General features: G+C 39.1%; 1 protein-coding gene and 1 non-coding gene across 5 annotated transcripts; one reads left to right on the top strand and one right to left on the bottom strand.

Annotated features, from left to right (window-relative positions):
• A1CF (APOBEC1 complementation factor) lies at nt 51159-142524 on the top strand. 4 transcript variants are annotated; one of them, XM_018041642.1, is made up of 12 exons: nt 51159-51240; nt 83821-83964; nt 100615-100749; nt 102967-103097; nt 108299-108537; nt 115104-115268; nt 121033-121130; nt 126123-126396; nt 128384-128565; nt 131464-131600; nt 132319-132470; nt 135369-142524. In XM_018041642.1, exons 2-12 carry the CDS (start codon nt 83866-83868, stop codon nt 135518-135520), a joined length of 1764 nt encoding a protein of 587 aa, XP_017897131.1. In that variant the 5' UTR covers nt 51159-51240; nt 83821-83865; the 3' UTR covers nt 135521-142524. The 4 variants fall into 4 exon arrangements, with proteins under 4 accessions (XP_017897131.1, XP_017897130.1, XP_017897133.1 ...); XM_018041641.1 differs by having other exon boundaries at nt 128360-128565; XM_018041644.1 differs by lacking the exon at nt 83821-83964 and having other exon boundaries at nt 51166-51240; nt 128360-128565.
• TRNAC-GCA lies at nt 87525-87595 on the bottom strand. The gene has a single exon. It is a non-coding gene; the product is annotated as a tRNA-Cys (tRNA).

Raw genomic sequence — 144179 nt, 5'->3', positions numbered from 1 at the left:
TGAGATGGTGGAGTTAGCCAAGATTCACAGGATTCCCTAAAGAAAATCCCTGACACTGAGACAGGGACATAGACAGCCAGGTTCCCTCGCAATCCTTGGAATATAAGATGGTAAAAACTGGGTAAACAGAACTGTATCAAACCTACATCCCTCGGACTGAGGCAGAACTAGATACGTCCGGAGAATATGGGAATGCCCTCATGTTTATAGTTTTCTGAAAACGAAATGTTGGAATCACACTAGACCTCCCTATTCACTCCAGTTTTCTGAATTCTTTAACGTATTGAGTTGCATGGGGTCAGAACATACAATCCCAAAATGTGTCTCACTGGCATAAGGATCATTTTGAGCTGGGTATTTTTAAGAAAGGGCAGATATAGCTTTGAATGAATAGAATAAGATACCTTTATAAGGCAAATCCCCATTTGTAATGTGTCTCCCTCTCTGCACCGGGAAGAAGACCTGATCTCTGGTAACTTCTATCAGTGGAGAAGGTCCAGACAGATCTGCATAATAATATAACCTTCTTTACTGCGCCTTTCCTGGTAACTTCCCATAACTGGTCGCCCCTCTTCCTCTCGACATCTTTTATCATTAGCTGAAGATGGTGTTGAAGGTGGTGGCTTGGTTTATTTTGGGGGTTACTCAGTTTTCCTGAGTATCTTTCATGTATATAGGAGGTATACATGGTATTCAATTTCTATTTTTCTCCTGTTTTTCTCGTTTTATCACAGAGAATTCTCAGCCAAGAACATAAAAGAGTAAGGAGAATTTTAGTTTTCATAACTCCTTCCCCACCCACCAGAGTGACCAAGCAAGGCTCTTCTATAAAATGAATTGCTTGACCAGGAGTGTTGACATGCTTTTTTCCAGCTTCCTAGTCTATTCAATTGGCCTTCAGTTCCTACATTGGTTAGAGTTATATGTGTCCTCGCCAAAGCACTGGAGCATGATCCAACTTGTGATGAAACCAGATGTCACAGGGTCCAAACTGGCAGTCAGCAGGGACTTGGGTTGAACCAAGAAATAGATAAAGTTTGTTTTCTAAGCAAAAATCAGTACAGAGCTCTTTCTGTCTCTTCTTTCTGCATTCTCTCAGTAACTACAGCTTAATCTAGAAACACCAGCCTTACCGGAACTGCCTCAGTGAAAATAATATACCCATCCACAGTAGTCATTCATTCAACACAGGTTGAGTATATTCTCTGTACCAGGCACTATGCCACAGGTAGAATGGAGATAAAAAAAATATTCACAGGCCATGCTTTTTTGAGCTTCAGTCCTCAGGGTGGAGGGGTAGGTGAGCAGGTGAGGAGAATGATGGCTATTAATTGCATAAACCAAAGTAAGAGAGTCAGGGAAACCACGAATGAGAGGCAGTGAGGGCTGAGCTCAGGAGGTCAGGTTAAATATCATGGTCTTTGCTGTGAGTGCCAGAGGCCCCAGGGTCCACATACAGTGCTGTCTCTGCCTTCTCCCTCCCTTCATAGCAACCACATCATCCTAACAGTCACAGTTCCAATTTATCTTTTCTCCTTTGTAAAATGAAAAGGTTGAATTAAATGATATCGATGGTTTATTCCAGCCATGAACTTCTTCTTTTGATAAGATCTACAGTTTATTTAGGCTCAAATCACTAGAATATTACAAAGATTCTCAAGGATGTGTTGTGATCATGAAAACATGAGCCCTTGTAAAGGGGAAGGAAAGTGAAGTCGCTCAGTCGTGTCTGACTCTCTGCGACCCCATGGACTGTAGCCTATCAGGCTCCTCCGTCCATGGGATTTTCCAGGCAAGAGTGCTGGAGTGGATTGCCATTTCCTTCTCCAGGGGATCTTCCCAACCCAGGAATTGAACCCGGGTCTCCTGCATTGCAGGCAGGCGCTTTACCATCTGAGCCACAAGGAAAGCTTAGGTAGATCCTTATAAGCCCTTGTAGATGCTATTAAAAAAAAAAAAAAAAAGATTTTGAAATAATCTCCATACCAGGAAAATTGCAAAGTAACGATTCAGCAAAGATGGGCTCACTTGGGATCAGCAGAGAATTGCAGTTTGAGAGTTTGCAACCATGACAGGCCACATGCAAATCCCTGCACAGCAAAGGAAGGAGAACAGTTTTTTATAGAGAAAGAAGTCGGGAGAGCTATAGTAAACATAGAGTCCATGGTTTTCCATCGAGTGAGTCCAGGCCAGGAAACAGGAGGAGTCTTTTCTTCCTGTTAGGCTCTACAGTCATCTCAGGGAGTAGGGCCCCCTCACCCAAACTTCTGATCTCCCAACTTCAATTAACTGACACTTCTGTTTATTTTCTTTAAGAGCATCTCACAAAGAAAATGGATGGAGAATAGTGCAACTCAATCTTTTTAGCTATTATTATTATTTGTTTCCTTAGTATGGAACACAATGTAGTCAATTGCAAGAAAAGTTTCAGCTGCACAATCAATAAACTCTGATGCTTCCCATACGAAAGCCGACTTGGAATGATGCTAACATTTATTCAGGTGTTTTCAGTTCCCTTTTTTCTTCTAGCCAGAGCCTTCTACCTTAGCAAAACAGATTCTGCTGAACAAAGAACATTCTTTACAATACTATTCCACTTAGTGTTAGGTATCCTGCAACTTAGATGTTGAATCTTGTTTTTGTTCTAACTCCAGTCTAATACAGCTTTGTTATACAGTTTTGAAGAGGGCTTAGTTTTGTTTCCCTCTCAGGGTACATTTCTAAATTCACTCTCATGTTTTATTATGGTTATGAATGTCAAGAATAGGAGAGGCTGAGTATTAAATGACAGCTCAGAAAAAAATAATTAAACACCTTTACAAAAACCAATTGGGAATAAATAACAGTAATTATCACCTGCCTAGTTTTAAGACATTTTTGCCATCAAATTCAATTGAATCCTTTCAGGATGTTGTGAGTAATGGAAACATGTTCTATTTGGACAATGGATTGCATTCAGTAGAAACACTAAATTTCTTTATTCCTCCACAGTGAGTTTGTTATAACAAGAGGTTATGATTTAAGACTTGAATGTGAGGCAAAACAATTTTCTTAGATTTTTTTTTTCCGTTTTGTCTAAGTGGTTGGTACAAATGTTATTGCTTTTGTTTGAGGCAGGGAAGGGCTGTTTGCTTTGTATAAAGAATCTGTGATTTAAAGTTCAGAACATAGTGGCTTTCCCAGAGGTCATGATAAATAGATACATATTGAATAGAATGAAAATGTCATTAAAAAGGAGCCTGAATGAGGTTACAAATATGAGAGATAGGCTTTAAACATAAAGTGGAGATGACAGTACTCTGGCTATTCAAGTCTAAACTTTAATAGTTTTTTTTCCCCCTTCTGATGAGTTGGAGTTTGTTGCTTTAAGTTTTTTAATTTAAAAAGGTAGACATTTGTGGCTTTTCAGGGAAAGGTCAGGGAAAGGCAGCAAGTGGAATGGTGACAGACTAATAGGTCATAAAGCTGCCCAGGCTGATGGGCAGGCTGCCCAGTGATTGCCTCATCTGTAGGAAGGGGCTATGGTGGGTGATTAAAGGTGTGGATTCCCAGGTTAGCCTGCCAGCTTCATCACCTCCTCCTCTGAGTTATTTAGGTTGTGATGGCTTTAGATAATTCTCTCTGCGCATCAGATTATTCACTAATGACACAGGTCTAACAGCACTGACTTGCTAGGATTTTGTGAAGATTGAAATGAGATTCTACATACATCGTGTTCAAAAGAGTGTTTGTACATAATCTAATCAACTTTATAGCAATGTCACATATAACTTAAGCCGCTGCTAACAATAGGTGATAGATTTTAATGGTGATCACCCCCATACCTGAGAGATTAAATGAGACCATTGATCTCAAAGTTTGTCAAAAGCAAGTAAATTTACTGGTGCTGAACAGAATGCACAAATTAATGGGAAGCTCTCTGGATAAGTCTAATGCTTTCACAAAGATCAGGTGTTACATTTTAGTACAGAATCTTGACTGTGCAGTCAAAAATTAATTATTTCATGTGAAAAGTTTCTAAAAAGAACCAAAAGATATTTTTTCTCCTCAATATAATAACTTGTAATGTACTAGGAAATTAAATTTATAAACACTTGTTTTTCTTTCGTGCCCTAAACATATAGTGAGTTTGACCCACCCTACAAGGTTGGCCTCCTTTCTGTGAAGACAATTTCAGATCATTATACCTTAGTGTAAATTGCCACCATAGTATGAAAATATTTTTTAGAATTGATATTTTAACAATATAGGCATTCTTTTAAGAGAAAATCAGATATGCATCATTCTTTTAAATGATCTTTTAAATATGTAAGAAAAATTAAGTTATTACTGGGTGACCAGTATGAACATTTACTGTATCAACTTAACAGATACTGGATCAACCTGAAGAGCCTATAATATATAATTTATCATCTGTCAATAGTGAAAACAACCCAAATCAAGTAGTACTCAAATCATGTCTGGTGTTAGAGCACATCAGGAATTGACTGTTTAGAACCTAGGGATTTCTTGGCCATTTAATGTCAGCATGAAAAAAAGGATCTAAATTGAAATGTTAGGAGGAAAGTACAGAGATATAACTGCTACTTAAAAAGGAATTTGATAATCTAAAAGTACGTAAGTGAATTTAAATAATTTTGAAAGGGGTTGGGAAGATCCACTGGAAAAGGAAATGGCAACCCACTTCAGTATTCTTGACTAAAGAATCCCATGGACAGAGGAGCCTGGCAGGCTATAGTCCATAGGATTACAAAGAGTTGGACACAACTGAAGTGACTTAGCACAGCACAAATACCTTTTAATATTAATTTTATACTCTCCATGACACTGTATTAATAAGTACTAAGCATATACATATTATATATTAAATATATATATAATTAGAATATTATTCAGCTTTTAAAAAGAAGGAAATCTTGCCATTTGCAACAACACGGATGAACCTCTACAGAAATATGCTAGGTATAACAGACAGAGAAAGACAAACATTGCATGGCTTCATTATATCATTTATATGTAGAATCTAACAAAAAAACATTCAAAATCAGAAACAGATTAGAATGGTGGTTGGCAGAGGTTGGGGGAAATAAAGAAATGCTAATAAAGGGTAAAAACTTTCAGTTACAAAATGAATAAGGTCTCCGGATATAATATGGTAACTATAGTTGATGATATTGTATTACACAACTGAAATTTCTTAAGATAGTCAAACTTAACGTTCACACACACAGAGAGAAAGGTAAATATGTAAGTTGATGGATGTGTTATTAACTCAATGGTTAGAGTCTTTTCACAAAGTATATATATATCAAATTATCACATCGTGCTCTTTAAATATTTACAAATTTTATTTGTCAATTATAGCTCAATCAGGCTGAAAAAGAGGATTAAATACTGATTATTCAACTTCTTTGTGGAGAGCCATTTTAAATCTCGGTTTTAAAACCAGATTTAATCTTAAAATATGTATTATTGCTGGAGGTGTGCATTTAGAACAGTGTGGAAGAAAGTCTGGAAGATAGGTATCATCGATAGGTTTTGCTTTCAGAGCATTTTCTGATACTGTGCAAGTGGATGCAAGAAATAAGAAGAGAGCTAACACTTCCACAGTCCTCATAACTGTGGGGTCACATAAAATTAAAATGATTTTTGAATCTACTGGTTGCTAAAGCTCACATAATTTTCATTTCTTTGAACATTTTATTTTGTATTAGGGTACAGCCAATTAACAATGGTGCGCTAGATTTTGGTGAACAGTGAAGTACCTTGGCCATTCACATACATGTATCCACAGAATTTTAATTTATAATGCAAGAATTTAAAGAGGGAGAGCCTTAAGACAGTAAGCATGGGAAGATTTCCTGTGGCTTTAGGAAATCAGATGGGGATTTCTAAGGATTCAAAGATCAAGAGCCATCTGGCCTCCTCTTCCATCTCAAGAGAAAGGAACAATCATCTTCCTCCTTTCACAATAAGGTAACTGGGACTGCTGGCAGGTAGGTTAATCGGCCTAAGGTCGTGAAGGTAGAAAAAGAATGAGAACTCTCTATTCCCAGTGCAGGGTTTATTCTTTCTGTTACATCTGAATAGAAAGAAACTAGGGCAAAATCAAGTAGTACTTATGGAAATTTGCCATTACTCAGAAAAAAAAAAAAAAACACACAAAAACCAGCAGGCTACAGTCCATGATGTCACAAAGAATTGGACATGACTGAAGCAACTTAGGGAAGAGGCAGGGGTGACAGTAATGGTGAAAATATATCCTTATTAGCTGCTTTCTGGAAGATGTAGTTTGTGTCTACATGTTCCTAACATAAATGGCTAAATTACCTTTGAAAAATCTAAGAACTGGTTGAATTCAAACTAGACAAACATAAAAGAACAGCTGTTAAGTTTGTAGCAGACTCAATTTGGGTCTTTTCTGGTTCCAATCCCTTTGAACTAGAACCTGTATTCCCAATAACCACATCCATCATCTTAATACATGTAAGACTGCTGCACGTAGGGCTGTCATCTTCCCCAGTTATCCAGGATGCAGGATTTTCTGTATTAAAACTAGGACAATCCCAGGCAAATCAGGACAGTTGGTCACTAACTGCTTGTTGCTCATGGAGGAAAAGGCTGGCAGTGATGTGGCCACAAAGGTCTGCTCCCCAAGAACCCTGATTCACTTAGATGGGTCCCGTTGCTGAGAACTGGACAGATGTGCACTGAATAGCTTGGATGAGAAAAGGAAAAAGAAAATGGCCTGGATTCCCAATGGTTTCCACATTCCTGACTTCAGTGGTCCATAAGGATCCAAAATAAACTTGTATAACAAATTGCCTGGGTTTTATTTATTGTTCTGGTTTAAATTAGTGGAGCTCAGTTTCTGTTATTCAGGACTGAAATAACTTTGGTTCATATAATATCCATCTCCAGCACTGTCCAAACAAGCAAAAAAATGTTTTAAAATCTCACATCCTACTGAGGGTGGGTCAGTAGTATCTTGTTTGTGCACCATAGGGAGAATTATTAATAGTTTCTGGAGCAGTAGCAAGATCTATCCATTAATGCTTCAGAAAGCAAAGCTCTGATGGAAAAGTGGTGCCTAGTTTCCAATTTTCTTTGTTAATGAGCACATTTCATTCTCAGGCCAGCAATGACTAGTTCTGATTCTCTGGTGGTGGGGAAGTTCTAACTGAGTGCTATCCTGGTCTGTTTTGAAATCACAGTGCAGATGAAGGCTTAAATGTCCTAGGTTGAAAACAGGTTTGGAAACTAAAATGGTACAAAAACTAGAATGTTTTACAAAGTGTTGTCCTTGGACATCTGGAGTCAGGGGTATAGTGAGATCTGACTTCCCAGGTAGCTCAGCTGGTAAAGAATCTGCCTGCTATGGAGGGAGACCCCAGTTCGATTCCTGGGTCAGGAAAATCCCCTAGAGAAGGGACAGGCTACCCACTCCAATATCCTTGGGCTTCCCTAGTGGCTCAGATGGTAAAGAATCCACCTGCAATGCAGGAGACCTGGTTTGATCCTTGGGTTGTGAAGAACCCCTGGAGGAGAGCATGGTAACCCACTTGAGTATTCTAGCCTGGAAAATCCCCATGGACAGAAGAGCCTAGCAGGCTACAGTCCATGGGGTTGCAGAGTCGGATGCAACTGAGTGATTAAACACACACACACCATCTATGACATATCCATACATGCACATATACCCTGAGTTTGACAAAATAAGTCACTGTTTTAAGCCAGAGTGTCAGAAAGATTTCAATTTGAATTTGTTTCTGACATTGTCTGCCCTCCTCACTAGAATATAAAGTCCATGACGGCAAAGTCTTGTCTTCTCAAATACTGCCATATCTCCAGTTCCTGGCGCACAGTAAGTCAGTGAGTGAATGAGCATGTGAATGAATAAATAGGTGGATGAAGAAGCAAACAAACCTCAGTTCAGTTCCCAGATCTCCCACTTCCAGGCTATGTTGCCCTTAGCAAGGTGCCTGGCTTCCCTGGATCCTAATTTCTTCATCTCTAAAGTGAGCATAATTATCACCTCCCGTAAGAGTTATTATAAGAAATAGCTGAGATGATTTGTCTAAATCCTCTAAATAGTAGGCTAGAACTTAGTATGTATTCAACAAATTTTCCTTCCCCCTCAAGGTATCACTTTCCTAGGGATATCAAAAGCACTGTAAAGCAAGGCTTCACATATCATCAGAGTAATTATTGGGTGATGTGTCATGAATTCAACGTACCCAAATGTTGAAATCCTATCATTTATCCAATAAGATTTCCCTGCCACTGTACATTCCTTAAAAATGGAAATATTTCTCAATAAAATATTCATAAGATCATCTTTATCTTAATAAAGTGAAAGTGAAAGTCGCCCAGTCGTGTCTGACTCTTTGTGAACCGAAGGACTCTACAGTCCATAGAATTCCCCAGGCCAGAATACTGGAGCGGGTAGCTGTTCCCTTCTCCAGGGGATCTTCCCAAACCAGGGATCTAACCCAGGTCTCCTCCATTGCAGGCAGATTCTTTACCAGTTGAGCCACCAAGGAAGACCAAGAATACTGGAATGGGTAGCCTGTCCCTTCTCCAGCAGATCTTTCCAACCCAGGAATCGAACCAGGGTCTCCTGCAATTTCAGGTGGGTTTTTTTTACCAGCTGAGCTACCAGGTAAGCCCATCTTAATAAAAATGGCTTTCAGTTCTTTTTTTCCTATGACTTAAAAAGTCCTGTAGAAGAAATAGAAAGCCAAAGATGCCAAAGAGCAGCTTCAGAGAAGTCTAGAGAGTTCGTTTATCTAAAATCACAGCTTGAAATTAGAGTCACAGCCAAATTATCAGAGATGAGACAACTGGCTCTAGGACAGGAACAGCCAAAGAGACTTTCCTTAAGCATGGACATCAATCACCAAAGGTTGGCAGGGTTTCTGCTACTTGACCAATGGGTATTCATGGTGGGAAATTCCCAAGTGGCTGAGAAACAAACTGAATTGTTTTATTGGTTAGTGGGATGATCATATTAAATTACACTAGAGATATGATTGTTCCAAAGACCTTAAGACTTCATTATCGTTTAGCTAAGATAGCCCCAGGCCTAATGTGATTCAGTCTATTACCTGCGCTTTTTTTTACTCCTAAAGGTAGAAAGGAGAGGAACTGGCCACAGTCAACTACTCTCTTTATTATACCATCCTTCCCACAAAGGATGCACTGAACAGTCTCTTTTAAGCTGCTCACGCCACCACTCTAGCCTTTGAAGTAGACGGAGCCTCTGACATTGCTCCCTTCTCATCTCATATCTCTTTACTGGCCTTGAAGTACCTCACTAACTCTCATCTCTTCTCTCCCCATAGAGTCTGTAGCCTAAAAATGCCTGGAATCCCTGGATCATAGAGAATTTAGAATCAGGGAAAAGTCCCTTGAAGCACATTAGCTTGTAGACTTCTAACATTGGGGGACTTCAAGACTTCCCTTTATTCACTGAATCTTCTTCAGTGACACGTTTCCCTTGCCTACCTCCATCTGCCACCCCTGACCCAGAAAACCTTGGAAGTGGAAAGCCCTTTTAAAAATAAAATTCTAATTTCTTTTGGTTGCCTAGATATATTTTTAATAGTCTACCACATCCAGTGTGTGCAATTATGGGTGGATTGTTGCTAATCAACCTGGTTTGGCTGAGATACAGCTTCCTCTTATCTCCTAACACATCCCCTTGTGTAGTTTTGAGCCAACATTGGATGGCTCTCGACTGAATAAACAGACATAAATAAAACAGTTCTTTGTATAAACATAAACTTTATTTTTATAGAAAGTAGTGCTCATGTTTGTTGCTTTTTAACATCCTCATACCTGAAGTCCAGCCAAAACTGTCTTCTCTCTTACAGAAATCTGTGCTGCTAATATTTCTTAGAGAAAGAATTCTAAGTCAGGGAGGGAGGGATGACCTAAAAATCTCATCAGTGTCCTAAATTCTGTACTAGTAATTTTAGAACCATAATTTTAGAACATGAGATTGCACTGAGGAGCTAATAATATTACTAAAACATGTTGCTATCTTTTCTAAGCCTAGATCAAAGGTTTTATAAGTAAAGAACACCAAAGCTATAAAAAAATTAATAATTACTATGCCATGTGCAAGACAATCAAACTCTTTTATTTTGAGAGGCCACTTTATATTTTCTATATACTAAAGCTAGAAAAAGTAGGAAAGGACAGCAAAAATCTTATTTACTATCAGCTTATCTCAATGGTTAAAGGCAGGTTTTTCAAGTAGAAAGTCCCTGATTTATGGCTTAACTTTTCATAAAGATTTCCTTTGCTATTTAAACTTTCCTGATTCTGAAGAGAAGAAAACAGGAGTCAGTTCCTGGGGTCATTGTTTATTATTTATTTAAAGGTCTTCCAGGAAACTCTCGTGATCCATGATAACTAGGCCCAATTCATTATTTTCTCTGTCATCAATTAACATTTTAAACTGCTGGAGGTTTGCTAGAGATGACACACTTTGCTAAGATCTAAGAGTCAAATGTTAACCCTAACCCTACTTTCAATACAATAGCTCAGTCACAGCCCATTTTTTCTGAGCTTTCAATGCCTCTCTTAGAATGACAAGAGCATCATCATTTGTTTCTGGACTCCCCTACCCTCCCTTTAGTTCTCTGCCTTCTCCAAAGGCTCTGCTCTGTAATGCCACTTGAAAAATAGTTCACTTTTTGCGAGTAGTCTATGAATAACTTCTTTCCCTCTCTTAACCTGTGCCTACAATTCACCTTCCCCCATAGACAGAATCTACTATAACAGAAGTTATAATAATATATGAGCATAGTCTTTCAAGGAATAATATATTTTTAAAGAGAACCATTGGAATGGATAAAGTTTAACTCAAGATATGAAGCCTTCAGCAATGAACTTTCAGGCCATGTCTGTCTTCCATTAATTTTGTTTACAAGAAGCAGAAATACAGTATCATATATACAAAGTAGGATTGATAATAAGAGTACAGGCATTTCATGGGCCAAGAACAGAGAGTGAAGACTAAATGGGCATTTGGTAGAATTTTAACTAGAAACTAGGGACTAGCCAATTTCTAACTTATATTCTTCTGAGTTTGATCCATTTCCTTTCTCAACTATCTTTTTCTGCTTCATCCTGCACATGGCTCAGTGTGACCAGCAGTTCCAACTCTATGTCAAAAAGTTTCAGCCCTTCTGCCCATCACCAACTATAACCAGTCTTGGTTCTTCAGTTTAAATATGACGGAGGGAAACAAGGAGAGAATATGAGTCAGTCTGATTGATCTCACTCATCTCTTCAAGCCAAGCTATAGAATTTGCTGGCTAGCCATTGCATAGACAGATATTGGATAATGTGGTTACTCCTGGCCCAGTTATCTGGTTCCAGAAAATGTCAAGATACCAAAGAGAGGGAAAAAAAGATATCAAAGAAATAGTCTCAAGAGTGGACATCTTTGTCTTGTTCCTGATCTTAGAGGAGGTGCTTTAAGGTTTTCACCATTGAGGATAACATCTGCTCTGAGTTTGCTGTACACGGTCTATGCACATGCTGTACACGGTGAGATAGGTTCCCTCTATAAAATAAGTCAGACAGAGAAAAACAAATATTGTATATTAACTCATATATGTGGAATCTAGAAAAATGGTATAGATGAATTTATTTGCAAAGCAGAACTAGAGACACAAACATAGAGAACATACATATGGATACCAAGGGGGCAAGGGGTAAGTGGAGGTGAGATGGACTGGGATGTTGGGATTGACATATATACATTACTATGTGTAAAACAGGTAACTAATGAGAACCAACTGTATAACACAGTGAACTCTACTCAATGCTCTGTGATGAACTAGGCAGAAACTACACACAGCAGCAACTAACACAATGCTGTAAAGCAACAATCCTCCAATAAAAGTTTTAAAAGACAAAAGAAAAAAGATACCAAAGTATGTAGGTCTGTCTAAAGTTCAATCTGCATAAGGAAGAATGTTTTAGAAGTCTGTGGCTAGGGGCAGGCAATGAAACATATTTAGTGGACTCAACTTCTGTATGCCTACCTTAAGATATCCATGGGTTGTTTTATAGTGTGCTCAGCCCTCCCTCTCTTCTTTCTTTCTGATTATTAAAGATTTTCTTGATTCACGTCCACTTCACATTTGTTTGCTAGCCTTTCCCATCTCTTTCATTATCCTTCACTTTAAGGCCCCAACCTTCAGAATCTACTTAGTATTGAAACAAGGCAAAACCCACATGGATCATCTATCCAGTGACCATGATTGTCCACTTCTACAGCAATCATGATAAGAGGGTGCTCAAATTTTCTCCATCTGCTGCAGCACACTATGAGCGTAATTGTGAGTATCATAGAGACAAGTGAGCAAGAAGGGTACATTCATAAGTGCCCTTTACAATGGATCCAAAGAGGAATGAAGGGGCCTCTACACTGCCCTCTTTTTAGTTCACAAGAATGGATGGGTTCTGCCTCAAAATGAAATAATTTGGTTTCCTTTTTACATCGACCTGGCCTCTTTAAATCTCTACCTCCCTTGCCTGTCTCATTCTCTGTCCTCCCAGTATGTTGTCCATAATCTCAGCTGTTGAGGGAAAACATGTTTTACTGCAAATGGCAAATTGCCCCCTTACACACAATACACAGGAGTCCAAGAAACTATGCCATGGAAGATAAGATGTAAAATCATCTACCCTGATACGAAAATCCTTTAGGAAATGCCCCCTCATTCCACAGACTTAACCATCCTATGGTTATATCACAAACTTCATTTAATAATGATGTATTTGATGACATGGGAAACTTGCAAAGTAAATATTATTTTGTGTCCTTCAGATACAACTATCTGGTGTATAGGAATGCTTGAATATCAGAGGAATAGTGAAGAGATTAGAAGGAGAACTCAGCTTAGTCCCCTGGGTCTATTATTGGATCTGTCTTGACCAACCTTGTGACTTTTGACAAACTGTTTAACTCCCACGGGGGCTCAGTTCCCTCCAAAATCAAGTGCTGAGTTAGCTGCTAAGGCAAATGATGTTGGTTTCCAGGAGTCATTCTCCCTGCTTCTTCCTTGCTGGTAGAGTAGATCTCCTACTATAAAGCTGAAAAGATCATCTCACTTCTCCAGTTTTCTGTGTGGCTAGGACATGTACACCTAACCAGTCTCAGCCAATGGAAAGAGATTGTTTTGCTTGGGGTATTCCTGGAAAGTGTTTCCTCACTATCAACAATAAATTTCCCTCCTACATTCTTTTGGAACTTCATGCTTGGAGCTGTGGTAGCCTTCATGCAACTGTGACATGCAAGCTATAAGCATTATATGGAATCTGACCCAGATCTCCTTGTCATTATTGAGCCACTGAATTACCAATATTAGAATTCATTAAACAGTTTCTCATTTTATAAGCCATTTGGGGGAATATTCCATTACCTATAGCCAAAATCATTCTTATTGAATAGATGTTATTCTAAGATCCTTCTCAGTTTTAAAAATATATGAGACAACAAGAAAGAGAGGGGTGGGAGGGAGGAAAATTGTCCCCTTGATTAAAAAAAAAATAAACACAAATCTTGATTTTTAAGGACCAATAGTAAAGAGGCTTCTAAAAGTGATTCTCTTCCCAAGTGGCACTAAAGAACCTGCCTGTGATACAGGAGTCATAAGAGAGGCGGGTTCAATCCCTGGGTGGGGAAGAGCCCCTGGAGGAGGGCATGGCAACCCACTCCAGTATTCATGACTGGAGAACCCCATGGACAGAGGAGCCTGGAGGGCTACAGTCCCTGGGGTCGCAAGGAGTTGGACACGACTGAAGTGGCCTAGCAGCAGCATAGTGAGAGTAAGGAACCGCTGATAACAATGCGACTTAAAGAGCACAAGCCATGCTGCTAAGTCGCCTCAGTTGTGTCTGACTCTGTGCGACCCCATAGACGGCAGCCCACCAGGCTCCCCCGTCCCTGGGATTCTCCAGGCAAGAACACTGGAGTGGGGTGTCATTTCCTCCTCCAATGCATGAAAGTGAAAAGTGAAAGGGAAGTCGCTCAGTCATGTCCGACTCTTGGCTACCACATGGACTGCAGCCCACCAGGCTCCTCCGTCCATGGGATTCTCCAGGCAAGAGAGCTGGAGTGGGGTGCCATCGCCTTCTCCCAAAGAGCGCAAGCTGTGAACTTACCCCAAATATCTCCCACTGCCTTTGTTCCTTGGTTGGGGGAAGAAGCATCTGTAGCACCCTGTGTAATATCTTGACTGCCCATCATTTGGACACCCTCCCTCTATTTTAGGAATCTGTCTCCCACTATGGAAGTCAAATGGATATTAGACCTCTTTCTATGCCTGGCAGCCAGTGTAAGAGAAGATGGCTAAGGCCTGGTCAATCTAGTGCTTTTACACAGGAGTTTGAATCTTGAGGACTGGAGATGAGGGACGTCAAGACAGTGGAGTCCTTGGCAGAGACAGGGCAGTGAAGGGCTCACCAATGATGACTCTTGAATCAGACTGTTGCTATTCTGTGAATTTGAATGAAAATTCTGGATGCCCTGGTCTCCCTTAGTCCTGCCTGTATTTTGACACTGGTTCTCCAACAGCTACTGAGAGCTACCCCAACACATTCTAAATAGTTTTCTGGTTTTCGTTAATCAGAGCTTGTTTTTGTTTATTACAACTAAGAAATCTGACTGGTACAAGCCAAAATCTTGAATGTGGGAAAAAAATGTGTCTTCACAAGTCTAGATTTCATACAAACTTGTGCAAATAAAATTTGGAAGAACAGCTGGAGTGTTGGAAGAACAGTTGTAATGTTATGATACCTTCTGTCTTTCCCAAAAGAGGGACATCAGTCTTGGGAGACACAGAGAAGTGAGCCAGACTTCCCTGAGCAGGCCTAAGCATCTCTGCTATTCCCCTTCTTGTGAACACGACGTCCCCTTCCCCAAAGACTTCAGAACAAGTGGTGACTAATGGTAAAAGCAAATGGTCTCATTTCTTACTGCCATCTTTTAGGGAGAGTTGTCACTGTCCTTAGAATGTATTTCTGAATATACTTAGTGAGAATGTGTGTTTGAGAGGCAACAGTGAGAAGAGTATGACTCTTACGATGTGTGACCCCTGCAGAAATGGGTAGAGGAAAAGAGGTTTACAAATTTTTCATTTATGATGGATTATTCCCCTTTCCCCCCAAATACCAAATTTCCTGCTATAATGATAAAAAACAATGACAATAAATAAACCTGAAGAAAAACAAATGAGAGTTAAATCAAAACAAAAATGAGCAGATAATTGGAGGTTAATGTTCTTGGTTAAAAAAAAAACAACAACAATGACTAAAAGAAGAACAAAAATATTATCATTAAAAAAGAAAACACGTGAGCATATGATTTTTATCCTGTTATCAGTTAGGTTTGAGACCAAACCTGAAATCACTGGGCTATCCCATCTGTTTTGTACTGTGCTGCTGAGGCCTAGTTTAATGTCTGGGACAGAGAAGATCAACAAATAAGTTGACTAAAAGAAATGAGCTCTATAGCCTCTCAAGGCAATAGAAATAAATGCAAAAAGAAACAAATGAAACCTAATTAAACTTACAAGCTTTTGTATAGCAAAGGAAGCCATAGACAAAACACAAAGACAACCTACAGAATGAGAAAAACTATTTGCAAACGATATAACCAAAGGCTTAATTTCCAAAATACACAAACTGCTCATACAGCTCAACAACAAAACAACCCAACCAAAAAACGGGCAGAAGAACCTAGTAGACATTTATCCAAGAAGATATGTTGATAGTCAAGTGGCGCATGAGGTGCTCAGTATCACTAGTTATTAGAGAAATGCAAATCAAGACTATGAAGAGGCACCACCTCACACCAGTCAGAAGAGTCATTATTAAAAAGTCTACAAATAGCATTGTTGGTGGGAATGTAAGCTGGTTTTGGAGAACAGGATGGCGGTTCCTCAAAGACTAAAAATAGAGTTGCCATATGATCCAGCAATCCCCCTTCCTGGGCATATATCTGGACAAAACTAATAATTCAAAAAGAACATGCACTCTTATGTTCAAAGAAGCACTATTCACAGCAGCCAAGACAAGGGAAAAAGTCTAAATCCATTGCCAGATGAATGGATAAAAAGGATGTGGGGTGTGTGTGTATAAATATATATATATATATAATTCAACCATAGAAAAGAAGGAAATAATGCCATTTGCAGCAACATGGATAGGCCTAGAGATAATCATACTAAGGGAACTAGTCAGAAAGACAAATACCACATGATATCACATGTATATGGAATCAAAAATATGACACAGTGTGGAGATTCCTTAAAAACTGGAAATAGAACTGCCATACGACCCAGCAATCCCACTGCTGGGCATACACACCAAGGAAACCAGAATTGAAAGAGACACGTGTACCCCAATGTTCATCGCAGCACTATTTATAATAGCCAGGACATGGAAGCAACCTAGATGTCCATCAGCAGATGAATGGATAAGAAAGCTGTGGTACATATACACAATGGAGTATTCAGTTCAGTTGGCTCAGTCGTGTCCAACTCTTTGTGACCTCATGAACTGCAGCACACCAGGCCTCCCTGTCCATCACCAACTCCTGGAGTTCACTCAAACTCATGTCCATTGAGTCAGTGATGCCATCCAGCCATCTTTATCCTCTGTCGTCCCCTTCTCCTCCTGCCCCCAATCCCTCCCAGCATCAGTCTTTTCCAATGAGTCAACTCTTCACATCAGGTTGCCAAAGTACTGGAGTTTTAGCCTCAGCATCAGTCCTTCCAAAGAATACCCAGGACTGATTTCCTTTAGAATGGGCTGGTTGGATCTCCTTGCAGTCCAAGGGACTCTCAAGAGTCTTTACTCAGTCATTAAAAAGAATACATTTGAATCAGTTCTAATGAGGTGGATGAAACTGGAGCCTATTATGCAGCGTGAACTAAGCCAGAAAGAAAAACACCAATACAGTATAATAACACATATATATGGAATTTAGAAATATGGTAACGATAACCCTGTATTCAATACAGCAAGAGAGACACAGATGTAGAGAACAGTCTTTTGGACTCTGTGGGAGAGGGAGAGGGTGGGATGATTTGGGAGAATGGCATTGAAACATGTATATCATCATATGTGAAACGAATCCCAGTCCAGGTTCAATGCATTATACTGGATGCTTGGGGCTGGTGCACTGGGATGACCCAGAGGGATGGTATGAGGAGGGAGGTGGGAGGGGGGTTCAGGATAGGGAACTTGTGTATACCCGTGGTGGATTCATGTCAATGTATAGCAAAACCAATACAATACTGTAAAGTAATTAGCCTCCAATTAAAATAAATAAATTTATATTTAAAAAGTAAAAAATTAATTAATTAAAAAATATGACACAAACGAACTTAACTGTGAAACAGAAACAGACTCACAGACATAGAGAACAATTTGTGGTTGCTAAGAGGGAGGGGAGGTGGAGGAGGGATGAAACGGGAGTTTGGGGTTAGCAGATACAAACTATTCTATATATTTATATATATATATATATATAATGGATAAACAACATAGTCCTACTATATAGCACAGGGAACTATATTCAATATCCTGTGATAAAACATAATAGAAAAGAATATAAAAATGAGTATATATATATGTATAACAATCACTTTGCTGTACAGAAGAAATCATCAGAATGTTGTAAATAAATGATTTAATTTTTAAAAAAGGATCTCTGCTCAGCCAAGAGACATATTTGAAAAGTTGTCAGATGAGGGAGTTTGACAAGGAGCTCCTTATTGATTTTTACATGCTCTTTCCAGAAACATAGGTTGTCTATAACATGCAATAGATTGTGCCCTGCTGGTATGGAAATGGACTGAAAATGGTTCTTGCCCAGAAGTGCCTGGAGGACACAGAATCCCCCCATCTCATCTTGTACCCCTTGCTCTCTACCGGACACACACGTACAAAAAAAAGGAAACAGGAATCAAGATGATTAGATTATAATATAGTAAAAGAAAAATACAAGATTCCATAGATAAGAGATACAGAGAAATCCAAAGACAAGATGAAAATGAATAATGAAAAGGAAAATAAATCAGAGATCCAAAGATAATACAAATCCAAAAGGGAAAAGTTTTTTGAAAAAACCTAATTCAAGGTAAGGAAGTGTGCCAAACTGATGCAAAACCCTCAATGATGTGTGTATGTGTGTGCATTTTAAGTAATAGTATAACTCCATTCTCAGTAAAGCTACGAAAACAAACAACTGAAGCAGGCAGCAAAAATCAAACCATTTTCTTTATGGGAAGTTTTGAGTGGTTTTCATGAACAAAGGCTAAGGGGACAGAGAGCAGAGAAAGGACCATCCATCTACAACTTCCCAGGACAGTTATCTTCCTCAGTTTCTTACCCAGTGAAGATATACTGCTCAGAATACAACCCGAGTGGGACTTCCCAGGGAGTCCAGTGGTTAAGACTTCATGCTTCCAATGCAGAGGGCACTGGTGTGATCCCTCATTGGGGAACTAAGACCTGTACATGCCAAATGGTACAGAAATAAAATATAATAATGGTAAACATTATTATTAAAAAAGAAAAGAGAACACAGCCCCAGCAATGGTGCAAGCATACAGTTGTCAGTGTTTGCTTTTGTTTCTTTGGTAACCAAAATACCCTCTAGTGAGCCCATATTGTATATATGTCAAGGTGTTCAGTCGTGTCCGATTCTTTGTAACCCCAGGGACTCTGGCCCACCAGGCTCCTCTGTCCATGGAATGCTCCAGGCAAGAATACTGGAGTCAGTAGCCATTCCTTTCTTCAGGGGATCTTCCTGACCTAGGAATGAAACCCAGATCTCCCACAAGGCAGGCAGATTCTTTACCATCTGAGCCACCAGGAAAGCCACCAAAATAAAAGCTAGCCACTTTGATGTTAGTTATCTTATTTAATTCCCTACACAACGCTAGTGAGGTTCAACAGTTCTCAAATATTTTCCATGCCCTGTGTATTCATGTCCTATGCTGCTGTAACAAATTAGAACACACTTCTAACAGTTCTGAAGGCCAGAAACCCAAAATGAGCTTTACAGGGCTAAAATCAAGGTGCTGGGGCAAGCTGGATCACTCTGGAATCCCTAAGGGAGAATCTAGTTCCTAGCATTTTTCTAGTTTCCAGAGGCTGTCCTTGAACCATGGCTTATGGCACTGTATCAGAATACATTTTCTTGCTGTTTCTTTCTGCACATTGCCTTCTCTTTTAATTCTGATTTTTTGCATGCATCTCATAATAATAAGGATGCTTCTGATTCTAGCAGGTCCATCCAAACAATTGAGGGCAATCTCCCCACCTCATAATCCCTAACTTAATCACACTACATAGTCCATTTTGCCATAAAACGTAGCATTCTTAGGTTCTCAGGATTAGAATGTGAGCATCTTCAGAGGTCACTACTCAGCCTGTTACAGACTGATTGTGTCAGAATTACCCAAAGGGTCGATAGTTAATAGTATTGAGTCCATGTTCATGTCTGAGTTTGGGTAATTAAGTTACAGTTATATAAGCTGGGTAAGTGGTATATGTCAACTCTCTTACAATTTTGGTAACATTTCTATGAGTCTAAAATTAGTGAAAAACAATAAAATGTCACTGAGGACATAAACAGGCACAAAGAATTTCCTGGGTGTTTTATTAAACACAAAGATTCCTAGGCTTTTAGGTTCCTCCCAGGATTATAGAAACACATTTTCCAAAGACAGAGTCTGAGAATCCGTCGTGTAGACGAGCACATGATCTCACGAGCATGTTTGACAACTGCTAACTTGAGATTATGACAATACTACCCAAAAAGGGATCCACTATAGCAACATCATCTGAGGTCTTTCCAAAACGTACTTTCTCAAGCCTACCCCAAACCTACCAATTTGAATCTCTCCTGGTTGTGGGGACCAGGAGGCGTGTGTCTTAACAAATTCTTCATGTGATTCTTTTGCATAATATATTTTGATAAGTACTAGGCAACACATAAGTAAGGCATGGGGCATAACTCTCCAGCTATTATTATCTCCAGTTACTTCAAGCCTGAGAGAACTGAGGATCAGTTAAATGAGATACTCAAAGTAAAATTGCTAGTATATGCCAAAACTGAGACAAAGTCCAGGTGTGATTGAAATCTACAACAATTTGTCATTTAACTCTGATATTTCATCTTTAAGTTAAAAGTCTTCCCCCAAATGCACATATATTACTCTGCATGAAAGTAAAAGTGAAGTCACTCTCATGTCCAACTCTTTGCAACCCCATGGACTATTGCCTGCCAAGGTCCTCCATCCTTGGAATTTTCCAGGCAAGAATAGTGGAGTGGGTTGCCATTTCCTTCTCCAGGGGATCTTCCTGACCCAGGGATCACATTACTCTGCATAGATAAATCATTAAGATCAACAAATTATATTCATTCATTGAACATGAATGAGGTAACCTGTTACTATCAGGGACTTGAAGGAATGAGACTCAGAATAGTCAGTTTGATGGTCAAAGGAAAATCAGATATCATAGCCCTTAGACATATTGACCCAACCATATATTTCAAAACTTTTAATCCAAATAGTTCTTCCTTCAATTTTTTATTCAATTGTCATTAAAAGATATTTACATTTCTTAGATATAACTTAGGTATAACTTCCATATTTTCTGGGATTATGATTAATGCCAGCAAATATGATTATCTTACTTATAAAGGGACAGTCAAGGAAGCAGATTCATGTTTGGTAAAAGGGACATTTGGAAAGGCAACTCAAAGCAAAGAAAGAATATGCCACAGAAAAGCACTCTACGAGGTTGAGCATCACAGCAGAGTGAGAGCCTGACGGTCACGATGATGCTGCACTTCCTTAGGACCGCTCTCCACTGTGGTCCAACCTGATGGCAGTGATGGAACTGAATGATTGACAGCCAACCCCGGAAAAGAGGCCCCAAAGAGAGGCTCCAAGAGAGGCAGCAGAGGAGGCAGAGATCTAAAAGCCTCTATAGGGGAAGGGAGAATTTTGCCCCAGGACCTTGAGAAGAGTAATTAACTGTGAAGTGGGAGTCATGAATGGCCCGCCTTCACTGAGGTCAGAGGACGAGTGGATGAGAGTAACAGAGCCCCTCACTACTGTGGATTCTATGTGAGTTAAAAGATACAAACCGAACTCAAGTTACGGTTTCCAGGACTCTGTTGTCCTTGTCCAGTGGACTGAAGGATGCTTAATAATGGGTTGAACTCCCATCCTACCCTCAGGCAGAGACAGGACTCTGAGCGGGCAGCGGGGCAGGATGGGAGTGGGCTTGGCGCCTTGAGGTTTGCCGGAAGAGGAAAATCAGCTTCGCCTAAGCCGAGGGGTCTCAGAGGGTGAGCCCCAACCCACCATGTGGGCCTCAGTGCCAGACCATCCTCTTTCTCCAGACTCCAGAACTTTTCCTTACGTACTGAGTGGGAAGCTGGCCTACCATGGGCTCTGAGCACTTCCAAATGCCAGGGACACTTCAAAGGCTTACTAATCTCAGATCGCAGAAAGCCTCTGGCTGTGAAGAAAACCAATTGATTTTTGAAGGGACAAAAGTGAGGGAAATAAATCATAGAAAAGATGCTGGGACACTATTTGACACCGGTTCAACAACTTCCATCATAACCGCCTACAGCCTGATCTGAATTAATTTTAAAGTGCTTTTGTAAACCACTCAAGTACTTAGCAATTCTTTCTGAGGCATGGAGGCTAAAAGCCCACAAGCAGAATGTTGGGAAGGGAGAGAGATGCTGTCTGCTATCTGAGCTGTCCTGACTTGCTGGCTGCCTTCCAGGCTGCTTGATTAGATCAGGACCTAAATTTGTCACTGACCTGTTTTCACATCTCTGCTACAGGCAGGTAATTTAAGCCCAGCACTCTGGCATTATCTATGCACAAAACTTGGATTTAGCCAATTCTGTGTTTCATATCTGAATTCTGTGAATAGTAGCCTACTAAGTACAGTCTATGCCTGTAGTTATTGTTAGAGGTGAGTAAGAGCTTCTCAGGTGGTTCATTGATACAGAATGCACCTGCAATGCAGGAGACCAGGGTTTAATACCTGTGTCGGGAAGATTCCCCTGGAGAGAGAAATGACAACTCACTCCAGTATTCTTGCCTGAGAAATCCCATGGACAGAGGAGTGTGGCAGGCTACAGTCCACAGGGTCACAAAGAGTTGGACATGACTTGGCAACTAAACAACAGCAAACAGCCTAATAGTGTGGGGGTAAAGCTTATTTAACTTATGTGCAGAGCACATCATGAGAAACGCTGCACTGGAAGAAACACAAGCTGGAATCAAGATTGCCGGGAGAAATATCAATCACCTCAGCTATGCAGATGACACCACCCTTATGGCAGAAAGTGAAGAGGAACTAAAAAGCCTCTTGATGAAAGTGAAAGAGGAGAGCGAAAAAGTTGGCTTAAAGCTCAACATTCAGAACGAAGATCACGGCATCTGGTCCCATCACTTCATGGGAAATTGATGGGGAAACAGTGGAAACAGTGCCAGACTTTATTTTTTTGGGCTCCAAAATCACTGTAGACGGTGACTGCAGCCATGAAATTAAAAGACACTTACTCATTGGAATGAAAGTTATGACCAACCTAGATGGCCTATTCAAAAGCAGAGACATTACTTTGCCAACAAAGGTCCGTCTACTCAAGGCTATGGTTTTTCCAGTGGTCATGGATGGATGTGAGAGTTGGACTGTGAAGAAAGCTGAGTGCCGAAGAATTGATGCTTTTGAAATGTGGTGTTGGAGAAGACTCTTGAGAGTCCCTTGGACTGCAAGGAGATCCAATCAATCCATTCTAAAGGAGATCAGTCCTGGGTGTTCTTTGGAAGGAATGATGCTAAAGCTGAAACTCCAGTACTTTGGCCACCTCGTGCGAAGACTTAACTCATTGGAAAAGACTCTGATGCTGGGAGGGGTTGGGAGCAGGAGGAAAAGGGGACAACACAGGATGAAATGGCTGGATGGCATCCCCGCCTCGATGGACGTGAGTTTGAGTGGACTTCCAGCATTGGTGATGGACAGGGAGGCCTGGCGTGCTGCAATTCATGGGGTTGCAAAGAGTCAGATACGACTGAGTGACTGAACTGAACTGAACTGAAAGGAAACTCAGGAGTGATTCAAGCAGAGAAGATAGTATGCACCTCCATGAATGAGCTCATACACAAACTTCCACCAGATTGCTGCTGAGGATACACAAAGCTATGGATAAATCAGAAAATCATTGAACTGACCTGATTTCATTCAACAATTTTAAAAGCCATAGCTCTGCAGTGATACACTGCACTGCACAAATCTCACCATTCCAATGCCCTGGGATTGAGAAGCTTCTTGGTTAGGTGTTCCAGGCCTGGAACTCTAGAACAATAAATATAAATTGCACACCTCTTGGCTCCAAAGAATGCACATTATCATGTAAATTTATCTACAAGAGAGTGCCAGAAGGCCTGTGATGGAGTTAAGCCCTTAGGTTGTAGGAGCAGAGAAGATGGGCGGCCATCCCAGGATGACATGGCTCAATTGAGAAAGAAAGGTCAGGGATAGGAAGACACTGGGAAGAAGAGAAGAGTGAAATCCGAAACGACTAGGGCAATGACTACCAAACTTCTGTGAGCAAGAGAATCACCAAGGAGCTTTGGTCAAAATGCAGATGCCCAGGCCACTCCTCAGCCTCTCAAGTTTATTATTAACTGGGTCCTGGGTGGATCCCAGGAACCTGATTTTTCACAAGCATCCCCAGATGATTCTATCCCAAGTGGTCCTGAACCCCATCTGGGGGAAATTTTATCCAAGCCAAGCCCTACTCTCACGTGCGCTATTCCTAATCTGAGGTAGGCAGCATCACAGTTAGAGAAGTCATCTTACTGACTTGATCTATATTTTCTGCATTCTTTCACCTGCAACCTTTTAAAATCACACCCCCCTTCACAGTCACTCACGTGCTCTCCTCTGTGGAAATATGTTCTCTGAAAAGTGCACCCTTCATATCCCAGTGTGAAGTGAGGATACCATGACCTCTTAAGTTACCATGATCAGGATAAATTTGCTTTTTATCCTGACCTCTGAAGAAGAAAAATCTTTGTCTTCAATTGAAGGAAGGTAAACATCCTCAGGGAGGCAGGATTATTTGCAGAAATGCCAGGGAACTTTATTGACCAAAAAGATTAGACCTTGAAGGTGACCATTTATTTAGCTTATGAGAAAAGGCACCCCAGTGCTCTGGGACAAGCCCCCTCTGTGGGCTGCTCACTCTATCCACCCTTGCTAGCTCTCACACAAAACAAATGATGAATGAGCCTTCCTTTCTTTGTGGTCCAATGAATTTTATGCTTCCTTTCATATTTTCAGAAGATAAGGTCTGAAAATACCCTCTGAATAAGCACTTTAAAGCCAGAGTCCTTGAGAAGTCCCACCCTTCCCTGAATCCCTGAGGAGAAAGGGAGAGAAGGCTAATGGCAACAGGAGCCTTCCCAAGTAGAGTTTTCCAAGACAGTTTACACATATCACCGAACACCAAAGGAAAAACAACTTAGAACACAGAGCTGGGCACTAATTGTCCTAACTAGATGAATCCTATTTCCTCAAGGTCTCCTGCAGCCACTTTCTATATCCTTCTTTCCATACCTAATGCGTTCCCTGACCCTGTGTGTGTCTCCCACTTCCATCTTTTTGCCTCTGCTCCAGTTGCAGACCACCACCCAGATCCTCATTGTATGTCTCTTGGGGATCCACAGTACCAGGCTCAGAACCCAAACCATCCCACCAGCGTGGCTAGATAAGCACTTTAAAAGCACAGCTAGTCTTAGGCAAGCTCTCTGCTCAGCGGCTCCCTGATGCCTACATGGAAGAGCTTCCTCAACACTGGAACTTGACTTCACCCTGTGCAACAGCGTAAGAGTTCTCTGTGCTGTTTTCTTCCAAGGACTGTCTCTTTTTGCTTTGGTTGCTGTGGCTTGTGCGTGCTTTTCCACATCACTTTAAAAATTTTACTTATTTTTAATTGAAAGATAATTGCTGTATAGTACTGCGTTGGTTTCTACCAGACATCAATGTGAATCAGCCATGGGTTTACCTATGTCCCCTCCCACGTGAACATCCCTCCCACCTCTCTTTCTATCCCACCCCTCTAGGTTGTCACCAAGCTGCAGTGTGAGTTCCCTGAGTCATACAGCAAATTCCCATTGGCTATCTGTTTTACATATGGCAACGTATGTTTTAATGTTGTAAACACGCCTAGTAAATATTCAAACAGTGCAAAAGGGTATGAGGCAAAAAAAGTAAGTTTCCTTCCTCCACTGACCCCCATCCGGTACATTTTCCCAGGGGCAGCAATGCTACCAGTGTCAGAGCTATTGAGTTCACCTATAAGCACAATTAGCGATATCCCTATGTAGGGTAATACTCGTGCCCTTTTTAAAAATAAACAGTAGCATATTGTGCACACCATTCCGCACTTGGCTTTTGCCATAAGGTCTTTTTTTTTTTTTAATTTATTTTTTTTATTTTTTAAATTTTAAAATCTTTAACTCTTACATGCGTTCCTAAACATGAACCCCCCTCCCACCTCCCTCCCCATAACATCTCTCTGGGTCATCCCCATGCACCAGGGAGAATGACATTCTAACATGTATACTATCATGTAAGAATTGAATTGCCAGTCTATGTCTGATGCAGGATACAGCATGCTTGGAGCTGGTGCCATAAGGTCTTAGAGATTGTTCTGTATCAGTACACATGGATAGATCTCCCACAGCCTTTTTAGCAGCTGTCCGATATTCCATTATAAATATATCATAAAGCTACTCTACTAGTGAACAATCTGATTAGTCTAGCCTTTTGCTACTAAAAATAATGCTAAATTACACATCTAGTTCTATTAAGAACAGATTACAGTGAAGCTACTGAAGCTCAAGCTTCAGAGTCCCTCACTTTCATGAGCCTTTAAGTGTAATTTTCCCCTTAAACAGAAAACCAGAAAATTAGACATGCTTCAAGATCCTCAAAATCTGGATCAGCGCCTGAATGTAGTATAAATTGTCTATGGCAGCAGAGTCAAAGTGCATGTGTATTTTACATTGTGAATAACGTTGCTGAAGTCTGAAATCAAGTCTACAATCCATGTTGATGGACACTCTCATCACCTTCAGTTCTCAGAGGGAGTCTACTGACAACTCCAGTCAGAGGCACCCTTTGGAATCTTGCTTTAGTTATTCAGGTACTGGTCTTGTCTTCTTCCTGGGGCTGTAGGCACCCTGAAGTCAGCACTCAAGTCCTCTGTCTCTATTCTGCTCAGAACATGGCATAGCTGCTCCACACAGCAGACACTCAAATATTTGTTGACTCTGCTGGAAGTTCTTTTCAGACATGAAGGATGTATAATCAGACAATAAAATACTTATTGAGTGAGCAATAAACCACCTTCAATACAATTTGATTTTTTTAGATTTCATCCCTAACATACCAGGTCCACCAACTTTGCAGATTTAATGACTATGCTTTCCCTTTCATTATTGCAAAAGTGTGAATAGCTCAAGTGTGTCTGACTCTTTGCAATCCCATGGACTACAGCGCACCAGGCTCCTCTGTTCATGGAATTCTCCAGGCAAGAATACTGGAGTGGGTTGCAATTCCCTTCTCCAGGCAATCTTCCTGACACAGTGATCAGGGATAGAACTGGATCTCCTGCACTGCAGGCAGATCCCTTACTGTCTGAGCCATGCCCCTTTAAGTTTCCATCATTAGTCAGGTAAAAATAGTTACACAGCAGTGGCCTAAGGCTCAAGGCCTACAAAATATTATCCAATAAGTTCTCTTCTCCTTTTTTAATACTGCAATAAAGCCACTGATATTGCAGTCTAAATATAGCCTTGCAAACAAATTTAATTTGCAAATATGAAAAAGAATCAAAAGCTCATTTAAGCTAAAACATATGCTGGCTACTTCTTTCTCCTTATTGTCAATAAGGGCTTCATTAGTTTGCCAAAGAGACAAATTATGTCTATTCAACATAGTTCGTTCTTTACAAAACAGCACCAGGTATAAGAAAAACCTTCAATTAGTCTGAAGTGTTTGCTAGGAAGTTCAGAGGCATTCAAGTTAAGGTAACCAGCATATGTAGGCACTAATTTGGATGGGATATGTAACTCCTCATTTTTGAAATCAGTGCTGAAGGCATCTTTTTTTTTAATATAATAGAAACTTAGATTAGAGAATCCCAGAACTCCACCTAAGCATTGTTGTACATTAATCTTGGCCTCTCTGACTGTCATTAGGTATTCACTCGATTCCATTTCAGCTGTCCCTCCACACTTCCTAAAATCTCTTTTCTTCTTTCATTCAACCCAGAAGCTTTCCAACTTCGATATGCATCATAATTACTTGGAGAATTAGCAAAAACACAGGTCTCTGTTCCCATCCCTACAGTGTCTGACTCAGTAATTTTCCTAGACCTTGCTACTGGAGGAGCTTGGTGTATGCTTAGAATCTCAGGCCTCAACTAACCCTATTGCATTAGAACCTGCACTTTTACCAAGATCCCTAAGGTATCGGGATGCTTTTTAAATTTGGAGAAGCACTGAGCTATCCCATTCTTACATAAAGCTTTTCAGTTTGTTGCCTTGATTGCATCCTCTCTTATCTATTCAAAGACACTATTTGTTAAATCACCTCCTTATTTTCTTATATTGCCGCTGGGCAAGGCACTTGAAATTCAGCAGTGAATGAGTCAAACAAAGTTCCTACCACCAAAGAATTTATCTTTGGGAGGAAAGATAGTAAATGCAACCAACAAATGAAATCAAATAGCTGATGACCAGGATAGGTTAAGAAGGAAATAAACACAGTATAATAAGAATGAAATGGGTGCTAATATTATTTTTTTAAGTTTTTTTTTAATTGGAGGATAATTGCTTTACAATATTGTGTTGGTTTCTGCCGTAAAACATGAATCAGCCATATCCCCTCTTTCTTGAGTCTCCCTCCCACCCCACCCCCATTATTCTTATTTTACAGACAAGGAAATTGATTTTGGAGGTTACACAATTAGTTGAGAGTCACACAGCTAGTAAAAGACAAGAGTAGTATTTAACCTAAAACAGACCCTATGGTCTTAAACTACTGCACTAACAGCTTCACAGAAAGCCCAGGGAGATTCATCCATACCCCATTTCTGGCCACCTATGGCACTTTGCATTTACTTTTTCAAGTGTTCTGACCCTTCTGTTTCCCGTTCCAGGTTTTCTTGCCCTGATAAGTTTTGATACATTTCTCAAACTCTAATCCTGCATCCACTTCCGATGTATCTACCCGCCCTGGGAGAAGGCAATGGCACCCGACACCAGTACTCTTGCCTGGAAAATCCCATGGACAGAGGAGGGAGGAGCCTGGAAGGCTGCAGTCCATGGGGTCGCTGAGGGTCGGACACGACTGAGTGACTTCGCTTTCACTTTTCACTTTCATGCATTGGAGAAGGAAATGGCAACCCACTCCAGTGTTCTTGCCTGGAGAATCCCAGGGACGGGGGAGCACAGTGGGCTGCCATCTATGGGGTCCCACAGAGTTGGACACGACTGAAGCGACTTAGCAGCAGCAGCAGCAGCTGCTGCTTCTCATACCACATTGGAAGAACAACAATCGAACATTTTACACCAAACTTGAAGGTCCAACTGCCTCCCTACTGGATAAAAAACTGACCATCTTATCCATCATCTTTTCTGAAAAGAAAAAAAGAAGAAAGAAACCAGCTTCTCTGTTACTACAAATCACCAATAATATCTCCTTGAATGCTTTCCTAGAGCTAAAATAGATAGTAAATTAAAACACACACCTAAGGTACATAGAAGAGATCCTACAATTTCCCTCAAATCCATAAAATGACAACTGCCCTCTCACTCAGGTTATAGACATACAAGTTAACTTTAGGCAAATACCCTCCCTAATAGCAGCATTCAATTTTCACAGTACTCTGCTAAAATACTGCAAATAGATTTTACTTCACACAAGAATTTCTTAGAAAACTTGATGCTTGGGATAGGAAGAGATATTTGTTTCAACAATATTATTAACCTTGAAAGTATGCCTTAGGAGGGAAAAAAGTATCTTCCCACAGTTTGAAATAAAGAGAAAGAAAAGCATGTAGTGGACCCTTCTGGCTGCCTCACAACATTCTCTCCACCTTTCTCTTGAATACACCAACCCATGTGGTTTTCAACTTTGACCCTGATTAATCTTAAGCATTGTTCAAGCTGGTTTTAGAAAAGGCAGAGGAACCAGACATCAAATTGCCAACATCGACTGGATCACTGAAAAAGCAAGAGAGTTCCAGAAAAACATCTATTTCTGCTTTATTGACTATGCCAAATCCTTTGACTGTGTGGATCACAACAAACTGTGGAAAATTCTGAAAGAGACGGGAATACTAGACCACCTGACTTGCCTCTTGAGAAATCTGTATGCGGTCAGGAAGCAGCAGTTAGAACTGGACATGGAACAGACTGGTTCCAAATAGGAAAAGGAGTACGTCAAGGCTGTATATTGTCACCCTGCTTATTTAACTTCTATGCAGAGTACATCATGAGAAACACTGGGCTGGAAACACAAGCTGGAATCAAGATTGGCGGGAGAAATATCAATAACCTCTGATATGCAGATGACACCACCCTTATGGCAGAAAATGAAGAGGAACTCAAAAGCCTCTTGATGAAAGTAAAAGAGGAAAGTGGAAAAGTTGGCTTAAAGCTCAACATTCAGAAAAGGAGGATCCTGGCATCTGTTCCCATCACTTCATGGCAAATAGATGGGGAAACAGTGGCTGACTTTATTTTTTGGGGCTCCAAAATCATGATGGTGACTACAGCCATGAAATAAAAAGACGCTTACTCCTTAGAAGAAAAGTTATGAGCAACTAGACAGCATATTGAAAAGCAGAGACATTACTTTGCCAACAAAGTTCTGTCTAGTCAAAGCTATGGTTTTTCCAGTAGTCATGTTCAGCTGAGCACCAAAGAATTGATGCTTTTGAACTGTGGTATTGGAGAAGACTCTTGAGAGTCTCTTGGACTGCAAGGAGATCCAACCAGTCCATCCTAAATGAAATTGGTCCTGAATATTCATTGGAAGGACTGATGCTGAAGCTGAAACTCCAATACTTTGGCCACCTGATGTAAAGAACTGACTCATTTGAAAAGACACTGATGCTGGAAATATTGAAGGAGGGAGAAGAAGGGGATGACAGAGGATGAGATGGTTGGATGGCATCACCGACTCAATGGACATGAGTTTGAGTAAACTCTGGGAGTTGGTGATGGTCAAGGAGGCCTGGTGTGCTGCAGTCCATGGGGTTGCAAAGAGCTGGACACAACTGAGTGACTGAACTGAACTGAATCTTAATCATGAGAATCTAATTTCTTTTTGTCAATAATTGACTTAGAAAATCAGACTTAAGCCATGCAATGGATAGCTTGTCTCTACAGAGGTTAATTGAAAAATGAACCCATGAAGATCTTTCTCTTCCTCTAGATTTTGCTATGTAAGAATGTGAGTCCTGAAGCAAATTAACTGCAAGGGGCTGACACATTAAACCAAGAGTGTTAACTGAAATACGGAACCAGAAGTTCCAGAACAAACCTAAAATGTGAGGGCATCCGGCTGCCATATTTTATCAAATCTAATAAGCCATCCATCATAAGACATGCCATTATGACTTGCACCACTAAGAAAAAAACTCTGTCCCTGAGACAGAATGCTTTCTTACACTCAAGGGTTTTCTTTTTTCAAAAAAACTTAGTTTCTGAAATAGCTCTTTGAGACTTACCTGGGCATAGATTTGTATTATATCACCTTATTATGCATAATAAAAAGGGTGCACACCAAACAACTTTAAGATCATCTCAAAACTTCACACTAAGTCTGGCTCTCCTCGGATCCTGTACACTGAACTTCTCTATGCCATTTAAGGTTCTGGCAATGCATTTTCTTCTCTTGTACAAGAATGGTCCACTACCATCTTCAGATTTTCCTTTCAACCCAGGAACACCTATTCTAATACTGATATGCACATGGAGGCCAAGATATTACACTCACTTCCTGGCCAACAGTGATTTTCAGACGCACTGAGATTAATATATGGAAATTGTGCATATTAGGATCACTGAATACAGAACGGGGTGCTGGTGTTCTGTCGCTTCCAACCCCATGGACCATAGCCCACCAGGCTCCTCTGTCCATGGGATTTTCCTGGCAAGAATCCTGGAGTGGGTTGCCATGCCTTCCTCCAGAGGGTCTTCCTGACCCAGGGATGGAACCCACATCTCCTGCATTTCAACGGGTTCTTTACATGCTGGGCCACTGAGGAAGCCCACAGATGCCTATAAATGTCCATACGGACATTTGGAACCTAACCGTTGGTATGAGAACATGCCTGCTGAGAGGTTACTCAACTCTCCACTACCGTGACTACTAACTACTCCTTCAGAATCACTGTAAACAACTGGAGACGCAGGGCCGACAGCAGGGTCTGTGCTGAAGGATTCTCTAAGGCAACAGTGATTTGCGGGTTGAATGGTGAGTCACTGGTGAAACTTTACACAGTGTTTGAAAGCAATTCTTCTTTTGTCGTTTGTTTTGGCTATGCCCAAGTGACTAGGGGGATCTTAGTTCCTTAACCAGGATTGAACCCAGGCCCTTGGCAGTGAGAACTCAGTGAGTTCTAACTACTGGATCACCAGAGAAGTCCCTAGAAAGCAATTCTTACAGGGCATGGAAACAGGCTGGCAATAGGTGTTAACATTCACATTATAATTCATTGTCCAGGACACCCAATCTGCCCGAGTTGAATTAAATATTACTTGTCACAGACGGTAAAGCATCTGTCTACAATGCGGGAGACCCGGGTTCTATTCCTGGGTTGGGAAGATCCCCTGGAGAAGGAAATGGCAATTCACTCCAGGACTACTGCCTGGAAAATCGCATGGACAGAGGAGCCTGGTGGGCTGCAGTCCATGCGGTCGCAAAGAGTCGGACATGACTGAGCCACTTCACCTCACTTCACTGTCACAATAAAAAGGGAGATTTACTACCATTGGTTGAGAGGATGACAAGATTCTAAGTTAGTGGAATAAGTGATAGTCTGTGTTCAGGGTCATTAAAAATTGTGTGGGGCATGTTTATTGAAGATTATGAGACAGTTGAACAGCGCCATGGAGATACCTTTATAAATTAGATTATAATTTAAGAGTAAATGTATTCAAGTTAACAATATTTTTGCCAGAAAAGTAGAGCCTCATCTTGAAACTAGATATCCTCAAAAATTAGTCACATGTAGTTTATGGGTTCTCAGTCTGAGTCTTCCTGTATTTCATATCAGTGCTCCATTAAAAAATCACTTAAACAACACTCCAGTATGTTTTAATCTCGAGAAGGGAATTATAATGATAACAAAAATGAAAACAACAGCACCATGCATTGAATACTTTGTATGTTATAGGCACTATATTATGTATTTAATACACAAGGTCCCCATTTCATTTTCACTTGTAAAATGGGCACTTGGATTAACACCATTTTATAGGCAAGAACGCTGAGGCTTGAAAGTTCTTCAGAACTTGTCTCCCATTGGGAAGCAGCAGAGGCCTGCATCAAACCCAGCCCTCCCATCCCCTAAGACTATCTACCTTCCACTCACTGCCCATTGCCACTAATTTTGGCCACTAAGGTGGCAAAATAAAGCCAGGGGTCCTTCTGAGCCTTTCTATGAAGATCAGAAGGATGTTCTATTTGACTCTCATCAGTATATTGGGAAAACATATGTTGATTTAAATATACAGCTACTCAAATTTTGGAATTTCTCCTGCAAACCAGGATATGTAAGAGTTGGTTGAGAGTTAAGTAATTTATGCACTGAGTGAAGGACTAGCAAAATTTAAATTTTTTTGAAAATTATACTCATTTTTGGGGGTCCTATTTATGACAATAGATAATATCTGGTTTTAAGAATGAATAAAGAGAGTGGTAAGGAGATAAATAATGAGAGGGCGACTATAGACACATATAACTTTATAATTAGACTTTTTAAGATTTTAATATATTTCTCAACTGCAACATTCAGGACCGCCATGCACATCAATCAGGCAATCTTGGGTTCCAGTTCTTGGCTACCAGCTATGTGTCTTTGGTCAAGTTACTTAACTTTTCTGAATTTAGTTCCTCCATCCATAAAATAGGGAATAATAAAGCTTCCTCTTAAGAATTATTTTGAAGTTTACAAATGATATATGTGACATGCCTTTTACAGTGTCTAACACATTGACTTACTCGTTCATTCTTGTATTTAGCCCTCCAGTATTCATTGAGCACTTACGCTATTCCAGTCACACTACTAAATATTAAGGACACAGAGGTAAAGAACCAAACTCAGTAAGACACAAACTTGTCCTCATAAAGTACACATTTTTTGTGAGGAACTGTATTAAATCAATGAATCATAAAAATATGTTTGTAAAATCACAACTGTGAAAAGTACACCTAGAAAGAGGAGCTAACTGAAAGAGCTCCCAGTGATCAAAACTGAAGCAATTTGAGCAAGAAAAGAAAAATAGCATTAGATTATAATTCAAAGCATAAAATAAGTAACCTCCAAAATATCCATGAAACCCTCTTATACTGTGGGTGGGAATGCAAATTGGTGTATCCACTCCAGAAAACAGTGTGGAGGTTGCTTAAAAAAAACTAAAAAAAAGAGCTACCATATGATCCAGCAATACCACTCCTAGACGTATATCCGGAAATGATGAAAACTACTTCAGAAAGATCCATGCACCCCAATGTTCCTAGCAGCATTACATACAATGCTAAGATGTGGAAACAAACTCAAGTGTCCATTAACAGATGAATGTATAAAGATTTAGTGTATATGGTTCAGTTCAGTCACTCAGTCCCGTCCAACTCTGCGACCCCATGGACTGCAGCACGCCAGGCCTCCCTGTCCATCTCCAACTCTCAGAGTATACTCAAACTCATGTCCATTGAATCAGTGATGCCATCCAACCATCTCATCCTCTGTCATCCCTTCTCCTCCCACCTTCAATCTTTCCCAGCATCAGGGACTTTTCAAATGAGTCAGTTCTTTGCATCAGGTAGCCAAAGTATTGGAGTTTCAGCTTCAGCATCAGTCCTTCCAATGAATATTCAGGATTGATTTCCTTTAGGTTGGATCTCTTTGTAATCCAAGGGACTCTCAAGAGTCTTCTCCAATACCACAGTTCAAAAGCATCAATTCTTTGGCACTCAGCTTTCTTTACAGTCCAACTCTCACATCCATACACGACCACTGGAAAAGCCATAGCTTTGTCTAGATGGACTTTTGTTGGCAAAGTAATGTCTCTGTTTTTGAATATGCTGTCTAAGTTGGTCATAACTTTTCTTCCAAGGAGTAAGCGTCTTTTAATTTCATGGCTGCAGTCACCATCTGCAGTGATTTTGGAGCCCAAAAACATACAGTCTGTCACTGTTTCCACAGTTTTCCCATCTGTTTGCCATGAAGTGATGGGACCAGATCTTCGTTTTTTGAATGTTGAGCTTTAAGCCAACTTTTTCACTCTCCTCTTTCACTTTCATCAAGAGGCTTTTTAGTTCTTCTTCACTTTCTGCCATAAGGGAGGTGCCATCTGCATGTCGGAGGTTATTGGTATTTCTCCCGGCAATCTTGATTCCAGCTTGTTCTTCTTCCAGCCCAGTGTTTCTCATGATGTACTCTGCATAGAAGTTAAATAAGCAGGGTGACAATATACAGCCTTGACGTACTCCTTTTCCTACTTGGAACCAGTCTGTTGTTCCATGTCCAGTTCTAACGGTAGCTTCCTGACCTGCATACAGGTTTCTCAAGAGGCAGGTTAGGTGGTCTGGTATTCCCATCTCTTTCAGAATTTTCCACAGTTTGTTGTGATCCACACAGTCAAAGGATTTGGCATAGTCAATAAAGCAGAAAGAGATGTTTTTATGGAACTTTCTTGCTTTTTCAATGAGCCAACGGATGTTAGCAATTTGATCTCTGGTTCCTCTCTCTTTTCTAAATCCAGCTTGAACATCTGGAAGTTCACCGCTCATGTACTGTTGAAGCCAGGCTTGGAGATTTTTGAGCATTACTTTACTAGCGTGTGAGATGAGTGCAATTGTGTGGTAGTTTGAGCATTCATTAGCATTGCTTTTCTTTGGGATTGGAATGAAAACTGACCTTTTTCAGTCCCATGGCCAGTGTTGAGTTTTCCATATTTGCTGGCATATTGAGTACAGCCCTGTAACAACATCATATTTAAGGATTTGAAATAGCTCAACTGGAATTCCATCACCTCCACTAGCTTTGTTCGTAGTGATGCTTCCTAAGGCCCACTTGACTTCACATTCCAGGCTCTAGGTGAGTGGTCGCACCATTGTGATTATCTGGGTCATGAAGATCTTTTTTGTATAGTTCTTCTGTGTTTTTTTTTTGTTTGTTTTTTTTTGCCAATTCTTCTTAATATCTTCTGCTTCTGTTAGGTCCATACCATTTCTGTCCTTTATTGAGCCCATCTTTCCATGAAATGTTCCCTTGGTGTCTCTAATTTTCTTGAAGAGATCTCTAGTCTTTCCCATTCTATTGTTTTCCTCTATCTCTTTGCATTAATCACTGAGGAATGCTTTCTTATCTCTCCTTGCTATTCTTTGGAACTCTGCATTCAGATGGGTATATCTTTCTTTCTCTCCTTTGCCTTCCATTTCCCTTCTATTCACAGCTATTTGTAAGGCCTTCTCAGACAACCATTTTGCCTTTTGGTGTATATGCATATTAATATATACTATAGAATATTACTTGGCCATGGAAAAGAATGAAATAATGCCATTTGTGGTTATACAGACGGACCTAGAGATTATCATCGGAGAAGGCAATGGCACCCCACTCCAGTACTCTTGCCTGGAAAATCCCATGGACGGAGGAGCCTGGTAGGCTGCAGTTCATGGGGTCGCTAAGAGTCGGACATGACTGAGCGACTTCACTTTCACTTTTCATTTTCCTGCATTGGAGAAGGAAATGGCAACCCACTCCAGTGTTCTTGCCTGGAGAATCCCAGGGATGGGGGAGCCTGGTGGGCTGCCATCCATGGGGTCTCACAGAGTCAGACACAACTAAAGCGACTTAGCAGTAGCAGCAGCAGCAGCAGAGATTATCATACTAATTGAGATAAGTCAGAAAAGACAAATATCACATGATACAGCTCTTATGTAAAATCCAAAAAAGTGATACAAATGAACTTACTTACAAAACAGAAATAGACTCACAGACAAGCAAATAAAATCATGGCTACCAAAGGGGAAAGGGGAGAATGAATTAGGAGTTTGGAATTAGCATTTACTAACTGGGCTGCCGTCCATGGGGTTGCACAGAGTCGGACACAAGTGAAGCAACTTAGCAGCAGCAGCAGCAGCAACCACTATATTTAAAACAGATAAACAACAAGGTCTGTATAGCACAGGGATAACAATCATTTTGCTGTACACTTGAAATTAACACAACATTGAAAATCAACTATCTGTCATAAAAATTAATTAAATACCTATGATTCCATTGTGATTAGATATTAATAAATAAATAAATAGATAGACAGATAAATAGGGGAGAAGAGCCAAATCTCCTATGCAGAAGAATTTCAGATAGATTCTGTAGGTAAATACTATACTCTAAAGGAGAGGGAACATAGCTCCCTATTCCTTAAAAGCACAGACTTGTGCATTGTGACTCTTTTCCAAAGAGTACAGTATGGAAAGGGGAAGATAAAAAGCAACTTTGCAGCAGAGAAACCTGACAAATGCTACTTCAGCCAGGGGATCTAGGTCAACATCAATAGTTGTGAATGATGTTGATAGTGTGTAACCCTGATATGATGTGATTAAAATAGCACTTCACCCCTGTGATCTTCCGGAAAATCTATAACTCTAGTCTAATCATGACAAAGACATCAGATAGAAACCAATTAAAGGATACCCTACAAAGCACTTCATCAGCATGCCTGAAGATGGTCAAGGTCATCCAAAACAAGGAAAGTCTGAGAAACTCTCACTGCCAAAAAGAATTTAAGGAGATGCGATGACTCAGTGCACTATATCTTGCATGAGAACCTGTAATGGGGAGAGAATATCAGGTAAAATTTAAGGAAATCTGAATAACGTATGCACTTTAGTTAGAAATAACATGTCAATACTGGGTTATTAATTGTAGTGCATGTACTATGCCTATACACAATGTCATAAAAGGGCAAGCTGGCTGCAGGAACTAAGGAACTAAGCAGCATCTTCACAATTTTCCTGTAAGTTTATAACTGCTCTAAAAGTAAAGTTTATTTTAAAGAAATATTTTAAAAGTCTATAATGTGCTGTTGTAAACTTTAATAAACATATTTTCAAAAACTTTCAGACATGCTCCTAAATAGAAGCATATGGAACCTGTAGAGTAAGCAATCGCTAGATTTAACGTCCAGCTTCTGGATTTATACATGTGTGTACAACAGCTTTCTTGAGGCAGTACTGGAAGAGCTGAGTTTGGACACATTTAGCAGTTTAGCTATTTTTTTTTATTCTGATAAATTTTGCTAGATTTTTAAAAAAAGAGCTCTGCCTCCTAAGTCAGAAATCTATTCTGTTGGAGTCACTGATTTGAGTTATGCAACCTAAGGGCCATTGCCTGGGAGAGGGGACAAGATCCCTAAGTATGACAGTTTCATCTGAGACTTCAAGATGCTGCCATACTTCTATCAGTCTAAGAAGGAAACTAACATGTATCAGATGCTTGTGTGCTCAGCACGTAGCAAACTCTTTAAATAGAACCAATTTCACCTACTTTTCATAGACTTCTGAAGTTTGAAAACTCCCATTTTACAGATGGGGAAAACTAAGGCTCAGAAAGCATGCAAGCAGATTGGCCAGAGCTCAGACTCATTAAACTGGACTATTTCTGGCTCTCTGTTTGGATCTTCCTGACTCAGGGATCGAATCCACGTCACTTGCATATTCTTTACCACTATTGTCACCTGGGAAGCCACTCAAAATAATTGTTCATTTTGTATTTATAACACAGAGACCATAGCCTTAATGAGATGAGTAATTTTAAAAGGCCTATCCTGGTCACAGTTATATGGGAATGTAAAAATCACAAAATGGTGAAAATGTCAATCTACTTCCCTATTAAAAATGGGGGAAAAACAACAACAACAACAACAACTCCTCTGGCATAAAGTCTGTAGTCAGATGTTTGAACTCAAAAGATCTCAGCAAAGTAGGTCTTGTTGAATTAAATGTGCCTTTAATTGGTGTTTTGGATGAATGTCCCTTTGCAGCAAAGTGACCCACTGCCATTAACATGGAGCTCATTTTCCAACTGGGTGATGTTGTAAAGTTTGGTTGTTCTCTTTTGAGCGGTGCTCCGTTGAGTGAAGTTAATGGGGTAGAAGTAATTTGTGTGGCCAGGTCAAAACATTCCCAGCAACAGAATCCAGGAATATTTGAGTTGGCCAAAACAAACACAACCTGGGATGCGTTTTATGTCTTCCTCTCCAATACTCTCACTCCAGGATTCAGGCATTATAGTGCTTCCCTGAACACCAAGCACACATTTTAACTCACATTTTGACCAAGACTGGATATACTGTGAGCCCTCCTACCCTCTCTTGCATATTTCTGTCAAATAACAATGGAAAGGGAGTCTTCCCTTCCTTGATTATTGAGATATCTTTCTGTATAGTGACCTCTTCATATCATGGGAACTTAGTTTTACTTCAAGAATCTATAGCTAATATCCATTGAATCCTTAAAGTATGCCAGGCAATGAGTTACGTGCTTTATGTAATTATCATACCACACAAATATATTAATCCTCAAAATACTTCATGTTAGGGGGAATGAATTCAAGTACCAAAATTTCCAATAATTTCACCAAGATTTCACAAGTAGTGAGTGGGGAAGCTACATTGTAAATAAGCAGGAAATCCAGCTTATTTAGGCTTGAGAGCCTAAATGCTTCATCATTGCACCGCGTCACCAGACATTACTATGCAGCCATATCATCCAGAGAATTCTAGTCTCAACCTCCCAATTCAAACCTAGAACCAAGTTTTAAAGTTGGAATTCAAGTTTTGGAGTTGCTTATCCTAGAACTTGATGGTCTCCACTAAACTAAATCTTTTGTCAGCCTTGCACAGCTCACTTCTTTCTGGGACTCGATTCCCTTAATTATTAAAAAAAAAAAAAGAAGAAGAAGAAGAAGAAGGGAAGGCAGTGCTTAAGTGTATGAATGATAAACCAGGTGGTGAAGAAACCTCTCTCCAAAGCTTTCTTTATAGCGTAACTGCCATTCCTATGATGGGAACAAAATTTAAAGCGAACCCTCTCTGTCTTCTCTTTTCTTGACTCAGCTTCATTCCAACGTATCAAATACAGTTTTACAAAGCAAGCCTCTCTTTACTAACCAATTTAGCACACTCTTTACAACAGCAATATACATATTCCACTTTTAAAATAATTAGTATTAAAAATTATACCTAAGTATACTCTTACTGCTGAAATTCAAATGATGAAGTATTTTCACTTGCCCAAGATTTCTTCTTGATAGTAGCCTATTCTTTTCATTTTTGTTGTGGGGGCTTCTCTGGCGGCTTAGTGGTAAAGAATTATCTGCCAACGCAGGAGATGTGGGATTGATCCGCGGGTCAGGAAGATCCCCTGGAGTGGGGCATAGCAACCCACTTCAGTATTCTTGCCTGGAAAATCCCATGGACAGAGGAGCCTGGCAGGCTAGAATCCAGGGGTCGCAAAAGAGTTGGACACGACTTAGCGACTAAATAATAACAAATTCTTTTTAAAATAAATACCAATTCCTATTAAATATCTGAGGATAGTAATTCTTGGACATGCTATGTTCAGAATTTGTTACTTAGATTTCACAGATTTGCCTTTCCCCAAATGCTTACTGGGGCTTCTCTGGTGGCTCAAACAGTAAAGAATCTGCCTGCAATGCAGGAGACCCAGGTTTGATCCCTGGATTGGGAAGATCCTTTGGAGAAGGGAATGGCAACCCACCCCAGTATTCTTGCTTGGAGAATTCCATGGACAGAATAGCCTGGCAGGCTACAGTCCTTGGGGTCGCAAAGAATCAGACAGGACTGAGCGACTAACACACATAAATGTTTACTGACTTTGTCTGTTCATTTCTGATTTTATCATCACTTTTTGATAATTATCAAATTTCTAATGTAGGTTTTATAGTAGCTTGCCTCTAGCAAGTATTTGAGTGTGTGTGTGTGTGTATCTATTCAGAGATAGAGACAGAGAGACAAGTAGAGTTTAAGGAATTAGTTCATGCAATTCAATCCTAGAAGTTTGGTATGTCCAAAACCTGCACAGTCAGCCAGCAGGCTGGAGACTCAGGGAATAGTCACATTTCAAGCCCAAAGACAGTCTGCTGACAGAATTCCATCTACCCTGAGGAAGGTCATTTCCTCTTAAAGCTTCAACTGATTGAATTAGGCTTACCCACATTATGGAAGATAATCTGCTTTATTCAAAGTCTATCAATTTGAATGTTAATCTCCTCTAAAGAATACCTCCACAGAAACATCTAGAATAACATTTCATCAAGTATCTGGGTACTATATACCAGCCACGTTGACACATTAAATTTATCATCAAAGAAGCTCCTGCTGCTGCTGCTAAGTCGCTTCACTCGTGTCCGACTGACTCTGTGCGACCCCATAGACGGCAGCCCACCAGGCTCCCCCATCCCTGGGATTCTCCAGGCAAGAACACTGGAATGGGTTGCCATTTCCTTCTCCAATGCATGAAAGTGAAAAGTGAAAGTGAAGTCGCTCAGTCATGTCCGACTCTTAGCGACCCCATGGACTGCAGCCTACCAGGCTCCTCCGTCCATGGGATTTTCCAGGCAAGAGTGCTGGAGTGGGGTGCCATTGCCTTCTCCTAATTGGATATAAAGTTTCAAGTGATAAAACAGATTCAGAGACATGAAATTGTCTCTATAATTATTAAGTTATTATGTATATGACAATTTATCACTCTAGACAAAAGTTCATGAGAGCAGAGACCATACCGGCTGGCTTCAATAACTCCCATATCAAGCATGACCCAAGTGCTCAATGAACATTGTTCCTTTAGGTACAATCCTGTATACTAGACCTCTTAAAAAATTGTGATAGAAAGACTAGTTGCTCACCTCAGTTCTGTCTACATAGTAATGGAAACCTGATCTTATTTGCTGCTGCTGCTGCTAAGTCACTTCAGTCATATCTAACTCTGTGTGACCCCAGAGACAGCAGCCCACCAGGCTCCCTGTCCCTGGGATTCTCCAGGCAAGAACACTGGAATGGGTTGCCATTTCCTTCTCCAATGCATGAAAGTGAAAAGTCAAAGTGAAGTCGCTTGGTTGTGTCCGACTCTCAGCAACCCCATGGACTGCAGCCTACCAGGCTTCTCCATCCATGGGATTTTCCAGGCAAGAGTACTTATTTGGGGCAGCCTTAAAAGAATAATTCCTCCAACTAGGATCTAAATAAGCCCGTTATGACCAAAGTTTGGCCAGTGAGATGGAAGCAGAAGTGTTGAGTGGGATTTTGGGGAAAGTTTCACTAAAGAGAAAGCATATGACTTCCAAACCCCTTTCTGTACCCTGCCACCTGGATCTTAGAAGTGATGGCCAACTTAATAAGGATTCTGGTGTATGAAGATGAGGGTCATAACATAGCTGACAGCAGAAAGGAGCCCATGTCTCTGAAAAAAGCTTATATCCACCCAGCCAGCTTTTACTGCCTCCTTGTGGACTGACTTTACATAAATAAATTTCTATCTAAGTCACTGCTATTTTGGGTCTCCAATTATATGAATCCAAAACCTAATTCAAATATATATAATTTCCACTAAAAGACCTAGAAATGTGGATAAACTATAACATATTCATATAAATGCATAAAGACAATAAGAAAAAATTGACAAAAGCTGATCATTAGCAACCAAGTGAAGTGGATCTTTGTAACCAGGTGGGGACCTTGGACCAGAAATAAGCATGGTATTAGCATTGGTATTGAGTGCCTTCATAAAGCCAGGACTTCTGAATGTAACTCCCCATCCAAAATGAAATGCAGACTGGAAAATATCTGCCCACTGGGAAAGGAAAATTACAGAGGAATTTGTCTGTGTCAATCTTAGATCTAAATAAGATAAAATTGCTCCTAATATGTATAACCTAGTATATCCGTATGCAAGTTTTAAGGTATACACACACACACATATATGACGTATGTGTATAAATACATGTGTGTATAATATACATTGCATAATATCATAAATACCAAGCTAAAAAATGAGTGTAGAACAGTGTCCCCAGAAGATGCAAACACAGAACCTCTCTGGAGGGACACAACCCAGTTAGTAAATCTAGGTGGTCCATGATTCCTACTTATAAAAGCACATATGAAATATAACCTCTATATGTTAAATATAACAATCTAAAAAAGACAAAACTACAAGAACATAAGACATTTTATTTATTAAAATTTTTTTTATTTATTTTTCAAATATAAATTTATTTATTTTAATTGGAGATTAATTACTTTACAATATTGTATTGGTTTTGCCATACATCAATAAGACATTTTAAAAGAGAGTCTCAAAAATAGCAGAATTGGAAATGCATCACTTTATGATAGCATAATCATATACAGACAATAAATAAATGTTTATCATGATACACAAAATAAAAGATGGAACTGAAAACGAAAGATAAACAATAACGCACAGTTCTGTTAAAAAAAACAAATAGAACTTCTAATATCTACATGCATGGAAAGATGAGAGAATCGGTTCAGGAGCAACATTTAAAGAAACAATGAGCAAGAGTAGGCAATCGAAGACTTAGATCCTTAGATTCAGGAAACAGAAGGCTTCTCAAGCAGTCCAAATAAAAATTCTGATTTGTTAGTGAAGAAGCAGGGTAAGAATGCTAATCTGGATGGATTCCAGTGTGGTAGCAAGAGACCCGGAGATAAGACAGGACTTACCATGTGCCAGGCGTGGTGCAGACACAAAGCTCATTTAACTCTTTGGTTATTGTGGTTGAGTTGCTCAGTTGTGTTTGACTCTTTGTGACCCCATGGACTGTAGCCAGTCAGGCCCCTCTGTCCACAGAATTTTATAAATCAGAGATGACCAGTTCCATTTTACAGATGAGGAAAAATTGATATTCAGAAACATTAGGAAACTTTCTAAGGCCACTTGGTGAGTAAATGGCAAAAGCCTGTATGCTTTGCTTCATCTTTATACTATTTCCTGGTATAATATCACTTTGTTAAAACATTTAGCCTCTTATTAGCTCATCTTCTCTTCCTCAAAATAGAGGAAATTGCCTTCTTGCCTTCATCAGTTCCTAGAGTTTCTATGAAAGAAAAACATACATCTTAATGCATATGACCAGAAAAGGCAATGGCACCCCACTCCAGGACTCTTGCCTGGAAAATCCCATGGATGGAGGAGCCTGGTGGGCTGCAGTCCATGGGGTCACGAAGAGTCGGACATGACTGAGCGACTTCCCTTTCACTTTTCAGTTACATGCATTGGAGAAGGAAATGGCAACCCATTCCAGTGTTCTTGCCTGGAGAATCCCAGGGACAGCAGACCCTGGTGGGCTGCCATCTATGGAGTTGCACAGAGTCGGACACGACTGAAGCGACTTAGCAGCAGCAGTAATGCATATAACATCTTAATTCCTACAATGATCTATGATTCTCAAAATACATGCAAACTGTATATTCTACACTGTAGATACATGCTGTTCACCAAACCGTGTGAATGATCTTGGAGCATCTGACTGGAAACAATTTTCAGAGCAGTACATTTGAGACCACACAGAGTTGCAGTTTTCTGTTCACTGGGGATGATGGAAGGACAGCTAATGCTCAAAGTTCCTTTTAAAACCAATATACAATTAATAGACAAATATTTGCTATGCATTTGGCATTGGACTAAGCTCTTTCCACACCTTCTCTCCTTTGAGTTTCATAGGAAGTCTGAGGCAGGTGTTTCCACGATTCCATCTCCAGATGTGAAAATAGAGACTCAGAGATTAAAGACTTGTCTGAGGGGAGGCAGATACTGAGTGGTTAGTTGAGATTATAACCCAAGAGAATGGACTGCTAACATCATGCTGTTAAACATTAAACTCTACCAAGTCCTAATCCAATATGGTTGTGGTGAAGATCCATTAGAAGTGCTTTGGAAATACAAAGTGCATTTGAAATGTAAGTTTTCATTTTGTATAAACCACAATGAACACAAATTAGGAATCAGGCCCATTAAACAGCAGCTTCGGTTATGTTTGAAAAATTAATGTTCTCTTCCTAACCATCTCAACATTAATTTCAGCTTCCTTTTACCATTTGAAAATGATTAATGAAAATAATTAACATTTTAGTATTCCATTTCTGCTATCCTTAACCCCAAAGTTATTCTAGTATTTAAGAAAATCAGAAAAAAGTCCCCTCTTTATATCCAATACTGTTTTCTATCTGAGCCACCTTCCCTGGTGGCTCAGATGGTAAAGAATCTGCCTGTAATGCAGGAAACCCAGGTTTGATCCCTGGGTTGTGAAGATCCCCTGGAGAAGGGAATAGCTATCCACTCCAGTATTTTTGCCTGGAGTATTCCATGGACAGAGGAGCCTGGTGGGCCACAGTCCATGGGATCACAAAGAGTCAGATATTACTGAGCAACTAATACTTAATGTTTTCCTGCTTGGATGTGGAAAACCTAGATTTGCTAAATCAGCCAAATCTAGTTTTACAGGAAAACAATTCAAGATGCTATCCAAATTGCCATAATATTTCTCAGATACTTTGTGAACCTGAAGTATTCAGTATACCAGTTAGTCACACCAAGTGGCACACTGAATGAAAATGAGGGAGAATGTGATTATGCCATAATCATCCTGTCTGGGATGTGTATGTGTATATATGTGTTTTAACTTTGCTTCCCCCAGAATATCTCCTACCTTTTGAAATGATCTTTTTTTTTAAACTTAGTAAAATTAACTCAAGAAAATGGGTAATATTATAATCATTAAGAGAGACTGTATAATTTCCTCTCTAGAAGTTATCTAAGAGCTTAGTGGAGATTTTTCTGTGGGAATTATTTTCCCTAAAGAAAATTGAACACAGGACATTAAACAGATTAAAATCTAATGAGCAGAAATTTCTAATGTCAAGAAAGGAAAACACCAGGTTGCCAGCTGGATTTCCTTTTCTAAAATTGTTCTTTTATTTAAAAAAATTATATTTGCTTTTGCTTTGGGGTTGAACTAAGTAATATTGCTTTTAAAAAGCAATATGATTTTTGCAAACTAAAATTTCAAAAACATTTGTTTCAATATATGAATGCTAATCAAAAGGACCATGGATTATAAAATGGAAGGTACGCCATTCATGCTTAAAGGACAGGGCCAGGGTGGCTTCCCGTTGGCTGATGTGATTTTTAGAGTAGTCTACACTTTAGATAAATTCTCAAGACTTCATTTAATCCTGCAATTATGTGATACTGAAAATACCGTTCAGATATGTCAGGAGAACCTAATGCAATTTCCTCAAGCACAAACCAAAGAAGGGTGCATGTGTGTGTGTGTGTGTGTGTGTGTGCGTGCGTGCGTGCGTGTGTGTGTGCACCCATGTGCATGCACGTGTGCGTGTATGTGCGAGTGTGTGTTTTAATCCGTTCAACACTAGATGGCTCTAGTTACAAAACCAATAACTTGTCAAAAGTCTAAAATCCTCGAATATGGCATTTAAAGAACAGATGGGTTCTAACCCACTGAGTCAAATTCTACTGTCTTCTAAAGTCATGCACGCCTTAATAATAGCATCAGGCTTCTAGGCCTGACATGTTCTAAATCTCTAAAAGAGCAGGCTTAAAGTCCTGGAAGACCATGTATTTCACAGATTGAAACAAGGAGCTGCACTGACATAGCCTCGAGAGTGTAATTTCATCTGCTCTGCAATCATTCTACTCTGTACTCTTCTATTTTTAAAGCATTTTCACATATACTTTGACCTTCTCAATAATCAGTGAGGTAGATAAGGGAGGTAGAGGTCTGCCTCATTAAAGGCAGGGACGCAGGCTCAGACAAGGGGCAGGAACCTGCTCAGGGTCAAGTAGCTCATGAGTGACAGCATCAGGCCTGGATTCCTCAGGCACCAGCTCCATGCTCAAAGTTCTTTCTACATCATAGACAAGAAAAGACAATTAGGCTTGGGCCCTAGGTAACGTGCCCAACATGGCTCTTACGTTATCTAGCATGCTCCCTTCCAGGGAATTAAGTGACTCCACCAACCTATCAGACATCCAAGATAAATTTTGCATTCCTAAGAAATGGAGAACATTTTTATTAAGGTAGGAGAGGGAAGATTATGACTGGGACGAAAGCTTCTTACACTTGGTAACCTTTGGCTTTGAATTGTCTCTTAAATTTTTTAAAATGTTTGTTTTACCTAAGTCAGCAATTATCAGCAAATTTTGCGTAAGTATACCAGCTCTGTTAGGTGGCAAAGTCATCTGATATTAAAGGCAAGATTATTTCAAAATCCACAAGCAAATGATGGACGACAGCTCCTATTTAATGAGCAGTTCTATGCACCTGAGGGCTACAGTTCACTTCGCAAAGTTTTTACTCTCATTCCATTCTTTCTTGCTCCAGTGCCTCTGTCCTAACCTTTACCACCATGAAGTCTATTAGATGCTTTTCCTCCCTCAAATCCAAATGACTAACTCTTATTAAATACATACATGAATCAAACAATTCTAAGAGAAGCATATTTTGATTTTAAAAAGGATAAACTAATATAATATCATGTATCAGTTATATATGACCTGACTCATTGGAAAAGACCCTAAGGCTGGGGGAGATTGAAGGCAAAAGGAGACCACCGACTCAATAGACATGAATTTGAGTAAGCTCTGGGAGATCATGGAGGAGAACGGAGCCGGGCGTGCTGTGGTCCATGGGGTCGCAAAGAATCAGACGGGACTTAGCGATTGAACAGCAGGAACGTATCAATTACACCTCAATTTTTTTTAATAAAAAAGACATAGGTAGACAGTATCATCTCATGACAATTTTTTTCTCAACTCTATACCCCAAATATATACAAATACAGAATGTGATTCATCTTAGAATTCTTCAGTGACTTTCCCTTGCTGGAAATCTGTAACACCACATACATAGCCCTTTAGCGGCCACTTTCCCCCACTACCTCCCTCTCACCCCTCACAACTGGCTTTCTACCAGTTATTTGAATGTGCCACCCTCCGGGCATTAGCACGTGCTATTTCTCCATACTAGAATGCCCATCCTTCACTGACACATGCCTTGGGTCTCAGTTTATTTTTTATTTTTATTTATTTATTTTTATTTATTTTTACTTTATTTTACTTTACAATACTGTATGGGTTTTGCCATACATTGACATGAATCCACCATGGGTGTATACAAGCTCCCAATCCTGAATCCCTCCCCCCCCCACCTCCCACCCCATATCATCTCTCTGGATCATCCCCGTGCACCAGCCCCAAGCATCCTGTATCCTGTATTGAATATAGACTGGCACTTCGTTTCTTACATGATAGTATACATGTTTCAATGCCATTCTCCCAAATCATCCCACCCTCTCCCTCTCCCTCAGAGTCCAAAAGTCTGTTCTATACATCTGTGTCTCTTTTGCTGTCTCGCATACAGGGTCATCATTACCATCTTTCTAAATTCCGTATATATGTGTCAGTATACTGTATTGGTGTCTTTCTTTCTGGCTTACTTCACTCTGTATAAGTTTAAATAGTTGCTGTTCTGAAAGGGTTTCCTTACTCTCACCCACTCCCACGCTAGGCTAGGTTTCTGTGTTGGTGGTGTTGCTTCTGTTTCTTTTTAAAATAATTATTAACAAGCGATATCAATGAATATCCATCATCTCATATAAGTACAAAATTGAATGGAAAATTTTCTTGTGATGACAGCTCTTAGGGTTCACCCTCTTAACAACATCCATATGCAACACACAGTAGTGTTAATTGTATTTATCATGTTGTACATTACATCCCTCATACTTTTATAACTGAAAGCTTGCACCTTTTGACTGCCTTTATCCAATTTCCGCATGCCTGCCTCTGGTAACCACAAATGATCTCTTTTTCTAGGAATGTGTTTGTTTTGGGTATCATTGCAGATCCCTGTGTTTTGTTCTGTTGGGCATCCTGTACTTCTCTTTCATGATACTTATACCTCAGTCAGTCACTGGGGGGAAAGTTTGCTCAGTGCATATACCCTGTATCTGATTTGTTAACCACTGAATACCTAAAGACTAACACAGTATTCTGCAGGCTTTTCAAATTGTGCTTCACAGTACAAAAAATAAAATTATATCAAAAACAGCATGTGCACATATATATAACTGAAACAAAAGTTTCAGGAACACTACATACCCTTTCTAGAAGCAATCCACTTTGTATTTTCTATTATATTCTGGCTTGAATATGTTGTATACGACTCAGTATCCTGATTTTCCAGTCTACTAGTAAATTCAACCCTCATTTTAAAAAATTACTCATCTAATCTACTGGGATTACCTTGGATAAAACAGAAAAAGACCAACATTCTACGCTTAATATATAAAAAACTACATATATGGATCATAAAAAGTAAAGATGGTATGATATGTCTTAAGAATAAAGATGGTATGATATGTCTTAAGAATAATTAGCCTTATCATTATTATCATTAGTATTTTATATTCTACTAAGGCTGGAAAAGAAGTTAATTTTTTAAAATTTACAAGTTTAAATGTAAAAAAATAAAAACTCAGACACCTTAGTCAATGAGTCCTACGCTAACCATGGAAATCAATTACCTAGTATCAGTGTGCTCATACATGCCCGTTTATAGCAGTCTTATGGTATTCTGAAAATTGTACTTTCAATAAAATGTGTGAAACTAAATAAATAAATGTCCATCTATGCTTGGCAAATTGTAGGTCTTTAGGTAATTGAAGAATAAATAAATGAAAAATGTTTACCAGTCACTAATTAAACTGAATTTGTTTGTTTACATTGTATAACATTTTGATCATTGCTTTATCTCTCCTAGGATAAGGAGGCCCCAGGAGAGCTAACCCAGGTTTATTTTTACATAGTGAAAGCAAGCCTTGCCATTCAAGGAACTTCATTTCCCTTGATTAAACAGATGAGATCAAGGTCATCTATTTGATCTCATTCTGATCAGTTGGTTTTTCTTTGTCCCAAGGCCACAGAGAATGCCAGGATCCCTCAAATAGGAAACTGATACATTTTTAAATAATTAGTTAATATAATGCCTTCTTTCACTGTCATATTTTGCTACTCCATGAGATACCTCAAACCCCTGGCTTTCTTTTCATCATCTCCACTCCTCACCATCCAGGCACCAACCATACCAAGCAACCAACAAAATCCGCCCAGGCCGACCGTCTCACAGTATGACAGTTCTCTGCAGCACCAGGTGAATTCAGGGTAAGAATTCCCCACACAATAGGAAATCATACACACCCAGACTGAGCCTTCACTAGGAAAACCAAAAAACCTGCCTGGTGAGGGGCATCCACTCCCGAGGAGGCTGTAGAGAGATGCAACACTTAGAGAGAGCTGTCAGCTGGGAGGGGCCTGATGCCTCCCTCAGGATTCATTCCAGTCACAATTCCAAGGCAAAGCAACAGGTCCGGGCGTGTGTTTGCTTAACTTTGTCAGGCATTGCTCTGGGAAAAGTTTAGGAATATCTAGACTTGCTTGTGTTTGAGAGCTGAAAACTGTGGGCAGAACTAGCATTCCAACAGTAGGCTTTATATTACCAGATGCCAGCAAGCGACTTATCTTCCTCTATGCCCATATTATGGAACGATTGATTGTAAAATAAACTAAAACAGAATGAGCAAGTACTTCTGTTAGTAGTTGGTTCCTAGAAAAGCAGACTCCTCTTATTAGAACTGAAGCTAAGCATGTCCTCTAATTTTAGTGTTAGAGCCTGTGGTTTATAAACCCTTACAATGTACTCAAAATTAGAAGGGTCCCCCCCCCACAGTGGGCTTTATGACTCTTAGAAATTTCCTGTATAGACTGGAGCTTTTATCAGAGAATTGAGAATGTTGGGTTCATATATTTGGAAATACATTTCCCTGGTGGCTGAGGGTAAAGTGTCTGCCTGCAATGCAGGAGACCCGGGTTTGATTCCTGGGTCAGGAAGACCCCCTCCAGTACCCTTGCCTGGAAAATCCCATGGATAGAGAAGCCTGGTAAGTTACGGTCCATGGGGTCGCAAAGAGTCGGACACGACTGAGTGAGTTCACTTCACTTCACTTCACTTCACGTCACTTATTCTTTAATAAACACAGTTGCCACCGAGATTGCAAGCAATGAACAGCCTTGGCTCTCATATAACCTCAGTACATGGCTGATTATATGGTTCTCTTAAAATCTGAATGAACAGCTTATATAAAAAGAAGTCTGCTTTCCCCAACATGATCTGACACTATTTATTTGGTTATGTAAATACCTTATGTGTTCTATTTTTCTAAGCCTGCATTTATCCGCATACTTGACCTAAAACTCCACACTTTATTCCATGTAATACAATGATATAAGGAGTGTGAAACATTCTCTTAAATTACCATAGGCTTAATATCATTTTGGCATAGCAGAAAACAAGGGACCTAATATAAAGGAAAGCTTAGTTATCCAAATCGCAGTGTTCTACTTTTTAAAATATGTCACTTAAAACACATCAAAATAATATTCACCTCAATGATTTTTAATACAAAATTCATTTTAATATGGTAAACAAATGACAACAGTAATTTTGTAGATTCTGCTTGGATTGTAGTGACCCAATTATCTGGTCAAAGGGCTGCATGGATGCAAGAGACAGGGTGAGTTAAAGTTTAACTCCCAGGAATTGTAAACCAAACCTAAAGCCACTGAACCTTTGGAGTTTGATATGATGATTAGAGCATAACAAGAGTGACACGTTGAATTCGCCATAATCAAGGAAACCTTTTCCGGGTGGGGATCTCTGAAATCACTCAGGTATGGTCCATGTGTTTCGATTTTTCTATTTCAACTCTGTGAAACTGTGCTGTGTGGATCAGTGGGAACGCAGTGAAACAGCTTTCACGCGCTTCCACAAGACAGCTGAATTCAGGGATATTTCTAGTTTGCTTTTATACTGATAAAGCCATCTGAAAACAAAAGAAAATATTAGAATGATCATATAATCTCAAAATGAGACAACAGCCGGCTTTTGTTCTTTGATTTAATCAATTTCTGAGGGTAGAAAAATAATGTAGATTTATCACACCAGGTTCAAGAGTCAGGCTAACGTTTCTGAGAAATGTATTTAGCAATAGCCAGACAGCCGGGAGAGTTGTGGTTGACTGTCTGTTCTGGTCCTCGGATCTGGGGAAGCATTAAAGTGTAATTAACAAGAGACATGGTATTAACATCACTGACAGATTCTGCCTTCTCTGTGGGGGTCACGATTTCCACCATACTTTAGATTTTACATAGTCATTTATCTCCCTCCCTTTCCTCCTTTATCCTGCACCACCACCAAAACCACAGGAAAACGAAACAAAAACAGTCATGGAAAATTTTTGGTCTTGAGTGTATTAAATCTCTACCTTCAGATGGCTTAATTCTTAGATCGTTTCCTTTCAGGATGGTTTGGGCAGCTGTGCTGCAGTGTATATATTTCACGTGATCATTCTGTTCACTCCGAAAAGATGATTCACAATCAGACTATGATGGTATTCTATCTCAAAAAGGAAATCAATCAGGGCACTTACCAGGAATATCTCATTCCTCCCAGAAATCTCTTAAATATTCTAATTGAAATAGTTTTGTTCTATAATTGCCAGAATAAGTTCCAGGGAGAATGGTAAAGAAGTGTGTTCCAAGTCAAATAAGTTTTTTGGACTGTTCAGCTGTGTACTGTGTGTCTTCAAGAAGATGGCTAACAGAGCATTAGTTTGCATTGGGCAGGATTAGTGTTTTGTAAGACGTGTGTTGGCAAATTTAACTCTTGCTATAATTTAGCAACATCAAAGATGTGGTGGCCTGGCCTGAAAAATTCTTTATTATATGTGCTGAGATGCATACCATAGGGCATAGGTTAAGAAATACAAGTGAAATCACTTATTTTAAAGCACTGAAGCATTCCTCTGCTAAATATAGGTAATAAATATATGATTTACAGGTTCGTTTTTAAGGACCATATTTTCTGGAATAGTATGGATACTCTACATTTGAGAAAATTCTCACACTTTATGGTTTCAGTTTATTATTTATCAACTGTAAGGGAAGGGGAAAGATGGTTGTCCAAAAAAAAGAAAAAAGAAATTAGTTATTATGGATAAACCTAAAGTTACATAGTGGATATAAAAACACTGAATATTTGGTTATTATGTTCACCTGGGCTAATACCAAGTTGGTTTTCTGTCATTTCAAATGTAACCTTCCCTACACTGTATTCAGTGGATGTTAATACATGTGGTTTCCAAAGGGAGACTGTGTTGTTAAGTAAGTTGAGGAAATGGCAGACAATTAAAGCAGGTCTTGTTACTACATGAGTAATAATAATGCTGCTGCTGCTGCTGCTGCTGCTGCTAAGTCGCTTCAGTCGTGTCCAACTCTGTGCGACTCCATAGATGGCAGCCCACCAGGCTCTCCCGTCCCTGGGATTCTCCAGGCAAGAACACTGGAGTGGGTTGCTATTTCCTTCTCCAATGCATGAAAGTGAAAAGTGAAAGTGAAGTCGCTCAGTTGTGTCTGACTCTTAGCGACCCCATGGACTGCGGCCCACCAGGCTCCTCCGTCCATGGGATTTTCCAGGCAAGAGTGCTGGAGTGGGGTGCCATTGCCTTCTCCAAATAATAACGCTAACAGACATTTATTAAGCATATGGCCAAGTGCACGTCTAAGTACTTTTCATGCATTTACCGCAAGCTATTCTTAGAATAGCCATATATGTTAGATACTATTATAACATTTTACAACTGAGGCATGAATAAGTTACTGAATGGGCTGGAATTCCTGTTCCCAAATTCCTTAGGTTTGTGACCTTAGGCATGATATTCAACTCTGAATCTAGGATTCTTCAAATGTAAAAGTGAAGTGAAAGTTGCTCAGTCATGTCTGACACTTTGCCACCCCATGGACTGTAGCCTGCCAGGCCCCTCTGTCCATGGAATTCTCTAGGCAAGAATACTGGAGTGGGTTGCCATTCCCTTCTCCAGGGGATCTTCCCAACCCAGGGATTGAACCCAGGTCTCCCATATTGCAGATGGATTTTTTACCATCTGAGCCACCAGGGAAGCCCCTTCAAATATAAAATGGGGGTTAAATCTGTCCTGCAGAATTAAATAAAGATCACAGGAGATGATAAAGCAAAACTAATTAAGCATAGTCCTCAGCAATGTGAATTCAAAAATTCAGCAAAACTCTCTTCCCTGTCCATTTCCCTATCAGTATAAACCTCCAATAGTTTCCTAAAGCTTTCCAGAGTTTCTTAAAACTTTCCAAACTTCCCCATTAGCTCCTCTTTGTCAAAACAAGGCTAATATTATTTACATCAAACACTGAACATAAAAAATGAAGTTTTGATGAGTCACAAAGGGAACTCCTATTTGTTCAGAAAATAAGAGAATTTATCATTTTCTTTTATTCCAAAAAATAAGCATCCTAGATCATTTTTATTGTAGAGAATGTTTCTCAAGAAGACTCTTAGTTAAGAACCCAAAGCCTTTTCTGCTGAAACCCACGGGACATCCTGTCACAGCGTGTGTTCGTTTCATCATACAGCCAGTTGATGTCACAAATCTGTTTTGATAACTGTCTTTTAAAATATTGTCATCCCTCAGGACACTGGGTACTCCGCTGGGTACTGTTGCACAATGGTTTTCATTACCTTCTGTGTCTCTAAATGACTCAATAAGTTCAAACAAGATGGTATTGATCCACAGAGGATAAACACCATTTTATCTTATTCATGGAAACAGTAACCAGGCTCCTCCAAAGTGCAGTCCTCACAGTCCCAACTCCCCCAGGGAAGCAGCTGGGGAAAGGAGCGGCAGGCCGCAGTGACCTTCTATACAGAACCCTAAGGCCCATCTGCTCCTTGGCCTGATAAGGTGAAGCCCAGGCAGTAATTGACAAATATTTACTGCTGACTCAATCAGCAGCTTTTCATTTTATCCCATTAAACCTTATCCAACTAGGTGGTCAGCTTTAAAAACTATTTTACATTTTTAATTTAAAGATTGACATTTTGTGGTGAATAGTTTTGATGGATCCGAATCCAAAATTAAAATATTTCCCTTTATAAAAATGGTTGTCTTGACTAAAATATGCTCGTTTCTTAAGCTCTCTAATTTTATTTTCTTTTAAAGATGTATAAACTAAGCTTGGGTTTTTTTTTTTTCCTTATTTGGATAGATATGCGGAATTTTATATTTGTGGGTGTTAACAATCATATGGAAAGTATTTTCCAGATTCACCCCTGCTAATATTAAGAGGGAAGTAAGAAGAAGAATTAAGAGAACTCCCTCTAGTTTGCAAGATTATATACAGGGTTCTGCTCCAGTCAATAATATGGCTAGGGAGAATCAGCATATGGCAATTCGGTCACATAGAATGACTAAGTGAGCAAACTGGTTTGCAATTCTATAAAAAATATTTCTTCCTTCAATGACATAATAATGCCTTTTATTCCTACAGCAGTTAAAATGCCACCATTTTTTGGAATGCTGAATTGACTCAAGAATATGAGGTTTATCGACACATAGCAAAATTAACAGCTATGATACCTTATTTCTATAGACTATTCTAGCATTGAATACAGAAGAATTTAGATTTTTTAAAGAAACTGTCTTCATAGTCAACTTAGTAATCTTAGTTTCTTCAAGGTTATTGTCATTATTCATCATTGAATGATCTCTCACCTAGAGTTTATAACCCCAGCTCTGTTTACGTAGCAAAAACGCAGACTATGTTGGGAGCCTTCACCTACTATTCTGGGCATTAACTGATTTGTCTATGAATGAATTAAGAAGTTTGATGAAACTGTGAAGAGAAGGCATAAGGAACCCCATGGAAGGTGAGGGGAGAATCAGTTCCATGCAGGTCCCAGAAGAAAACAATCCTGAAAAGATTTAAACCGGTGCAGATGCTGCAATGAACATGGTGAGGGAAGCAAAGGGACAAATCTGTAACATCTCCTGAAAAACTGCCAGAGCACTGTCAGGGTATTAGGTATACACACAACCGATTTTCATTCCTATTAACTCACCTTTAGTATACTTCTATCCAGCTTGTCTCTTAGGTTTCTATTTAGTGCTCAGCTGGGGCCTTCTGCATGAAGTGATGTGACTTGTTAGCCTAAAACCTCTGCTTCCTTGCAGTGGAAGCCAGAAATCAGAATCTGATACCACGGAGGAGACTGTGTGGGCACATACAAAGGCTCAGTTCATGAATCTGCTTTTCAGCCTTCTGTCCTGAAGAACCCTAATGCTGCCTCACAGTTTAGGCATTTACTACCAACCATTTGACACCCCATGATAACAAGGATGAGAGCAATGATATTAATAACAGTTCTTATATCCTGACATAGCTTATGCCATATGCCAAACACACAGATAAACTCGTTTAACCCTCTGGAATCCTCTGGAATGGGTACCAATGCAACACCCCGTTTTCAAACAAGAGGGGAGGCCTCAGAGACAAGGAAAACCTTGCCCAAGACCCCCCAGTTAATCAGTGGTAGAAACAGGAGTGAACTCCAGCAGTCTGGCACAGAGACAACGTAAAAAGAGTAAAAATGGAACACTGAGAAGCCTCGAGTCTTGGAGTTAGAAGAAAACTTTGAGGTCCTTTATTTAACAGAGAAAAAGCTGAGTGAGTGTCCCAAGGATAAAAGACAATTTTATTAGAGGGAGAGAACCCATATGCAGGACTCCAGTCCTCAGGCAGGTCCTTTCCACTGGACCACCACCCGCTGGATAGCATTTCTAATTCAGCCGGATTCTCTATACACATTCTACGAGAAAGAGTAATAGGACTTCACCATTATGAGAAATATTCCCTCCATTCAGAGTCTTCCTCTCCCCACTCTGCTCAGATTCACAGATGACGCAGCAGAGACTCAGTCAAAGGAGACCCATGTTGTGAATGAAGAGACAGCAAGGCCCAGATCACAGTGGAAATACATGCAGGCATGGGCCAGGAATACAGTGGCGATATCTCTAGAAATATACAGTAATTGTCCTGAAGGACTTGGCTGCCTTACACTAGAATTCTCTTAGTGTCTGAAGAGGACATAGCACCTCCCACCTAGAGGGCACACCCTTCTCCCCAGGGAAAGGATAATTGGGTCTATGAATGCTAAGGGAATCCCATATTTAAACTGACCTAATTTGGAGCTTTAAATGGAGACCCAGATGCACCCAAATAGCAGTTCCACCAGCCTCAAGAGAGTTTTTCATTTAGCTTAAAAAGAGTATGTTTCCAGAAGTTCCTTTTTAAGATACAAATTAGTTGGGATATAGAGTGAGAGTGATCAGGGCACTTTGAGGTGTTAACATTCAGGAACACTGTAGCCTAAAACCATTGAGCATAGTTACCAGCCTGGTAAAGTGTTAGTCGCTCAGTCATGTCCGACTCTTTGCAACCCCATGGACTGTAGCCCACCAGGCTCCTCTGTCCATGGGATTCTGCAGGCAAGCATACTGGAGTGAGTAGCCATTCCCTTCTCCAGAAGATCTTTCAGGGACTGAATGTGGGTCTCCTGCACTGGAGGCAGATTCTTTACCTAATCTGAGCCGCCAGGGAAGACTAAAATCACCCAGCATAGTCAACAGACTGGTAAAGTCTTATGGAAAGAGGACTTAGGACAAGTCAGTTTCAATGGTGGGGAAGAGAAGATTTGAGGAGATATGGCTCAGGGTGGAAGTGTCATGGCTAATCAGAAGACAAGGGATTTGAATGGTATTTGATTTTTGAGAAAGAATTTACTTATTAAACAAGTTTGATTTATTATTAAAGTAATTTGAGCATTATGCCTACCAGACACTAATTCCTCCATCTCTCCCTCATTTCAAAACAGTTATTTAATACAAGTGCATTTACTTACATTGAAATCAATCAGAGAATGCCATTATGTGGTCCCAGAGGAGAATAAAGATAAGAGAAAATCTTATAGTGTCTACAAACTCTCATTTTTATTTGCCTTTCAAAATAAGACATAAAATCAAATATTTACTATAATAATAACTCAGTTTAATACTTCCAATAATAATAATTCAAGATTTCAAAGTATTCCCACAATTCTGATGAAAACAAGAAAGCTGATTCATGGTGTTGGCATGGCCAAGAGGAAGATGATTCCAATGTTAAAGCAGAGGGCTCTGGACCCAGAAGGCCTGGGCTCAAATCCTAGCTCCACCACTTACTATCCTTGTGACTTTTAGCAAGGTAATTTCTCTGTGCTTGTTTCCTCTGCTGTAAAATCAGGGTTGCTTAGAGAATGGATCAGAAATTACACATGAAGTTCTCAGAACAATGCCAAGTAAGTGTACACAAACCTCAGCTATTACAGCGGTAATTCTCATCTCATTTCTGTGTTGATTACACAATGCTTTACTAAGAAAATGGTTAGGAGAGAGACAGGCTATGAAGTCAACATGTAGAAACTGTTTTAGCGTGGAAGTCAGTGGCTTAGAAATTATCTATCCCCACGACTGGCTTGCTCTGTAAATGGGGAGCAATTTTCTCCCTGACTCTGTGGTATCTTTTCCAAGACAGAGACGTTCTCTATCACAGGCAGGGCCTCCTAATAAAGTCGGGATAGAGTGATTTAAAGGGACCTGGGTAATTACCAAGGGCAGAAGCCTAAAAATCTGATCTGAAATCACCCCAGAGAACAAACCTCTCAGGTTCTATTATTTTCATAGTTAATACAACATCAACAATTATCAAAATATTCAAAGGCACTTTTAAAGGTGCAGATTGCTGAATGATGGTCATTAGCACAGCAAAAAAACATGCATGAGCTAATATAAACTGCCCCCAAATCATTCCCCTGCACAGGCATGATAACAGACACCTGAAGAGGAATTGTGTGTGGAGGAGCTTTGGGGCATCAGCACTGCCACAGAGGGGGTTGGTGTCGGTGTTCATTTTAAGGGAAGCGGCAAGAGGAAAGGGCACCAGGGAGATTCTAATGTTAATGTACCCACTGGGAATTGATTTACTGAGACTTTGTTGAGTTCACCATTCTTCTAGATGTTGCGTTGGGTACAAAGATATATTGTACATTTGTCCCTAAAATCAAGGAACCCATGAAGGATTCTCCAAAGCTCCCACAGTAGCTCTGGGATAATTAATCACTCCCTTCTTCAAGGCCTCTTACTTTGTTTGAAATGAGTATTATTTACAAAATCAGGAGTTTTTGAAAGGCAAGAAAAGTATCCTATTTAATTTCCAAACCTAAAAGTGTTATATATATGCATAACAGTTGCATAATACTGTTTATTGAATAAAACAGCCACCTAGTTGGGGAAGAAGGATAAGAGGTTAGAATAGGTAAAGGAAAACACTAGTGAGTGCCATGTACCAGGCTGTGCACTCATCCAGTACGTTGGATCACTATAACAACCCCACAAGGCAGGCATCATCATGCCCCATTTTGAAATTAATAAACTGGGACTTGGTTAAATAACTTAAACCAAGTTTGCAAAGTTCTTAAGGGATGGAACTCAACATCTGAACCTAAGCCAGTATGAATTTGTGATCCCATAGGTTTTTGTTCATGACTGTGACACCCTTAGACTTACGAACCAATAATGAACAACACAGAGCCAAATAGTCTATATTCCAATATCATGTGGTGAAACAAGAAAGTTAAAGAGCTCAAAGTCTGGAATAGTCAGAGAGGTTATATAAAATTTCCATTCGGTTCAGCAAATATGTATGAAGTGACAACTAAGAATGAGGCTGAAGGCTAAGAAGATGAGAGTATATCCTTGGGGAGTTTAGGGCCCTCCTTCTCTTCATGCTACATTTATTCCTCAACTATAGTTCTGCCCCCTTTTCCCCATCTGTCTCTAAACTAGTCTTTCTGCCTTGAAACTATCCTTAAGATAATGCATCAGGCTTCCCTGATGGTTCAGTGGGTAAAGAATCTCCCTGCCATGCAGGAGACGCAGTCAATGTGGGTTTGATCCCTGGTTAGCTTCCCTGGTGGCTCAGGGGTTAAAGCATCTGCCTGTAATGCAGGAGACGAGTCTGATCCCTGGGTCGGGAAGATCCCCTAGAGAAGGAAATGGCAACCCACTCCAGTATTCTTGCCTGGAGAATCCCATGGACGGAGGAGCCTGGTAGGCTACAGTCCACGGCGTCACAAAGAGTCGGACATGACTGAGTGACTTCACTTTACTCACTTAGGAAGATCCCCTAGAGTAGAAAATGGCAACCCACTCCAGTGTTCTTGCCTGGAAAATTCCATGGACAGAGGAGCCTGCCAGGCCACAGTCCATGGGGTCACAAAGAGTTGGACACGACTGAGCAACAAGGCACCCATGTGTGCAAGAAAACTCAAGAGTTCTCTTTCTAAAGTACACAGGGCCCTAGAATTCTTCCAGGGTGATCTCAGTGACTTCATACTACAACAAGAATGCTCTATTATGCCAATAGATAGACTGCTTTAATTCTTGCCTGCCTTACCAGCCTCATCTGTCACTCTCATTCCCTTCCCCTATTCTGTTCAGGCCCTCAGGTGATTAGATGAGGCATACTCACATTAGGAAGAGCAATCTGCTTTACTCAGTCTACAGATTCAAGCATTCATATCATCCAGAAACATCCTCAAAGACACACCGCAAGAAAACCCGCCCCAAATTATACTCAACATTCTAATCATACTCAACTTCTCAACCATCCATATTATTTCACTTATGTCCTGTCCCCTACAGTTCCTTTCTCATCTTCTCCCTTCACGTAACTCCTAGCCATCCTTCAATTGGCCTGAGTGAGGAAAGGTATATGCTGGAAATTAATATGGAGTACAACTTAATATGAAGTATTAGAGATGTTTGATAGGTAACAATATAGAAAAATTGACATTGATAGTTACATGAGGCCATAGGAATTATGTTAATAGAAGAGCAATATTAAAAAAATATTTAAGAAAATTAACCAGTGTTATACAGATGGCATTAAAGTTAGAAAAACTAGAGGTTGAATTGTAACCGTGATCTAGATATTAGATAAGGGTTGCAAAAATGAAAATTAATGGCAGTGGGAATTCAAAAGAAAGCTAAATATCAGAACACGATGGCTGATTAGAAATAAGGAGACAACAATTTAATGAGGGAATTTTACACCAATACATGTAAGTTAGAATAAAGTCAGAATTTATATAAGCTGCTTTTTATTTATTTTTTATTTTTTTTTAAATTTTACTTTACAATGCTGTATTGGTTTTGCCATACATTGACATGAATCCGCCACGGGTGTATATGAATTCCCAATCCTGAACCCTTCTCCCACCTCTCTCTCCATACCATCTCTCCGGGTCATCCCAGTGCACCAGCCCCAAGCATCCTGTATCCTGTATCGAATCTAGACTGGTGATTCGTATCTTACACGATAGTATACATGTTTCAATGCCATTCTCCCAAATCATCCTACCCTCTCCCTCTCCCAGAGAGTCCAAAAGTCTGTTCTATATATCTGTGTCTCTTTTGCTATCTCGCATACAGGGTTATTATTACCATCTTTCTAAATTCCATATATACATGTTAGTATACTGTATTGGCTGCTTTCTAAAGGGAAACATAAGGTTGTCCTTTACTGCAAGCGTCAGACTGCCTCAGGGTCACTGTAGTGCAGAGCTTTAGATAGCTGATTTTGTAAGATTCTCTTCAGGATTGAATGCATCCCATTAGTCAGTGATTGGCAGCTTTGGTTGAGAATTGAGTTTTCAACTTATTCTTTCCAAATTGGTCTGAGGATACCAGATGCAGCAAATGAGTTCAAAAGGACAATCTCAACAAAAATAAAGACACACGATAACACCAGACCTCACCAGCTGGTCAGATCTCTGAAATCTGCCACAGCAATATTGGTCCCAGGACTACTGGGCAAGCATCTGCCTTTAAGCTGAGGGCTATCTACATTGTATGCTGATTGCCACTTTACCAATTTCTAAGTCAACTTAGAAATTAAACATACATGCAAGGAAATTCAGGGCTTCTCCGGTAGCTCAGCTGGTAAATAGTTTGCCTGCAATGCAGGAGATCTGGGTTCAATTCCTGGGTGTATGAATTGATGCTTTTGATCTGTGGTGTTGGAGAAGACTCTTGAGGGTCGCTTGGATTGCAAGGAGATCCAACCAGTCAATCCTAAAGGAAATCAGTCAGTCCTGAATATTCATTGGAAGGACTAATGTTGAAGCTGAAGCTCCAATACTTTGGTCACCTGTTGCGAAGATCTGACTCATTGGAAAAGACCCTGGTGCTGGGAAAGATTGAAGGCAGGAGAAGGGGATGATAGAGGATGAGATGGTTGGATGGCATCACCGACTCAAAGACTATGAGTTTGAGCAAGCTCCAGAAGTTGGAGATGGACAGGAAAGCTTGGCATGCTGCAGTCCACGGGATCTCAAAGAGTGACTTTGACACACAAAGAGTTGGACATGACTGAGCAACTGAGCTAAACTGCAAGGAGATTCTGTTCTTGTTAAGTTATGTGACTCTGGAATTTCTTAACTCTGCCAGTTCTCTTTCCCAGGGATCTTTGAGAAAGTCAGGCATAGGATCAGAGTTGAACATTATTATTGAGTGAGGGTAACATGATAGGCATCTGATGATGGCTGTTACCCTGATGTTACATGTACCAGGACAATAACACCACCAAAACCATGTATGCATATATGTTAGCCAGAGTTCTCCAGAGAAACAGAACCAATATTCCAATTGGAATCCTAATAGGCTAATACATACATGCACATGGTTTTAGTGTTGTCAATGTCCTGGTATCTATAAGATATATATAAATATGTTTATCTGTCAATAGATAAAGAGGTTTATTATAAAGAACTAGCTCATCTCATTATGGAGGCTCATAAGTCTGAAGCTGGCAATCTGGAGATCCAGGACAGCCAACATGTAATTTCTATCTGGAAGCCAGAGGCCTAGAGACCCAAGAAAAGCCAATGTTTCAGTTCAACTTTGAATGTAGGAAAAGACTGCTGTCCCAACTCAAGCACTCAGGCTGGGCAGAATTCCCTTTATTTAGCCTTGATTCTATTCAGGTCTTCAGTTGATTAGGTGAGGCCCACCCACATGAGAAGAGCAATCTGCTCAACTCAGTCTACAGATTCAAACATCTGTCTCATCCAGAAACGTCCTCAAAGACACACCCAGAATAATGCTTGGCCAAATGTCTGGGCACTCTATGACCCAGTCAAGTTGATACATAAAATTAACCATCAAAATATAACCCTAAAAGAATAAAAGTGCCTATGCTGTCTTAAGAATCTCCATTTCCTCTCTATTACCCACTCTCTCCTCCAATACATGCACAATTTCTGTCTGTCGTTAAAATTTTTCAATGTCTTTTTTGGATTAAAAAACTTAATCATCAATCTTTGATGTTGTCAAGTACAGATCATTTATAAGGATCTCTAGTTCAGAGTTTCTGATATTCCTACGCAAGTTAAGCAGAGGCTGGAGGATTTGTAATTGGGGGGGGGGGTGGTGGTGGTGTCAGAACCAGCTTTGAAAGGAAACTTTCTGTGTGATGTTGTGCCATCAACACTGGTCACCAGTTTATTCACTCCTGTGTATATATACATATTCATAGCCACACATGTGTGGTTGTGCATTCTTATATAGGTACAGCCACACACAACCTGACGGTACAGGCATAAATTCATCTCAGCCAGGGAAAGTGTGAAAGTAAGGGTGGGGACTCCAGGCACACAGAAAATGGGAAACAAGTACAAAGAAACCTAAGAAGTAAGAAGTCACTGATGTATCTGGGAGATCTGATGGGCTTGAGCACAGAATAGCTCTAGATATGCACTGAAAGATAGTTGGGAAAGCAGAGTGAGGACCAGATCATGGTGGATGTTGGATTTCAGGCTAAGGGACCGGACTATTTCTTCATAGTCAGTGATGAGACCAATGAAGAATATTACAAGGGATATTTTAGAAAGATTGATCTAGCAGTGGTAGACAGTAACTAGGGGTAGTAAGCAGTGAAATTTCTTTCTAGTTTGGCAAAGTCTAGTAATGGAAGACAGGGTGAAGGATGGCGATAGGAGTAAGAAAAGCAACAAGTATGGATACATATGTATAGTGAACAACAACAACAAAAAATCAAGACCCAGACTCCGTGAGGAGCCTATCCTGGAGATTGTTCTGGGTGAAGAGGCCTTAAGGACTTCACCTGCAGGGATTCATAGACCTGCTAAGTTGCTTCACTGTTCACTTGACTCAACTACTTTCTACAACTGCTCCTCTCTCTTCTAAAAGCCATCCTGGTTTCTCACCCCTATCCTTTCTCTACCTCACAGCTTTTGCCTCCTCTCCATATATAGAGCCATGACCCAGAGTTTTACGCATACAGTGGTAATACGAATATCTTATTGGCTGGTTCTCATGGAAATGGATTTGGATACAAATCACCTATGTCAGACTCTGGGAAGAATGTGGAGGTTTTTGATATTTCAAGAGCATTATTTATAAATGATGGCAATTATGAAAACATCTACTCATTGAAAGTAATGGGAATGTAGACAGGACAGATATTAAAGCAATTTTGAATTATTTTCTTTCTCCTGTAAACTAGTCTCTGCCTTTCTTTTATAGAATTTTTTAGTAATTTTTTAAAATGTGTATATCCCCAAGATTTGGCAGGTGGAATAAATTACTCTCTGTATTGCATTTTGTTTGACATTTAACAAATAGAGACTAGAGTTTAATTCAGAAGTTCTTAACTTGGTTGCATATTATCACCTAAGTAGGCTTCAGACCATACCATTTTAGACTATCCTGGGTTCCATTCCAGACCAGTTGAATAACAATTCCTCTAGAGGTGGTAAGGATGACTCCCAAATGCAGGTGAATATGCCGTGAGGCCAGGTAGGGAATCTGTTCTTTCTCCATAGTTTCTGCTAAAATTCGGAACATTTGCAGTTAAATCTCAAAGTCCTAATTTGACAAGACACGTATAGGTTAACACTTCCTCTCCTGTCTTCCTCATATAATTTATAGTTTCAAGCTAAATTCCAGGGGTTTAAAGGCTCTTCATTGATGTTTAAAGGGCATTTGAAGCAAATAAATGATAAATATCTTTTGAAGAAGATAAAATGTACCTCTGTAATATCCACTTAATGAGAATATGCTAAATAGCAGGTGTTTCTACTGGACCATAAATTTTGCAGTTTTAAACAGACGTTTAAAGTGAAAATAAAAATGTTGACTATTTGAAATGACTTTTTCCTCAAACAAAACAAGAAGGATTTCCAGATGTCAGGACTGCTTTGCAGTAATAATGACCTGTGGACCAGATGAATGTGCTTACCTTTCCGAAGAGTTTAGCTAGTCTTGTCTTTCCAAAAGAGACCGTTGTGATTCCTGATTTTTAATTATTAAAACAAAAGTTGAAGAGACATGCTTTCTCATCACCCAATGTTCATAATGCTCTAATTTAGTCCAGGTGTAAGTATATACACAAAGAAGTGTATACAAACTGCAATCCAATCATTTGTCTATTATATTTCTGCTGCTTTTTTTTCTGATATATTCTTAGTTGGTAGCCCCAACAGTATTTTTTCCCTGGTACAGTTTTATTTTTCTCTATAGATATTTTTACTGTAGTGTAATTTTCCTGGTATCTTAGGATTTGCTATTTCAAGTCACTCTATTTAGGACTCGGAATGACTCCAAGTAGGATGGTGTATGGATTTAAACATCAACAAACAGTAATCAAAGTATCAGCTGGTCCTATACATCTTTGCAAAAATAGCCATTTATTTAGAAATGGTGTCTGTCAGCATTGCTTCTCTATAACCGTTAGTAACTTGTCTTAAGAATATGGTATACCTTCTGGATGGAATCAGCAATTTCTTTAGCCATTGCCACCAAAGGAGCAGGAGAGAGAATAAAGTACAGGATTAAAGAGTGGAAGGCAGTAAGAGAAAGGAGAAGGAAAACAGTAGTTAAATGGATGTTTAAAGGAGGAAGGAAAGGAGGGAGGAGGAGGGAGACAGACAGAGAAAGAGAGAAGACTCTGTTACCGAAATAGTTGTGTTTGGTGCCCATTAGAAGTACCTGTGGCTTCGGTTACCCACTACTGCACGACTGCCTCAGATACCTGGTCCATAGCTGACGCCCTCCTCTCTGACTTTCTACAATCCAGAAAAGCTAAAGATAAAATGAGAAACAAATAATGCTTTAGTTTAAATACAGGAATAGAAATGAACATGAAATTCCAGTCAGATCCTGTCAAATGATACATGACTTGGTAACCTGTGAAGACTCCACACTTTGTCAAAGAGTGATGTTTGAGTGACGTATGACCAAGAACGTAACAGAGGGCTGGTAAGGACCATGTGTCCTTTCTGGATTATGTCCAGCAGGTGTTAGCTTCTTAAAGCAGCCACCTGAACCATCAGACTGTCCATCCACAGCACTGTTTAAAAATTAGAACAATAGCTCATTTCATTCAAGCAAAGAGACTAACTTCCCATATTGCTTTAAATGATCCATAACGTTGTCCCTGTGGAAGAGAACATAGACTCACAGTACCAGCTTCATCAGTTATATCACGGTATCATGGTTTTCACACTCTAAGGGAGGCTAGGAGATATAATCTCACTCTTCTCCCTGTCACAACTTGCCTAATATTTCTGAGATGTTGCTGATGTTTAGTTACTAAATCATGTCTGACTCTGCAACCCCATGGACTGCAGCACGCCAGGCGAGCCTGTCCTTCACTACCTCCTGGAGTTTGCTTAAAATCATGTTCACTGAGCCAATGACACCATCCAATCATCTCATCCTCTGTCATCCCCTTATCCTCTAGCCCTCAATTTTTCCCAGCATCGGGGTCTTTCCCAATGAGTCATCTCTTCATATCATGTGGCCAAAGTAGGTGAGAACTCAAATTTAGTAATTAAGAGCACAGATGCTAGGCCCAGGCTACTTAGATTCAAGTCATAGCTGGGCTTAGTCCCTCAATCATGTCCGACTCTTTGCAACCTCATGAACTGTAGCTCGCCAGCTCCTCTGTCCATGGTGATTCTCCAGGCAAGGCTACTGGAGTGGGTTTCCATGCCCTCCTCCAGGGGATCTTCCCACCCCACGGACTGAACTCAGGTCTCCCACATTGTAGGTGAATTCTTTACCATCCAAGTCACCAGGGAAGCGCAGATTCAGGTCATAGTTCTTCCACTTATTATCAAGTAACCTTGGCCTCATTAACCTTACTTGGTTTATTATCTATATCATAGGAATAATACCTACCCCACTGAGTTTTAATATGGATGCTGGGAGGGATTGGGGGCAGGAGAAGAAGGGGACGACAGAGGATGAGATGGCTGGATGGCATCATGGACTCGATGGACGTGAGTCTGAGTGAACTCCGGGAGATGGTGATGGACAGGGAGGCCTGGCGTGCTGCGATTCATGGGGTCACAAAGAGTCGGACATGACTGAGTGACTGAACTGAACTGAACTAAATTATATATTAAACTTTTAGAACATAGCCAATAGTAATTATTCAGTTAATGTCAGCTATGTATATTATTATTTGTATTATTTGAAATTTTAAATTCTGCCCCATAAAAGGCAAAAAGGCTTTCCTGGTGGCTCAGTGGTAAAGAATCCGCCTGTCAATGCAGGAGACCCAGGTTCGATCCCTGGGTTGGGAAGATCCTCTGGAGATTGAAATGGCAACCCACTCCAGTATTCTTGCCTGGGGAAATCCCATGGATAGAGGAGCCTAGTGGGGTACAATCCACAGGGTCCCAAACACGACTTAAAGACTAAATGCCACAAAAGGCAGAACCAATTATCTTCATTTTGATTTGTCTTTTCTGTCATTAAACATAAATAACATTTAATTAAATTTATAAACTACTTTTTTCTGTGAATTGACTGCTTGCGTCCTTTGCTCTTTGCCCACTTATTTGTGAGTCTCTTTTCTATTGATTTTAAGTCAGTTCAGTCACTCAGTCATGTCTGACTCTTTGTGACCCCATGAATCGCAGCACGCCAGGCCTCCCTGTCCATCACCAACTGCCAGAGTTTACCCAAACTCATGTACATCGAGTTGGTGATGCCATCCAGCCATCTAATCCTCTGTTGTCCCTTTCTTCTCCTGCCCTCAATCCCTCCCAGCATCAGGGTTTTTTCCAGTGAGTCAACTCTTCGCATGAGGTAGTCAAAGTACTGGAGTTTCAGCTTCAGCATCATTCCTTCCAATGAAAACCCAGGACTGATCTACTTTAGGATGGACTGGTTGGATCTCCTTGCAGTCCAAGGGACTCTCAAGAGTCTTCTCCAACACCACACTTCAAAAGCATCTATTTTTGGCACTCAGCTTTCTTCACAGTCCAACTCTCACATCCATACATGACCACTGGAAAAACCATAGCCTTGACTAGACAGACCTTTGTTAGCAAACTAATATTTCTGCTTTTTAATATGCTATCTAGGTTGGTCATAACTTTCCATTTGGAGCCCCCAGAAATAAAGTCTGACAGTTTCCACTGTTTCCCCGTCTATTTGCCATGAAGTGATGGGACCAGATGCCTTGATCTTAGTTTTCTGAATGTTGAGCTTTAAGCCAACTTTTTTGCTCTCTTCTTTCACTTTCATCAAGAGGCTTTTTAGTTCCTCTTCACTTTCTGCCATAAGGGTGGTGTCATCTGCATATCTGAGGTTATTGATATTTCTCCCGGCAATCTTGATTCCAGCTTGTGCTTCTTCCAGCCCAGCGTTTCTCATGATGTACTCTGCATATAAGCTAAATGAGCAGGGGGACAATACACAACCTTGACGTACTCCTTTTCCGATTTGGAACCAGTCTGTTGTTCCATGTCCAGTTCTGTTGCTTCCTGACCTGCATATAGGTTTCTCAAGAGGCAGGTCAGGTGGTCTGGTATTCCCATCTCTTTCAGAATTTTCCACAGTTTGTTGTGATCCAGAGTCAAAGGCTTTGGCATAGCCAATAAAGCAGGAATAGATGTTTTTCTGGAACTCTCTTGCTTTTTCAATGATCCAGCAGATGTTGGCAACTTGATCTCTGGTTCCTCTGCCTTTTCTGAAACCAGCTTGAACATCTGGAAGTTCACGGTTCACGTACTGCTGAAGCCTGGCTTGGAGAATTTTGAGCATTACTTTACTAGCATGTGAGATGAGTGCAATTGTGTGGTAGTTTGAGCATTCTTTGGCATTGCCTTTCTTTGGGATTGGAATGAAAATGGACCTTTTCCAGTCCTGTGGCCGCTGCTGAGTTTTCCAAATTTGCTGGCATATTGAGTGCAGCACTTTCACAGCATCATCTTTCAGGATTTGAAATAGCTCAACTGGGATTCCATCACCTCGACTAGCTTTGTTTACAGTGATGCTTTCTAAGGCCCACTTGACTTCACATTCCAGGATGTCTGGCTCTAGCTGAGTGACCACACCATCGTGATTAACTGGGTCGTGAAGATCTTTTTTGTACAGTTCTTCTGTGTATTCTTGCCATCTCTTCTTAATATCTTCTACTTCTGTTATGTCCATACCATTTCTGTCATGTCCATACCATTTCTGTCCTTTATCGAGCCCATCTTTGCATGAATCTTTCCTTGGTATCTCTAATTTTCTAGAAGAGATCTCTAGTCTTCCCCATTCTGTTGTTTTCCTCCATTTCTTTGCATTGATAGCTGAGGAAGGCTTTCTTATTTCTCCTTGCTATTCTTGGGAAATCTGCATTCAAATGGGAATATCTTTCCTTTTCTCCTTTGCTTTTCACTTCTCTTCTTTTTTTCAGCTATTTGTAAGTCCTCCTCAGACAGCCATTTTGCTTTTTTGTATTTCTTTTCCATGGGGATGGTCTTGATCCCTGTCTCCTGTACAATGTCATGAACCTCATTCCATAGTTCATCGGGAACTCTGTCTATCAGATCAAGTCCCTTAAATCTATTTCTCACTTCCACTGTATAATCATAAGGGATTTGATTTAGGTCATACCTGAATGGTCTAGTGGTTTTCCCCACTTTCTTCAATTTAAGTCTGAATTTGGCAATAAGGAGTTCATGATCTGAGCCACAGTCAGCTTCCGGTCTTGTTTTTGCTGACTGTCTAGAGCTTCTCCATCTTTGGCTGCAAAGAATAGAGTCAATCTGATTTCGGTGTTGACCATCTGGTGATGTCCATGTGTAGAGTCTTCTCTTGTGTTGTTGGAAGTGGGTGTTTGCTATGACCAGTGCGTTCTCTTGGCAAAACTCTATTAGCCTTTGCCCTGCTTCATTCCGTATTCCAAGGCCAAATTTGCCTGTTGCTCCAGGTGTTTCTTGACTTCCTACTTTTGCATTCCAGTCCCCTAGAATGAAAAGGACATCTTTTTTGGGTGTTAGTTCTAAAAGGTCTTGTAGGTCTTCATAGAACCCATCAACTTCAGCTTCTTCAGCCTTACTGGTAGGGGTATAGGCTTGGATCACCGTGATATTGAAAGGTTTGCCTTGGAAATGAACAGAGATCATTCTGTCGTTTTTGAGATTGCATCCAAGTACTGCATTTCAGACTCTTTTGTTTACCATAATGGCTACTCCATTTCTTCTAAGGGATTCCTGCCTGCAGTAGTAGATATAATGGTCATCTGAGTTAAAATCACCCATTCCAGTCCATTTTGGTTCGCTGATTCCTAGAATGTCGACGTTCACCCTTGCCATCTCTTGTTTGACCACTTCCAATTTGCCTTGATTCATGGACCTGACATTCCAGGTTCCTATGCAATATTGCTCTTTACAGCATTGGACCTTGCTTCTGTCACCAATCACATCCACAACTGGGTATTGTTTTTGCTTTGGCTCCATCCCTTCATTCTTTCTGGAGTTATTTCTCCACTGATCTCCTGTAGCATGCTGGGTACCTCCCAAGCTGGGGGAGATTCTCTTTCAGTATCCTATCATTTTGCCTTTTCATACTGTTCATGGGGTTCTCAAGGCAAGAATACTGAAGTGGTTTGCCATTTCCTTCTCCAGTGGACCACATTCTGTTAGACCTCTCCACCATGACCCGCCCATCTTGGGTGGCCCCACACAGCATGGCTTAGTCTCAGTGAGTTAGACAAGGCTGTGGTCCATGTGATCAGATTGGCTAGTTTTCTGTAATTATGGTTTCAGTGTGTCTGCCCTCTGATGCCCTCTCGCAACACCTACCATCTCACTTGGGTTTCTCTTTCCGTGGAAGTGGGGTATCTCTTCACGGCTGCTCCAGCAAAGCACAGCTGCTGCTCCTTACCTTGGATGAGGTCACCCCTCCTGACCTTGATCATGGAGTAGCAACTGCTTCTGCCTTGCTGAAGATAGATTTTTCTAAAACACAGCTGCCAGCAAACCAGAGGTCCTGCAGTGGGGCAATGGCATATCTAGGGGACCAGAGGCTGATTTTCCAGACTTGATATCAGAGCACCAGAAGGCAAGAGGAGAAAGAGGAGGAGGAAATCGAGGTTTTAAGTACTCTTTGTATATTACAGATATGAATTTTCTTTATATTATGTAAGTAGCAATCATTTTCTTCTAGATTGTGGCTTCTTAGCTTTATTTTGCCATTACAGATAATTGTAATTTTTACTTACTCACATCTATTAGTCTTTTCATTTCTGGCTATCAATATGCTTAGTTAGGAAGACTTTCCACATTGCAAGATTATAAAAATGTTCTCCCATACTTTCTTCTAGCAGTTATACAGTGTTTATAAAGGTTATTTCTTTTCCACTTAGAATCCAGGTATATGCTGTGAGATGGTATGCCAACTTCATCTTTGTCTCAAATTGTCTATGATCTCCCTATGATTACACTATTGGCAGTTCCAATACAAACATAACTATGGGGCTAGTTTTTTCTTTAACATGCCATTAATCTATTTGTTTATTCCTGTGCCTATTTTAATTATTTTTTGAAGTATAATTGATCTATAACACTATGTTAATTCTATGTACAAAACATGGTAATTCAATATTTCTATGCATTACCAGATGATCACCATTGCCTGTTTTAACTTCTGATTGGGCTAGCTCCAAGTAACTTTACACTTTCAATACACACTGTGATATATGTTGCCATTTTTCTTGCCAGATGAACTTAGAGTCAGTTTGTCAAATTTCAAAATAATTTATTGGAATTTAAATTGGTATTACACTGGTTTAATTTTAGAAGAATTAATCTTTATAATAAGACCTCCATTTACCAAGGCTTTTAGATCTTTCAGTAGAATTTCATGTTTTCTTCATATGGATTTTGGATATTTCACATTGTTTACTGTTATTTAAAATTTTTTATTTATATTTTTTAGATACTCATTTGTTTCTTTCTGCTTAAGTATGGAACATTTTTATAACTGTCTTTGTAGTATTCTTTATTAGTTCTAATAGTTTTATATAGTTGATTTACTTCTTTTTACTGAGAATGAATTATTGCAGCATTTCACTATTTAGTATAATGTTTGCTGAATGTCTCTGATAGATACTCTATTAATTTAAGAATTACTATTCTATTACTAACTAAGAGTTTTTTCCTTTTTTTGAACCAATAGTGTGTTTTGAATTTACATTTACTGGGACGTTCATATTTTTTCTTCTTTAAATCAATGAAATGAGTTAAACTAATAGAATCCCTGATGCTGAATAATCTTGTAGTCTTGTAATAAACCCATGTTTATTGTATATTAATCTTTTGATAATTTGCTGTATGCAGTTCATATCTATACTTGTGATATTGGTCTATAGTTTTCTGTTTTGTGATATATTTGGCTTTGCATAAGAGATATGCTAAATCTGTCAAATTTCACGTTTTCTGTTATTACTCTATGCTTCAAAATCTTTCTATAATAATATATATTTCATAAATGAGTCTGTAAAACTCATTTAAGAAAACTTAAAGTTTAAAGCAGGTGGCACAGTGGTAAAGAATCCACCTGCTAATGCAGGAGATACAAGAGACATAGGTTTGATCCCTGGGTTGGGAAGATCCCCTGCGGTAGGAAATGGCAACCCACTCCAGTATTCTTGCCTAGGAAATTCCATGAATAGAGGAGCCGGGTGGGCTACAGTCCATGGTGTCGCAGAGTCGGACACGAATGAGGATGCACAGACACATACGAAGTTTATAAAACCTGCCTGATAAAGCCACTTGGATCTGTGTTATTTGGGAAGAATACAATCTTTTTTTTCAATGACAGTTTTTTTCAATGACAGTTTATAGTCATTGGTATATTCAAATTTTTAACTTACCCTTGAAGCAGTTTTAAAAATTTAGTTTCCCAGGTAATTGACTACTGCATATTTTCAATTTATTGATAAAAACATTCTCTTTAAAAGTCTCTTGATCTGTGGTTATATTCATTTTTTTCCTTGTTTTTAAAACAGTTTTCTTCATCTTGTCAAGACTGTCAGAGATGTGCTAATTTACCATCTCTTCAATCAGCTCTTACATGTATTTATTTACAAATTTTTGTTTTATTAATTTAATGTTTAATTCCTTCAGATTTCTTTTAGTCTATGTTGCTCTTTTCCTAGCCTCTTTAGTGAAATTATTATCACTTAGAAAAATGCTGAAAATAAACAGCTTCCTCAGAACAAAATCTTGACCATATCTCATAGTTTTTGATGATTTGTTTTTTGATGATTTGCTTATATTGACATTCATTTATTAATATAATTTAACTTTTTAAAATTAAAGTAAGAACTATATGTTATAGATAGCTAAGATAGTTAAATAAGCAAGAATGAGAAATAATTTTTAATTAACCACCCAGATATAATCAGTTAGCCTTTTATAGTCAGTCTGATGATTACAATACAAAAATTAGCACAAATGAAATCAGCCTATATGGAGTTTTATAACCTGCTATTTTTTTTTACTTTATTATATTTTATAAATATCTGCTTAAATGATGTGTTCTACTAGAACATCAATTTTATTAGCTATGCTGTACCGCTGCTTATTAACATATTTCTTTATCATTGGATATTTAGATTGTTTCTAATTTTTATGAAATAATGAATGTGCTCTATAAGACATCACACATACATACACACACAAACACACAAACACTGAGGACACTGAAGATGTTTCCTACTGATACACGAAGGCAAGTACCTAGACTATTAAGAAGAAGAAGAAAGAAAGCAGTAAGAAAGAAATCAAGATAATATAGTACATTCAAAACTGCGCTTCTCTTCCCCTCAGTTTCTGGAAAGGAGAATTCAGAGAGCCACCGACCATGGTGGCTAAAAGGTCAGCCAAATCAGCAGATAAGGAACAAATAAGGAATGCTTATTAAGCGCCTGCTGTATGCCAGGCACATTGTAAGATGCTCTCATGTCCATGAGCTGATTTATTTAATCCTGTGTTTAAAAAAACCAAGGAAAGAAAAACATGTAAGTATCTATGTTCCTATTCTTTTATTAAAATAGGAAATAATGTCTCAGAAGAATGAAAATCATGGTGGCAGAACTGAAATTTAAACACAAACTTGTCTTTCTCAAAAAATGTGCAGGCTATTCTAAAAGGAGGATTTTGTCAGTATTTACCAGTAAAATTAATATAACTACTATGAACAAGCTTATTATTTTATGTTAAGCTTTGCCTAAGCTCAAACTGACCATGCCCAACTTAATGCATAATTCCTTACTAATGCTTGAAAAAAATAGAAGGTATTCTGGTTAATTTGATTTTTTTGTTTATATATGTCGTTTTTTAAAAATAATATGCCAAGTAATAGGATTTTGTGAGATGTTGTTGTGGCTACACTCTGGAAGTTTATGTATGCATACTCTGCATTAATTTTGTTACCGTTCATGATTCATGGCCAAATAAGGAGCTGTCACATTAATTCACTTCCAAAATGAGCTTGAGACTAATTGTAAACACTTTTCCAAAGAGACTTTTAGAGTTAATTTAAATTATTTTATCAAGTAATACAGAGTAATTTTTACTGAATCTCATTAGGCAAATATGTAAACTTTGGTCATAAATCCTTCACAAACCATTTCAATACCATTTGAAACTTCTGTGTAAGATTCCCAGGGCATATTAGAAGGCTGAAATTCATGATAAAATCACTTGTACAATTTGCATGTTGCCTAAGAGTTATATCCAACCTGGTGTGTTAGTAGCTCAGTCATGTCAGACTCTTTGTAACCCCATGGACTATAGCCCACCAGGCTCCTCTGTCCATGAGACTTTCCAGGCTACAATCCTAGAGTGGGTTGCCTTTCCTTCTCCAGTGGATCTTCCCAATCCAGGGATCGAACCCATGTCTCCCCATTGCAGGCAGATTCTTTACCATCTGAGCCACAAGGCCTACGTCATGCAACAATAAGACTTTGGGGAAAGACTGGATTTGATTTGGAGAGGTCCCAACAGCAACTGAAGCTCCCGTCAACTTGACAAGCACATGGCACAGCGCTAGTGCAGGATCCCATGCGTCCTCAGTCACAAAGAACAGCTTAACACTATTCCTATCCATTCTCTTCAGAAAAAAAGCAAAACACAAAACAAATGAGATAGAAATAAATGAACAAAACTACTCTAAATCGTCTAGCCCAATGCCTGGCATTACACGTTTGCAATAGATAATCAAGTGTTTGTTGGCCTCTTGGTTAAAGTTGAGGATAATTACTTCATTTAGTTTTTCACCAAGAAATCTAATAACTTCAGTTCTGTCTTTGCCCTTCCCCTGCGTTTCGCTCCCCTCTGCCTCTCATTCACAGCTGCCATCTCAGCTCTCGCTAAGCCGTTCTTTCTTCGTCCTGAAGCGGGCTTTTCCGCCGTGCGCTCCTCTTACCCGTGTCTCATGCCTTGCTAAGTTTACTGTTTTGAGGGACTTTAAAAGCAAACAAACAGAAAGCTCATTTTCCCACTTTCTCTGTTTCCCTAGTAGCCACCAGGGCATTAAGATCTTCCCATATTGTTATAACTTCAGGCAAATCTAGATACAAATATCACCTAAATTCCCCTCAGATTCTCATATTTTTCCTTCAACAACTAGGTTCTCTATGTGAGCCCAATTTTTATGTTCAACTTTTCTGTATCCTTTTCTTTACAGGTTAGGGTTCTAATTTAGAAGCAGCATACAAGGGGAAAACAGAGCATCATACAGTGTATTTCTGACAGCTCTAGATTTGGAAAAGTCATGATCTTCCCCTCCTACCTGCTTCTTTCTTCCAGCTTCCTTCTTATCTGTTTCCTGCTACCTTCCCTGAGCCAGGACCTGCTGGCTTTGGAGGCCATCAGGGTCAAAGGTCAGGAACAGCAGCTCTGATCTTGTCCAATAGTGAACTCTGGAAATTTCTATCAATCAGTTTCAGCCAAGTGAGGAGGTGATTACTCATTCCAATCCAACTGTGACTTTCAGGCAGGCAGCAATCTTGATCCCCCAATAACTTCCAGGTTCACTTTATGTTTTTCAAATAGGCACGAACATTGCAAATATAAAACCAGAAATGCCTTGAGAAGAAAATTAAATCCAAACATATGCTCTTATTTTTCAATCACTTTGCACCCCAAAATTTTAATATAAATTTATTTATTTTAATTGGAGGCTAATTACTTTATAATATTGTATTGGTTTTGCTATATATCAACATGAATCCGCCACGGGTGTACACATGTTCCCCATCCTGAACCCCCCTCCCACTTCCCTCCCTGTACCATCTCTCTGGGTCATCCCAGTGCACCAGCCCCAAGCATCCTGTATCCTGCATTGAACCTGGACTGGTGATTCATTTCATGTATGATATTATACATGTTTCAATGCTATTCTCCCAAATCATCCCACCCTCTCCCTCTCCCACAGAGTCCAAAAGACTGTTCTATACATCTGTGTCTCTTTTGGTGTCTCGCATACAGGGTTATTGTTACCATCTTTCTAATTTTATAAAATTGTATTCTCCCAGATATGATGACTCATTCATAAATGCAGAGAAACCTGCAAACCAATTCCTACATAAAGCAAATTCATTCTAGGATAGAACTTTCAGGAAGTGACTGGAACAAGCATAATAATAAGTATTAGGGAATTAGATGCAGACTCATTTTACTTCTGATCAGTGCAAGTCACAACAGTTTATAAAGTGCTCAAGCAAAGTCCTTCATTTGTTCCACAGGTATTTACTAAGCACTAAGCATAAAGTCAGGCTAAACTTTCTGGGCAAAGATGAATACAACATACTCCTTATGTTCAGGACATTCACAATTTAGTTAAGTAAGCAAATAGTTATAGTACTATCTCCAACAACCGAGGCAGGTACCAGCTTTCATGAGAATTAAGGATGTGGCATCTAACATTATCAATAGAGAGGATCACAGAAGTCGTCACAGAGCAGACGATATTTCAGTAGTCTGGAAGGATGAACAGGGCGGATGCAGTCAGGTGAAATGCGAGAAAGGAATGGTAGGGAAGAGAAGGGAAGAGAAAGAAAGAGCATTGGAAACAGAGAGCTCAGAAGTATCAATATGAGAAAACACGGGAATTCCCAGCAGCAGCGTCTCTGAGTCACACTGCAAGGGGAATCTGGGAGCTGGTCCTGAATATATGATGTATCATCCTAAGGACTTGGGACTTTATCCTCCCAGCAAGTGGTTTTGCAACTCTACCCCTTGGAATTAGAGATTAATTATAATCACAATTAAATAATAATATAGCAAACACTTTCTGGGCAGTTTTTAAATGTCCATAGCCATTTAAAATATGAATATATTTAAAATACTTAATCCTTAAAAACAACCCTGTGAAGTAGGAACTAATACTATCCTAAATTTTAAATGTTAGGAAACTGAGACTCAGTTTCCACTGAATGGAAGAACACGAGAGGGCAGCATATTTATGCAGCAGGTTTGGTGGTGAGCATACGCTTGAACAAAGTCTTCCTTTGCTAAGAAAAAACAGGATGGAGAGGCCTGAGGGCAGATTAATGAAAGCTGGCAGAGCTGGAGGAGACCTCTGGTTTTTCATACTATTAGCCCCTCCTTCACCTCATTTTCATAATGAATTAGGAAGGAGGAGAAGGAAGTGCCGTCATGTTGAGAAGGAGCTTCCAGCAGTCTCTTTGCTGTTCCTCCCTCTGCTTCTCCCCTCCAACATGAGGAATAGCAGCGACAGAAAGGCAGGTGGGTGTACCTAGAGGGCTGGGCCCAACTCGCACGCTGCAGATGTTTTCTCATTCCGTCTCCACAACAGCAATGTCACAACCTGCCTTTTATCCTGATTCACAGATAAGCAAACTGATGCTGGGGGGAGGGGAATCCATGATTCTTTCCTTTATCCTTTCCTAATATTTCCCATAAGCTCTCTCTCTATCCAACTCCCATTTCTTTGCCCCTTTCTTCTCTGTTCTCATCTAGGTAACCAACTGTCCCACGAACCTCTGGAATTTCTTACTGTACAATCTCTGAGAAGTTGGGATGATTGCCTCTTCTTTTTTTCCTTTTCTATTTTTACTTATCTGTGCCCAACACGAATCCAGCACTTACTACATTCCAGGAACTCTTCCGAAGCCCTCCCAAAATATTTACTCATGTAATACCCAATAATCCCCAGAGAAAGACCATTGCTCCCTCAGTGGGAGATTCTGAGTGACCAAGAAGTTAAGGAAATTTTCCAGGGCACAGAATGGAATCCAGGAGGTCTAGCTCCAGGCTCTGCATCCCTATTCAGGCTTCATCTTACTTGCCTTAGCAGGTCTTGGCACACCTGACCCGGCTCTTGATCTCAAAATCCTTTTTGTTTCCTCCTTGGCTTCCAATTCCCCCTCTCTCACCTAATTCACCTCTTACCTGTCTGACTATTTCATCTCATTCCCCTTTGCTGATTCCTCTTTGATCCCTGGCTTCCAAAAGTTGGAGTACCCCAGAGATTAGTCTTTTCACCTGTTTTCTAACACCCGATCCCTACTGATCTCATACAATTTCACAGCTTAAGCATCATCTCTAGGCAGATTGTAGCCGAACTGGTATCTTCTGTCTATGAATCTCCTATAACATTCTGACTCATATATCTAACTGCATTGAACTGTGCATTCACGTGGCTACCCAATGGTCATCTTGAAATCAACGTGCCTCCAACTGAGTCCTGCTCTTTTTTCACAAACTCCTTATTCCTCATCTCAGTAAAGTGGCAACTCCATTTCTCTAGCTGCCCAGGCCAAAGAACAGTATCATCCCCAATCTCTTGTTTTTCTCTCTCCCAGTGCATACAACTCATCTGTAAGATATATTCCAAAATTTGATCGCTTTTCACCACACCCACTAGCACCATTCTACCACAAGCCGCTGTTCTCTCTTACCTGGCTGTCGCAGTGTTTCTAACTGGTCTCCTTGCTTCTCCTCCCAACCTTTCCAACCAGAGCAAGGGAAGCGAGGCCCTGTCTTAAATGCAAAATGTCAGAGGCATCATAAAACTCAGTAGTTAAGACAAATGATAAATTAATGGAATATTTAAAAAAAATCAAAGTCAATGAAAAGAATTCATGGTGAACAAAATGGCAGATTTTAAATGAAAACAGAACCAGATTGTTTGCCTTGCCTCCCTTGCCTCACCCTCACCTGGCCTGTCTGACTCCCTTCAATGCATTTTCTTATCTTTTTTTTTTTTATATAATTGGAGTATAATTGCTTTACAATGCTGTGCTAGTTTCTGCTATACAACAAAGTGAATAAGCTATATGAATACATTTATCCTTTTCCTCTTGAGCCTCTTTCAGTTCAGTTCACTTCAGTCACTCAGTCGTGTCTGACTCTTTGCGACCCCATGAATCACAGCACGCCAGGCCTCCCTGTCCATCACCAACTCCCGGAGTTCACTCAGATTCACGTCCATCGAGTCAGTGATGCCATCCAGCCATCTCATCCTCTGTCGCCCCCTTCTCCTCCTGCCCCCAATCCCTCCCAGCATCAAAGGCTTTTCCAATGAGTCAACTCTTCGCATGAGGTGGCCAAAGTACTGGAGTTTCAGCTTTAGCATCACTTCTTCCAAAGAAATTGACAAAGGATTAATCTGCAAAACATAGAAGCAGTTCATGCAGCTCACTGTATACAAAACACCCAATCAAAAACTAGGCAGAAGACCTAAATAGACACTTCTCCAAAGAAGATATACAGATGGCAACATTTGATGCTCAACATTGCTCGTTATTAGAGAAATGCAAATCAACGTGTTCTTGATGGTTAGAACTATTCCATTAAACATGAGTAACATCACATCTCGAGGCAAGAGCCAAGACCCTTTCTATGAACTGCAAGATCCTTCACAGCCTGGCCCGCCATCATCTCTCTGATACCAGATCCCATTTCTCTACTAATTCACTCAGCTGCACCCTCTCCACCTAGGCCTCCACTGTTTCATCAACAAGCTCACACCTCAGGGCCCTCAAACCTGCCAAGCCCTCTTCTTGGAATGCTCTCTCCCAAATACCTCCCTCACTTCAGCCAGGTCCCTTCCCAAATTCACTATATCAGGATAACACCATCTAAAATTCCATGCCCTTCCCAATGCATATACTTCACATTCCTTCTCCATTCTTTTTTTCTTCTCTGAAATGAATATAAGCACAGTGCATATTTTGCCTATTTATCCTGCCTACTGTCTATCACACCCACATAAAACTTCATGAGATTTGGGGGAGAGAGGGGTTTGCTTTGCTCTCTGCTTTATCCCTAGTGTCTCAAAAATTCTTGGACGACGGTAGGTACAGAGGAGCCTGGTGGGTTAGAGTCCATAGGATCGCAAAGTGTCAGACATGACAGAACCGACTTGGCATGCATGCATGTACCCAGTATACAACTTTTGAATGAATAAGTGATAAGTGTTTACGAGTGCTTTTTGTTTAGCTCTGAATGTCTATTATGTATAGGTTTTGAATTCGATTGCCTCAATAAATTATACTGGAAATTACTCTTTCAAAATTCAGAAGCTCAGATCTGATGTATTTATAAGGTATGCTGCTGCTGCTGCTGCTAAGTCACTTCAGTCGTGTCCAACTCTGCACATTAGAAAATGTATTGCAAAGCCTTTTTCTCAAATTGACCAAATTTTTTTAACAAAAGTTTGACTTGCTTAAGAATATATTGATCTTGGATTTGAGCTCACCACCTAGATTAGGTCAGTGTTGAAAGAGGATTGTTTTTGAGGAATAAACATTGAAGATCAAGTGTCTCTGGTCCAAATTTTGAATTTTATTTCCATATCCTAATTTGCAAAGACTTGATACTATGTTGAGATATTCTACAGATTTTCTCAATAATATTGGAGTGAACCTGTATGTGATCAAAAGGCCATTCTGATGTCAAATGTTTAATCACCTTTACTAATAATTAACCAAAACGAAAGGTAAGTTTTGCAAATAAAACTTGTCATTTCACCACAAATTGTTATTTCCTTATGGAGAAGATGAAGTTCAGCAAAAAGTAAACTTACAGCTTGGCTAGAAGACAACAGACTTTGCCTTCTAACATCTGTAACACACACAAGACTAACCTCATCAGACCCCAGTCCATCCATGACCTCTTTGCTCAGATGGGTTAAGTCTAGCACTGTAGGATCATTTGAGAATATCTGGATCAAAAGGCAATTTTAGTAACATTTGAGAAAAGTAAACAAGTTAGAAATAGTCTTAACAACTAGCTTTTTCTTTCTGAATCTTCAAAATCCCTTTTGGGGGAACTTAACACAAGTTTTTGAGGCATAGTTGATTTACAATGCTGTATTAGTTTCAGGTATACATCACAGTGATTCAGTTTAGACACACACACACATATGACTGAATATATACAGAATATATATATTCTTTTCAGATTTTTTCCCTTACAAGTTTTTACTAAATATTGAGTACAGTTCTCTTTCCTATAGGGTAGGTTCTTGTTGGTTATCTATTTTACATATGGTAATGTGTGTATGTTAATCCCAAACTTCTGATTTATCCCTCTCCCCTCTTTTCCCCTTTGGTAACCATAAGTTTGTTTTCTACATCTGTGGGTCTATTTCTTTTCTTTAAATATAAATTTATTCTGTTTTGAATATATGTTCATTTGTATCATTTTAGAGTCCACATATAAATGATAGCATATGATATTTGTCTTTGTCTGGCTTACTTCACTTAGTATGATAATTTCTAGGTTCATCCGTGTTGCTGCCAAAGGCACAAAATGCCTTTTTAAAAAATATATAAAATGCCTTTGTAGTTTTATTTTTAAAGATGATTTATATTGTTTCATAGAAACTTCTATAACTATTTCACCAGCAGTTTAGAATTATAAACTAAATATAGGTCTCATTTTATGCCTACTTTGTAGTATGCATGGAGATTATTTATACTGTAAATGTATCAGTAAAGCTACAAGTTATTCTGAATTGCTGCATATATATATATAACCACCACTATCAGAAAATACATTCCAGTTTGTCTTAGCCAAGATACAAAATTAAAATGGAAACAAACAAAGCTCTGCCTTTTGTAAAGTAAGAAACACAGAAACTTAGTCACCTGTCCACAGAACGCAGTGCCATAAAGCTGGGCAGAAAATGAAACTGGCATGCAGACAGCGCTAGCTAATTGCTGCTGCTTCTTCTTTTTTTTACTTTATTTTACTTTACAATACTGTATTGGTTTTGCCATACATTGACACGAATCCACCACGGGTGTACATGCGTTCCCAAACATGAACCCCCCTCCCACCTCCCTCCCCATAACATAGCTAATTGCTTCTTGAGAGAATGAGTGATTGAGCACTGACTCGATCTGGGTGAGAAGCAGGCAAGAATTATGAGGCAATTCTGGGCAAGAATGGCCATGCTTATATACAGGACAAGAGACCGTTCTATCCCTTTAACAGCTAATGAAGTATTCTCGCTGGAATCTTGATTGAGTTTTCTAAAGTATATGGAAGATATTATGTTCTAGAAGATGTTTGTCTATTAACTTGGGAGCATTTGTATTACTTTTAATAACAGAATACTTTGAGGCTGCATTTTACTCAAATGACTGTCTCAGCTTCACTTCTGTCACCTAATTTTTTACCCATTCCTTGTGTTGTTAATGGTACATTTACTCTGAATCTTTAAATGAAAACCACAGTAGTATAGGAAACCCCAGTGCACAGGACAGAGAAGTTTTTAGAGGGCCTATAGTGAAATGCATAATATTTGCATGTGATTCAGATCAGTGTAAAACAAGCTTCCTCTGTCCTGGCTGCAGAGCACTTCAGGCCGAGTGAAAATCGAGCACAGGAGCTTCGCTGAGTCGCTCCCGCTCATCCCTCTCTGAACATGAAAACCTCCAGGGCCTCTCCCCACCGTGAACTGGGACCTTCACCAAGGATGTGTCCTTGCCCTGGGAATCTGTAGATTTGAGCAACCATCAAATTGGGAATGGGGCTCAAATAATGTTCCCAAAAAGAGAGTGCAGATAATGAAATGCTGAAGTTTCCTATTGGTAGCTACATAGGTCAGCATGTGTGCTGAGTCACTCAGTCGTGTCCGTATCTTCACAATCCTATGGACTGTAGCCCACCAAGCCCCTCTGTCCAGGGGACTCCCCAGGCAAGAATACTGGAGTGGGCTGCCGTGTCCTTCTCCAAGGAACCTTCCCGACCCACGGATCGAACCCGTGTCTCTTGCATTGGCAGGCAAGTTCTTTACCACTGAGCCACCTGGGTAGCCGGCATAGATCAACACTGACATATGCAAATTTTTGTAATTTCTTAGATTTTACAAAAGCCTCACATCCTTTCCTGAGTGGTCCATGTTGCATGTGATCTAGGTGCCAGTAGGCACTTCCAGCACCACTCAAAAGGATCCATTGTCCTTGTTCTGCTAAACCCCATTGATACTTTTATTACAGAGTAGTTTGCATGACTTTTCTATATCTGGTACCAGCACACTATGGTCTAGAAATTTATCTTTGAAGAATAAGTTGGTAAATGTCCTAGGTAAGGCTCTTCATACCATATTCTAGTTGATTTGATTTAGTAACAGTGCTCTTTCCCCCACATTTGCAAGGACCATTCTACGTATTCTTTTAATTGGTAAGAACGAATCTGTTTTCGAGCATTTGGTGACATTCTGGGATAATTGGATTGAGAAATACTGGTCTGTCGTCTAAGTGTAAAAAGAGATATCATTCAGTTTTTACTTCTAAATTTCAGCTAAAATTGAACATTTTTAAAAAGCTCTTTTTTAATGAGGACATTTAACTGGTCTGGTTTGTGGGTGACTGTTAGTTACTCTATCCTTAGTGACTCATTTATAGAGAATGTTTCCTGAAGATGTCCTTCATGAAAGGGACACATTTGGACTAGGTAATAGTAATTTATTTAATTTATCTTAAATTTGGTTTCAGTGAGCAACCCTAATTAACCTGATTTTTTGCTGATAATCACTCTCAATGGAATCAAATCACAAATCCGGGGATGGATTGAGCGGAACCCAGAAGGAAGCAGCTCTCCGCGCACTGGTCCAGCGCACAGGATATAGCTTGGTCCAGGTAGGAACTTCTCGAGCCATCTGCTGAGACTCACCACTGAACTCAGAGTGGCGGGAATATCGGTGATCCTAGCATGTAAAATGTGACTGGTCAGTTGTGTAACTTATGAGGGACACTCCTTTCCTGGGGCAGAGGAAGTTGGATCCTTTCGGTCTTGCAGGGGACCTTACAAGTGATATTCTCTCTACTCTGGGTTATCAACTCAATTTTCCCTTGTCATTTGGAAGCTGAACTAGTGTTCACAGTCATGAAGACTATCACAGTTCTGACAGGCCAATTTAGAATAAGAAAAGTCATCTGGAATTCACCACTGAGAGGAGTCAGTGAAGTAGAACCAAGTTGGTGTTTCAAGAAATCAGCAGAAAACAAACTATCCAGAGACTTGCTTTGGTTTCCAGAGAAATTTCTGACTATGGATGTATGACAACTTGTAGATGAAGGATCCAAGAACTGACCATTTGGTCAGCGTAGCTATTTCAGGATGTTTTCTCAAAATAGCTACTCAAGCCGTTTAGGATATATAATAATTTCTCTCCATGTCCAGCATTTTTGAAAAAGAAAGGAGAAAAAATATCCTAAAACTAACTATTCATAGTCACTAGTTGTTCAGAATTATCTGCATGTTGTTGTCTTTATGATAACCTGTTAGAGAGTTTATGATACATTGAAAAGCAAACTAGTATTATACATATAAATTATCTTATCTGAAGAAATAATGCTGATCTTTTTTTAATGTTGCTCTTTTTACAGTAAAACAAATTGTTAATATTTTAATTCTCAGCTGTTATCTTTTCCCTACATACTTTCATGACTTAACCAAAACTTTGTGCTATTATGAAAATGCAAGTCATAAGTGGATAACAATAAAATATATAGTAGTATCCTTTATTGCAAGTTCCTTTGTCAGATCAATTGAAAATTAAATGTAGCATACTTCATAATAATCATGAGTCATGGCACACTTTGTTAGAGATAATGCTCAGTTATTTTTAATTTTTCATCTTAATGAAGAGTATTTATTTAGTCTTTTTTAAGATTTCAGAAAGTATTACGTCCCAGAAGACTCCTGAAAGTTTAAGCCAAGGGGGATACTAATGCATCATTAGTTTTTAATACTTAATAAAAGTCTATTTTAAGATCATTAATAATCTAAATGCCTTTATCTCCAAATTTAACGTGCTTCAAAATTAATGTCTGGCTGAAATTTTTTATGCCGTCTTTTCCTACATAAAGGGGTTTTCATAAGCCACAGAGAAAATGCAATAGCATTTACAGTCTATAAACCAGAAATATTTAGAGTAATTTTTTACATTTGCTTAGGTATGGTTAGCTGAAAACGATGTTCTTTTTCTTTTGTAAACAGCAGTCTCATAAATGTTATAAAATCAATAATTTTTAAATCAGTTTATCTTTTTAACTTCTTTGTATCTGAAACACTCATATAAGAACAGTGAGAGTGAAAAGCACTTAAACCCTTTTGAAAAGCAATTTGTCAATATTCATACATAAGGGTACTCTCCTTGTGGAAACAAACCTCTAATGATCTGAAATATAATGATGAAAATATATATAGACATTTCTACTGTGATACTATTTCTAATATCAAGGTCTTCACTGTGAATATATAATTACCCTCAACAAGCAGAAGTTTATGAAAATTACCGTAAAACAATATAAACTGTCCATTTAACTTTACTCTGGGCACTGACTCTTTCATTTCCTCTAGATGAAATTCAGGGCGAGTCTCATGACCTTTCTGGTAACTTTCAACTAATAAAAGATTAGCCGCTAAATAATGAATATGTCTAGTCCAGTAGAATAAAACCTTAACTTCATTCAAAGTGAAAGCTATTTCCCTTTCCCACACATATCAGGGTAGAAGGCAACTTCTATTTTTTTCTCTTTATGTATGCTCTCAGAAGCACAGTTCCCTACACCAGTTTACTAACTAGAATTCCTGACTCAGCTGAAACGGAAGAAAGGGATGAGAGTAAAGGAGAGGGGACAGGAAAGTCTTCGCCTGACTGCTTTTGGCATTGGTCTCTGGGCCTGGCAGGTGTGTAAAGCTCCTAGGGTACCCTCTAGAGTCATCAGAGGCCCTGAATTCCACTGCCGGGGTCCCTCTAGCTAGAGGCTACCTCCCTGAGACCCAGCCTCCTTCGACAGAGCTCTTTTTAACACTCCTAGCATCCCTCTTGGAGGAGATGGAACTTCAACCCTAATTCCTACATGTGGCCCAACTCCAGACCCCTGGAAACTCACATTCTGACCCAGTAAAACCGCAAGTGCAGGTGAGATGAAGCAACCAGTTCTTCTCACCAACATCAAAGCAAACGGCCAGCCTATTGCTGAGACACTCCAGGGGTGAGTTAGACCTACTGTCCTTGGGTGTTCCCAACTGCAGGGAGTGCATAGCAAGCTCCACGAGCTTTTTCCTTACTCCCCTCCTCTGCCTTAGGTGAGCTGAGAAGCACCTCAAAATTCCTCCCACTTAGGGGGAACTAGGATTCACAACACACTAGCAATGGGCTCCAGAGATCTTTGAATCAATTCCAAAATTCCTCTTGAACTCTTCAATATTTTTTCTAAACTCACAGATGGGGAGGGGTAGGAGGTGTTCAGTTAAAGTTGTTAAACAGTGTCTCCCTACCTCCTTGTCCTGCTTGCTGGTCCAGTAAGTTTCATATCCACATCACAGGCCAGAAGAATTGCATTCCATCTTTAACTCCTGTTACAAATGAAACGTAAAAAGTCACTAAGTAATCAGGTAGAAAATTCTGCAGAATTGAAAACTTTAGCATATTAAAGCAATATAAAAAGCTTGCAAATAACAATACATTTTTAAAAGGCTCAAATAGCAATGGAGACCTTTTCATAAACCTAATAATTTAAGAACATTTTCATTAAAAAGGAAAAAATCATAGGGCTATTTTACCCTTATTATATAAAATGTTTTCAAATAAAATACACCTAAAAATATATGGCCTACTTGCCTATCACTTTGGTCTTACATAATCAATTACATTCAGAAAATATTAATAATAAGGATTTAGATCACAAGTTAATAGCAATTACAAAACAGTAAACAGTTATTGGGCACTTATATTCCAACTGCTTTATGTCTATTAATTGTTTAGTCCTAACCACAACACTGTGAGGTAGTTACTATGATCATCTCCAATTTCCAGATAAGGAAAACAAAGCTCAAGGAGTTCCATAGTTCGCCCAAGATTTATGGGCCATAATTCCACTTCAATTGGCCAAAATTTCCAGCAAGATTTACAGAACTAAGTGCTATTATAATGCTATCTTTAAGATTGCTATTTGAGGGATTAGCATGCCAAAGCATGCTAAAAGCACTTTGTTGAGCTTAAACTTTGTAACATGATTTGCTTGAAGTAATCATTTATTAGCAGAACGACTGAAAGTGAAAGTGAAGTCGCTCAGTCGTGTCCGACTCTTTGCGACCCTGTGGACTGTAACCTATCAGGCTTCTTCGTCCGTGGGATTTTCCAGGCAAGGGTGCTGGAGTGGATTGCCATTTCCTTCTCCAGGGGATCTTCCCGACCCAGGAATCGAACCTGGGCTCCTGCATTGCAGGCAGACGCTTTACCATCTGAGCCACCAGGGAAGCCCCAGAATGACTACTGGATCAGAAATTGTCTAGTGATGTAGAAACCTAAAGTTCTGAAACCTTTGCTATGTAGATAAAAAGCCTCTAATCAAGATGTAAATATGCACATGATTCAGTTCAATCATTTTGAATGATTTGGAAAATCCTTTCTGATTTTGACTGCAAAGCGTAGAAAGTCACCCAGGACTTCAAATCAGAGACCTGTTATTTAACCCAGTCTCTACCACACACAAGAATAATCATTTTTTTCTCTTTTAGTTCCTTTATTAAACTGAAGTATAGCTGCTTTACAATGTTGCATTACTTTCAGGTATACAGCAAAGTGATTAAGATTTATATATAAAAATACATGTAAGTATATATATTTGTAGGTTGCTACAGTATATTGAGTATATCTCCCTGTGCTATATAATAGGTCCTTGTTGTTTACTTATTTTATATATACTAGTGCGTATATGTTAACCCCAACCTCAAGTGCCTTAACAGCCCTCGGCCTTAACTTCCCAGAAGACTGGCTAGGACCTATTCCGCTCTTAGTCAAGGTTTTGTTATTCTAGCATATGCTCAGTCTAGTTATTGGTCAGCAAACTTGTTTAATTGGAAAAGGAAACCAGCATGTACTGAAACATAGCTTCGAACTCTGCAGTTTAGGGAAAATCCTTCAGCCTTCCCAGCCTTTCAGTCTTCCTACACCGGATTAGGGAAAACATTAGCATCATCATCAAATAAAAGAACATCAGATGTACTTTTTAAAAAGCCCCTGTACAAAAGTGCAGCCATTAATAAGTATATTAATACACTTCAGGGAGTTGTACCTATATAATGATATTTTAAAATATTACAGTATTTACTAAGTTAGGGTTTGAAGGATTTGCTTCAGCTGTATCTTTGCAGTCTCTGATACTGAATGCTGAATACTTGCAAAACAAGAGTTCCAGAAGGAGAGTGTGACTAATCTGTGCACTCTTATCACTAGCAGGACAAATAGAGCTGCTAAAAATAGAATTTTGCAGGTTACTTAATAACATGAGTCAGTCTCATATCCAAACTGATGCAATAAAACGTGCTCATGAGGATCTGAAAATACGCCTTGTGATATTCTTTTTAAATAATAATTGGATATCTTTAGAATTGATAACTAAAATTTTTATCAAATTTCTTTAGATGATAAAAGAATTTTAATCAATAGAGGTTCAATAAATATTATTATAAAAATTGTGTAATGTTGACAAGCTAAACTTTCAACTTAGTCGCATTAGGCCACATAGAGAGATTTCAGATGTGTGCTGCAATGTTAACTTATAAATGAAATCTGTCTCTAGGCAATGAAATTAGATATGGAGTTTTTTTTTTCACTTTTCCACTCTAACTGTACTTCCCAGATCCTCCAAAACTACCATATATTTGAGACACACGGGGAAAAAAATAACATCATGATGATCCTTTCCTCCAGAATGTATTACTAGTGTGAGTCATCAACCCTGTGACATCTGATGCTCCTCTCATCCAGAATTTTCTCCCTAAAACTAGGAAAATAAATTTCCATAGGTGGATATTTTCAGACAACTTTCTACCCAATGTGGAGTCAGTTTACATCAGATCTACAAGGGAGTCTACACGTATAGTTAATGAAGATCACTCGTTAAGTAGTCTGAATTTATTTTAAAGACGACCTGATGGTTATACAGCATTTTCAGGTGATTTAAAATATGGCGTGTGTTAGTACTTTGTCCAATTACCCTATGGATCATCTATTTTCTAAAAATTATTACAACACAAATATTTATGTGGCATGCCAGTCCTACTGTTTGTCCAATGCAGTGGTTGTTTTTAACAAAATTTTCTTTGCTTTTTCCCCCTAATCCACAATGTGTTAGTATTAGTCCTTGAGATTACAGAAGTATAAATTATAGCAGCTGACCTAAAATGCATATCAAGTAATTTCCATGAAAATTAATTTATCTAGAATTTAAAAGGACAACATAAGACTGCATTGAATGGGTATAACATTTCTGTTTAGAGCCTGAAAATTGACCATAGTCTTTGATCTAAGGAATAAGGACTAATATTTAGACACAAAGGATGTTCATCATAGTGGAATTTATAATGCTTAAAAATATTGGACATATCATCATAAAATATTATTGGTCATATAAAATATGTCACCCTTATATTTCCAAATTATATGGTCATATAAAACTGTGATTTCCAAGAAAGACATGGGAAAATGTCCAAATTTTTAAATTAGGTTAAAAATAAGAAAGCAAACCTGTATGTATCAGCTTATAGATCATATTTTAAGAAATTATTCACACACACAAATATTAGAAGATAATAAAAGGTAATCTCTGATAAGGATAGCTTTTTCTTTCTTGCACTCTTATTTTCCAAACTCTTTATAATGAATATGGATTATTTTTATTTCAAGGAGAAAAACTCATAAAGTAGAAAATATTTCTAAGAAGCATTCAGTTAGGAATAGAAAACCTGGGAAAATTTCATGAAGAAAACGTCATTACTGAAGCTGGGTGATACATGCTTGGGTTCACTAGGCGATTCTTTCTAATTCTTTATATGTTTGCTGTACGCATATTCAATACTGATATAATCCAAGACTTCCATTTCACTGTTGGAAAACAAGCTCCAGAGTTATACAGTTCAGTACAGACATAAGCCAGAGGTCAGCAAACTGATCCGTGACTCAAATGTGGTCACAGCCTGTTTTTGCAGTGATTTAAGGACATGAGTGGTTCTCACAATATTAGAAGGTTGTTTTTTTTAAAATCCTAAAATATCAACTATCTGGCCTTTTACAGAAAAAGTTTGCTGACTCCCAACTCTTATCCTTAATTTAGTACTCTGTAAGTTAATCCATAGGTTTTTAAGATATTGAAGTACAGTTGATTTACAGTGCCATGTTAATTTCTGGTGTACAGCAAAGTGATTCAGTTATACACATGTGTGTGTGTATGTGTATATATATATGTGTGTGTGTAACTATATGTATTCTTTTTTCATACACTTTTCCATTATGGTTTACTACAGAATATTGAATATACTTCCCTGTGCTATACTATAGGACCTTGCTTATCCACTATATATAAGTATATATATAGTTTGCATCTGCTAAGCCCAAACTCCCAGTCCAATCCTCCCCTGTACCCCCTCCCCCTTGGCAACCACAAGTCTGCTCTCTAATTCACAGTTCTTAAAGAAAATGCCCTATAACATAGATGAGGGTTTAAGATTCCTTAAAGGAAGCAGGAGCATCCCTCCTTGTCCTTCCCACCAATTCGAGCCTAAACCCTCATTCCTTGACTTACTTATTTACTCCACAAACAGAGACGTGGTGCCTACCTTCATGAAAATTACTCAAAGGAAGACAGAAAATAAGCAAGAAATAAAAAAACAGCGTAGCATGTTAAATGCTGCTGCTGCTGCTGCTAAGTCGCTTCAGTCGTGTCCGACTCTGTGCAAACCCACAGATGGCAGCCCACCAGGCTCCCCTGTCCCTGGGATTCTCCAGGCAAGAACACTGGAGTGGGTTGCCATTTCCTCCTCCAATGCATGAAAGGGAAAAGTGAAAGGGAAGTCGCTCAGTCGTGTCCGACTCTTCGCGACCCTGTGGACTGCAGCCCACCAGGCTCCTCCATCCATGGGATTTTCCAGGCAAGAGTACTGGAGTAGGGTGCCATCGCCTTCTCCTGTTAAATGCTATGAATATCATAAATCAGGTCAAGTGACAGAATGGCAGAAGGCCTTCCTCAGACAAGATGACATTGAAGTTGAGACATGAAGGGTGAGAGCAAACAAACATGGCGAGGAGCCAAAAACAAAGCAGCATCTTTAGCAGAGGGGACCACTTGGGGGGCACTGATTAACCAAAATATTTGTAAAATGCACAATGACTTGCAAGCAGTGAAGCAGAGTGCCTCAATTTCAGTAAGATTACAGCAGATAAATAAGAAATCAGTGTGCTTCATCTTTCTCTTCCTTTTTCAATCAGTCATCAGTCTGCTCCTCGGAGCAATTTCCTCAAACTAGGGACAAAATTTAGAAGTGGAAAATCCCATGGAGGGAGGAGCCTGGTACACTACAGTCCATGGGGTCGCAAAGAGTCAGACATAACTGAGTCGGACATGACTGAAGGACAAAATACAGACTTTAATTCCCATTTCTCAAACTTTCCTTTCCATGCGTGTTCTCTTATTTGGAGTTTCATTGCAACTATATATTTTAATTTTCTAATTTGTTCAATTCCTAAGTAAATATCTACAAGCCAAAAGGTACAAAAGATGGCACCAGATCAACATTAATCTGATTAGAAAGCCGTTCTCTGCTTATGTGCCTCAAATTAACTCCCCTATCTCTTTGGTTTGGTATAATGTGCTTTAGTAACTTTCCTTGGGTACTTTTGGAATGGCAACTTTTTCTACAAACAATGCCATAAAAATAAGTAACTTGGGATCCCAGAGTTTACAACTGGCTTCAACTAGACTAGATCAGTGAGAAGCAGATGGAAAAACTCTGTGGTATTGACATTCTTTTCCAACCACCACACAAAAATCCTAGGGACAGAAATAAGTTTGACTCCATGACAAAATATAGCTCTTGGGCCCTCCTTTTGCTTTTGTTGCCTGTTCTTACCACCTGCTTCGTCCCCATTATTCAAGGACTTATGTCATGCCTCAAGTGCATGAATGCTAATTCCTTAAATAAGTGGCACTAAACAGGAGAACAGGATGGTACCATCAGATCATCACAGGCATGATTCCTTAAGGTCACCACTCTAGCCACCCATAGGCTAACTTCATTTTCAAGCTCCTAAGAAGCTTCGCTTTTACTAGCCAGCAATGCTATAGCCTGGTGTGGAAGACTCCAAATGAAGGAGCAGCTCTGTGAATCCTTTTGTGGAGAGTGCACGTACCTGACGTGAGATGGGAACTTCAGCATCCCAAGGAATAGAAACGCATTCCAGGAGCTATTTTCAAACAGCAATGTATTTCTTCTCCACTCGCCTAATAGGGAGTGGGTTATATACGAGGTCTTCCATATAAGGTTCAAAATATTTGCAAAATATGAACTATAGTGCTTTCCCTTAAAATAGAAGGACATGACGGTTTCTGTTTTGTTGGCTTAAAAAATGGTGTAAATTTCATGACTCACACAGAAGCATTGATGGCAGTTTAGACTTTGTTTGCAGGTAACTTCAGGACTTTTAAAACTGTTACCTGTTGGTTTAATATCAATCAGCAACAAAAAATAAGTGGCTCTTAATCTTCACCTAAAATCTTATGATGACATGCAAAGAGAACTCTCTAACACAAGCTAAAGAGAAAAAAGTGAGATCACAAAAGCATACAATCATGAAGCTGGGTGGGATTTCAGTAGCTGTGATCCTTTTTTTAAACATTGTTTCAGAGATGCAAGGCAGAGACCTGAAGTGATGTTGAACAATACTTTGGCAGAGCATTCAACAACTTTGAATTTCATCCTGAGAGAATTATTCCCCTTTCAATTCTCTTTTAAGTTTTCGGATGAGGAAAGTTTTTAGAGGTACGTCTTAAACACCTCTCCTTCCCCTGCTAATCTTTTAAAGCAGAGAACAGGACTAGGGATGGGTTTTTAGTAGATAACAATGTCTGGCTAGAATTTAATCACAGTTTCCTTCTTTTGTATTGTTTAAATAACAACCTTCCATTTGTGGGAAATTATACTCCACTTAAGAGAATGATACTTTCTTTTTCGCATAAGTTTAAGACAGTGAATCAATGCAAAGAAAGTCTTTAAGTACTGAATAATTAATGGACGAAGTGTCAAGTGGATATGCAATTGGATTTTAAAAATCCCTATATTTCCTTTAAGGATCCTATTAATTAACTCAAAACACATTCTATGAATATGTTTCCACACTTAAATATGGCAAAAGTCAGACTCCATTTCACAAGCATCCTAACACCCTCCCAAGACCTCTGCAATCACCTCATTAATCTTTTTCCCTTTTAAATGAAGAATTTCCTGAGGAAAGATTTAGTGCCTCGCTGAGTCCCTTAGCTTGTCAAAAATTCTTCTGGGTGTGGTAAGAATAATTGCTATACAAGACTTCTCACATGCTAAGAGAGCAAGTGCACTCGGAATTCTCCTCGGCACATGTTGAACTAGAAAAGGATAGAACAATTAACCCCAAACAAATCTTTTTTAGGTCAAATCTGCATGTGAATATCTTTATGTCATTTAACCAGATCTCCGGCTACTATCAGTCAATGCAAAAGGGCGAATTGTATCTATAATAAAACGTTGGATGGGCCTATGGAATAAATTACACATTCCAAAATGATAAAAGCCCAAAACAGATAAAGGAATCACCAAAGCTTTCATCTAGCTATTTCTTAGATATAATTTATAGTTTCCTGCAGGTTGGAGGAGTGAGACAAGACACATACCCAGAGCCGGAAGTGAACATGAACACAGTAAATCCTGGTCTCATGATAATATATGCTTTGCAGTCCACATTAGTGAACCTCAGGGCAAATGTAAATAGACTGTCTTAGAAGTGAATTGGCATTTCACTTGCTCTCTTATGCAGAAACACACATACACACTCCAAAAAATATGTTTTCTTGATTTCTAAACTTGCATAAGGATATTCTTGAACTTCATGTTCACATGAATTAGCCAAAAATGTCTAGGAAGCTTTACAAAACACAAGTTATTTTTAAAAACCTGTTTGCTTTTAAATAGTTCCACTACTGAGATACTGAAATCCTAAAGGGTGGCTGTCACACATAAACCTTAAAAATAAAGGGGAAATATTAGAAGATATCATTAAAGTCATCATTTGATAACAAATTAGTTCTGCCTTCATAAGACAACTAACAACTTGAAATCAGAACTCTTCCTAGGTGATTGGATTTCAACAGTCACTCTTCCAAAACGATACATCAAGAACATGATTCATAATTTGCTAACATTTGTTTCTGTGGACAAACCATACATTTTTTAAAGATCAAATGTGAGAGCCCTTTGAAGACTGAAACAAAGAGATAAATTTCCAAAAGCCAAAATCTATTGCATCTATGTGATTTTTGCCATAAACACATACCACCAACAATCATATTTAGAAACTTATTTAACAATTTGAACAGAAATACTGTTTCATATTAAAAGTAGACTTTTCCTAACATATAAATGGGAAAAGTCTTACATTCCTAATATGCAATAAATAAATGCATAACTATTAAAATAAAACATAACTATTAAAATAAAACATTGACTATAAACTACCTAATATCACCTCACATATGATATTTTGAGAAACTCTGGGCTGTATGATAATAAACTAAATTTATATTCATGTATTATAGTCATGCTCTGGCTTTTCCTGTTTGTTACTAACTATAGTATCATGTTTCTACAAATTCCAACATCCCACTTATTCAGTTTTATACTACAATTGTTATTTTTCTATCTTAAGAAAAATATCTGGCACTCATATTGTATATGCCTTGCAAAGATTGTTAAAAAAAAAAAAAAGTACCTAACAAGGGTAATGCCAACTTCCAACATATATAAGTTAGATAAATTCTGCCTTGGAAAAATTCTCAGCCTAAAGTAGATTTTACCAATTTGAAGTCACTGATCTTAAAATGTGTGGGTAAACAAATAATACACAAAACAGACTGTTAGCTTTCGTACAGAATTAACAAACATTCCTTATAGCACTGTCTGTTGTCCCCCACAACAATAATAGCATTAGCAGATCAAAGGGAAAATCACAACTAAGGAGATTCTTTTGGTACCTCTTATTTAAGGCCCCTAAGATTTGCCTTGAACTCTGTCACATGTTGAGGTATAGGTGTTTTACAGGTGGAAGGTAATGACGATAAGGTCTAGTAAAGACCTTTATTCAGTTTCACAAATCAGCAACTAGGAAAGCACGGTAGTAATGTATGAACTCCCAGAGACACAGCCCCTACAGCTGTTCTCCATGTGTAGGTGTCAACCATGAGGACAGACCGCAGGAGTTTAGCCAGAGAACCGTGGTTCTTGGTATGACACTGGTGACTGGCATGCTTGTGAAGGCTAGAAACGCCACCAAACTCGGGGAGATTGTCCAGCACTTAAGAGAACGGAAATAGAAATAGATACAAACATGGTCAATTGGAAAACGTGTTGGAGAACATCTGAAAGCAGTTTAGTAAGGAAACATCCACAGTTTCTTCCCTCTTGGCAAGAAAAAACAAAGGACCAAAGGGAGGGAACCACAAAGATGATGATAGATTTGGAATATAGAATTTCCGAAGGACCAGTTAAAGGAGTTGAAATTACTACTCAGGGAAACAGACTGAATGAGGGTTCATTAATTAATGTCCTTCTAGTTTATGAATGGGTGCATTTAGCAAGACAACCAACCATCTGCTATCCATGTTTGATGAGGATGAACAAGAGAGTGAGTGTGGCACACCACACGCAAACCTGTGAGACTGCTAGGCCTGGGAAGAAAGGCCATCACGAGCTTTGAACAGTTCATATGCCAAGTCCACCAGACTGAGAACCAGAGAACTTTTAGTCTATATTTGCTGCAATAAATTAAACCAATGCAACCTTATGGAAGTCACATAATATCTCTGGATTCAGCTTCCTCCTCTGTAAAATGAACATATTAGGTTAATATTTTTAAAAAAGAAAAATACTCGTATACCTGTGGTGGATTCATGTTGAGGTATGGCAAAACCAATACAATATTGTAAAGTAATTAGCCCCCAATTAAAGTAAATAAATTTATATTTTTTTTAAAAAAGAAAAATAAAAAAATAATAAAAAAGAAAAAAAAAGAAAAAGAATGCTAAAACTACAAGTATGAACTCAGGACTCAGATTTTGTCTTTGTCACTTACTGTTTGTATGTCTTTGGACACATTCTGTGCCTTGAATTTCTTACCCACAAAATGAAAGTAATAATAATATCCTCATATGTTTGTTGAGAAGGTTAAATTAATTAATACATGGAAAGCTTTTGCATAGATCCTGACTCAGGGTTGACTGTTGTTTTTTCAGTTGCTGTTACTATTATGGGTAAATATTAGAGGTAAACCCTGGATGATTAAGCAGAAAAGCAGTTTATTAAAAGTTTACTGGTTTCTAGAAATTTTGGATTTAAAGAACTAGGTTCAAGAGTAAAAAAGATGTAAGCTTTTACAAAAATATACATATAAATATATATACACATCTAATAGAATCACTTTGCTATACACCTGAAACTATTAATAACACAACATCAGAAATCAACTGTTTCAATTTAAAAAATAAATAATAATATTAAAACAAAATAATTTCCAAAAGGGTAAACTCTTAGAAATGAAACCCAGAACCACGCACAAATCTGGAATGGTAATAAGACATATCCACTGTCAGTGCTAATGTTAGCACCATCACAGTTTCTGCACCAGAACCCAACTTAACTTTATTATAACCAGAACTATCCCAGCTACAAGGGACATTAGAAAAGCAAGTATCTGGGCATTTTTAACTCTTACAGGAAAAAGGTAGTTTTGCCCAGATTTCTCAGATGTAGTCAAAGATCAGATGCCAGGTGGCCCAAATTAACTCAATCTGCTTGTCCTTCAAGCTAAGATTTATTGCTCAGGATCATGTATTAAAGGTTGGGTGGTTTTAACCAAGGTGAAGAAGACGGTATATAAAATTTCTTCAAGACTCTGCGGTTCCTTCATGAAAGGGCTTAAAATATCTGTGGCAGAAGGGACTACCAAATACTCTTAACATATAACTGAGTTATGGGTAAGCTCAGTATTCAGTATCTAAATTAAAACCATTGGATTTATAGTTAGAATTAGCTCTTTAATTTTGAAATTTAGTTGAAGATTTTCACCTTATATGTGACATTCACATCTTTGAATGGAAAAATAAAAGATCCCAGAGTTTAATGAACATTCTCTCATAGAGAACAAAAACCTATATTTTTTATCTTTAACTATTTATACATGTATGCTGCTGGAAGAATGCACCCCATAAGAAGGACATCAGCCAGGAGAGGGAGGAGCAGCTCTAACTGTGCTTTATCTATTTTAAACTCCTCAACTATAAACATGGTGCCTAAAATACCAGCAATTCAGCTTCCAACTGTCCAAGTAATGGACAGCTATTCTAACCCCATGACTAATGCCCAGAGCCTGTCTTAAACTGGCCTGGACCTCCACTAACTGGTGCATTCTGAGCCCAGTGTGTTGTTCATAGGACAAATCTCCCCCAGTGTCTGAATTTCATGGCATCTCTGCACCAGTCAGATTCCTGGTGATTCCCCAAAATACTCTTGGTGTTACAGAAACAAAAGAATTAATAATCTGTCCTAATCAATCATTTTGGCTCATAATCACATGAGTTCTAAATATATGATAAGCACAAAACAGTCTGGTGACATTTTTAGCAATAGCAAGAAGTTTGAGGAGGAAATTCTAAAGGTCAATCTGCTGGTTGCCTATTTATTTTCAAGCTATCAAAACTTGTCAAATGAGAAATTCTGGAATAGCCGCTTCACTATTATGCAATGAAACTTTGTTTCCCTTAGGTTGAAGATATAAACATTGCCAAGTTTATACTAAATTTATTCCAATAATCCACTGGGAAGTATATCTCCAGATACTTAAGATAAATAGAGATGGCCTCAGAGGGATCTACATCAATTTAATGGTAAAAGTCAGTCCTAGGAGGTGGGCTATAGAATGGGCAATAGAAATATTTCTCTCTGTAGAAAGTAGGTGTGAGACATGTTCTTTCCAAAATTTGTGTAATAAAATGATTGGAAGTTGGAATGATTTTAAAAGCAACAGAATCTTCAATTTAATGGCATGACAATTTTTTTCATAAATAAGTAACTGAATGTATAATCTGTTATAACTGACTAGGTTTTCATATAACAAAGCAAAATATAGTAGAAATTAAGCTGATAGACTCTGACACCAGACTGCCTGGCTTTAAATTCTGGCTTCCCCACTTCCCAACCACAGGATCTTGGCAAATTATTTAATCTTTTGTGGGCTTCAGTTTCTTCTGTAAAATCAGGATCGTCATAGTCCATAACCTATAATACTGTTTGAGAATTAGAAGAGAGACTGGTATGTAGTAAGCACTATATAGATATTTGTTAAGTAAATAAAATCTTAAATATGTCTCCAAAAAAATCAAATTCATTTTTTAGGAAATTCTTGGTTGAGGCATAGCTCATTGAATTCTTAAATTTTTTCCTATAAGTATAATACATTTCATTTCTCAGATTTCTCAGTGAAAGCTTTGTTAATGAATAATCCTAAAAGAATACAGGGGAAGGAAAAAAAATACAAGAACTCTTGAGGCAAATATTTCCATGTTTAGTAAAATGAGAAACACCTACTTGTTTGAAGCAAAAAGTAATCAAGGCAAGGTAGAACACCCATATGACATCTTTTTAATTTAAAACAACATGATTAAATTATTAGGAATTTTAAACATGATTACAATTAAAGACACTATTTAAATACCGTAATCCAAAAAGCTTTTGTATTATCAATTATAAAATAATTGAGAAAGTCTCAAGTTAGTATTCTCAAAGATTTAACAGTGAAACTAGAAACTGCTTTACTTTGATTTTTAACAAACAACTACCATGTAAAACAATGTCCTTAAATAACTAAAATGTGTTTTTTAGAAATATACAAAGAAAAGTATTTGGAAAGGCAGACAAACTTAACAACAACTGCTTCTACAAACAGATAGGGTAACACATTGAGAAATTTTTCTGTTTTACTTTATACATTACCATGTTTTTTCCAACATCATGTATCATTTTATGGTATAAAATATTTTTAAGTAATCATGGTAGAAGTTAGTAATGAATATGGACGTTTGGTTCCTTACATTTTCCTTTTTCCAAAACTCACAATAAAGTATAATAACAAAGAGCTCTGGCTATGCCTAAGTGAAAAGGAAATTTATCCCTCTCTAGCAAATGAACTGTCAGCTCAGTAGTGGTGGATTAGGCCTATCTTTCACTTTGGGGCCCCTGAAGTTATTTTTAGGTCATTAACTTTCAGAAAAATAAAGACAGCGCTGGCAGAAAACCCTGCGTTACTCCTCCCTGAAAAGGACATTATGCAGCTGATTCACACTGTTGTATAGCAGAAACTAATACAACTTTGTAAAGCAATTATATTCCAATTAAAAAAAAAAGACACTGAATTTACCAAAGGTCTTTTTGTGACAAAGGAAAAAATAGAAGCTAATTATATCTGGGCTAAGAACAGCATTGGTTCCCCACAAAGATCCAACATCAGTGAACACCTCTCACCAGTCTTGTCAACTTCAAAGACAGACCCCCCCAAATTAGCCAGTTCCAATGCTAACCTTCATGATGTTTCTAAGTAGGGGTTCACATTGCCTTGCTTACGAAACCACCTCAATCTAGGCAGGCAAGAAGAGGATTAGTAACTATTGAATATATATCACATGCCAAGAGCTGTGCCATGCACATCTGATGCATTATCTCCTTTAATCAAGAGCTGATTATGTCTCCACTTTGCAGATGAAAAACACTCAGGATCTGAGAAGTCAAGACAGTTGTCCAAAGTCCCACAGCTAGTGGATCCCAGAGCCAGATAGTCCAGGTCCAGAACCCTCATAGACTTCAACATTAAATCAGAACCCCAGATTCAAATTAGGGTCAGATTTTTTGATGATCAGGCACTGGTAAGTTTGAATGGCAATCAAAAAATAATAATGACCCCTTATATTTGTCCAGCACTTTATAAGCTTTCACTGCGCTTATCTGAAGCAAGTCCCTGAAGCAAAGAACATGGTGTTTAATCCGCATTGAAGAGACTTCAATTTTTATCTGACCAGCCTACTACTATTACTTGTCAATAAGCATCTTCCTTATTAAGAAATGATTTTGAAAATGCTCGAGGAACTCAAACTAAAGGTTGTGTTGCTTTTTTCTCCCTCCCATACTCCACACGGAATTCGCAGGAAAATGGACAAAGAAAGTACGGTGGTCCCCCGCCTGGCTGGGATGCTGCACCCCCAGAAAGGGGCTGTGAAATTTTTATTGGAAAACTCCCCCGAGACCTTTTTGAAGATGAGCTTATCCCACTGTGTGAAAAAGTGAGTCTGAAGATGATTTTTTAAAGTCTTTTAAGGAAAAAGATATATTCTCTTCACCCTCATTTTTCTTGGTCAGTGACAGTTTCTCTTCCAATTGCCACTCCTCAATCATGGACAAAGTTAAAACCTTCCTAGCTATTTAGTGATTTGCCTCTAACTATCAATGCCTTGAATTCTCTCTGCTCTATTACTCACAGCTGAAACTACCATTGCTGATGACTTTTAAATCTGTATTTCAATCCCACATCTCCACTGGCAAAGCCATCTTACTGCAAACTCAACATACCTGTCAGTCTAGAATAACACTACAGCAACCTGTCTAAAATAAGATATTGCTTCAACATGAAGTGTTACTGTGGTTTTACAAAGTGTGAGACTGTCACATTAAAAAAATGTCTATATTTGTCACTGCTCAACTAGGCACCTGTATATATTGATCCAGAAAGAAAAAAATTTCTTTCTAAAAATTTGAATGTGATGAGCAAGATTAATAACATGGTTTTTCAAAGTTATTACATAATTGAGGAATAAATTTCCTCAGTTTTAACTCTAAATTACATTTTGCTACTGAACCCAAAGCTAAATCGAAAATGCAAAATTGGCATTCTTGATAATTTACCAAGTAGGTGTTTAAAACAATCACATTCCTAGAAAATTTAGTGAAAATGAGAGTTTAGCTATTTCTTTTCCTAATGCCAAAATCAGCTATGTGTGTGTTTGTATGTGTGCAATTCAGCCTGTTTCAGAACTACTTTTAATTTTATACAAACATTAATTGGCACAAGAACAAATTATGAAGACTTCATCCGGTAAGAATCTTATACACTGAACGTGAAAATTAGTGCCAAAGCCACCTGAAATGCAGAGATGAAACATGCTCGGATTTTTTTCTAATGAGCCCAGGAGAAACAGGTGTCCATCACCGAATACCTGGGGTGGCATGGGGTGGGGCTGAGTTGAGGGCAAGCCACCATTGCAATAATGACATTTGCTGAATAATGCCTCTTCTCACACGTGTCCCTCACATCTGTGTCAGCCATCCTTCTTACAGCAGCCAGCAATAATGAACGGCCGTGTCTGGATTATGAAGAATAGTTGGGGAAGCAGGAGAGAGTAGGATAGAGGCGACGCAGGAGCTGCACTGAGGGACAGAGGGAGCGCCCTGTGGCCATGCAGGTCTGGCCCCAGACCAGCTGCACTAACACTAGCATTTGCCTTCCACCTACAGATGGAGAAAACAGGGCTTCCCAGACCATCCTCTGAAATGCACCTGCTCTGTCCACCTTTGTATCATGGTGGGCGAAAGACAGCAAATCAGGCAGTTTTGCAGTGTTCCACACGAGTGTTCCTGCTGCTGCTGCTGAGTCGCTTCAGTCGCGTCCAACTCTGGGCGACCCCAGAGATGGCAGCCCACCAGGCTCCCCCGTCCCTGGGATTCTCCAGGCAAAAACACTGGAGTGGGTTGCCATTTCCTTCTCCAGTGCATGAAAGGGAAAGGTGAAAGTAAAGTCACTCAGTCATGTCCGACTCTTAGCGACCCAGTGGGCTGCAGCCCACCAGGCTCCTCCACCCATGGGATTTTCCAGGCAAGAGTACTGGAGTGGGGTGTCATTGCCTTCTCCGGCGTGTTCCTAGTTTTGGTTTTTAAACACTAAGGGTAGAGTACAACCAAGTAAAGATAAAACTATGGAGACCTCAGAGGTCAATGTAGAGAATAAGGACAAATCTATCGAAAAATTGTACTTCTGATGACAAATGTGTTTTCTGGTCCCTAAAATGGTGTATAAATCCCCAGATAATTGTGTGATGAAAGGTCGCTTGCTCTGTCAAAAATATATCCGTATTCTGGCAGCTCAGGCTGAAATGCCACTTGCACACGTTTTTATTATCTTGACTTTGCCAATGAGTCAGCAGACAAATTTGAACCCAGCATGAAAGCATGTGAACCGTTCACATGAGACGCAAACACCAAACGTGGTAGAGGCAGACTTCACAAACCAGTGTATGTCTGTGTGGAAGGCAGTGCACTAAGTCGGGTCCAGCTCTTGCTGTACCCATATGCGGTTGTTCAGTTGCTAGGCTGTGTCTGACTCTGTTGTGCCCCCATGGACGGTAGCCTGCCAGGCTCCTCTGTCTATGGGATTCTCCAGACGAGAATACTGGAGTGGGATGTGTATGTGTGTTTAAATATGAATTCTCTCTTTTCATTACTTGTAGATTGGTAAAATTTATGAAATGAGAATGATGATGGATTTTAATGGCAACAATAGAGGCTATGCATTTGTAACATTCTCAAATAAACAGGAAGCCAAGAATGCAATCAAGCAACTTAATAATTATGAAATCAGGTAAGATCTATCTCTTCCAGATTAAAAGTGAATCAATGTACCTTTACCTATTCTTCTATCAAGACTATCTATATTTTAGTATATGCAAAAGATAGCCAAAATCAGGGAAAAAAATATGTTAGTTCTTTCCCTTGGAAATCAATTTACTGAAACATTTTTTTAGTCAACACTATGTAAGGTGCCAGACTAAGTTCTGTAAACTATTCAAAGAAACAAAATTCATTCATTTATCTATTTCATAAATACGTGCTGGCCACTGTTCAAACCATTAGAAGTATCAAGCAACACTTTCCTCCAGTCATAGTAAGCAATTCAAAAGAGTTTGAAAAAATAAAACCAGGAAATGGGATAAAGCTGTATGAAGAGGTTGCTGTTCTAACTTGATGTATTTAAGAAAATACTCTTCTGGGAAGCAAAATTTAATCTGAGACTTGAATGAAAAGAATCCACCACGATAGTCAGACCTAGAGGAAGATATTTGCAGAGAAAGAAAGAACAACAAGTGAAAAAAGTCTCAAAATGACAGTAAGCGTGATGTTTTAGAGAACAGAAAAAAAGCCAATGTTCGGAACAGAGTAAGGAGAGGAGGGTTGAGGACAATACAGTTAGTTGGAGAGTCATATTTCATCTTTAAGAATCTGGATTTTAGTCTAATAAAAGGGGAAATCACAGAAGAGTTCAACTAGAATCATACTTTTAAAAAATATTCCTCCAGCTATTAAGTGCCAGGGTAAGGATTAAAAGAGGGAAAATCAGTTCCAAGGCTGCCACTGTGTCTAGAACTAGGCAGGAAATGGTGGTGTTTAGACAAAGGGGGTGGTTAGTGGTGTAGGTGGTAAAAAGTCAGATGTGGGGGATAGTTTGGAGGTTGAATAGACAAGACTGGCTAAGTGTTGGATTTAGAAGAAAAGTGGATTTTGGTTCAAGTCTCTGTGGATGTGATAGTGTCATTGAGATGGAACAGGCTGGGAGAATAGCAGGAAACCATGAAGTGCTATGTTGCGGACAGGCAACACCTGAGATGAACATTACATGTCCCAGGGGAGATATAAGGAGATGACTGTATGATACCGGAGTCAGGAGAATGGTCACGATTGGAGTATAAATTGGGGGTCAGCCAAATAAAGGTAATATTTGAAGCCATGAAATTAGCAGAAGGTTCCAGGACACACCTGACCATAGGGTGTGTCAATCAATAAACTGGCAATAGGACTAAACTTCATGAAAATGTTTGAGTTCCAGAGGGAACTGCCATAATCCCTTTCTTAAGGAAGCCCAGGGTCACCCAGAGCAAAGATTAGTGTACTAAGTGAAAAAGGAATAGCCTGGGGTCAGACAGGTTTCAGCTGAGTGTCAAAAGGTGACTTGACCTCTCTGAGCCTCAATTTCCTCATCTACAAAGTGGGAATAATAATCATACTATTTCATAGATTTATTATGGGGAAGTTATCCAGATTTTCCAATGTTTAGCCCAGTATTCAGAACAGGCCAATAAATGATAGAAGTCACATATTAGCAACATTAATTCTGAGCTGCTGTTTTTCACAGGAAGGAAGGAAGACATTCCTTCCTATAACAGAGTCACACCTTAAAAGTGATGGAATCTGAAATTTGATGAGTACAAAGACAGTAGATTTCCTACCATTATTTTTCTCTCACTTCCTATAGGCCCCAAATAAGTTCCACATTATTGCTGTAATTCTGTAAGTCAGTCAACTACTGGATCATTTTCCTTAAACCCCTTAGCCACAATGACATTGACTGGACTTGGCAACTGCCAGTAGTCTAGCCATTCAGTCTCAAGACTGGATTCTAGAACAGAGTCTTAGAAAAAACATAAAGGAGCCTCCCCCAACATATGGCTCCATGCATCCAAAAGAGTTCTGCTACGTGCAGAATTTGGGGGGATGAGAATCAGGAGATCTGAGGTCTAGTCCAGATTCTTCGGAGCAAATCCTTTGACCTCTTTCGGCATCATTGTTATACTACCATATGATCACACCGAGTTATTCTGGGCATCCATCACATGAAATAACACCTACCAAACTGCTTCAGAAAGGGCTATAAAAAGCTATATCCTAGTATAGCTTTTAATATCAGTTACATGTTCTCAGGAATTAGAGGATTCTCCATTCCTTGATCTCTCATGGTATCTGGATATCTTGGCAGTAAGGATTATTGCCAAAAGAGCTTTTAAATTGAGATGGATATAGAATTGGCTCTATAGGGAATCAGTGGTGTTTGCTGGATCTTCTTAGCATACTGTTACACACTGTTGCTGCTGCTGCTGCTAAATTGCTTCAGTCGTGTCTGACTCTGTGCGACCCCACAGACAGCAGCCCATCAGGCTCCCCGGTCCCTGGGATTCTCCAGGCAAGAACACTGGAGTGGGCTGCCATTTCCTTCTCCAATGCATGAAAGTGAAAAGTGAAAGTGAAGTCGCTCAGTCGTGTCCGACTCTTAGCGACCCCGTGGACTGCAGCCCACCAGGCTCCTCCGTCCATGGGATTTTCCAGGCAAGAGTGGTGGAGTGGGGTGCCATTGCCTTCTCTGCTGTTACACACTAGAGCCTATCAATACTTTTTGAAAATAGATAGGGTATGAACAATAAACACAATCCACTGAAAAATAACACTCTCCTCTGTGAATTTCAATGTCTTCATCTTTAAAATAGAAATAAAAGTACCTGTACCTCATGGGGGGCATAATAAATAAAAAAAGAGATAATGCATGGAAAAGTCAGCGCCTGACATGTCAGCTGCTCTATAAATGTCTGCTGATGGTTATGGTGATGATAGGAGGAGGGTGAGAAGGAAGAGGACAAATATGACGACGTATTCGGAAAGAGAAAAGTGGTGGCCAAAATTCCGAAGTTCAGGTTGGATGCCAGAAGCAAGGTGAAGGCACAGAGTGACTTTAATGAGTAGGATAAAGGCCACTATAGATAAAGGCCAGATAGATAAAGTTCTTATCTGGAAAAGGCTCACAATTGTCATGTCATCCTCCCCCTCATCAAATAGCCACTGAGTATCTTCTAAATGCCTGGCTTCTGGCGACATTAAAGTCATGCCCTCAGCTTTTGAGACATAGTTTTTCATCTCCAAATCTTGGAAAAGTGAAAGTGTTAGTCGCTCAGTCATGCTGGACTCTTTGTGACCCCATGGACTGCAGCCCAGCAGGCTCCTCTGTTCATGGGATTTTCCAGGCAAGAGTACTGGAGTGGTTTGCCTGAGAAACGACACAGCTCTGAAAACAGGATATGGAGACCCCAGGCTCCCCCTACTGGTAACTGATAAGACCAGCCCCTTAATGATCAATAATATATTTTCTAAATAAATAATATCTTGAAGCAAAAGGTTTAAGTTGTTTAAAAAAAAAAACAAAAACTGAAAGTTCATTTTATCAACCCTTTCACCCCTCCAGAAAAACCACATTCCTAGGACAATGTTCACCAAATAGAGACAGACCTGTCACAGGTCTGATATGCAGTTATTGATTCTTCAGCAAAGCATAGACCCTGGTCAAACATCTGCCACACAACTGAGAGCCACTAGAAGCAAGAATTAAGAGCAATCTCCCCCTTAAGCACTTCTTATTCCTAATGAATGAGCAGTTTCTATTAAGGGAAATGTACCCTTTTTTAATAACTTTGTGTTGTTACAAAAGTCACATAGCCTAATACACAACACACAAAAACAGCCCCCCCCAAAAAAAGTAACAAAAGTTCCAACCATTCTTCATTGCCCTATGTTGAATTTTTATAGTCTTTCTAGACTTTCTATACAGTTTTAATCAAAGTGGCTTTCTCATATACTCATTTTACAGTCTTTTTTTTTTTAAGCCAACAGCACAGACTGCACTGGTGTTTTCGACCATCAAACCCTCTCCTATATTACTGTGTCTATTGACTACAGGGCATTCTATGTTACGAATGCTCATCTTTTATTTACCAGTGCATCTCAGCCAGGAGCAGTATTGTCTCCCCTGAGGGACATGAGATGGTGAGGAGGCTTTCCTGGATGACCTAATGGGTGGCTGCTGGCACTGAGTGGGTGAGAACTAGGGAGGGCAAACACACCACAGTATACAATGAGGACATATCCAGCCCTAGAATCAGTGTCATCTCAGCTGAGATACATTAAACCAGCTCTCTATGATGGAATGTTTTGCTCATTTCCAATTTGGGAGAGATTTTAAATAGTAACAGTGAATAACTACACAAAATTCTTGTACTCATCTCTGTTTCTAAGGATACTCACCCCAGAGGGCCATTATATGGCCAAAGGTTTCCCACAGTGAAGATTTTTTTTATGCATTTTGCCAAATGCTCCTGGAAAAGTTGAACCGATCTCATCTTGGCAAACGTACCCATCAACTTGCTAATAAGCAACATGTACAGTGTGAGAAACGGAGATCGAATTGAGCCCAAAGGCCAATTTTATATCTTAAAACCTGCAAAATTGTAAGCAAGTCATTTCATTTCTTGGAGTCTCAAGTTCTTCAACTGAAAAATGGAAACAATACCTCTTTTGCCCATCTCACATTCTCCTTGTGTCAGTCAAATAAGATAATAAGTGAAAATCAGTTCTGTATATGGCCTATCTTGAATAGAGATGTCAGAATAGCTTCTATTTGGTTGGAAAAGAAAGGGAGCACCAGGGGTTGCAACCTCAGATACCTTCAGGGAAGCCAGGCAAGTTACATGTGTAGGTTAGGCCAGGTGTAAAGGCCACAGGATTGGTGATATATTAATATTTGGGAGGGTTAAGGATTGGCAATAGCTAGCGAATTAACAATGAGTCTAAAGACAGCAGGTACTAAGCTTCAGTTTGTTTTCAAGATAGCAACGGGAAGCTGCTATACAGAACAGGGAGCTCAGCTCCAGGCTCTGTGATGACCTAGAAGGGGGGCATGGAAGGGTGGGCGGAAAGCGCAAGAGGGAGGGGATATGTGTATACATATACCTAATTTGATTTGTTGTTCAGCAGAAACTAACACAATATTATAAAGCAATTGTACTCCAATTAAAAAATATTTTTTTTTAAAGCAGAATTTCCCAAAAGCAATCTAAACCCTAAAGGTAGCCAAACATCACCCATCCACAGACCATAAAAGTTCCAAGGCCAGACATGCTCAACTTCTGTCTTAAACCTTAACCACACAAGGATTCTCACCAATCAAAACACCTGCTCTTTTGGCAGAAATGGGCGTCTCTTAGGGGTTTGTGCCAGTGTGGACAACTGCCGATTGTTTGTCGGGGGAATCCCAAAGACCAAAAAGAGAGAAGAAATCTTATCAGAGATGAAAAAGGTCACCGAAGGAGTCGTGGATGTCATCGTCTACCCAAGTGCTGCAGATAAAACCAAAAACCGTGGCTTTGCCTTCGTGGAGTATGAGAATCACCGGGCAGCTGCCATGGCCCGGAGGAAGCTTCTTCCAGGTTAGGACCGTCCTCGGAGAGGCGGCGCCACTCCCTCCTGCCTGCTTCAGGCTGCTGTGCTCCTTAACAAAGGAAGCAAAACCCTACAGGCTGTTTCTTTGCTCTTTATCTTTCATTATGCAACATTTTAAACTCTCTGTCTTTCTATTCTCAGTTAATTCTGTTCCCTAGAGTTTTCACAGATTAGGTTCTGAAAACTATTCACTCTGTGCCTTAAATCCAATACACCTGCACAGGAGAAATCTAGAACCGTGAGCTATAGCAACCCCGTTCTGAATCTTTAAACTGAAGAATCTCCTTAAATTTATCAACCAACAGTTATCTTTATGTATCATTTTCATTATCAGACTTATTAGAAATAAGGTACATTATTCACCATAATGAAGAAATAATAAATATGCAAGTGAAACATTATCCCATTGACAATTAGGTGGCATACTTTTATTATAACTCCCTAGTAGCATCACCAGCTCCATGGACATGAGCTTGAGTAAACTGCTGGAGTTGGTGATGGACAGGGAGGCCTGGCGTGCTGCAGTCCATGCGGTCGCAAAGAGTTGGACACGACTGAGCAGCTGAACTGAACTAAGTGTCTAATAATTTGTATTTTCAGAAATTAGAAATAATAGCTTTCCATAATAGGACACCTTAGTTAGGTGCTATGAATACAAGGTAGGTCCTGTCTGGGCAACAACCATAAATTCCTAGGTTTAGAAAGTTCCGCCAAGACACTGTCTCAGTCAGATCAACTTAGGAAAAGTTATTGAAAGTCTTGTGCTTATTTTAAAATATTTGCCAAAACTTACACAAAGGTATTGAAATGAATTAACATTAAAATGATAAGGATTTCAAGAATAACTGATTGAACACAATGGAATTAATGTTTCTCTTAAGCACTGTGGAAGACCTACCTTAATTTGAAACAAAGCAAAACAGCAACAATACCTAGATGTATGCTGCCCTATACACATTCTTAAAAAATACTAACAGGATTAGCCCTCTAAAATTTTTCAAAATTGAAATATGGCTTCTGAGCTTGAGGAATATTTTTTAATACTATGAAGGCAGCTTAAAATGAAAAATATGAGCTAGCCCCCAAAATTGCTGAGTCTATTGGGGTGGATATTTTTATATCTACAGTAATATTCATAAAATTTGTACATGCAGTCCATGGGGTTGCAAACAGTTGGACACAACTGGGTGACTGAACAACATTAGTATTAGAAAACATAGGAAAGGGAAATTTTACAAAGATGAGGGAAGATGAAATCAAAATTTAAAATTTAACAGTAAAAATGTTTTGTCCTGAGAGGCGAATAGGTTCAACATGGACGCGTCCATTAAAAAGTGAATAGTCAAAAGAAAAGAAGTGAACATAAATTCACTACCCAGTGGTCAGGGGGCATAGATTCAGTAAAACTCCTCACACTTCTTAGCTAGCCTCTCAGTGACCAGAATTAACTGGTCCTCTTCAACACTAACAATTCTATCGAAAAGCCCCTTATTTCCATCATGTTCTTGGGCAATCATTGTAGGCTTAACACATATATGCCCAACCTTGGATTTTTTTTTTCTTATCAAGGTCTTCTAATTACTCTCTCAGCTCTGCTTTCTCTTCAATGGGTCACACCTTCAAGTGACTCCATCCTGAACTTTACCACCAGAGTAGTGTTCCTAAAATATCCCATCATCCTTCCTACAGGTTCTTTTACAGAGCAGAAATTCAGCCTCTCTTTGTTAAGAGGCTGAATGTTGTCACTCACTCAGTGAAAAAATTAGTTTAAAATACTATTAGTTAAAAATTATTTAAAAATATTATTTGAACTGTCTTGTTGCTGCCTATGAGATAGACCGTAAACCTCTGAGCCTGTCATTCAAGGCCTTTCACTCAGGGTTCCAGTTCTTTTCAAACATACATTGTACATTCTGTTTTCCGATAAAAAAAAAACCCTCCTTTCTCTCAGGACAAACTCAATGTCCTAGACAACGCCTTGCTCATTTCATATCCTTTATTCCCAATGCTACATCTCCTACTAGAAAGAGTTACACCTTCCCCTCTCCTGACTCACTGATTCTAAGGCCCAGCTTAGCCATCGCTTTGTGAAGAAACCAGCCTTATACTGTTTCAGCCCACACTAATTATTTTCCTCTTTTATTACCTGTGCAGATACATACAATCATTTGGGAGGGGTAGCGGGAGAATGGCAGTGGAAGAGAATCCAAATAGGAGAAAGCGTTTTCAGAAGTCAACCAGAGTTCCTGGGGAATTAAGGCTTCCCACCAGCTTCCTTTCTTCAAAGAAAACGGCACACTGAATCACACAAAAAGCCTCTGTCTTTGCCTGAGTTGAGCCTTCTAGTCGGGTCAGGGCTGAGCACCTAGGCTGCAAGAATTCTCGAGCACTATGTTCAGCTTCCACCCAAGATCCTGACTCTTCCCTAGGAGTCTCTGGCCAGGAAGCAGCAACATGGAGGCAGCCCCTCTCTCCAGGTGTTCCTCATTTCCTCATTATCTGAGGCTGCCCTCCTTGCCTGACCCTTTAATTGGCCTCAGCTGTTGGAGTTTCAGTCAGGTTGGATTTAAGTCAGAGTGCCTCAGACTAACAAGATGCAGCAAATAAGCCAGTCAGAGCAAACTGTTTTATTTCTACAAAAGCCTGAGAGTAAAATCTATTACCCATTTGGACCTCACCAGTTAAATGACAAAACAGGATTTCAGTAATGGGCAATCCTCTGGAGAGCCTGGTTTGAAAGGATAAGGAGATCTTTCAGAAACATGATAAGCAAGGACCACAAGAAGCTTTTCCTTCTTAATTGATCCAGACTTGAGACAGAGAGAAAACTGTGGTCTGAAGCGATGTATTGAGTCTCCCTCTCTCCCACCTACCTTATCAACAGTAGCAACTCTCTCCTGACAGTGCATCTTTGCTGAGGCATATATGGAGCGAAAGATGATGCATCCAGCACAGAGTTTATCAAAGCATTCTAAGGACGCTCTGAAAAAGAGCTCCAAGAGTGCTTTTTCCATGTTAGTCTCCATCAGAATCACTTGGAGGGCTTACTAAAGGGCAGTGCTGGAGGCCCCCCGCCCCCCACAGAGCTCCTGATCCAGTAGGCCTGGTGTGGTTTGTTGTTGTTCTTTAGTTGCTAAGTTGTGTCAGACTCTTTGTGACCCCAGGTTTGGTGTGGGGTCCGATCATTTGCATTTATAACAAGTTGCCAGGATGCAACTGCCCCTGAGACCTCAGGCTTGAGATTTGGTTAGTTAAATCAAGGATTGTCCATGGTGGGCTACAAATTTGAATCACCCAAGGCTTTAAGATTTATGTGTTTTATTTATGGCTGTGCTGGGTTTTCACTGCTGCATGAGGGCCTTCTCCAGCGGCAGCGAGTGGGATCTGCGCTCCAGTTGCGATGCCTGGGCTTCTCATTGCGGTAGTTTCTGCTGTTGCAGAGCATGGGCTCCAGGCATGCAGGCTTCAGTAGCTGCAAAACACAGGCTCTTGAGTGCTGGGTCAGTCAGTAGCTGTGGCACACAGGGTTAGTTCTGTGGTATGTGGGATCTTCCTGGAGCAGGGATCAAACCCGTGTCCCTGCTTTGGTTGTGAATTCTTTACCACTGAGTCACTAGGGAAATCCTTGAGGAGGTTTTTAAACAATGGCAGTATCCAAATCAATCACTAATCAGAGATTCTCTGGAAGCAGAGAGTAGCATTGAGGCACTGATATTTTTAAGTTTTCAAGGTTAATTCTATTGTGGCACCAAATTCTGTGATCCACCGCTATATCCATCAACTAATGAAAGTGAAACTGAAGTTGCTCAGTCGTGCCCGACTCTTTGCGACTCCATGGATAGTAGCCTGCATCAAGCTCCTCTGTCCATAGGATTTTCAAGGCAAGAGTACTGGAGTGGGTTGCCATTTCCTTCTCCAGGGAATCTTCCCAACCCAGGGATCGAACCCAGGTCTCTCACATTGTAGACAGATGCTTTACCGTCTGAGCCACCGGAGAAGTCTAATGATATCAGCCATTTAATCGCATGGGAGATATAGGAAAACCTGGGGAATGACTCAGGATAGAAACATTTATTAAGTATCTACAATGTACATTGTTTTCTTCTAAAGGACAAGGGAGACTCTAAGAAAAATCATTTGTAATTTGACACCATTTACATTAGACTGAAAGAACGCATATCCTTTATAAACTATACATCTCCAAAATTGACCAAAAAGTAGCAAGAGGAAAGTACATTATTGAATTATCATTTAAAAGTGAAAATTCTCCCTTCCATGCGTCATCTTCTTTGTCTTCACAACAACCCTAATGAGTAGGTGTTTTTATTATCCCAATTTTACAGAAGAGGAAAGTGAAGCTAGAAGGGTTGTTTCCTAGCCAAGATCACTGATCTGATTACGGAACCTGCCTGACTTCAAAGCTCACATTCGCAAATCACTTTCCAACACTGACTTTCACAGGGATGTTTATGGAAATCGCTGTTTCCTGCATCCCCTCTCACTTCTATCCATTTTAACCTTTTCCACATCTTCAGGCTTGTGAATGACTTAATGTGGTCTCAGTCTTGTAGGCAAAAGTCAATGAGCTAGAATAGTGTTCTCAATTTTGGATGAATTAACTGAGATGCTTTCCAAAATCCTGAAGACTAGGCCACTTAGCTCAGAATTTGGAAGAAGGAACCCAGGATCAGAGATGAGGCAGTTTCTAGGGGAAAACTAAATGCCTCGGTTGTAGCATTTTGGGATTTCCTTAGTGTAACACTCCCACTGTGGCTCATTTCAAGCTACCAAGGTGATATCAGTTGACTCAAAAATTCTGAAAATTGAAGAGTCTATCCCTGCAGGTAGAAAGGAGCTTGGTCCAGCAGATTCAGTAGAACCCATGTTTTTTTAAGCTCCTCTACTGTGGGGTCAAGACTAAGAACCACTGAGCTACAGAAACCAGAGTCACTTGGGAGCCTTAGGGATCTTGGGGTAAGACCTTTAGCAAAGTCTATGTAAAGCATAGAAAAGGAAGGGAATGGTATGAAAAGGGAGGGAGGTATAGAAGGGGATTGGAAGGGAGGGGGGAAAGAGAGGGATGGACAAAACTGTCCTCTAGGATGCAAGGAAGGACTGGAAGAGTAGGAAACAGCCTCCCCAGGATCGGCTGACTCATCAGGCTGCATCTGTCTTTTGTTTGGGTTTTAGAATGTCAATGCCACAGGTGCTTTCATTGACTGCTTGTTAAAGGATAAAAAGATACATTTTGATTGACTATAATTGCCTTAAACATGCAATACTTAAACAACTAAACTCTTACCAATACTGAGGATTTCTGATTTTATTTTCTCACACTTTTTATTGCTTCCAGGATATAACTTGTTCCAAAACTAATAAAAAATAAACATATTTCCAATCAAACTTAGAAACTGAGTTGACCCTCACCCTCCTCGTATCACTTCAACATGGATCTTCACTGTATAGGGGTACAAGATTGAGTAATAAAAAGCAAAAGGGAGCAGTGGAGAAGTAAAGTGGATCTGGGCAACCTATCCTCTCAAAAGTTCATTTCCTTTTCTGTAAAACTGAGAAAGTCATACCCCTCCCCACAGAGTTACTGTGAGAAGTCACTTTGAGGCAGAATATGGGAAACATAGAGTGCAAGAGACTCAATTAATTACAATTATAGAAACACAAAAATATATGTAAGATAACAGCTACCTTTTTAAGATGAGTTCAGTTTCCCATCATAGACTCTACCGATGCTCTTTATCTTGATTTGGAAACATAATAACTTTTTCTATATTCTGGCAAAGAACTAGGAGAGAATCCTGTTGAGCAGAGCTCTAAGGGACAGAGAATGTACCTGAGCCCTACACAGCTTTCACACGCACCATTTTTTTGGACAGTTTTCTGGTGGTACTTGATCACGAAGATTCTAGTGACCTTTCTAATGCTTCATGAAGCCAGACTCTATGTCTGAGCCCTAAACTCATTCTTTCCCTTTCTCCCCTTTTTGCCGTCTTCAGTGACTACCTTCACCCTGAGAGAACTGTTCTAAGATCCAGACATGACATCTGCTGCCTCCTCCCTGTTCCACTGCAAGTCATGTTCGAGCTCCCTTTATACCCAACCATTATAATAAGCCGCTTGTCATTCAGAACTCATTTCTGTGCGTGCGTGCTCAGTTGCTAAGTTGTGTCCGACTCTTTGTGACCTTCTGGACTGTAACCTGCCAGGCTCCCCCGTGCATGGGGTTTTTTCAGGCAAGAATATGGGAGTGGCTTGCCATTTCCTCCTCCAGGATATCTTCTTGACCCAGGGACTGAACCCACATCCCATGTCTCCTGCAGGTGGGTTTCTTTACCACTAGCGCCACCTGGGATGCCCGGAACTTGCTTCTAACTAGCTCTTACTTGAAATACCTTTTAAGATCAACCATCACCTCTTTTAATATTAGTGTTCTTGCTCAATCAACATCTCAAGGTTCAATTTAAAAGGCCATTTTAGTAGGAACTCCGACGATGTCCTAATTTCTATATAATTAATCATATCTGATCTTTCTCAACAGGAAGAATTCAGTTATGGGGACATCCTATTGCAGTAGACTGGGCAGAGCCAGAAGTAGAAGTTGATGAAGACACAATGTCCTCAGTGAAAATCCTGTACGTAAGAAACCTAATGCTGTCTACCTCAGAAGAGATGATTGAGAAAGAATTCAATAACATTAAACCAGGTAGGACATGCCAGACAAGATCACTGGTTCAAAATATATTTAAAACACTTATGCTTGAGCTGACTTCCCGTAACTTTGAATAAGATAGCTTTCACTTATCATTCTCATAATCACATACAGACTATTAAAACCATATTTCTACCTTTGGATTAGAAAATGTGGACGTAAGGTTCTATAACATTTATCAATATTATAATTTTACATGTTTCTGTGTGATTACTTAATACATGTCTCCTTCACTGAACTATAAATCCCATGAGCTCTTTTTCTGATGTCTCCTCAGCTCCTATTTCTGTGCCTGGGACTTGGTTGATGTTCACTAAATATTTACTGTGGTAATGAATGCGTGGCCATAACTAAAGATCTGATGCAGGTTTCTAAGCCTCAGTATTTGTGACATTTTTGGCCAATAATTCTTGGCTGTGGGGGTCTGTCCTGTGCATTCCAGAATGTAATGTTTTGTAATTTTCATAACCAAAAATGTCTCTAGAGTTTTTTGTGCCTGGGAGAGCAAATTGCCCCCAGTTGAGAACCACTGGTCTAACGGAATATGCTTGTGACTTTAGATGCATAGGAAAGGAAGTAACACTTTGTTCTGGAAAACTAATTTGAGTGACTAGAAAAGAAAAAGGATGGTGGAGGAAAATTTATGACTCTTCATGTTGTCAGTATTTTTCATTGTCAGTTTTAAGCCATGAGATTGACTCCCTATCTCTTTTTCCTCATAGAGGAACGGCAACACTGAGACAGGTAAAGCATTTTAAGAAACGATGTCCAAACGAGTATTTCTCCAAGCCAGTTCTGCAGAACACTAATTCTATAAGCTATCAGTAGATGTTACTCTTAAAAGGGATCCATGGTCAAATAAGTTTGCTAACACCAAATTCAGTAAAATTAAAAACTTGTTTGTCTGTGGGACTTATAGTTCTTAACCTTCTAATTTGCTTTGAAAGCCTCCAAAAAAGGAGCTGGGGTGGAGGAGCCCGGAAGGCTGCAGTCCATGGGGTCACTGAGGGTCAGACATGACTGAGCGACTTCACTTTCACTTTTTACTTTCATGCCTTGGAGAAGGAAATGGCAACCCACTCCAGTGTTCTTGCCTGGAGAATCCCAGGGACGGGGGAGCCTGGTGGGCTGCCATCTATGGGGTCATGCAGAGTCGGACACGACTGAAGCGACTTAGCAGCAGCAGCAGCAGAATGACTTGCTTCCCAATTTGAGGGCCATGGATCCCATTTTTGGCAGACCATCTTGTGGGATTCGCATGCCTTAGAACATGTTAGTCTAAGTTTATCAGTTTATCACTCTGGTGGCATCTTTCCAAAAATGAGAACTTCCCAAATTGTTGATAAGCATGGGCCATGATACCATCACCTTAAAACTGCCAGAGAATATTCACTTCACATAGTGATGTTGCCTGTTTCCAACTCTGACTGCTCTCTCAAGTGTAATAGCATCAATTGATGATTTATTCTAAAGGTAATTAGTAACGATCCCTTTTCTCCCTTTTTAAAGATTCACCAGAGACTTGTCTTTTTCCACACTTCAGGAGCTCTGCCTTCCTTGCTGCTTGACTATAATGGTATATTCAACAACTCTGTGATGTAGGGTACCTTACTACTTCCATTATTTTCCAGGACCCAGAGCAGATAAATTGCTTGTCCAGGGTCATACAACCAGAAAGTGGCAGGGTCCGGACTTAAATCCAGGTCTGGTTAAGAGCTTGTTCTTAACAACTCAAGCACCCCCCTGACCTACACATATTCCATTCACTCACCTGTCATTTGTTCAGTAGCTCCTCGGTGCCCCATGGTGGGAAGAACGAACAGGTAGAAGTGTGTGTGTGGAAGGAGTTTAACAGCAATAGCAGCCTAACTCCTGGGGTTAGGTTGTTTAGGAGAAGTGACAGGTAATTGGAGACCTGGAAGTTGATGCAACTGTGAGCATAGAAACTGATACATGCCTGTATAAACATGTTTCACCATGACTTAGCACTGACTTTCTTCCTTCCCATAATGAATAACACTTATTTTGTGTAATTAAAACATTACTCTCTGGGATGGAGGGGGTGCAGAAAGGCTGGAATGAGAAACTACTAAAAGACTGCTTCCTTTCATAGTCACTGGCTATCAGCTTTCTAGTCTGCATGTTGAAGAGAGACAAGTGTCTAGGCCCTTTTAATTGCAGTGAAAGTAATAAATGCCAGGTCTGTTTCTCGCTCTCTGAGGCTGGTGGCACAACTCTTAGGACTCCATAAGGATATGTGGCTGCTGCTTCTTGGCACTCTGCAAAAAAAATGAATTGCAGAGGGTTGTTGACAAGCAGACATCTGCTGTATTGGGGGAAAAAAGAGCTAACCAGTTTCTTTTCCAGTGGAAATGATAAGTTTATACTTAACCTAGAAAAATTTGAGAAACAAAAAAATAACTTTAAAAAAATTCTATTGAAAGTTGGATCCCTCAAAGGACCCTGAGTATTCTCGCAAATAATTATCAATATATTATTTTAACCCTTATTAAACTGAAAATATTATATTGCTATTCAGAGAAATAATGATAATTAAAAAAAAAAAAAAAACTAGAGCCAGAAAATGTATATTCTTCCTCAGTGTAGCCTGAGTATCTGCTGAAGAGTATCTGCTGAAATTCCAATTATAATCATTTTATAAAATCTGATTTTCTTAAAACAGTTTACCTTCAGAATCACCTGAAGGGCTTGTTAAAAGATCACTGGCCCTGCCCACCTGAATTTCATCTTCAGTAGCATCACTGACTCAGTGGATATGAACCTGAGCAAACTCCAGGAGACAGTGAAGGCCAGGGAAGCCTGCAGTCCATGGGGTTGCAAAGAGCAGGACAGGACTGAGCGACTGAACAACAATAGGTCTGGGATGGGTCCCAGGCATGTGCATTTCCATTAAGTTCTGAGGAAGCTGATACTGCTGGTCTAAGGACCATACTTTGGGAAACATGACCTTCTGAAAGTCTCCCCTTGGGACTGCAGATGTGTTTGTCTTCCGGTAATTCAACTGCTGCTGACAAGCTGATAATGAACAGAGTCACTGTTTTCTGATTCCCTGTTTTAGAGTCTTAAGGAGGACCATTGATATTTTATTGCCTCACCCTCTGCAAAATGATGATTGATCAATAAACAAAAAGAAACATATTAAAATAAGCCGCATGGTAAACACCATTTATGATTTTAAAAACTCTCACTTTCTAATCTATCTGCATTTTTAATGAGGTTACATTTTCACATACCATGATTTCTAAAAGCATGTGTGGCTAAACATTATTGTTCAGAAAACCCAAGCTGATTTCAATATCTGCAAGTAGAATTTGAGTACACCAAAATCTATTATCATCTGCAATGCCACCTAACTAATGTGAATGATAACAGAATATAAATTGACTAAAATACTTGCTCATTCCAGGAATATTCATTGAATAGCCCCTGTGCACAAAATACTATGCAGGAACTAGGTAAGGACAATACCAAGGCCCTTTTCCAGTGGAAATGGAAATGTTGTAGCTGCCTCTGGGAGCTAACAGACTAGCTGGAGGATGGCACTGCAGAGTGAATGGGGCTAAGACGGGGAAGACTGGCCCATCTTTTACCTGTTAATACCCAAGAAAAGCATGAGGTTAAGTCACAATAATTACTCCAACCTGATACTGAAGGAATAAAGAGACCACGTTTGCAATGCAGCTAATTACATTTCTGCATGGTTCATGGTCTCAAATACCTTTATTTTCTCAACTTAGCCATATAATTTCGTTCTGTACAACCACTATCATAAGAAGTAAAGAAGCAAATACTGAGGGGAAAAAGAAGCATCACAATGTTTTTAAATTATTTTTACACTAGCACCCTATCATTATTCCAAAGGAAGACAGATTATAGCCATTGAAACATGTGGCGGAGCAGAAACTCAAATTGTCTTCATGACCTTGAAACTAAGAGGGGAGATAACTGAATGTTGACAGTGAGAGGGAAAAAGGAAAAGACATATCCTTTTCTGATCCTCCCTGGCATAGGGTCCCATCCTCGGTTGGCCCTGGAAACTAAGGATGGAAGAAAACCTGAGTGCTCAAAATATACCCAGGTGACTAACTGAAAAAGGATAATTTGCATAGTAAACTAACAAATTAATATTAAACAAGTTTCTATCTTTAGGCAAAAGTTCTATTTTTAAAATTGAGTAAGCAAGGATATTTTAATAATAAAATGTAAAATCTAAAGCTCAACCATCTTGGTAGAACTTTATTTTTACACATGCCCATCAATATGTACAGCAATCCCTCTACATAGTAATAGGTTGGCTTGTTATTTTTTTTATTACACAAAGAATATACAACAATATTGCAAATATTTGTAAAAACACCAAAGAATACAAATTAAAATATGAAAGTCCCCTTTATTCTCCCCAACTTTTTCCCCATTCCTGCTGTTGTTCAGTCACCAAGTGTGTCTGATTCTTTGCAATCCCGTGGACTGCAGCACTCCAGGCCTTTCTGTCCCTCACCATCTCCCGCAGTTTGTCCAAGTTCATGTCCTTTGAGTTGGTGATGCTTTCCAACCATTTCATTCTCTGCTGCCCTCTTCTCCTTTTGCCCTCAGTCTTTCCCTGCATCAGAATCTTCTCATGAACTAACCCCTATTAACAATTCAATCTTGATCATTTCAGTTCTCTTTCTGTGTGTATATTCATATTTATATGCAATATATATGTGGGTTGGGATTTTATAAATATAAATGCTATAATATTACACTTACTATATTGTAACTTTTTAGATTTAACAACAGGTCCTGAAGGTTTCCATGTAAGTATACATGAAGAGCCTATTTGTTCTCTTTAAAGACTTCTTAGTATTATTTAATACAAATGTACCAGATTTAATCACTCTCATGAAAATGGACATTAAGTTGTTTTATTTTGCTATTTCAACTGACTAGTGTTATTAATATTCTCACGCAAGATCCCTTTGCACATGTGTGAATACTTCTATTAAAGAGATTCCTCTAGTAGGATTAGTGGATATGTACATTGTTTCCAACTTTTGATATTTTAAACCAGCATGGTAAGAAACTATCTTGGTTCTCAGATGTACTTTCATAAATTTTGTTTGTTTGTTTTGATCAAATGAGATAAACAGATGAGAGATCTGAGTTCTAGTTCCTAGCTATGTGAGTTCATAAATTTCACTTACTTTGTCAGAGATTTAGATTCAGAATCTTTAAGTTGAAAACAAATAAAGGTTAAATGAATTAAAAATTAAATTATTGCTAAGTCTCTTCTAACTCTACAATTTTATTGTACAAATCAAAGGAGTCAAGATGTCTTTCTGAGGAAAGAGCCACAAAATTTAAAAAGGTAATTACCTAAATATATAAGATGACCAGTAATTGAGTTCAACTCAACAAATATTTTACCATGTATAAATTAATATCCTTTATATAATATACTGAGAAAGATACCCTTCTATCCTCAAAGATAATAATCTAGGAAGTGGAAAAACAAATCCATAAATAAATATATAAGTAATAAGGCAGAACATAAGTGTTATTAAAGAATTACAAACAAAATCTTTTGTTGAATGTGCAGAATTTTAAACCTGAACACAGGAAATATTCTCAACGGGCTCTTTCAATACTGAATCTCCAAAATAAAAGGTTAAAAAAGATTCTTGCAAGCTAAATGTTTCAGTACACCATGTTCAGCTATCTCAGGCTTGCTATGGAGCTCCTTTCACTCTGCTTCCAGGTGCTGTGGAAAGGGTGAAGAAAATCCGAGACTATGCTTTTGTGCACTTCACTAACCGAGAAGATGCAGTGGAGGCTATGAAAGCTTTAAATGGGAAGGTAATGTAGGACAAAGAAACACTGTGCAGAGATTCCACCGAAATTTGTTGTGGAGGTCTTATTCAGGAGAACAGACCTACAAGTCCATCCCACTCAGGCTTCCTCCATCTCTGACATGGCTGCCTTAATCCATCTAAGATGAACAAAAGGGTGATGGAAAATTCAACAGAGATGTGGCTTATACATCCAATTCTATCTCTAATTTTGGCTGATTTGGACAAGTCCTTGGCCCTCAATTTTTTTAGAAATAGAGAGTTGGAATGGAGTATCCCAAGATGATTTTCCCAATTTCAGTTTTCTCTCATTATTTCAAAGAAATTATGACCTTTGTAGTACAGTATTTGGAAACTGATGATCTGACAAGATGTCAAGGTTATCATTCTGCCCTTATAGTTTGATATTCCAAGTCTGGAAAGCTTGGAATCTCTTCACATTGCCAAGAGTAAGCTCTGGGGAAAACAACTAGTAATATTATATTCTAATTTATAATTTATATATAGAAACCAGTATAGTATTTACTTATTAGTCCCATAATATTGAAAATCTTCTGTAAACCATTTATCATGCTAAGTATTGTTTGGAATACTTAAAGGATCAAACCAAAGATGCTTATCAAAGAGCTAAAAGTCAACTGAGGATTAAGACAAATACTCACACACCTTTGCAAAGTCCAGTCAGATAAATTTTGTTAAAAAAAAAAAATGGGTAAGTGGTGACAATGTTCAAAGAGGAGTGGGTTATTAAGAATCAGAAAATCTTCATAGATGTGAAAAGATAATATTTAAGAGAAGCCCTGGCACTTGGGAAGAATTCCAAAAGGAAAAAAAAAAAACACAAAACATGGCAAAGGAGAGGTAATTTCAGACAGAGGCATAGAATTTGTAAAGAGCAAAGTATAATTGGAGAAGTGTAAAGATGCATTGCCTTGCTATGAATCGAATGAGCATAGGACTGTTTCACCTGCCAGGCCTTGCACTGGTCAATCCTAATAGGAGACAGTTGGCAAAGGGACTAACCATAAAGATATGAGCCCAGGGCAGGAGAATTAAAAGAGAGTGTGCAGGAGCCTGGGGCTCATGCAGTCCTGGAGCCAAGGAGACAAAGGACTAGAGAAGTGACAGGAAACCTAAAGGAGAGAGGAGTGTAAAGAGCAGACCTTGTTCAGAAAAGTAATGAACTTTGGCCAACGGACATATTCAGGCTAAGGTCACCTCATAGAGAGGGAGCCAAGAGAAGAAATAGCTCACACTTGCTGCTCTCTCTCACCAACCTCTGGCCAGGCCTCCCCATTGACTAAATTCAATCATAATCTGGAAGGCCCAGGAGCCCTGAAGGGGAGCCGTGCAGAACTCCCTGTGGGAGCTTGGAGGCTGGCAGCCAATGGGGAGTGGATCTGCAGGGCAAATAGAGGGTCTCTGCACAAGGCCTTCAGACACAGTGGGGCTTATGAGCTATTCCTGGTCTACAGAGTGTGTGCATCCTGCTGTGGGGGCTGCAGACTACTGACTCCAAAACACAAAAAGAAAACTTGAAAGCAAAATATTAATGCATATTTAAATATATCTAGGAAGCAAAATATTATTTCTTCTTCACTGATAATTACATTTAGTGTCATAGTAATATTTCTTTGAAAAAATGTGACAGTTTCTCACTTTGAAAACATTGCTGAGGATACATGATGCTTGCAAAGAAGGGACCATCGTAAATTAAATGCTAAATAATTGCACTGGAATCATCACAGTGAAAAAGTATCCAAACTGTTTCCAGTTTTTGCAGCTGGCATATTTATGGTGGTTTAGACACTAAATTGTGTCCGACTCTTGCTACCCCATGGACTGTAGCCCACCAGGCTCCTCTGTCCATAGGACTTTCCAGGCAAGAATACTAGAGTGGGTTGACATTTCCTTCTCTAGGGGATCTTCTTGATCCAGGGATCAAGCCTGGGTCTCCTGCGCTGCAGGCAGATTCTTTACTGACTGAGCTATCAGGGAAACCCATGGCTAGATATTTTTATAACAACGTATACATGTATTATATAGTTAAATACATATTCAATCTTATTATTAAATACATACATTAAATATTATAATAATACTTAACTGTAATGTGATATGGGAAAAGCAAAAGTAAGTTTGCCTAGAACTATGAAAGTTTTTAAGTATCCATACGGATATTTATATTTAATCTATTAGACAAGGTGAGGCTCTGAAGTTTTTTGTGCAGTGAAGTAATGATCCCATTAACAGTTTAGGGAAATCAACCTATTAAGAACTGAAGTTTCATAGAATAGGGAGAGAGATGAATTGGAACTAGTTAAGTAACTATTAAAGTCACTCAAATGGGAAGAAATAAGGGCTTGAATGAGGGTGAGAATGGAAAGAAGGAGAAAGCTCTACACAGAACTACGCAGGGTGAATTCAAAGGATCCGGGAACTGATTGGATAGAGCAGCGGGAATGAAGGATGAGTCATTTTAGGTTTTCAATATAGAGAACCAGGATAATGATGTTAGGGAAGTCAGGCGGGGAACCTATTTGGACAGAAAGGTGATGAACTGAGCTTTGCAAGTGATTATTCACCTATTCTACAAATACCTGTGAATGTCTACAATGAGAAAGAAATCTCGCTGGGCTTGGAGCTATACAGGTTAATATGATATTGTTCTAGACCTTGAGACACCTAAACAAAATAAGTAAAATACAATAGTTGGTTTCAGTTCAGTTCAGTTCAGCCGCTCAGTCGTGTCCGACTCTTTGCCACCCCATGAATCGCAGCTCCCAGAGTTGGGAGTCCATCACCAACTCCCAGAGTTCACTCAGACTCGCATCCGTCGAGTCAGTGATGTTGAGAACACTGTAAAGGAGCAGAGGCATATTTCAGTAAGAAATCTAACTTTTCAGTAAGGAATCATTTCACTAAAAACATCTCTTGATATAGAAGTGCCTGTAAGTGCAGACCTATTTAGACCTTATCTTTCTTAAGGTAGGAACAAAAACAAAGAATTACATCCAAGGTATTTCTGTAATACTCTAAGTCTGTTTCTTCTAATTGTATCAACATCAATATAATATGGTAGAATATGAGCTGAATTCTCTCTCTGTGTGTGTTCGACCTAAGATATTTGATACTGATTCCTGATACTAAAAAGTAGGGTATATACATGTAACTAGGAACAAGAGGTTGATCCCAAATGATCAGGATGATCATAAAGTATGAATTTTGTCCAGCAGACATCAGTGACCCAGGAACCACTGAACCACCCATGAAACCATCAGCTGCTGTGAAAGGGAATATTTGCAAGAATACTTAAGATTTCTTTTCTTTATTAAAAAAATAATATTCTTATTTGAAAGAAGCTACAAATGCCTCCTCAAAACACCTTGTATCTTTGATAGTAAATATATCAATGTATCAAGTAATTGTTGAGAGCCATCTTTGTCTCTTATGTATGCAAACAACACATAAAAAAGCAAATCACACTTGTAGAACCACACATGGCCATTATTTTCAATATCCAGATCTGTTTGCAAAATGTAAAAAAACTTGTATCAGAAAAGAACCACTTCAAAAATTTTTGAAGGCAAGTTTTAAGTAGCACCTGACTTGAGAAACATTAGTCCTGATCTGCTATTCCTGTTTGTTTAGCAGATCAAAAGTTTGCTTCTTAAGGAAGTATCTCTAGAAGACAAATGCAGAACCCTCAATGATTTCACTTCCTTAAGTAGGGTCCTACTTTTAAGCCTCTCTTCTTTTCCAGTAAAAACTCAGCTATTATGTAGCTCCAAAGAGTAAGACACTTAGCTGGCTGGCAACTGGAAAGGCCTGACTAGGCAATGGCACCCCGCTGCAGGACTTTTGCCTGGAGAAGCCCATGGATGGAGGAGCCTGGTAGGCTGCAGTCCATGGGGTCGCTAAGAGTCGGATACGACTAGGCGACTTCATTCTCACTTTTCACTTTCATGCATTGGAGAAGGAAATGGCAACCCACTCCAGTGTTCTTGCCTGGAGAATCCCAGGGATGGGGGAACCTGGTGGGCTGCCATCTATGGGGTCGCACAGAGTCGCACACGACTCAAGTGACTTAGCAGCAGCAGCAGCAGGCTGCCCATAACAAAGTCTGAACAATTGATAAGATCTTTTATTGATCTTTCATCTTCGTTGCATTGTGCTAGGTACTGGAGATTATATTCCACCCATAATTAACCTAAAATCTCTTAGAATGATGTAATTATATAAGTATGTATTTTAAAATATATCCCATAAAAATATTATATAATTCTGTCTCAGTGACTGTATTCACTTAATAGATTTATAACTAATATGTCAATAGGCAGTGGCCAATTATTGGCCTGTTGACAGATTATATGCAATCTACCAACAAACCATTCAGGGAAAACCCAACTGGCGCACAAAACAAGAACCTAAGAAAAGATGATGCATATGTTGACTGGAAAAACTACACAACCTGAAAGTTGAGAGCTGTTTCATTTTGAGGATATTCTGAGGACTTGAAGCCTGGGAGACAGCCTCTCAATAGTTATAAAGGACTGCTCTGAAGAGGTAAGAGAAGAGCCAGATATATAGGGGTTTTGCGACAAAGATCAGGTAGTTAGAACAAGAGACAACTGGTAAAGAAAACCTGATATCTCAAGTGAAGGAATTTAGCACTTTTCGGTATATGGGAAGATACAAGAGCCTGGGCTCATTGAAATCATTCCTGTGATATGCACCTCAGCTATCTAGGGCCAGTGTCCTGTTCTTTCCCATCCTTCGAGGTCACCACTGGGGGCAGCTGTAATGTGATGGCTTGATGGTTGCAACAGCCTTTGTTTACTGACACGACAGGCAACATTTTCCATTCAAACAGATAAGTGAAATAGTAAACATGGCAGCAAGTAGACTAACCCTTAGAAGGAGACGTGTTACTAGGACTCAGCCACTCCTGGCTGTCTTCATATCTTCTCACATGCTTTTTCCTTACTGTCTACGACAGGTGCTGGACGGGTCACCCATTGAAGTGACCCTAGCCAAACCAGTGGACAAGGACAGTTACGTTCGGTACACCCGAGGAACAGGCGGAAGGGGCTCCATGTTGCAGGGAGAGTACACCTACTCTTTGGGCCACGTTTACGACCCCACCACCACCTACCTTGGAGCCCCTGTCTTCTATGCCCCCCAGGCCTACACAGCGATTCCCAGCCTTCATTTCCCAGCCACCAAAGGACATCTTGGCAGCAGGGCCATTATCCGGGCCCCTTCTGTTAGAGGTAACATTAATCAGCTCTTGTCTTGGATGAAGCTCTGCGATTTCAAACTATGTGTATTGCAATAGACTTGTGTCTAAGTTATGTCTAATTGGATGAGTCTACTGGGAGAAGAGAACTGGAAAATTGCTTATTGAAAATCAAATATGATATTAATATTTGTCCTTTCATAGGAATCTTTTTTCACATTACAACTGGTTATTGAAAAACTTGGTTAGAATACAGTATAAATGAATTTAAGGTATGCATTTGATCTCTGCATAGGCCCATAAAATATACACACACTAAAATTCAAACCCACAATTACTAGTTTCTTCCTTATCATTGTACTACCATATTACAAACATATGTGACGCATTACAAAACTTTCAAATGGGAGCAGTATGGTTCAGTGGAAACCAACTACCTCAAATGTCAAGACACGTGTATTGGATGGCGACTCAGTGCCATCATGTCCATATATAAATCACAAATTATCATAAATATATTCTAACAGATGCATGAGATGCTCTCATCTGACCTCCCCTGAGAAATATGTACAATGCCTTCCAAAAAGCCACATTACTAGGGAAATCAACTTGTTCCTCCAGGATACGGGGAACTAAATAGTAAAAGTCCAAATAGAAAAAATAAATAAATAAACAACTCTCAATCTCATTGCCAAACAAATCTTTCCTACTGAATCCTATGAGAATTCCAAATGTTCAAGCAGTTCTATGACCTCAGTTATTTCAAAAAATGTCAAAGATAAAGAAAGCACTTTTTCAAGAAACTGTCTTGATTTTGCCTAATGGGATCCTTCAGAATGGTTCTGCTAGGAATCAATGCCAACAGAATCTCAATTCTGTCTTCCAAATATGACAACAGTCTGGGCAATTCAACGACAAACTGTATACTTAAATCTATTCTTGGGTTTGACTAGAAGCAAGGGGAATATCCAGATTACTGTGGAAACAATTATCTTACTGTGTTTTACTATTTTTCAGGAGAACTGAATTGGCCATCCTAGGAGTTCTAGCTTCAACTGCCTTGAAAGTTCCATACTCATAATACAGTCACTTCACCCAAAGTTGTAATATAAAAGAAACCTTTAGGAACCTTTTCCTGAAGGAAATCCATTCAGGACAATCTATTTATATGTTTGATGACAAATTATGTCATTAAACCATTGTACATTTATCATCTAAAATCACATCATTAAACAATCCCTCCATTAAGTATAAGTTGTCAACCAGTTGTAATGTAGGAAAAAAACAAACTGTACTCCAAGGGGAAAAATACCTGTCTTATAACAAGAAAGAAATCAATGAATGATATTCATGGATGAAGGGTAATCAACTTTTTATCTCTTTACAGCACTAATAGGAAATCAAAGTAGCAATGTGGCAAAACAAAAAATCAAAAGTAATCTATTAATGAAACTCAACGGAAATTTAAGCCTCACATTAATAGACTATAAGAAAATGGTGTATTTTAAAACACATTTTCTAAACATTGGTTTTCCAACAGGTCATCAGGAATGGTAACATTAGGGAAACGAGAATTCTTTTCTAATTTACTGGTCAAAGACAAAAAGGCAAGACTTAATTTAATACATGTGGTCATATTACACTGTAAAATGTGAAAATATATACCTCCCAACATTTACTAGTCTACAAAAAAATATCAACGCAAATTAACTGAAGAGAGAAATTGCAAAAATTTTCTCTATACCCAAGTTTTAAAGTGGCATGTGTACTTATCTATAGCTTTGATAGTATTGCTTTCTTTTATGCACAGTTTAAAAAAAAAGATGCCTATGGTAAATGCTGTATTATGTTGAGTTTCATTACATTAGAATGCTGGAGTTTTCTATCCATCTTCAGGGCAATAATCAATGTGACTTGGGCTAACTTTTCCATTACAGTAAGATTCAGGGTGATTTTCTGGTGGTTTGATTCAGTTTAATGCCTTCTTACATTCCTAGAAATTTACATGAATGTACCTGTAGGGGCTGCGGGAGTGAGAGGACTGGGCGGCCGTGGCTATTTGGCTTACACAGGCCTGGGCCGGGGATACCAGATCAAAGGAGACAAGAGAGAAGACAGACTCTATGACCTTTTACCTGGGATGGAGCTCACCCCAATGAATCCTGCCACTTTAAAGCCCCAAGGAATTAAACTTGCTCCCCAGGTATGTAATGTTATTCCAGAGGCAGCTTGGATAGTTCGTGTAAGTTGGGTCAAAGACCATCATTCACCATTCATCAATGGATTTGACTTGATCCCTACTTGGGGCTGTAGTCTTGCTTTGTTTTCATTTGTTTTATTACATAGATAAAGTGACCAATCAACATAACACATTGTGAGACAACAGTGGGCACTGAATACCATTGGTCTACTTCAGACTCTTTCTTTTTTGTTTTTCTTAATTATAAAATTTGACATCTTAAATAATCATCCACTGAAATGCAAAAATCCTGAGGACTACTAAGAATTATCAACCAGTACTTTAAAAGAAAACAAAATAAAGCAAGGTTGGTTAGCAAATGAAGAGCACTCACAACAGGGAATGAACAGATTCATCAGAACATCTTTTCTTGGAAACACTATTAAAGTGAAAACACCATGCAATCTGTGGTGTATCATTACTCATATTAACTATGATACACCATCAGTCATGTCAAATCAAGTCTTCTACAGTGATTATATCTGGGCAGTGGCTTGATGTAAATTTTTTTGCGTTCATTTCACAGTTCTAAGTTTCCATATTCCTGCATGAGGGTATGATTTTTATTATTGGAAAATTTAAAGCTATAAAAGTTGTTCCAGTATGGAAACTGAATCACAGGGTTAAAAATAAAACAAAACAGGATCTGTGTTAACCCTCAGACTGTTCCCTCTGGATGTGCATTATGTGTTGGACTCTGCAAAGATACTTTGGCTGAATAATCAATATCGAGTTGACAGTTTACACATCCTAAAGGAAACTTTCTGACTCCCACCCCAAAGGTATAAGCTCCAAATTTATGGAAGTAGCCTTATGATTACAACTGAGTAGAAAACTTGATTTTCTAAAAGCTCATGTTGAATGGTTTCTGGTTTTTTGTTGTTTTTTTTTATTTTGGTTGATTATTTTTGGTAGGATTAATAGCTTTCTTATACATATAAAGGAGCTCATCTATAGTTTCTGCAACCCTCCCCAGGTAATTTTTTTTTTTAAGGATGCCAATTAGAGTAGTAAACAGTATTAATGTGTCTGTTTAAAAGCTTTTGGGGGGCCAGCATTATGCACCAAGTATTACGCTAGGAGCTAAAGATGGAAAAGCAAATATAACATAATTCTTGCCATCAAAAATCATATGGCAACCCAGTGAGAGGATCCTGACACATACATAACTGCAATAAAATCCAGTTAAGTACAACGATGGAGCTTTGGTCAGAAAACACAAAAGCTAGTCATGCAATATATCTTGGGTTAAAACCTAAAATAAGCAATCTAATTAAAGTACTGGGGTATCCAGAAACATTTTAAGGGAAAAAAAAGAATCATTGTTTGTGCATGCTGCACGCCTAGTCACTTCAACCATGTCCGACTGTTTGTGACACCATGGATGGTAGCCCTCTCGGCTCCTCTGTTCATGGGATTCTCCAGGCAAGAATACTGAATGTGTTGCCATGCCCTCCTTCGGGGGATCTTCCTGACCCAGAAACTGAACCCATGTCTCATATGTCTTCTGCTTGGCAGGCGGGTTCTTTACCACTAGCACTACTCGGGAAGCCCCATCATAGTCATAAATTCTACGTAATAGTTCTAGGAGCTACTATAGAGTGTATAATGACCTCTGCTTTTATATTAACCCAGGTGAGAAATTGGACATGCTTTATAGTACCATCAGTAACCATCTCTATGAACTAATGAAAGTTTTAAAAATTAATCTCTCTGAATTTCTGCAACTATGGCTTAGAAATTAAGGGTCATACCACCACCAACCAGCCTAGATGGAGCCTTGACAAATTCTTGGAGGGACTATGAACTTCCAACAAGAAGAGCAGAGGTACTAGGGCTGCCCCGCAAGTCAGGAGTTAGAGTTAAAATCCTTTACACGTGTCTGCACAATGGGCATGAACAAGCAGGCGAGATATCTGCTCGCTCAAGTAACTGACTCTTGCCCTGGAACCTTAGAGAACACTTTGCAGATGAAAAAAGATGCTACCAAGCTAAGAGTACTAAACAGCAAAAGTTGGTAGAGGAAATAGAAACAACCTACAGGTTTAATAAACAAGAAACTGTGCCATTGCGAGCGTTTGCGCGAATGAGATAAGATCCATGGACTCAGTCTAGGGAACGGTTCTACCCCGGGAGTTATTTTTTCAGATTTATGCCTTATGTTGCACAGTGTACTGAATCTGCTGCCCAGCGGGAGCATCAAGGCTTGTGGGCCAACAAAAAATGGTTTCAGGATGAAGAAAATATGTGCCATTAGGAAAGATTTGGTTTGGAGTAACGACAGAAGGCAGCTTCTAAAAATCGGATCACTGTAAAAATAGCCAGAAGTGGTGTTTTGCCAAACAAAAACATGGCAACTATCAACACCCATCTATTCATGTCCATCAAACCTTTAAACTCTTCTTTTGTGAAAATGTAAAGATAAAACCCTCTGACAAATGCCGTGAAATAGGAATGAATCCTTAGGTTATTTTCTCTAACCCACTGTAAACAGAAGGATTCACAGTAATGATGAGTAAATCCAGCTAAACAGTGCTGGAATAGCAATTAAAAAAAAAGAATATATCAAACAAATCGTAAAAGTAAAGTATTGGTAAAAAGTTAGAGCCAATGGACTAAACTAAAAGCATATTAGAATAAATGGTGTGAAAATGATCTTTATGACTTAATAGACATAACATTTTAAATGGAGTTCAAATTGAGTTCATCTTAAATTTTATGAGTCATTAAACCATGTGGCATTTTATATCTTCTCATATTTGCTTAAACTCTGAAGATTCCATTTAAAAACCTGGAAGCTGGAGAAATAATGCAAATGTGACATTTGAAAGAAAAGTCACTTTTATTTTCCCACTCTTGTAGATACTGGAAGAAATCTGTCAGAAAAATAACTGGGGACAACCTGTGTATCAACTTCACTCTGCCATTGGACAAGATCAAAGACAACTCTTCTTATACAAAATAACCATTCCTGCCCTGGCCAGCCAGAATCCTGCCATGTGCGTAACTTCTCATCATTTAGATCTTAGAATAAGAGTCTCTTGTAAATGTAGTGTATGTTTACCACTATCTAAAGAAGATAAATATTCAAGCTTACTACCGACCCATTTTATTCAAAGCATACGTTGAGATGTGTATTTGGGATATTTGTGCCAGCTATGAGACTAGCATCTCAAAGCCGCTAAATTTCAGAGACAATGAAGATCGGGTAGGTACTCTCATCAACCAATGGAAAACTGCAGATATGAAGTGTAATAGAAATGAAAACTATAGCCCATGTTTTTATCTGTGTGCTATTTGGGTTGAACTATATGAAATTACCATTTTATACCTAATAACACCATCCTCTGCCATTTAAATCTTGGACGAAAGACATAACCTCTCTGTTAGACGCTATTACCTTCAGAATTTTACCTTGAGCCTGCATTTCTACACATTTTAGGAACCGTCATGTTTCACATATATATTAGAAAAGGTTTATAATGAGTTGCAAGTACGTTCCAGGAGTGTCATCCCACCCATGTTCTAAATAAGTTCACAAATATTCCGACATGCATAGCTATTTAAAAGGTTTAAAAGCGAAAAGAAAGATAAGTACCCACACAAAATTCCGTTATCCGATCATCTTAAAAAGCATACAGCGCCTTAGCTTTTCATCTGTCTCAGCAGCACACATTTATTAATAAAATGTGCACCCTGCCTGACTCTGCTTTCCAGCCATCCTTTCACACCTCCGAAGCTAAGTGCCTATGTGGATGAAGCAAAGACATACGCGGCTGAGTACACCCTGCAGGCCCTGGGCGTCCCCACTGATGGAGCCGACGCCCAGACCGCCGCTGCTGCCGCCGCTGCTGCTACTGCGTTTCCAGGTTTGGAAAAAATAGCGCCAGAAATGACACCCTACAGAGAGTGTTTGGGAAACCCTCTTGGGTACCATGGACTCACAGAGTTGTCTGTGAACAACATCTACTCTAAATCTGAGTAGTGACCCATTAATGTATGGGCGAGAGAAGAGAGTTGGGCGGCAGGGGTAGGGGCACCTAGTCTTAGCTCAGCTATGAGCATCTACCTGATTGAGAATGAAGCAGTCACTCTGCCTCAGGTTTTGTTTTGGTTTTTACTTTAGTAAGAGAGTTCAGAACTGCCTATGAATAGCTGATATTTATTTGAACTCTAACTATGTGCCAGGCACTCACCAATCTCAGCAATGCTCAGGGCACCACAAGAGACAGACTCTACCATCATGCCCATTGTACAGATAAACAAACCAAGTACTGGAAAGATTAAGCCATTGGTCAAGGTCAATCAGCTCTGAAGCAATCCTTGGACTCCCTCCCCAGTTCTAATCTTCAGTTCTACTCAATCCTACTATTTATTTGCTTTCTGAAAGAAATGTGTAGAGCAGTTTTTAAAAATTATTTGAAGTAAATTCTGTATGTGAGAGGGAGAGAAACGAGAGAGACCCTTTCAATAAGGGGCTAATCAGGCTCATTTTATCTGTTGTTTAATTTAGGTCTGGGGCTGATCACTTAAAGCAAAGCCTATCTGTAGATCAACATGCCTTCAGGGTCACATTTAAAAGACTTTCCCCCATTTATTATGTACCCACAACAAATGCTAATAATTAAAATGAATCCTCTAGAGAGGACCAGACAAGAAATGTCTTTTGGAAATTTTCCTTCAGCAGTTAGTCTGAGCAACTACACTCTTAATAATAAAAGTTTGTATCTTTCAAAGCAATCTATCATTCTGGCTTGTCACTGTTGGCATACTTCCCATAAACCCAAATCAGACTAGACCTAGAAATAGGACATTCCTATCAACTGATTAACTTCTATATGGATCGCATGTGGGTTCGAGAACTGCTATATTCCTCACATCCATAGCAAATGAGAGCCTGCTCTCATTTCCTTTTATTTCTCAAAACTTGCCAATATGTCTTCCATTCTGGCAAGTGAAGCTAAAACTAATCACACTCCACACACAAGTATGATCTCAATTCCAGCTTTGTTCTGTAGAATGGGGAGAAGATGTGTGATGCACGCCTTCAAGGTTTCCAAGCCAACGGCAGCCACTGCCAAGGGCCAGGTCCCTCTTGGGTTGTGCTGGGGCCATAAGCTTTGTGCTCGCTCTCCTTGCAGCAGGGTGTTGACTCATCCATCTTCTGGGGACTTGTGTCAGGCTTCTCAGTTCCTGCAGCAAGTTAAACCCCTGCCTTACAGTGAGCTATACCCCAAGGACATCTAATTCATGTACTGTAAAAATAAATGAGCCACTGCCAGAAGAATTTTAAAGTTTGCTTTCACACTGGAAAGGATTTGCTTTTTACTCAAAAACGTTTTATCTTATCCTCACTTTTATTTGCCCCTACAAGAAATAAAAAATTATATAGAGCAGGAGAATCATCTTGGGAATGCTGAAGAATTTGAGATGATCTTTTATAACTCACTATGAAGTCAAGCAAAGAATAACAGGCTCCAAGGGGAGACTCTGTTCGGAACACAAATACTCTTGCACTTTAGAAATGAGCCAAATTGAAAAAGAAAAACTCAAAATCCCTAAAGATAAAATCTATGCCCCATGCACGTGCGCGCGCGCGCACACACACACACACACACACATATTTTACTTACTTTAGAAATACTGTTTCCAAAGTTATGAAAGTAATTCTTAACACATTTCTTATATCCGTGGAAAATGTACCAAACCCCACTTGTGCATGAGTCAGCATTACTGCCCCAAGGGCAGGAGCCAAGGAGCGGATTCAATTTTTTAAAAACTAGTCCAGCCAGCTTCCTGCCACCACTTCCTGAGAAGCCACCAGAAAGAAATCAATGTGTCTGGGGCTGGGCAGACTTCCACAACACAGAAACCAATGGGCTTTTTAAAAAATAAAAAAATCAGGTCCCCATTCGTTGCTTAAGTATACTTTTCCCGTTTTCTTGTTAGCTTTCACAATTTGGGGATCATCTCAGAGAGAACCAGGTTTTGATCTGAAACATTAACAGGGAAATACTGCTTGTAGATAACAGCTATTATACTCTTTTCTTCAAAAGGGAATATTGATCAGCTAGAAAAACAGTAATATGAAAGTATATGATTATGTCCTTATTACTCAAAGCCCTTGGTTCTCTGACAGGGTGAGCATCAAGGCCTCCACATACACCAAAGACAGACTGATTGGGGGCTTAGGTATTTTTGGCTCTGTCCAGTAGGTCAAAGTATGGCCACACTAGGTATTTGCTTTTATGCCGCTACCTAGGAATGTGCTAACATGTTAAATATTTATCCTACTGGTCTGCGCAGTCCTTACAATCCTGAGTACAGCAATGGATTTTAATATTCTGTTTAGGTGAGGTGGGGGTGCAGTACCGGACCCACAGAGCCCACCCCCCATGCCTTGCCAACCCATCAATTGCCAACCCTCCTTTATAAGTTTTGAGACCCTCTGAAAAAGTTCTGAACCTCAAGCTTTTCTCAACTCAGCATCCTGTGAAGTGTCTGTTTCTTGGGATCTACCCGCAATGTTTCTAGTTTTCTAAGTGAAATGATTCTGACATAGGTGGTTGACCCTATTCTGAGAAACACTGTTCCCTAATGCATGAGTCCAGATATTACGTCTTCAGAGGGCACCTCTTAAAATGTACATACTAATTTGGGGCTTTAAGCAACCATGCTAAATTGTCATCTTTCAGAAAGAAGACAACAAGCCAAAAGGAAGCAAATCTAAACCCCCTTCATGAAGTTTTCTCTGCCTCCTCCTCCAGGCTACGCTGTCCCCAGTCCAACTGCGTCTGTGTCTGCAGCCCAGCTCAAGCAAGCAGTGACCCTGGGACAAGACTTGGCAGCGTATGCAGCATATGAGGTCTACCCCACTTTTGCAGTGACTGCCCGAGGGGATGGATACGGAACCTTCTGAAGACATCTTTGTCTTAAGAATAAAACACACAAACTCAGTCCAGGAGAAATAAACCTCTAACTCAGTCTCCCAATGATCACAATACTTGTCCCAAGTGATGCCTGTCCTGAGACTGTACAACTTATATTAATTGTAAAAATTATGCTAAGAGGACTTTATACCTAACTAAATGCAATGTTAAGGAGCCATTTATCTAAACAGATAGCTAAAGAGTTATTGTCCCCAAACGTTTTTCTTTCAGGGTTCCTGAGGGTTTGGGGAGCATGTTTACAAACCTTGACAAAGTAGAGAGAGACCTTTTAGCCAGCAAGAATTCAGGAGCGAAACAGACTTGGGCAACCAGTAACAACCAAAGGAGCCAAGTAGTTCCAGTCTTAGGCCCTGGCTTACAGCTTTAATACACAGTCACAAAAGACAGAGGGAAGGCAGGAGATGCGTTTCCAAGTCCATTTCCCATTGCCCACTGCATGGGGCATGTTCATAGCCTGGAGCTTGTGAGAGATTGTCCAAGGTTTAAGGGAATCAGCGTCATGTCAGTCTGAAAAATTCCATCCAGTCATTTTGTTGTGGGTCAGGATCTTCTCATCCCCTGCATCCCCTGGGGACTTGGTAATTGATGTGATCTGTTATAGCTATTGTTAAAACAAATCCAGGCCCATCGTTTGTTAACTCATTAGCCCACACCTCTTTTTCCCTAGAACTCCTACCAATCCCAAGGATCCCCAGAAGATAATTGTCATACCAGCATGAAATGACTTTTTCTCATTTTAAACATCCTGACTTGTTCATAGTGATTTATTTTCCTCTCAGTCTCATTTTGCTCATCTTCAATATTGTAAAAATTAAATCAAATCTACAGAATACCATTTATGATACTTTTCCCTATTCACATTGGCTGAAAAGTCACTTCAAACTAAGAGGGGAGTGAAGATTTACTCATATTTCTTTGATGTTTTTGCAGTACCTAGCCCACCATCCAGCATTCAGAGACAGTTATATCATCTTACGTTCAGCCATGGACTCTCTAACCCACCTGTACTAAATCTGCTGAGAAATCCACTGCCTTTTCTTCCTTTCACTTTCAGTAAGTATCAGACCGCTTTACCATATCTGAGTCCTTTGGTCTTGAAAATTATCACAGGAGAACCTCACGTCCATCACTGAATATTAGAAGCTGAGTCTTCAGATATTCAGCAAAGGTGCTATTTATCAAAATCTCCAGAGTTTGAGGCCTCTTCTCTAGAACATCCGAGGTGAGAGTGCTACAGAAACTGGGATGGAGACGGGAGTAGAAGGCACTGCTTTCTTTTTGTACTTGTAAATGATGGCTTTTTGTTCAAAACAGACATAAGCAAAGTCCACACACAGAATACCTATTATGAACCACTGCAGTCTCATTAGTGGTGAAAGACATTCAGTACTCAATTTCCATTTCAAAAATCCCTTGGCCTTTGTAGAATTCTGCAAGACTAAAGGGCGAACATAAACACCAAAGTGTAGAAAAACGTGTTAACTCTTGAATGGAATGCTACGATCCAAATGATCGGTCCAGATTCCAGTCAAAATCAGGTAAATTCCAACAATTACGAGTCCTTGTAACCTTTCAGTTCTGTTAACTCCAGTCAGGTATCGAAGGCTTCAAGGCTACAGCTGAAACACTGAAAGGCCTGGTGCTTTCAATTTTCTGTTTTACTTTTCTTATTTCCAAGGACAGTGTTTCCCAGACTTGACTGCACATTAGAAACACCTGGAGAGCTTTTCAGCCCACCAAAGCCAAGGTCACACCTCATACCAATTACATCAGAATGTCCTGGGATCGGAGCCTGACATCAGTAGTTTTTTGGGTTTTTTTTTAAGATCCTTAGGTGATTCAAGAATGCAGCTAAATTTGGGAACTGCTGTATTCTTTGTATTTCCACTCTGTTTAAAAAAAAATTTTGTTTTAAATTTCACTTTTATTAAGTAGAAAGATGCATGAAGAAAAAATGTCTAATAAATGAAAACAAATAGCCAGATCTTAGTTTTAAATATATTCATCTCATGAGAAGTATAGATGTGACTGTAATTCATACTGGCTTCAAACTCACTCTTGGGCCAAACCAATTCTAAATAGAAGAAAGTGAAAAATATTTCCTTAAGCAATTCTTAGGTTTAAATTTATACCCCCCCCATGGACCTGCTTTCATACTCACGGAGAATAATTACAGTGAAGGCAGGCAAATTTCTACTCAGTCCAAAGAAGCATTTCAAATTCCAAGGATGAAAGTTTCAATGCTCTTTAAAATCTTTGAAAATAAACAGAAAAAAAGTCACTCTGCATGGCTAGTATATGTACAATAGAAGGTCCGATCCAGAGTAGTTTAAAACGTAATCAAAAAGAACAATTAGTTAATATAAGAATCTCTTTATGAGAAAAAAATTATTATTCCAAATTAAATCATAATCACATTTTTAAAGGTTAAGAGCAGAAACATAAATATACAATAATACCAAAGTGTAAAGAAAATTTCCACTGGAATATCAGCTCATTCTTGCTCAAAGGCAAACAAGCATTCATGACATTTACTTCCTGAGTGCTAGTTTTATTCAAGTGAGTAGATACAGTTTTATTTTTTTGCTAAAACTTTATTCTAGTAAAATTTAGGGAATCCCATTTAGAACATAAATCATGAAAATTTCAGTGTGTTCACCATACCATATGTTTTCATTCCCTTTGCCCAAATTAAGTAATGTAGAATAAGTCCCACTGTGATGAATTTGAAACTTTAAAACTTGAGATTTAAATATAAAAGCAAATGTAGAACCACAGTTTCTTTTCACATGTTCATGTTTTTGGACTTCAGAAATTAGCACTTATCTAATACCTATCATTCTTTGTGTATTGATATTTTCCTATTTCTTAATTTATTGCTTAGTAGAAAAAAAATCTCCATAGAAAAATTTAAAATCAACGTACCAAGTGATAAAAACAAAATACCTAAGCCGATAATCTAGAAACATCTAGTAAGTTAGAGTTGGGTTTCTAAATTTGGGTATTAATAGCTTAGTGAGAATTAAAATCAGTCCTATAGTTCTTAGGAGGAGATACAATAGCAGTGAGATTAGATGTCAATTTTTTTTCTCTGTAAAAATGCTCCTTTTCTTAAATTGTTGAATTTCTCTCCCACCCCATTAATATAGCTAGAACTGCCCTTAACTGCCACAAAATATAATTTTCCTAGATGACTATCCATACCCAGCCAACCCTGCTCAAACCTAGTATCATGCCAAACCACACTGTATTCGGGTGACAGCACCCAAAATGCTGCTAGGAAGCTACCTCATGTTAAGAAAACATCAACTTCAAGAAATATCTAACAAATAAGAACATATTTCCAAACCACAGATATTTAACTTTTTAATGGTGGATGGAAATTAAATTATAGCTATGTATTGGTAACAGATATGCAGGAAATTACTTTCAGTCTTACTTAAAAGTTAAAAGTTTTTTTAAAAAATAAAACAAAATATTCTTCCAGTCATATAGATTAGCTTTTCAGAAATGTTACCTCGATGTTAATTTTTAACTTATGTTCTTTTTCACTGCATTTTTAAATGACTATTTTATAGTTCTTTCTCGGGCAACTGGGTCACAATTTGAATTCATGGGGATAGGGAGATTTTTCCAGGGTGCCTTGGCAGAATAAGGGTCAATAAAGAAAGCTAGGATTTATCAGTAAATTGTCTTGTATTCAAAGCTACAAAGTTTGATAAAGTTTGTTATTATTGTACAACTCCAGCCCTAGCCCAGATTTCCCAAAAGGAACTTAGAACTAAAAGGGAACAATACAAGTCCATAGTCATGTATCCCCTTCACCCTTGAACTCATATAGAAGTTTCCAGGAGGCAAAAACAAAGCTACAGTTTAAACTAGAGAATCCTTACTTTTCATATTTTGTAGATACATTTTTATATACTGTAAAGACATCTATTAGAGACAAACTAAGTTTCAAATATGATACCATAAGTGAACTTTGTGATAAACACTTTTAAGAGAAAATATTAATAGCACAACTTAGGAATTTTAATATATTTATTGAAAGAGAAGACAATAGACATTCCTACCTGACAAGCAACAGCTGTCTACTGGTTTTGTTAATTTGTCAAATCTGATGTTGATATTTCACTTCATTCTAGCAATATCTTGAAAATACTCTCAGTTAAATGAGATCATAGTCATAAAACATGTCAAGTATTCACCAGGCTATATATTTGTATTTGCCAACATTAGAACAAAGCCAAACATATCCTGCTATAATTAGTGAAACTACTAGGAAAATAAGATATTTTTTCTGACTCCCCCCGTACCTATCTCTTTACTTATGGGGTAAAACATAAAATTTTTTTTTACTCAATAAAAAAATGGGTATAGAATATTCTATTGCCCTGCAAATGCCAACATTTTAAAAGCCAGCTTTTTCTTGCAATGTTATACAGAATATAGAATGAACAGGTATAATAGGGACAGCAATGTATACCTTGAACACAGAGACTCATTTATGGAAGATAGCAGGCTTTACACATGCCCCGTTGCCCTCAGTTTTGTAGGAAAGATAAAACAATACCTTATACTTTAGCTAGCAGTGAAGAGAAGTTCATAACCAATCTTGAAGTAAAAAACAATATGAAACCAGAAGGCTGCATTCATTCAAAAATGCCTGGAATAAAATATAGAATACTTCTGTATCTACCTCTCTCTTGTGGACATCTCTCCTATTTTGAGGGAGAAATCAAGAAAAGAAGATGCCCCCACTCTCTCTTCGCATATGTTACTTTGCCTAAAAGGGAGGAGAAATAGCAAGAAATAGCTCTTTAAAGAAAGTAAGCTGCCAGCAGGAATTTCTTAGAGACAAACGAGCATCCACGCCACTCATTGTTTAATAGCATCTCTCTGGAGTGACTGCACATCCTGGTTTGCCAGGACAGTGTAGGCTTACATTTGTTGTCCCATTATAAATATTAACTATCAACAATTAAAACAAACAATTGTCCCCCTTACTCTCAAACATGTCTCAGTTTAGACAACAAATTATACAGTGACTCCATCTTTGCGGCTCTTTTTGTTTTCTTGATGTTGTCAGTGTGGCTTTATTGTCTCCAGCGCAGATATAGCTTAAACTAAAAGACCTGACCACTTCTTGCTGACTGGGGTAGGAACATGGTGAACATAACAATGCATCATCTTCTCCTCCAGCGTTACCCTCGATCCACTGTCTGTCTAGCTGAGTCTCTATGACCCCATTCTGGCCCTTGCTTTCTTCCCACTGCCCCTGGGTGCCTGTTATTCACTGAGCTAGCAGCCACTTGGCCAAAGAGTGCAGCAGAAAAGATGAAAAATAGCCCTTAGAGGCATGTGCTTGGTCTGTCAAAATCTGGAGGGCATTTGCAAGGTCTTAGAGCACTTGCTGGTTTCTTTCTTTCTTGAACCAAGTTACCTGCACCTCAAAACAGAAAGGATTTCCTATATAAAGCTTCACAGTAAGAGGCATGTTGCCTTTTCCCCTCCTTCTGTGTCTTACAGATTTGCTCAAACACTAACTCCCTTGCATTTAATTCACCATTATGGTTATTTATCAACTATTCTTCACCCCTCATCTTCATATAATCCCATATAAAGATTTTATTATTTGTAATGGAAAATAATACTAATAGATAGAAATTCCTGTTAAAAAGGAAAGTTTTTCACTCTTCCTTTATTCTCTTTACTGAGTGTTATTAGTCTCTATTGCTATTAGACCACAAAAATATTCATAAAATGTATGATCAGTCTGTTTTACTATGCACTTACTCTTATGCCAGAAACTGTGAATACAAATTTTTTAAAAAGTTTTTTCTCTCAGTGGGGTACACAGTCTAGTGATCCATTATGCAGTTTTTAAAAATGAATATAATTGCACATATTTAAGTACATCAGCTGGTAGGTTTTGTCATTTAGTCAGAATCCTCAAAATAAATCAACTCTGCTCTAAACTTTATTTCCAGCCAAACACTAGGTTGGTACAGTAGGCCTTTTTAAAGACAAATAAGTAAAAATTAGTTTTCAAATATTTTCCCCAGGAGAAACATAACAGACTATCCAAAAATTTTAAAAGGAAGAAAAAATATAGTTAGAGATCCAGGGGAGCTTTAAAACATGGAGTTGACAAATTCACTTATTGACTTATGATCTTAATGAGCAGGGATCCATGCTTTTTATTTACTTGAGAACATTTTGGTTATTAACTATTTCTATTTTCTAAGTATACCTGTGTTTATAAAATTTAACAAAGTTTAACAATCCTTGTCTATACCTTTATTTCTTTCCAGTAGATGATTTACAATGAAGTATACACACTTTTTCCAAACGTAAATTTTGAAACTTTGCATTTTCTGCAATAATTCATAAGAGAGATTTGAGCTCCTAGGCTGAAGATCAGTCTGTTTAAATCAATTTGTTATTATCAGTGGTTTAAAGATGTGATGTAATTATTGGCATTTTATCCCTATTTCTTCATGAGTTCTTTTTTTTTTTCTACTTTTCTGACTACAATATAGCCAGATATTATCTCTACTCTTGATAAAAAGCATGCTGTCTGCAAAATGCATCTCTAGTTTCTAGATGTTAAGCAATTTCTTGCTTCTTTTCCTTCTTGCTATTATTGACATTATTTATGTGAAGTTAGTTAGCTGAGGTACCAAAGAAAGAAACGAAAACAGTGTTAAAGAGTGTGCATAAGGCACTTATTTTTGTACTTTGCGTACAATGTTTTATAAAACTCTGTGATCTATCTAAATATACTGAGTAAAATTACAACATTCATTCATCGGGAAAGTAATCATTGGTTTGGAAGATATAAGGCGCACTATAGAAGCATAAAGCTCATAAGATAATCAATAATGTGATATTGTAATGATTAGTGTAATTCCAGGATGGTAAAATGATTTTAATTGAATTTTCAAGTACCATTATAAAATTTTAAAAAGGATCAACATGTGTTGCTGATTCATTTTCCTTTCCTGAAAATTAAAATTTTCCCTCTTTGAGTAAATACCTAAATATTAATGATCCATAGTTGCAATATTTCCTTTGGTGACTTCTTTGCATCCACATCTTTTATAAAAGTTTCCTCTGGTGCAACTTCTGAGAGTAAATGTAACTTTTAATGATTGAATGCATTATTTTCCAATCAATAAAGAAAACAAGAATACTCAGAAACAAAAAATAATGAGAAAAACATGGCTCCAGAAAGGTAAGTGGACCCTGAAGTCAACATTTACCCTGGGGTTCCTACTGTTCCCTTAAAAGACAAGAGCAGAGAGGTCAGCACACCATCCCTGGAGACCAAATCCAGCTGCCTGTGCTTTGCTGGACCTTGAGCTATGGATGGTTGCTGTTGTTTAAAGGACTGAACTATTTTTACATTTTAAAAATTTGTTTTGAAAAAAAGAAAGGAAGAATTTGTGACAAGGACCACAGGTGGCCCACACAGACTAAGACTTTACTATCTGGCTCTTTACAAAAAGTTTGCCAACCCTGTAGACATTTTGACAGCACCCCAAATAGCAGCTTAAATAAGACAGCAATTCACTGTCCCTCCCCTAAAGTCCCAAAAGGCAATACAATGCTGATATTGTGCTTCCCAATGTCATAAACAGAAGGTCTCTCTTCTAGCTGTTTTCCCTGCATGGTGTCAATCTCATGACCTAAAATTATGGCACTTAGGCATTCCAAATTGGAGGATGGAGGAAGGACAAAGAAGAAGAAGGGATACCTACTAGCTGTCCCACAAGGGGGTTATTGGAAGCTGCCACACAACACTTCAGCTTCCAACCCATCAGCTGGAACTTAGGCCCACGGCCACCCCTAGCTGCAGAAAATGAGTGGGAAGTGTAGTCTTCACCTGGGCAACCATCAGAAATTTTGCAGTCCATGGGGTTGCAAAGAGTTGGACATGATTTAGCGACGGAACAACAACAGGAAAAAACGGAAGAATGAATATCGAGGGAAAGCCTCAATACATCTGCCACAAATATATCACAGGAACGATGTGAGAGTGAAATAAGGAAGGCACGTCAGCTCATTCAACACTGGGCTTGACACAGAGGAGATGCATATAAACCTTGGCTCCTTCCCTTCCCCAAATAAAGGAAACTGCCAATTTACCTCAATTCTTTAGATATTGGCACCCATTCAAAGTATAGTTATGGTAGGGATGGTTCCACTGATCTCACCTCCTGGTATTTATACCATTAAATAATCTCTTCTCCTTGAGTACAACGTGGACCAAGTGGCTCACTTCTAATGAAGAGAATATAGAATATCACTTTTGAGATAAGGTTATAAAAGATTACAATTTCCATTCACTGGCATCTTGCTAGCTCATCTTGTTTGCTCATTCTGGTGAAGCCAACTGCCCTGTTGTGAGCTGTGCTATGGAAAGGACCATATGGCAAGGAATAGCCTGTGAGGAACTGAATCAGGCAAAGAACCGCATGACTGGACTCAGAAGCAGATTCTTCCCCAGCAGAGCCTTGACAGGACCGTAGCCCAGGCTAACAAGTTTAATGGCAGATCATGAGAGGTTCTGAAGCAGAGGACCCAGCTAAACTGCACCTGGATCCCTGGATCCCTTATAGGAGG

The sequence above is a fragment of the Capra hircus genome, chromosome 26 (genome assembly GCF_001704415.2).
Source record: "Capra hircus breed San Clemente chromosome 26, ASM170441v1, whole genome shotgun sequence".
Classification (NCBI taxonomy): Eukaryota; Metazoa; Chordata; class Mammalia; order Artiodactyla; family Bovidae; genus Capra; species Capra hircus.
Note: the sequence above shows the minus strand (reverse complement) of the source record. Positions and strands in the feature narration are given on the sequence as shown.

Bases quoted from the DNA above. Each gene is read 5' to 3' on its own strand.
- A1CF (XM_018041641.1), top strand. From the start codon at position 83,866: ATGGAATCAAATCACAAATCCGGGGATGGATTGAGCGGAACCCAGAAG. The intron at 108,538-115,103 runs GTTAGGACCGTC...CTTTCTCAACAG, and splicing joins CCGGAGGAAGCTTCTTCCAG to GAAGAATTCAGTTATGGGGA. The intron at 121,131-126,122 runs GTAATGTAGGAC...TGTCTACGACAG, and splicing joins TGAAAGCTTTAAATGGGAAG to GTGCTGGACGGGTCACCCAT.